Genomic DNA, 144,179 nt, shown 5'->3' with positions numbered 1-144,179 from the left:
CTGCTATAAGTACTGCAACACCTGCCTTCTTTTGCTTGCTATTAGCTTGAAGTATTGTCTTCCACCCCTTCACTCTGAACCTGTGCTTGTCCTTGGGGCTGAGGTGTGTTTCCTGGAGGCAACAAATTGTTGGATCTTGTTCTTTAATCCACTTTGCTACTCTGTGTCTTTTTATTGGAGAGTTCAATCCGTTTATATTGAGGGTGATTATTGATGCATGTGGGCTTAAGGCTGTCAATCTGTCGCTTGTTATCTGGTTTTCCTGCATTACCTTTGTTTCTCGTCCTGTGTGTTTTAGCCTACCCAGTGACTTCTGCAATTTCTTATGCTGGGTTTCTTAGATTTTTCCTTATTTATGTTTTGTGGCTCTGTTCTGTTTTTTAGTTTAGTGGCTACCCAGAAGTTTGTATTTAGAATCTCGTGTATAATGTAGTCTATTCTCTCGTGGTCTCTTACTTACTTGGCCTAGACTGATTTAGTCCCTTTGCTCTTCCCCTCCTAAATTATTATTTTTATCTCTTATTCCAACTCGTGTTATGAGTTTGTAGTTAGAGTGACAAGATTGTCTTTGCTTTGGTGGTTTTCTTACCTTTATCCTAATGCTATAGTTGAATATTTGCTATCCTATTCTGGTTCTATCTATCTGTCTCCCTACTCTGTGGTTTGTGATCCCTTTCTCCCTTTTTTTCCTTTTTTTCAGAACCTTCTTGAGGATTTCTTGTAGTGGAGGACTTTTGGTTACAAATTCCCTTAACTTTTGTTTGTCTGGAAAAGATTTAATTTCTCCGTCATGTCTGAAGGATATTTTTGCCGGATAGAGTATTCTTGGCTGAAGATTTTTATCTTTTAAAGTTTTGAATATGTCACTCCATTCTCTCCTAGCTTGTAAGGTTTCTGTAGAGAAATACGCTGAAAGTCTGATAGGAGTTCCTTTGTAGGTTATTTCCTTCTGCCTTGCTGCCCTGAGTATTCTTTCTGTATCTTTCATTTTTGCCATTTTTACTACTATATGCCTTTTTACATTGACAAATCTAGGAGATCTGAAAGCTTCCTCCACACACATTTCTCCCTCAATCCCTAGATTTGGGAAGTTCTCTTCTATAATTTCATTAAGCACACTTTCTGCTCCATTTTCCTTTTCCACGTTCTCAGGAACTCCTATGATCCTTAAATTCGTTCTCCTCATTGAATCTGCTATTTCTCTGATATTTTCCTCATTCTTTTTAGTTCTTAGTTCTCTTTCTTCCTCTGTCTGGAGCCATTCAGCCTGTCTATCTTCAATTATGCTAATTTGCTCTTCTATGGTGTCTACACGGCATTCAGGGAATCCGCATTCTGTTTTATCTGGTCCATTGTATTTTTCATTTCTAGTATTTCTGTTTGATTCTTCTTTATAGTTTCAATCTCTTTTGTGAAGTAACTCCAGAACTCGTTGACTTGTTTCTCTCTCTTTCCCTCTACCTCATTGAATTTTTTTGATGATAGTTACTCTGAACTCAATTTCACTTAGTTTACCTATTTCCAAGTCCTCAGGACTTAATTCTGTGTTTTTATTGTTTTCCTTCTGTTCTGGAGCTTTTATAAATTGCTGAATGGTAGAGGAGCGGTTTTTGCGCATGATGGTGGTATTCGGTTGCAGTTACAGCCTGTCGCCACTAAATGGGGGTTGAGAGCCACGCGTTCTGACCCCTCTGCCTTCAGCTAAGATGGCGGCCCCCAGTGTGGGTTGGGAGAGCAGGGGCTCTTTCTCTCGCAAGCCAATCTGGATTTCAATCAGCTCTTGTTCTCTGGTCTCCCGGGGGCCTGGCTTGATGGGGTCCCCGCACACGGAAGCTTTCCCCCATCAGCGGGTTTCCACTGCACTGGCAGCTGGAGTCCTGGATGATCCCCCAGTCGTGCAGCCCCTCTCCGGCTCCTTCCCTCACCCGCGGCAGCGATCCCAGTCTTTAGGGGAGGGAGCAAAGTTCTCTTACCCCATTCCAGCTCCTCCGAGGCCGGCCGCAGCCTCTCCGTCCTCTGCCTTCTTGCTCTGTAGGTCTCTGACGGTCTCGGCATTAGGGTTATTATTTGAAATTCAGTTTTTCCATTTCTTTGGTTGTATTTTGGAGGGGAGAGAGTCCCGGCTCAGCTCACCCCGCCATTTTGCTCTGCCTCCTCCCAATTGTCCCAAACTCACTTTTAAAACCTTGTCTTTTGGTGAGGTGCAGTTGTGATACTAATTCCATTTCCTCAGTGGTTATTGGTTGATTTAAATTGTCAAAATCTCTGTAATATTTGTTTTCCTATAAGCTTATCCATTTCTTTCTTTTACACTTTCAAAATTTTTGTCATAAATAGTATGTTTATTTTAGAAATCTATTTGTAGTTACGTCTTTTTGTTTTTATCTAAATACCATTCATTTGGGCTTTTTTTTCCGAATAGTCCTTGCTAGAGGTTTTTCTGAAAGTATCCTTTTGAAGCAGCCTAGTCTCCCTCGAGGGATGGCCACCAGCGGTTTCTGCTACAGCTGTGGCTTTACCTACACTAATAGTGTTGCTTATTTACACTTTATACTTTACACTTTCAATACACTTTAAAATAAACATAGCTTTAGTACAGCTGTTTTGCTAATCCTCTAACTTCTCATTTTTTCTGTATTTTATCCTTTTGCTAGGTTTCCTGTGTTGTTTACTATCCACAGTTTTCTCTATTGTATTGTTTCATTTTTGTGTGAACTATCATTTTGAGAGAGTACATAACGTTGTTAAATTCATTATTCATTATTCACACCCTGAGCATACTGTTATAAGTACTTACTATATGCTGGGCATTATGGGAAATAGAGTAAAGAATGAAAAGAAATAGTTCATGTTTAACCAGGTGAGTTTTTATACTGTAATACAGTGAAATAAATGACATTGGTTCTCTCTCCCATTCTACTTATCATGTAATCAGGCTCCATTTTTGAATGAAGGTTTTGGACAAATAATTAGATATTTTCATACAGTACTCTAACAGTATAACTGTTACATTTTGAATCCCATAATGGAAGACATCTAAGTCTAAACCCATGGTCAGATCACTGTGGCTTTTTATATTTAAGTTAAACTTTAAAATGTGCTGGCCTTATAAACTGTTTCCTAAAGGAATTTTTATTATAAACAGATGTCAACATTTCAATTCAAAACCACAAAATTTCTGACAATATTCTAGGTGACAATTGCATGAAGTGCCCTCCTGGACTTTCAGGAAATAACTCCTGAATGAGTACAACACTCAAATGGAAGTTTCTCTGGTTTATCTTACTGAAATGAAAATTGTGTATTTTTGCTCAAAAATCTCTAACATAACAAGGTAAAAGATAGCTATCACTATTACCCAACATAAATAAGAGCTTTTGCAGCAAAAACTAGCAGTCCTGCACCAGAACGAAGGGACCTAGAAACACATTCCAAACTCCACTCAAACACCACCTCAGTTCTGAAGAACTCTTTTTTTTTTTTTTTTTACTACAGTAGGACTATTTACTCTCTAATTTTGATCCAATGAGGAAAGTGTTAATAATAGTCATAATAACAATATACATCTATATTGTGTCTACTATGTGACAAGCACTGTTTAAGCACATATTAAATTTCATGTTGTAAATTTAAAAAAAAACCTGGCAATCTTATCTTTTGCTGTTAAAAGCCTATGGTTAGCGATTGCTAAAGAAATGTGAAGACTAGCAAAAAAGTGGGCAGTAGACTGTCTAGTTCTTTCCAAACATGTAAACAGAACAAAAGGTACAATAGTTTACGAATGCGAGAACTAAGCAAACCAGTGGTGAGTTCTTTTTTGACAGACATAAAATCCTTCATACTGCATTAATTATAGTATTCTTTCAAGTGCATTGGCCTTGACTGTAAGAAAATTATTGGGGCCAGAAGTTAATCGTATACGATGAAAAATTCCTCCAGGAAAAGCCACGTTTGCAAACCAGCTAACTCAATCCTGATTACCCATCTGTTAAAACTTCACATTTATGTCACAGAAATTGAAGACATAAACTGAAACAGGTTGACTGTTTTGGCTTCCTCTGTGATTAGCCACCCACACAGCCACAAAGGGACCATAACGTTAGTGTTTGTTTCCCCACTTCTTTACCTATGGAGTTCTGTTATGGAACTTGTCAGCTTTAACAATGAAGGGAAATTATGCTCATATCCCATCAACCAAGACTAGGATAGGAATCTATCTTTGACTAGAGGAGTTTAGTTGTGACTTTCAACTGGTACGAACAGAGGGTCATGCTGGTTAAATTAAGAACTTTCCTACCATTACTTATACTGTGAAAAGTTATTTGAAGAGTACATTAACATAACCTTTCAAAAATCACACAACAGAAGATCTTCATTGACGCAATAAGTCAGTCATCTGTGGATATTCGGATAAGAAACTCTAGGATAACCCAAACCATACACACTTTACCTCTTGCTTTCTCTACTAGAATATGCACATTGGAAAGTTCCAACCGTTTCCTCTACTGAAGACAGTGAGAATTACCAGGAGCCATCCAGGCACGACTTTCTGAATGTTTACAAAAGGCTGACCCTTGATGAGAGAAGAGACTTTTATTTAAAAAACATAATTATATTTTTAAAAACCTAAATTGACCCAATTCATTCTCAAAATAAGAGTTGATCCATGTTTTCAGTTTATTGCCTTACACAAAACATTTTATAAAATAATATGGTAGACTTCCACTTCAACATCTTCATGTAAAACTTCACAGTGCAAGAAAGTGATTGCTGCTGAGTATGAAGACATCTAAAGCCAACCAGTATTTTAAGCATAGGGTAGAATATTTTTGTGATTCTTCCTAAAAAATGTTAGCACATTCATTAAATTTTATAAAAATTTATAAAGATCACTTAGCATCCACTTCTTATCCTTCAGTATGTATTTTTATCTACATGGCATCACATTAAATGCTGGTGGACAAAACAGCTGAAGAATCTAAAAACTTTTCAGGTAGCACAATGATTTAAAGCCAACTACGAAACAGCTACCCTCCAAATATTTTTGTACGTAATTTTCTGTCCATTATCAAAATAACAAAGTGAAAAGGCTGTTATACCTTAAAAAGAAGCTAAAGGAAAATATTGTCCTTTTCCTTTGAAAATACCATTTCTTAGCTCTTAAAGAAGGAAAAACTTTAATTTTTGGGGGGAAGTGTTTCAAAGTAAAAACATCAAGTTTATGTCAATCGTACAAAAGTCTCATTTAGGAAAGAAAGTGAATACTTTGATTCAAAGGATTCTAAAATATTTCATCATTATAAGAAAAGTTTTAAACCAACAAAATTGTAGGAAACTAATAGAAGTCATCCACTAGCATATCCTATTGTTTTTCACAACACCCATATTAAGGAACAACAGGTTAGGTGAAAGATTTCTTTTTCCACCATTTGGTCAAATCAGCTAAACCCCTGGGCGAACCACACACTCGGAGTTCCAGGATCGTCATCTCTCAGGTGAGGAGCCTGGACTAACTGCCCTTTGACATCCCTTCCAACTTACAAATGTACGTAGAATTGTTAAGCTGACGTAATCCTTCTGAGAATGAGGTGTTCCCACTCACAGTATTTTCCAGATAAATAAAATTCCCCATTTAAGTAGTAAAGCTGTCCTTTAAACATTTAAAATCTTACTTTAAAATTTATTTTGAATGTACTTCCCTGTCGCCTAAAAAGAAGAGGAGGTATGGCTAACAACATGGTCGCCTCACTTCACGGTCTCCCAGTCCTGGCGGCTGACGCAGGGATCGGCAGACACAGCTTGGGCCCTGACTCCAATTCTGTGCCACTCTGGGCCACGTTCTGAATCTCAAAATGATGATGATACCACCTGCTCTAGATCTCTCTATTTTAAAGCCCAACAGAGTTATCATAATATACCAAAGTACTGGTAAACTACAAATTACCATACAAATGTAAAGGATTGTTGTGACAAACCCAAGTTGATTTTTTCCTGATAATAAAGTCTAGGTATTTTTTTATAAAATATAAGTTCTTTGTGAACACTTGCACATTTGCGATTCTGAACCTTTGGTTGCCTGACTATCCTCCTGTGTCAGTTTGCCTCCTGCTTCTAACTGCACCAGGCCTGAGATTCAGTTTGTATCTCCTGGAGTCTAGAAGTCTGACCTTTCAATAGGTGAAAACCAAAACCTAAAGACCTCTCTGTTATTTCAGTGAATGAGGTATCATTATGCCCTTTACAAGACTCGTTTCCTCCATCGGCGAGGCATCAGGTTCACCACGGAAGCGTTTTAAAAAGTGAGATTCCTGGGCTCCAGCCATAAAGAGTCTGATTCTGTACGTCTGGAGTAGGACCCAGAAAAACTCTGTTTCTCAAAATCTCCCCCAAGTAACCCTAACAATCAATAGCTCAGGTCTTCGGACTCACTGCTTTGCCCTCAAATCCCTTTCTAGGACTGTAGCAGTGCTGGGTTTAGTATAAAAATTCCCCCTTGCATTAATCACAAGTACATTCAAAGAAGATTGCGCAGGATCTTGGCTTAGCTCCATGGGGAACCAGTCATTACAATTCTTTGCAATAATATTAAAAAATGATTAACTTCCGAGTGAAGACAATGCATGTAGATGCTGAAAGGTTCTACACTTACAGGACAACTGCCTTCCGCTTTACTTGCAGTTAGTCACTGGTAATGAAGATCATCTTATTAGTTATCATTACCAAATAAAGGATGGCAGAACTCCTCCAAAAAAACGAAAGATGGCTAACTAGCTAATCAGTATTACTAAGAAAATGTTCTAGCAGACATAAACGTGAAGTATTTTTTAAAAACACACAGCTTCCCATAGAAACCCAAAAACTTCAACGCTTCCGAAGTCTACCATAAAGAGGAAAGTTGACCAAAACTATGGTTGTTTAAAAATATCTTCAATTAACTGTGAAAATATAAGTGTAAAATAGGTACAGTTTCATCCTTTAGGAGGTTTAACAGGCATAAACGGAATTCATTATCCATTTATTCTACCCAAAAAGTTAATTGTGAAAACAACAGGTGAAGTATTTGGTATAAGGTAGTTCTGAACACCAAATCTCTTCCAAATTTAATACAAAAGCCACAGCTGGATTTTGCAGGTGTCCCAAGTCTATCTAGGCGCTACGGAACGTTGTCATGTCCTTCGGTTCTCTGCTGGGGACGCACCAGTCGTCAGCCTCGTGGTTGGCGTTGTAATGCTTCCAGGCAGCTTTGTTATACACGGGGAGTCTTTCTACTGATTCTGTGGACAGCGCCTGAAAGAGAAAGAAGGACCCAAGTCTGGCATGTTTTTACATTTCATTATCTGGGAAAATATACAATGGCAAAAAGATTACTACAAATTAAACAATACTTTATTGGATTTGTATTTTATTAATCATAACACCATCTACCTACATTTTAAAATAGTGTACATATTTGAAACAGTTTACTTACTAAGTCTACAGCACTGCTTGGTGTGCACGTTGACATGCTTGCCTGGCATGCAAGCAAGACTTTCTAGCTTGCAGTACTTCTCCAGCCAGCCTGCCAGCTGCTGGACTGCAAGCTTACACAGGTCTAACAGACACCTCTTACAAAGCACAAGCCACAAGTTCATTAATTGAAAAAGCCAGTTAAGTATAAAAGCATAACAACTGATATATGTACCTTAATAGATGTAATTGCACAATCATTTAATGAAGTCTATTTTAATTATTCATTAGAAGAAATGCTATTTTTTCAGTATAGTCATTGTACTTTAAAAAAACGTCATCATAACAATATTATTATCAGTAAATATACAACTATGTCCAAGGCATCTTGACTTTTGCTTGAACAATTCTTGGCCCTGGGTTTGAGCTGTGTCTTCTCCTTCTGCCACTAGAGCCACCAATTTCAGTGACAGCATATGTCATCTCTGCATCATGCATCATTTCAGGTTCCCAATTCCATTACCTTTCATTCACTGCTCTCTTTCAGCTTCCTGAAAATCACTGGAACCTGACAGCAACTATGTTCCTCATTATCTTCTTCAGTTACGATATTTCAGTAGGATTTCAACCTAAAGGTATTTCCCAAGATGTAGAAAATATTGAACTGGAAATTTCATTCCAATAATGATAAGGAAGATCTTTGATGTTGATGATTTTAATGATTCTTTAAGACTTCCTATCTTCTGTTTTTTCCAAAATGGAACTAAAAATCTTTCACTTACATATTCTCTTTAAATATGTCAGAACTACCAGAATCCCTTGGTCAATTATGTGGATCAAAAATGTTACATTTGGTGACAAAAATATTGCCTTCATGTCACCCTTTTTAAGTTCCTCATAATTGAGATGGATTAAAAAAAGAAAAGTAACTATTATCTTGAAAGACTTTAACCTTTTCAGACAAATTTTTCCAATATAAAATCTTCAGCATTTCCTATAAAGTAGGTGCCATCTAGTGGACAGAACAAGAAACTAGAGTCACTAAATAGGTGCTACCAGTCCTCCGCCTGGTGGATTATGGTGCCCAGTGCTTTCCATCCCTGCAAAATACACTGATCTCTGCAGAAACACGTGGACCGTCCCAGACCAGCAGCTCAGTGCTTCTGCTCCCACCAGGTGAGCTACATGCATACCAAGAGTCACCTACGCTTGTTCCCAAATCTGTCTATACAATTACAACTGTAATTCTAACTACAAAATCATGTATTGCTCCACAAGAAAAGGGGGGTTTTCTGAAAACGAAGATGAATGCTTTAGAAAGACTCATGAAAGCAAGTTACATAAAAATTGCTGTCAAATCAGAGTCAGAAAACATCTGTAAAGGACTGCAGAAAAATCAAAAAGGATTACGCACTTGGTTGTTTGTTTAAGAAACCAAAACAATGCATTGTAAGTACAGCTTTTCCAAGAAAGACAACTGAAACTTCAACCTGCAGACCCAAATACAAAGAAAGGGCCTTGGCAGTACATCAAAAGATTGGTAGATCAATGTCCATTCACGTGTTTTATGTTAAAATTAAATTTGTAAAATATATAACTTTGGATGATGCTCCACTTCAACCTGATTTTTTTCTATTAACCATCATGGTCCTGATCATTACAGATAAGAGCGTTTCTTTTCCCATAGTCAAGGAGATTATTTGGCAAAATAGATCGAGATCCTATATAAAAAATCTTATTCTTATATTTTAATAGCATGAGGTAGAGAAAATGTCATTACAGCTAAATATTGGCATCTTTTCTTACCATAAATGAGGTGTCAGTAAATCAAGAAGACTGGAGTTATTACCTTAATGTAGATCACTGCATCCGTCCCATAACCCTCTAGGGAATACAGCTTGAGGTCTCCTTGGAAGTATTGTGCATAAAGTCGTGATATGGGCAATCCATAACCAAAACCAGCCTGTTTGATGAGAAAAATGAAATTCTCTTCAGAAAGCCACACACTGACATACTTTTCTAATTAAAATAAATGCTCCTGAGTATCCCAGGGCTATCAGAGCCTGCCTCGAAGAGATCCATTAATACCCAAGTATCACTAATGATCAAGCTGAAGCCTAGTTGGGTAATACATTAGATGACTCCCCTTGGGTCATTTAAGACTCCTCATTCTTCTTATTTCTATAAAGTGACTTGTGGGGCTCTGGAAAAAACATGTTGCTGTTCTTCACTGTCCTAGAGTATCCCAATACTGCTTTTGGGAATATCATATAAAATATGTGCTCTCTTTTAAGAGCAAGAGTAGAAAACACCTTGTTGCAGCTTAAGAGATATATCTCATTACTTCATACCATGAATTTCTAGCCCGTGTTCTGAACCTGGAGAGATCCATAATAGGTCTACTTTCTTAATTCTGACAGGCCACTTCCCTACTTAAAAATCTTCAAAGCATATCACCACGACCCCACCTCGCAGCATCCCCAACCCATTTGTTGCCTTGAGATAAAAAATCCAAGCTTCTAAAAAGAGCTTTCAAGACCCAATAAGATCAGGTCTTTGCCTCCCACTTCCCAGTCCAGCTGAACTAAATCTCCTGCTCTTAAGTTCCTCAAACATATCACGTTATTTTTCACTCGGGAGTCTTTGTTCATCCCGTTCCTAGTATCTAGAACGGCCTTCTTACCTGGATAAATCCTAGAATTTTTAACGCAAAGCAAAACATTTGGATAAGTGTACAAACAGTTTTTATCACCAAGTCAGGTGTTCAATGACATTCCATATAACGCTTTAGTTAAGAGCTTACACGGTTTCAGGATTCAGAGTGCCATTAACAAATCCAGGCTCTGGCTTTACTCACTTCCATCATTTATTACTTGACTTTTCTAACCAGAGTTTCTGTTTGCCCCTCCTAATCAACCCTCCATTCTCCACATTTCTCCCTGCCCTGGGAGGCTGACCTGAAAGGATGGCATCAGTGGGTTCCATGCCCTCTGCCTCAGCGAGTCTGGCCAATGGAGAATCCAGGAGGAGTTCAGAGGGGTCAGATCAGGGTATTCATTCCCCCTCTTCCTTCCCTTGGGCAGGCTGGGCCCCTTGAGAGTAAGCAGCTGCTCCGCCACTTTCCCTTCTTCTGGGTTCTGCTAAGTTCTCCTCCTTTTCCCTTTGATTCAGGGTAGGGACAGCTCTACTGCTGCTAGCCTTGGATTCCTGCACTATCCCTACTTCTATTTTTGTAAATAAGCTTTCCTTAAATTACCATAATTTGAGTGAGCTCTCTCTTTGCTTTTGGGACCCTGACTGATACATTATTTGGTTCCAGAAACAGCCCCAAGAAAACTGCACAAGCAGGTGGCGCAGGATCCCACGGTGCCTGACCTGCTCTAACACTGCTTCTCCCTTAACCACACCTATGGACTCATGGGACATCCCCTTTAGATAGTTTAAGAGAATAAAACCAGGATGGGCTCGGCCCACTGATGGATCTACAGTGCACCAGCACCAGCTAAAAGTGGATGTCCTTTCACTGTAACCTCTCTCAGGGGTGGGCCTGAAAGACAGGAGTGAAGGAAACTCCTACCAGTGGGCAGAACTTGAGGTGGTACCCTACAGGGACTCAAGGGCAGGGCAAACACGCTGGCTTGGAGTCAGGGACTTGCAAAGAACAAAACAGATAACTGATGAGAGGGAGCTCTGGAAGAGAGGGATGCAGATGGTCCTCTCTGCATGGGCTCACAGTGTGAAGATATTCCGTCCATGCAAATGCCCACCAGAAGGCATCCACGTGGAAGAAGCTCTCAGTAATTGGGTAGACAAGGGATCACTCCTGTGGATATCAAGCAGCCTTTCTCCAGCTGTCCCAGTGCCTGCTTACTGGGTCCACTTACAAAGTGGTCATGACATTAGGAAAGGGGCTCTGTGCAGGCTGAACAACTGTCTTACCCTCGGCAAGCCTGTGTAGGTATATAGGGGAGCCTGTGCCATGTCAAGCCTCCTGTTTTCTTAAAAATTCACATAAAATTTGCATCCTTAGCAACACATTTAATCATCACAATAACCTGATTTCTAAAGTTGGGGAAACTGTGGTATTAAAATGTCAATAATTTTCCCAGGGGCCGGCCCCGAGGTGGAGTGGTTAAGTTCTCACACTCCGCTTTGGTGGCCCAAGGTTTCTCTGGTTCGGATCCACGGACACGACACCACTCATCAAGCCATGCTGAGGCAGCATCTCACATGCCACAACTAGAAGGACCCACAACTAAAAATACACAACTATATACTGGAGCGCTTTGGGGAGAAAAAGGAAAAATAAAATAGTGAAAAATAATAATAATAATTTTCCCAAAGCTACACAGCTAGGATGTGGTGGAGTGAGGAATGGAACCAGAGAGACCGAGGTCCAGCCTGGACGAAGACGCTATGCCACTCTCCACAAAAATGCCACAGTATTTGTCTACTACAAAAGCAGTTTATCCCTTCTCTCCCCTTACTTCTCAGAGTAAAATCAGAATCTGAGAAGACGCTCATGTTTATTATTGGGCCTTGTACGTCTCTTGGCACACAGATGCCTACCCTGGGAGCCACAAAGCTCCATTTGAGAAGCACATCACTGGAGCAATCATTTTAAAAGTTTGTAAGCCATGAACTATATTACAGGTGTAGCTACAGAATTTGTGCTGTGTTAACACATAAAACTATTAGAATAAAGTCCTTCCAGTAACTTCCCAGACAGAGTCTAAAATAGATTTACCCTATATTGTATCTCATCATGTTATGTCATAACTCCAATGTACCTGCCAGAGAAGTTTAAAGCCTGGAAGAATAGTTCTTCCAGAATTACTGGTCAGAGATTTGGCAAAGAGCTTTGCTGAGAGCTGGACAAGGATACAGTCAATTCAAAAGCTAACCTTATTAAACTTGAAAATAGGTGACTAAGATGAATAAAAATTAACATCAAAACAATTATAATTTGAGCCATTTCCAGGTTGGGGATTAAACTGATCAGAATTCTGGTCTTATTTCTGGGTCTAGAACATGAGCTCTTTCTAATTACAAGTACTGGAGGAAAAAAAAAAATCAAAACTAAAGATTAAATCAGTGTTGGCCAAATACTAGTAAAACCGGTAATTTAACCTTCACCTTAGAAACAGCGTGTCAGATGTGGTTTACCAGGTGAAAACCTCTGGCATATCACTATCAAGCTTGGCAACGAGACACTAAAACGACACTCTCTGTCCTGTGTTCTTTTCAATCAAAAGAAAAGAGGAAAGTGTTTTTTTCTAATAGCTTCCCTTCTTCCTTGTGGTGTACCCTACACAAGGGTTTAACTGATTTATTTGGTAACTGATATATTTTTGGCAGTTCACAAAAACATACTTCATTATCTCTTGATCACATACCAGGGGCACTGCTCGGGATGTCTCCACACGAGGCCGGGGTGCGGTTGAGTACATGTAGTTGAAGAGTCTGTCAATCTTCCTCAAAGGAACACCACCTCCTCGGTCACTCATCTAAGATGAGAAAGGATCACGCCCTATGACCAAGTCCCATAAATAGCAAAGTACCAATGCATACCCACAGTGTCACAGTTAACTGTTGGCTGGAGAGTACCGCTTTTCAAAATGAATACTACGCAATCCAAGTTGGGAATGGAAACTTTGGCCCACTGGCAGACTTAACACAATTCCTCTAATACACAGAACTCTAATACATAAGAAACTCACTCATAATACAAATTCAGTGCTGTGGCCTGTGTATTTACTTAAGTCACACTAACAGTGCAATATAGCACAGAAATGGGGCCTAAGCTATCTTGGATGTAACAAGAAATTTGTTATTCCTTTCTGGTGAGCAGTTTGGCAAACAGATTAAAAATGCATGAACTCTTTGACCCAATCATGTTTATCCTAAGAAAATAATCAGAAACGTTTGCAAGGTATTTATGAGAACATCCATCATAGTATTACAAAGAACAGCTAAAACTGGATTACAACCTAAACAGGGGACTGTTTAAGTAAACTAGCGTACATTCTAAAACAGAATACTATTGAGCCATTAAATATTATGTAGAATTGTATGTACCGGCATGAGAGATGTTCACAAAATATTGTGCAACAGCAAAAAGTTACAAAGAGGCATTCATAATATTCTAATTTTGTGAAAATTACATTATAAAAAGTCTGTAATGATATATAATTTTATTGTCTATTGAATTATGAGTGATTTTCTTCTTTTGAGTTTCTACTTTCTGAATTTTTTTTCACAATTTCTTTTATTATGAAAAAAACAGCATAATTTTCATGTTCAGGGAGGAAAAAAACAGAACCACTTCACTGTGTTGCAGAGTCTCATCTACAAGCAATTTCACAGCTTAGCCTCCCAGAGAATTTTCTGGTGAGTTTATTAAAAAAAATAGGTCTTTATATTGTTCTTATTCTTTTTCCTGACTCAAATCATTACACAGATTGAATTTAATCATTTATTTATAGATTATCTTCATTTTTTTTCCTTCACAGTTAATATGGACTTATTTTCCTAGTTACTGTACAGTTTATATTCTAATCTGCCACAGCCATTTTCCTTTGTTACAAAATCTAAACTGATTCTATCTACAACATTAAAATAGTTTTCTCATATACAAAAAAATCTGCTTTTAACATATGTATATAGATATATGGATAGATAAAAATAGTACTGAATGGTATGTATTAAAAAGTCAATAGGCTGGATGGCTTATAGTTGAGTTTTTATGTAGTCTTTAAAAAATCTTTAAAGGGGCCGGTCCCGTGGCCAAGTGGTTAAGTTGGCGCACTCCGCTTGGGCGGCCCAGGGTTTCGCTGATTCGGATCCTGGGCGCCGACATGGCGCAGACATGGCACTCATCAGGCCATGCTGAGGCAGTGTCCCACACAGCACAACCAGAGGCACTCACAACTAGAATATACAGCTATGTACTGGGGGACTTTGGGGAGAAGGAGGAGGAGAAAAAAAATCTTTACAGTATGGATATATGTTACTTTCATAATGGAAATTACATAGCTATTTTAATTTTTTAAATAAAAATCTGCTGGGAAATACCATTTGAAGACTTGCCTCTGACATATCTACAATGAGATCATTGCAGTATAAAAGTACTCAAGGACTTTGGTAAGAACTTATATGTAGCAGTATGCTTGAAACTGTTCTCAGCTATGAATTCAAAGCCCTGTGAAGAGATTTATTTTAGTAAGATGAATAAAAAGCTCTGGCTATTTTCTGAGATCCATCAATTTGTTAATTATTCATCCTTTAATTTAATGCTCTGCTGCACACTTGCTGGTAACGTGAGTAAGAAGTGTAGCTGTTCTATAAACATTAAGTAAGTAGACAACATATTACAATAGATATTAAGATAAAAAGGCAGAACTTCAATAAATATTTCCTGATTTTTTCCTTAACTTTTTGGCCAGAAAGACTATAGCAATCCAGAAGGTCTGAAACAGCAAGTGCTTTCTAGCCTCAGGCTCGTCTGAGAAAAGCACAGAGCTGAGCAGAAAGGACAGAGGTGACAGGAATATAGTTAAGAACTATATTCCATTGCTTTACAGCCAACAACACAATAAACTAGAACCAGTAGGTTTTTAAAGTGGTCAAAAGAGCTTCCAAGAGAGTTGTAACAGATGCTGTTATACCAGAGAATCTGAGTTCTCTGGGAAAAGAGAAGGTGGGAATAATGGGAGAGAGAGATGTTTGGTCTGTATATATTTAAGACAAGAATAATGTACTCTGATGAAAAATACATTGAGAAAGAATGTGAAAATTAAACAAAAAGTCTTTCATTAAAATAATTTGGGAAAAAAAATGTAGAATCATGGAACATAAACCAATGCCAAGGAAAAGGAAAGAGATTATGAAAGAGATGGGCGGTGGGGAGTAATGTCAACAGGAAGTCTGAGGAAAGGAAGCCTGCCAATTATTTTTCAAGTTTGCTCTTCAGTGCATGAAATCACCACTTCTCAATGTCATCTCACCAAGAGTTGCCATCCCTAACTTCCTGTTCCCCATAACACTGGGCTCCCTGGGCTAATTCATGTGACTTTCAGGTCCAAGGGAAATGAACCACTACTGACTTGATGACAGCTCTGAAGCAGGAGATTTACTAACCCTGGACTCACCCAGAGTTCCTGAAGTCCCTTACTCAACAGCTTTTTCCATGTCAAGCTTGTAAAATCACCAACAGCGAAGGAACCAAGACGTTTACATTTTAATTTAAAAGACACGTGACTCTAACACTTAGGTTATTTACTGAATACAGACCAAACAAAATCTGAAAGAGCAGCTAGAGCTGTAAGACAGAAAAAATCAATTCTGTCACGTGATGTTCAGCAGAGGGATAAAAGGTGAAAAATGTTAATAATCTGAACTAAAAGAATGGGGGAAAAAAACCCAGGCCTTGATCCTGAAAGTCTAGGGTAAGACAGGAGGATGAAAGCTCTATTGAAGAAAATTAAAGCAAGCATTTAACATCTAAAGAGATTACAAGAGTACACGCACTCACGTGACCTTGGAAGTCAGGAGGAGGAGCAACAGGTGGAGGCAGAGCCCAACACAGGTAGGGCTTTCACAGGGGCTTCGAGAACAGTCTGTTCAAGACCCTAATGAGATTTTCTTTCTTTTGTTTTAACAGCTTTATTGAAATATAATTCACATACCATACAATTCACCAATTTAAAGTGTGCAACTCAATGGTTTTTAATGTACTCACAGATATGTGCAACCATCTCCACAGACAATTTTGGAATATTTTTGTTACCTTAAAAAGAAATCTTGGCCTCTTTACTGATTACACTCCTAAGCAACCACTAATGTATGTCTTGTCCCTATATAACGTTTTCAGTGTTGTAGCATATAACAATACTTCCTTTCTTTTATGGCGAAATAACAGTCCATTGTATGGATACATCACATTTTGTTGATCCAGTCACCCGTTGATGAATGTGTGGGCTGTTTCCAGTTTTTGACTCTTGTGAATAATGCTGCTATGAACATCCATGTTTAAGTTTTTGCTTGAATATCTGTTTTCAATCCTTTAGGGCATACACCTAGGAGTGGAACTGCTGGGTCATTATGAACCTTTCTTTACACCAAATAGACAGATTCCCTAAGCAAAGCTTGGCCATCAGCACCGAATGAGTCTCTGCTGAGTGCCTAAGAGCTCAGCGGACCTTGATCCATGCAGTGATGGATGAACACAAGTAATGGAAAGCAGCTGCAGATGAGCATGCTAAAGCACATGACACAGAAGCAAAAACAGGGACAAGAAAGACCATGCTGCAGCACAAATGAAGTCAGATAGGACCTAGGTTGGATGAAGTAAACCTTAATAGGCAAGTAGCTGACATATAACTAACCGAAAAATAGACACACGTTAGCATCTGGGCTAAAAAACAGTGACATCACATTAAGTAAGCGTCACATTACTTTTTCAGCAAACAGATGGTATTGCCATATACTTATTAGTGCCTCACTCTTTTAAATGAACAGCCAAAAGAGAGAAACACAAAAAGAAATTCAGGGGAAACAGGCAGTACAGAGAGCAGAGACATTAATTTTTTTAAAAACAACTATCATTAATATCCTCAGAGTGATAAAAGAAGATAAAACTAGAACAGAATACCATAAAAAAGGAATAATAAAAAATAGGAGTCATTGGAAATCTATAAGAAGACAATGGAAATAAAAATTCAATAGAAGGGCTGGGAATTTAAAGCTGAGGAAATCTCAGAGTAGAATAAAAAGTTAAAGAGACAAAAAAACAGGAGGAAAAAAAGATAAGAAAAATCAGAGGATCATTTCATGAAGCCCAGCATCCTTCAAATACGACCATCAGAAAGAGAAACAGCATGAAAGAAAGTATCAAAGCAGCAGTGGAAAGTCTACATTCTAAAGGGCCCAGCCCAAGGAGTAAGAAGAGACCCACCACCAAGTCACGTCACTATGAAATTTCAGAATAGAGCTGAAGAGAAGATCTTAAAAGCTTCAGTCAAAACAACAACATCTGACACCTAAAACTGGTTGCATACAAAGGAATGGGAATTGGAATAAGCATAAGTCTTCTCAAAAGGAACAGCAGGAATGACTTCAGCAAAAATAGGGGAAAAGGAGCTCCAAAGTCTCTCCTCCACCGAAGCACTGAGAAAAAAGCCAAACTGTCAGAATCAGCTTTGTTCAGCACTCTGGAAATTAACCAAAGGCTTGCAGCAGTTTGGGGAGCATTTAGTCAAGAAAAACAACAGTGAGCTCTGCAGTGTTTTCACTTGGCTTATTCCCTGCCCCATCCTCAACCCTATCAGTAACATGCAGTCAGGCTGAAAGCCAACAGCCTGGCAGCCACTGGAAAGGCTGTCTGTTTTTGACCTGATTCTGAGCTCCCTAATGCAAAAAGTCTTGTACACACTGACTCCCCATTCTCAGAAACATTTGTCAAAAACAATTAGAGGGAATTGATTAATTTGAGGGTTGCCTGAGGCAGTCCACAACAGTTAAGACAAACAATAGGCTAACCAAAAGCTTAATAGGAAAAGCTAGGAAATGAGACCTCCATAGGGGCTTAGAAAAGATCAGGGATATCCTGGGAATCAAAAAGTTATGTTCATGCCTAGGGCTACACTCAAATTCAGGAAAGACTTGAAAGAGTCCTATGCTTTCACCTCTGACTGACCTTCAGGCTCCGAACAAGCAGGACCTAAACATTAACTAAGAGTTGTCAACTGCCTGGCTGAGTGTTGAAGGTGTGCCCCAATGCACACACAGAGTCCTTTGATAAAGACAGGGAGACGGTATTTAAGTAAATCTCAGCCCAATCATTAGTTGACCACCACTAAGCTAACTGGCAGACACTTCAGTGGTCACACACAACAAAGAATATAGACTTTACAGAATTAGTTTTTAAAAAGTCTCTAAACAAACAAACAATAACCACCAACCTTGGAGAGGGGGAAAGTATCTGATCTTCCGAGTTGTCACATTAGATTATTTTAAATGTCTAATTTTCAACAAAAGTTATAAGGCATGCAAAGAAACATGAAAGTATGGCCCAAACACAGGGGAAGAAAGGAATCAACAGAAACTATACATGGGAAAACTCTGACTTACTAAACAAAGACTTTATTATTTTAAATATGTTCAAAGAACTAAAGGAAATCACTTCTACAGAACTAAAGGCAGATATGAGGATGATATCTCACCACACAGAGAACAGCAATTAAAAAAAGGTAGAAATTAAATAAGAAAACCAAATAGAAATTCTGGAGTTGAGAAGTATAATAACTGAAATAAAAAGTTCACTGGAATAGCTCAACAGCATATTTAAACATGTGGAAGAAAGAATCAGCCACAGTGAAAACAAGTCAATTGAAATTATCCAGTGTGAGAAACATAAAGACAAAAGGAAGTGAAGGGGCCAGCCTGGTGGCACAGAGGTTAAGTTCACACGTTCTGCTTTAGCAGCCCAGGGTTCGCCAGTTTGGACCCTGAGTGCAGACCTAGGCACTGCTTATCAAGCCATGGTGTGGCAGGCATCCTGCATATAAAGTAGAGGAAGATGGGCATGGATGTTAGCTCAGGGCCAGTCTTTCTCAGCAAAAAGAGGAGGATTGGCAGCAGATGTTAGCTGAGGGCTAATCTTCCTCAAAAAAAAAAAAAAAAAAAGGAATGAGGAAAAATGAATAGAGCTTCAGAGATCTGCGGGATTTCATCAAGTGTACCAACATGCACATATTGGGAATCCCAGAAGGAGAGGAGAGAGAGAAAAGGGTAGAAAGAATACTTGAAGAAATGATGGCTGAAAACTTCCCAATTTTGATGAAAAAGATGAAGCTCATCAAACTCCAAGTATAATAAACTCAAAAGAGATTCAGCCTGGACAGATCATAATCAAACTGTCAAAAGCCAGGAAGAATCAATCTTGAAAGCAGCAAAAGAAGCGACTCATTACATACATAGAGGATCCTAGTAAGATTAACAGCTGCATTTCTTAGCAGAAACCATGGAGGCCAGAAGGCAGTAGGATGAACATATTCAAAGTGCTGAAAGAAAGACTATCAGTCAAGAATTCAGCATCCAGTAAAATTACCCCTCAAAAATGAGGGAGAAATTAAGACAGTCTCAAATAAGCAAAAACTGAGAGAGTTCATCATTGGTAGATCTGCCCCATCAAGAAATGATAAAGAGAATCTTGAGCCAGCCTGATGGCCTAGTGGTTAAAGTTCGGCGCGCTCGACTTTGGCGGCCTAGGTTCAGTGCCGGGGCACAGAACCACACTACTCGTCTGTAAGTAGCCATGGTGTGGTGGAGGCTCACGTGGAACCAGAGGAACCTACAACTATATGCAACTATGTACTGGGGCTTTGTTGGGGAAAAACAAAGGCAAAAAAAAGGAGGAAGATTAGCAACAGATGTTAGCTTAAGGTGAATCTTCCCCTGCCAAAAAATTTAAAAAAAAAAAGAAAAAGAAAGAAATAATAAAGGGAATCTTTCAGCCTGAAATGAAAGAACACTAGATAGTAAATCAAATCCAAATGAAAAAATAAAGAGCACCATGAAAAGTAACTACATAGGTAAATATAAAGAATAGTATAAGTGTGTTTTTGTTTGTAACGTTTTTTTTTAACTTAAAACACAACTGCACAAAGCAATAATTATAAATCTGTGTAGATGGGCATACAATGTATGAAGATGTATGTTTTATGACAATAACAGCACAGAAGATGGGAAGGGGAAGGGAATGGACCTATGTAGGAACGAAGTCTGTATATACCATTGAAATTAAGTTGGTATTAATCTGAACTAGATTGTTATAAATAAAGATGTTAATTGTAATCCTAGGGCAATCACTAAGAGAATAACTCAAAGAAATATAATAAGAGGAACAAGAAGGAAATTAAAATGGTACACCAGAAAATATCATTTTAACGAAAAAGGCATTAGTCATGGAGAAATAAAGAATCAAAAAGAGACATAAGACATATAGAAAACAAATGGCAAACTTAAATCCTACATTAACAGTAATTATGCTAAATGTAACCAGCTTGAACACTCTAATTAAAAGTGGACATTAGTAGGATGGATTAAAAAAACATGACCTAACTACATGCTATCTACAAGAGACACACTTTAGACTAAAGATACAAACAGGTTGAAAGTAAAAGCTTGGAAAAAGACACATCATAAAAACAAAAACCAAAAGAGAGCTGGGATGGTTATACTAACATCAGACAAAATATACTTTAAGACAAAAATTGTCATTAGAGACAAAAAAGAGCATTTACAATGATAAAAGGCCAATACAGTTATGAGAAATGCATCGTCATCGTGTGAACATCATAGAGTGTATTGACACGAACCTAGGTGGTACAGCCTACTACACACCTAGCTATATGCTACTAATTTTATGGGACAACCAACATAAATGCAGTCCGTTGTTGACTGAAACATCCTTATGTGGGGCTTGACTGTATATCAAGAAGATATAAAATTATAAACATATCTACACTTAACAACAGAGCTCCAAAATACACAAAAGCAAAAACCGACAGCGTTGAAGGGATAAACAGACAATTCAAACATCATAGTTAGAGACTTCAGTATCTCACTTTGAATAATGGATATGACAGCTAGACAGAAGACCAACAAGGAAATAGAAGATGTGAACACACTATAAATCAACTAGGCCTAAGAGGTATTTATAGAACACTCCATCCAACAATAGCAGAATACACATTTTTCTCAAGTACACATGGAACATTCGCCAGGATAAAGCACATGTTAAGTCAAATGAAAATACAACAGAAAAAACTTATGGGGGGCTGGCCCCATGGTGGAGTGGTTAAGTTTTACACACTCCGCTTCAGCGGCCCAGGGTTTTGCCAGTTTGGATCCTGGGCACAGACATGGCACCTCTCATCAAGCCATGCTGAGGTGGCGTCCCACATAGCACAGCCAGAGGGACCTACAACTAGAATATATAACTATGTACTGGGGGGCATTGGGGAGAAGAAGAAACAAAAAGATTGGCAACAGTTGTTAGCTGAAGGCCAATCTTAAAAAAAAAAAAAATATATATATATATATATATACACACACATATATATAAATAAAACTTATGGGATATAGAGAAAGTAATACTTAGAGGGAAATTTGTAGTTGTAAAATGTCTCAAATCAATAACCTAAACTTCCACTTAAGAAACTAACAAAAGAGCAAACTAACTCCAGAGAAAGCAAAAGGAAGGAAATAATAAAGATTAGAGTGAAAATTAATGAAATAAAGAAAAGAAAAAACAATGAAGAAAAATAAGCAAAGCAAAAAGTTGGTTTTTTAAGATTAGTAGTTTCCAAGGACTGGGGGGTTGGGGGGGGGGGGGTATGGGAAGTGACTACTAACGGGTATTAGGGTTTTTCTTGGGAGCGATGAAAATGTTCTGAAATTAGACAGTGGTACGGTTGCACAACCTTATGAATATACTAAAAACCACTGAATTACACACTTATAAAAAAAGGAACAGTAGATGGCTTCAAAATCTGCAAGAGGATTATTTTCAATCTAGAATTCCATGTCTGAACTTAAATATTGGGAAAATGACAACTGAGGCTGGGTCGGGGAGAAGAGGTGGGGAGGCTCCAAGAGAGCTGACTCTTTAGCTACCACAACAGAGAGCTAGTATTTGCTGTTTAAAACTTTAAAATTTTAGAAATCGTAATATCAGAATACTACTTAAAAATATAGCAATAAATCCCAGAAGAAATAACCAAAAGATTCTCTCTGGGTACTGCCTCCCAAACGGCCAAGAACTGACACATTTGATTTTTATCCTCTCTGCATTTATTACTTTAAAACAAAATTTAAAATGATAATTTAAAAAAGAGAAATGTCATCATACTCTAAGAAACTGGGCCACCTGAACAATGTAGTGGAAAAGGCCTGGGGAACAAGTTGGAGGAGCTGATTTCATGTCCCATGTCATTTATTCACTAGGTAATCATGAGCTAAGCATTGTGTCTTAGTTTCCTCATCTGTAAAATTAAGAATAAAATTAGCTGTGCTCCTAACTAAAAAGCTGTTATGAGAATCAAGTGAAACAATCAAAATAAAAGTAGATTGAAAAGCAGTGCGTAAAAATGAAAAATTAAACACTATCTAGATAACTCTAAAATACTCAAATATTTTATTTTATTTATTTATTTTTCCTGCCCAAAGCCCCAGTACCTGGTTGTATACCCTAGTTGTAGGTCATTCTAGTTCTTCTATGTGGAATGCTGCCACAGCATGGCTTGATGAGCAGTGCGTAGGTCCATGCCCAGGAACTGAACTGGCGAACCCCAGGCCACCAAAGCAGAGCACACGAACTCAACCACTCAGCCACGCGGCCGGCCTCGGTACTCAAATATTTTAAATTTTACTTATCAAAGTGGATACTCATGATTACTGCTAAATTGTCTCCACGATTTACTTTAACTTGAATCATCTGGATTAGGGACTGGAATAGAAACAGACTCAAGGGATAATTCCATAATCTGCGATACAAATGAAGCAACGTGCTTATTAGCTATTAGGGACATGATTTCCTTCTCCTAAGAAAATTATGTCTTCTGGAAATTACGCTCATGCTTTACATCAATTAAAAAAAACAAAACACTTACCTTCACAGTCAAATCCTCCTTACCCAGTGTGACATGGACTTGAATAGGTGGGTAAACACCTTTGTCAGCATAGTGTTCCATCGTTGCTCTCATTGCGTTCTGAAATACATTAGCCTTACATCAAAAATACAGCTTTAAAGAAAGAGAAAAACTAACTGTAATTTTCAAGTACACATGCACTACTTGAAATTTTAAAAATTTTAATTCAATGGAAAAATGTCAAAGAATCATAATCCTTATAACCAGATTTAAAGAATTACTTTTTAAAAGACATTATTAAGTCAGTTTTGGAGGACCTGAGATTTTTGATTTAAAGATTCCAACTAAATTCTGCATATTTTCCAAAACCAGACATCTCAACGCTTTTAACTATTTACATTAGAGCAAAAATTCTATTCAAATACTTTGATAATTTAGTAGATAAGAGGCAAATCTTATTTTTGAAAACAGTTTCATCTCTATTTTTAAGACCCATTTTAATTGTCTTAAGTTGCTTTAAAAAAATATTTTTTTCAATATAACTAACAGCAATGGTCTTATTATGATGTAGAAACTAACCCAATTTACCACTAGTTTGAAACTAAGGATATTTACATTGTAAAACTCTTTTGATCAATTTCTAAAGGATACAGGGTACACAATGTCAACATATCATAAGCACTAAAAGACAACATGGCATGTAGCATTGGAGTAGAAATTGATAAGACTAGATACAGTTAAAAAGGCAAAAGACGGGGCTGAATTTGGAATTAAGAGCGTGTGGCCCTGGCACACCAATCAGGATTGAGGATCCCTGAGGAGGAGATCCTATCACCTCTACCAGGGCCATTTAAGATTGGGTTCCAGATGGAAGCATTATTATTGACATTATGTAAAACCTCTTCTATATATGGTAATATTTCTTTTATTATGCATCATAGGAAACAAGACCTTTATGTGACTGAAATTTCAAGGAAAAATTCAGTTTTAATCCTTTAGGTGCCAATTGTTCATTTATTTAACCACTTTGACAGAAAGATTTTTCTAAGGTATTAGATAGTTCTCGCGGTCCTAGAGCAAAAGCGCATTCTTGAACCTTTGCTGTTCTAAAACAGTCGGTCAGTTTCTCTGTTTCAGTGTATTTTTCTTTTTCAAGATCAGGCTGAAGGCCACCTCTTCTCTCTTGTAGTTTGCTGCTGGCCAAAGATATGGTAACTAAAGTAAGAGAGACTACAGGCTTGATTTAGGGTAGTCATTTTCAGTCACAGAGACCCCTACCACCCCTCATCACTCACTTTCCTGTCTACCAGTCAGGGTTGCTGGTGTGCTATCGGGGGAATAAAAAAGTACTCAACATCACTAGCATAATTTTACCTAGTTTTCGAAATTTGTTGTGAAGAGCAAATATAATAGCAGAAGCCCTGGAAGTCAATATAAGTAACTTTCTCCAAAAAGAAAAGCATATAACAGTGGGACTCTGGGCCTTTAAAGGTGGAAAGTAGAGGAGCCCTCTTCTAAATATTTTGTATTGTAAAAATACAAACACTTTATGGAGCACCAATAATCTGCTGCCACTGTACTGGACAGTAAGCATGTTATTCCCAGTCTTCGTAATAACCTAGGAGGTATTATCCTCATCTTACAGAAGAGGAAACTAAGGCTCAGAAGGGTTGAGTGACTTGGCCAAGGTCACACACACATAAAGTAGCAGAACTGGAATTCAAAGCCAGGTCTCTCTGACTCCAAAGTCTGAGCTTTATCATCACACTGAGGTGCCCATCAGTGTTGACAAAAGGCTGATCTCCAGAACGTGATGTGACACTGAACATGAAATGACATCTTTTAATGAAACTGAGGAAAACCCAGCAGGAAACTTTCAGAGATTCCTAACCTCAGGAAAGGATGGATAAAGGTTATGTAATACTATTTTACAAACCTTGAAAAGTTCAAACACCATGTGATAGAGATGGGATGGTACATAAACCACTTGTATTGGTTGTCCTGGTGATTTTGCTACAGAGCAGAAGAGAAAAATATAAAAGTACAGAGAGATGTGCTTAAAGCATTTTTAAGAATAAACTGTGTAGTGATGAAAAGAAAACATTTACTACGGAGGATAGTATTATTTGGGAGAGAACTGCCACACCAGTTCTTCACGGTACTAGTGTTTGAACCCCGTTCACATAGATTTTTGACAGTGAGAACACGAGTCCTGTAGTCACTCCTGCAATCCTGCATAACAATCTAACCAACTCATCTTCCATTCTTCTCTATGATGTGAGTCTTTTTAAAGGAAATTCAACCTTAAGGTCAGAATTTTGCTTTCCAAAGAGAAGTATGAAAGTCTATAAATACCATAGTCCAACTCACCTAAATACATTCTTTTTTTAAAAGGCTATTTTTTAAATGTTTCACCCAGGTGAAATGGTTTCTGTTTTGTTTCAGGCATTTCTATGGCTATAGATCTGAATAATAAATTTAAGCCAGCATCAATTTATCAAGGATACTAATCCTACATTCAAACATTTAATAGGAGCCAGTTGTGGATGGAGGGCAGATAGTGTGTAAAATAAAACCTTTAGTAGAACAAAGGAGTAAGACTCACCATTAGAATTCTAATAAAACCAGTAAGTTGGACTCTCCTCTGAATAAACTGCCCCTTGGAAACATGGATGGGACATCTAGAAACAACCTACAGTTCAGGTTTCCAAACTATCACTTGTGCATTGTGACTCTTATTTACTGAATGGTACCATTACGGACCAAAAGAGTTAATATGGCTCTAGAAAAAAAACAAGCAATTGTAACTTCTTCCACTGCTCTCTTACTATAAGTTCCAGAATACAGCTAAGTAAAAGCCTATTTAATTTTATTCTTTTTAAAGGGTCATCTTAACTTAGGAAATGTTTTTCCCTCTACCAACCTACCCTACCTTTAGGAAAAACAGTGAGATTCATCAGTCTCCTTCCAAAGCATTAAAACCTTTTTTGTCCAAAAGGGACTACTCAGGGTGAAAAGAAGATGGTCAGAGATAAACAGATTCTCAAACAGACGAGCATCTTTCTTCCTTCTTTTACACCTCCAGTCTTTCTACTTCCTCAACAACAAAAAGTGATTTACAACTCAGGAAGTAGAAATCTTAAAGGGAAAACTTTACATTATTGAAGAGCATATAAAAGTCAAATGTAATTTTCTTGGCATAATTTTCTTCTATGACTAACCAGAAAATCAAAAACAAGCAACGAATCAATATTATCAACTGAAAATAAGGAAAATGGGAAAGAAAAAGCCAAAATGTCTTTCAGAAAGAATCCAACTAAATTAAATATATATAACACACATATTTTTTAACATCATTGCTTTCCCTCAGCTTTCATATCCAATGAAGAAGTTGATGAAAAGTCCTTTTACATTAAAACAAATCTAAATTCTTCTAATTATTCCCTCTCAGGTAATCATAACACGAATCACTGAGGAAAAAACATCAGGCTTACCATTCAGTTCTTCAAGTTCTAGTTCAGGAGAGTTAATATAATACAAATCACACAGACGCCTAGCATTTTCATAGCCATCTAGTGTGAATCAAAACAAAAAAAGCATTAAATTTACTTTTGGGTCATGCATTAAGATGGCAATAGTACTGATAAATAAAATTTTAAAACTTTCTAGAGAAGAAAATATACTTTAATAATCCTAGTTTGCGGAAGGTCTCTTTAAGTATGACATGACAAAGCCTAACAGCCATAAAGGAAAAATGACAGATGTGATTACAACAGAATAAAAACATCTGTATGAAAAAAGGTACCACAAAGTAAAAAGAAAAACAACAGGCATAAGAAAATATCTACAGTAGATACAGCAAAAATTTAGAATTGGTAAGGGTTTAGGAAGTAGATACCCTCATTCATTGCGTGACACCTTTCTGGAGGTATCAAAATTTTATATGCACTTTAAATGTTTTCAATCCTAGGAGTCTACCCTCTAAAACACTAGCAAAAGTCAGCACACAGCTAAGGATGTTCACTGCAGTAGTGTTGGTAACAGAAAAAAAAAATAACCTAAATGTGCCTGAATAGGAGGATGGATTAATTCTGATTAATTCTGAATTATTCTGATTATTAATTCTGATTATTCTGATATGTCCATATAGCCGTTCAAAACCTGGGGTATATCCATCTGTACTAAACATGGTAAGATGCCTGTAAACTTGTAGAAAAATATACATAGAGTACCCCATTTTCCAAAAACAACAATGTAAGACCGACAATTATGCATGTGTCCGAGTACAGGCAGTATAAACAGAAAAAAGTATGGAAAGAAGCAAACCCAACTATTATGAATTATGCCTCCTAGTGTAGGGAACTAGAAAGTGGGGAGGGGGGAATTGAATTTTTTTTTGAAGTGAAACAGATACTCTCATAGTATCACCATATTTTGCTTAACAAAGCATTGTACCAACAAAATATTCATTCCACACGTAATACACAATTAACATTATGAAGTTATTTTCAAATCCATGCATTTGCTCCTAACATTTTATCTCATGATATAAATAGTTGTTTTAATAGCAAAAAATAACACTAAACAATTTTAATTTTTGCATCCTTTCTAAAAGGAGGAATGTAAGTATTTACCTTTAATAACTTCAACTACATTGCAGTTCGGATTTATGCTTCCAATGTGTTTTCGATGAGATGGGCTTCCTTTGCCTTTCCCACCAAACAATAAAGCTATCAAGAATAAAAAATAAAAACCAAACAAAATAAGCTAAACTACCAAATGCCCTTTTCCAGACGTGAATACAGTTTCTCTAAATGGCACCCAACAGTAGAACAAATATTTTCCTTAAACATAAACACAGTATTTTACATTCAATAAAAACACCTTTGTATGGCAGTCTATTTTATTTTCTTAATATGCAAAAAAGTAAAATAAAATGTTTACTAAAGGGAGGCTTTCTAAATAAATTTAAAATATACCAACACATTTTATTTAGCTTCTTCTCTTGACTTCCAGACACTTACAGTGCTGATTGAGTAACATTCGAATTGAAATGCGACTCATGTAGAATCGATCCAGAAAGTACTGAACATTCTGGCTGGTGACAGGATCCACCCCGAAGCTCTCTTTGTATTCAATCACACCCTGGGCCATCGTGGGAATAACATCATTGTGTCGGTTCCTGATCCGTATCACAGCGTCTGTAAAGCTAAACAAACCTGTCTGTCAAAACAGCCAAATATTTTGACAAGTGAATTTAATACTAAAGTCTAAGTTCAACCAACTATACTAGGCAAGAAATTCTCAATTCAGTTAAAGGCGCTTCAGTGCATGTTTTCCTACACTTATTTAAAATATATCTCAGACTATAAAATACATGGAATCTATGAAAGTATAAGGACTTCCAAAACAAAACTTTTGAAATTTAATTATTTTCTTGGAACTCCTAAAAGTAAAGCTGCCATGAAACACAATCCTAAAAATGTTAAGGGTTTTCCTTAACCATTATCAACTAAGAGCATCTGAGCACTCACTATGAGGATGGTATTCCAGGGACATTCAGCATAAGACAGAGCTCTTCCTTCTAGGAACACATGCTCTGTAAGGAATGAAGATGAATGAGCCAAGAAAGCCTGTCTGTTTTGGAACTATTCCCTAGGGTTCAAAGAGAGAAAGAACCACTTAGAACAGAAAAGTAGAAAAGAATTCTAATTTCATTCATCTTATGAGTTCAAAAAATGCGAGAGGAAAAGTAAGACCATTGTGTTAAAAGAAAAAATTTTCAAATTATCCTGCCTTTTCATTTCTCTCATTTAGAAGATATTATTGCATGGTTAAAGAACTAAATAAAAGAGGAAAGAAGTCTTAATTATGAAGTAATAAAATCCATCTTGTAACATACGCATCAGAATTTACACTTGCGAACGAGTGCTTTCCCATTCAAAGTCATCATCTTGAGTACTATTCACTTACTCTGATGATGCTCTCACTACTCAAGACAATTTTGGAATTCCTAGTTTGTAATCAGCTTCAAAACCAAACTGTTAATCCAAAATACAAACAAGAAAACTCCTCAAAAACAACAAACAACTCATCATTTCTGGGCACCCCTTCATTTGTTTATTTCACCTCTCTCTCTTTTGAAAACCAAAACCAGTACTATTCTGATTGGCTGCTCACCTTATATTCTAGACTCAGCTCTGAATGACTTACCCATTTTCAGAAGGTTCTACAGCATAATGTTTACTTTTAAGCAAGACTGCTTGGGTCCAAATCCTGGTCCCACCATTTGCCGGCTACGTGACCTTAAGGCTACTTTAAGTTACTTAACCTCTTTGTGCACACACAGCATTACCTCAACTGAGTTGTTTGAAAGATTAAAGGACATCATTCGTGTAAAGTGTGCTCCATACCTATGCAGAGAGTAAAGTCTAATGCTATTTTCAGATCAAAATCGTGTTGAAAAAATGAAATGCTGCCATCATCTTTAAAGATAGTCAAAACAATGTGGAATAGACTCTGAGGAAAACAAAAGAGGTCGTCTTTCAGTTCTGAGCAACATTCATTGGAATAAGCAGGTAACTTCCTGAGGGGACTACTGGTTATCAAACTGATCACATTACTTAGATGGTCTTAGAGATCACAGGTCACAAACTGGAACCCACAGATGTGTTTTTATAGGCCTCCAGTGTCTTTAAAAACTTTTAATTAGATGCCGATCTTTCAAAATTGGGAGATTTTACATTAAAAATCCAGACTTGTGGCTTTTCTTTAACCACACAAAAACATCGGATGATCTGGGCAGCATTCTTGCATAGCCACAGTCAGGTTGAGCTGAAGGTGGCTGTCCTTTAGAAGCACGTACTCTCCAGGTTAAAAGGCCTCACCAGTTCCCTACCATCCAAGTGGCACTGAGGCCACATCTGGATTTCCACTGATCATCACACTTGAAGGTGTCTTTTCCTATGGTAGGGCAATGAGGGACATGAGGCATTTTGTATACCCAGCCCAATTCACTGATTCATGTCACCTGCCTCACCTGTATGGGCTGTTATAGATAAATATACTACTATGTGTTCTAGAGTAGTGGGAAGCAAAAAGTTCATCAGTTTCCCCAAAGTGACCCAACAGCAGTTTAAGCTCAATACATCTACATTTTTATATGATGTTTAAAGAGTATAAAAATTGTGTTCAGAATAGGGTCAAAACAGCGTACTTACTCATCAATAGTTTTAGCATCTTCAGCACTTTTGTCCTTAAAATCAAGAAGCTCCTGAAGACTCTGGATATACCTAAAATGCAAATCAACAGGGCGAATTGGTTCTTTTACACTTTTAAAGTTCAATACTGTAAGAATACTCAAAAGGCATTTTTAATATTTCTTAATTTCTAATTTAGAATAGTGCCAGAAATTATGATTTTAGTAGTTTTACATCCATTCATAGTTGAGCAAAGCGCCCAACACAAAGTAGTAGAAAATACATGTTTTCTTCTAAAAACATAGGCTAATTTGATTTAAGAATTTTAAGATTTCCTACTGCTTTTTTTTTTAAGTTCTATACTCTAAAATAGTTTTCCAATTTCTTAAATTTACCCCTGTACATTGCAGTATAAATACTGACTGTCATCAGAACTGAGTCTGTCATCAATAACTGTGTGCTCTGGGAAAAATGACCTAACTTGTCTTAGTCTCAGTAAAATGGGGAGGCCAGTCTACCTTTGTCTAACAGCCTAATTTAAACATCTGTACTTTAAAACCTTAATTTTAGAGGTTTATGTCTAATCAACAAATATTTGTTGAAAGCCTACAATTTACCACATAGTTCTTTTAAACAGAACTGAACAAAAACAAAAGTCATGAAAATGTCTGTTTTTAATTTACCTTACAATGCAACGTAGCAAAACACCTGTTAAGGAAGGAGCAGGAGGAAAGCCAAATGACTTTCTCAAGGGCATGCCTTTCCCAAGGCCACGCCACCAGGCACAATGGCAGGGCGGGCCGGAGCTAAAAACACCACCCTGCCATTCAACGACCATCAACGGTGTAAGGTCTGCCCTGGCTCGTCTGTTCGCGCTTTACCTACTGCCAACTGCCCTAACTCAGTAGGCACCCAGGGCCAGTGCAAGCGTGCTAAGATTCTGCAAATCCATATGTTGGTTTGGAAAGCTGTTCCTGGCAAGCAGTGGGCCTCTCTGTCAAGTGATTCTGGTGTCTACCGTTTTTCTTTAACCCTTACTTTTCTCTTCATTGGCAAGAAAAACTAGGCTCTTTATTCAAGAGATATCTGAGTACATACAACGTGTTGGCACAGATCAGATTTGAAAATGCAGCATATTCTATTTTTAAAGAAGAATTTAAAAAACCAGGAATAAGCCTCCACAGAAAATTATATGTCTCCTTTATCCTCCAGCGTAGTTACACCACGTTTATGACTGTTCCGTATGTGGAACAGACAGCATCTGATTATCATACGTACTGCAGTCATACTGTTTTTGCTTATTTTTAAAAACTGATGTTAGATCAGCTTCTCCCACAAACTACAATGCCTACAAAAGGAAAGTTAGGCTCTCCATGAACCATAATTGTGAAATGTCTTGCAGCTAAATTATTTTCATTTAAGACTGAACTCTAGCTAACTATTTTGCTTGAAATGGACAGTGCTTAAGAGAATAACACTTTTAAATTAAAAACATTAACAAAAAAGGCTGTATATAGGTGGCCACATGCATCCACACCCTTAATACCTCCACTGTCGTTTTTTGGAAAAGAGATCATAGTTTCTATACAATTCCAATAACTTCTAATTGTTTAAACACGGCAGAATAAAAATTTTAATTTTTGTGATGTATAAAGATATATTTCAATGGAACAAACTACACCCTTTAATACATTTCATCATTCTGACTACAGTATGGTAGAAACAAACAAATCTGGGTTTGACTCCCGGCTCCACTATGAGTGGTACTGCCTTAGGCAAAGGTCTTCGCCTGTAGGTGCCTCAGTTTCCTCATCTGTAAAACAGAGATAATGCCTACCAGGCAGGGTTATTGGCGGGATTAAAGGTAACGCATATAAATCCCTAGCCATTAACAAATGGTAGATATTTTTATTATATTATAACATAACATTCCTGCAGATTTAATAACAAAATTCTCAAATTTACTGTATTTCTGTGTCGTTCTGATCGGTTTTTTCAAAACCGAGGAGTGGAAGAAACCAGGATTCAGGGGACAAGCCCAGACACATGCCCAAAAAGGAGGAATGCTGCTACTACCTTAAGATTCCACTGAAGATTTAAAAAAAAGTATTTGCTCTAACCTTGAGTAAAGTTCACAACTCCACTGAAATTGCAAACACAAGACGGGAATCTTACCAGCTTTGCACCAGTTGAACCGAGGGAGTCCTGAGAAGATTATCTGGAAGAAGACTTATTTCTTTCATTATATTTGCCAATCTAACAGGTAACTCTTGCCGCAGAAACATAAATGAGGTCTTCTCACAAGCATTCACAGATCCTGAAACCAAACATGGTGGGAACAGAAGTAAGCAGAAGCCATGAGGCAGCAGAAGCCGAGAGGCACGGAGAACACAGGGGGAGTTCTCTGGCAAGGGTGGCAGTTCCACCATAATGACAGGACGAGGAGGCAAGGGACGGGATAACCAGTCGCCAGGGTTGTGAGGCATCCTGAATGACCTTCCAATTCCTGACGTTCCAACCACCTTGCAGAGCAATGAAGGCACTCTCCCCATCTCCATTACTTGCAACCGTACTGTGATCTCACATCTTAGAACAAAGGCACCCCAAGCAAGTCTGAGCAAGGGGCAGAGTCTAATTAACAGTAGGACCTGCAAAAGCCTATTCTATTTAACCTGCCATCATTCAGAAAATCTGTTTCCTAACTCGAGGTTTATGAGAAGTGAATACCTGTCTAAGAAACAGAGAAATTTTGATGTGTGCATAGGAACCATACTAACTACCAAAAGTAAAGAGGAAATGTAGAGAAGGGCTCCTAGGCCACAGAAAGCAAACAACACCAATGCCTGTTCAGCAACCATCTTCAAGCTTCTCCCCTCGCAGGTCCTATTCTATGGATGCCTGGAAAGCAACCTTCTCTTCCTCCACTCCTACTTCCTCCACTCCTGCATCAGGATGCTAAGCAGAACAGTAGTAAAATGTCCTCTGGCAAGCAGTTAAACTGCAATGCATTTTAAACTCACTAATTTAATTTTGCTGTTTTAGCAAGAGACAATCTGAGCAAAAACTAGATTATCAACAGCAGGAATTACAGCATTAGAGGAATATATTTTCTTGTGAAAGTTTAATGGCCTACTTGTGAACAAGGCCCAATCCACCCCTTAATCACACTAAAGTCATTTTAAAGTAAAAATAAAAACCGAGGGCTTTGAGTCAAACAAATTTGCCACTGTAAGCCGCAATTTTAAGATAAACCGGCCAGCCATGCTGGTATCTTTTAAGCCCACCAGTGATCTGCTAGTGACCTAACAGCACTTACAATGCACAAGATAACTTTTTCTACTCAAATTTAATGAGTTTATTAGAGTTTTCCCTTTTCCCTTTGGCACTCCCATATGAGAAGTCAAAGTTAAATACCTAACTTTGCAATTCCTTGGCCATCGGTTGCATCCTTTCTAGAGAAAACCAGGAAGCACCCATAAGAGGAAGAAGAAAGTGGATGCTCGTTTCTACAGGGGTGAAATGCGGTCAACCCCACAGCATCTTGCACTTCTGCACGTTACCCGTGCTCAAGACTTATTTGCTGCTGCTGAAAGGAATGTGCTGTTGGTGGAAACTCTTAAGCAAGTAGCAAGGAAAACATTCTCTGGAACATTTGGGCAAGTTATAACCTGCTTCCCCTATCATCACGCCAGTTGTAAGCAATCATCATATACAAAACTGAGCATTTCTCATCACTCTGCAGAATCCGAACACGACTCCCGGCGGAGTCCACACACTTGCCTCTCGGTGGAGCTCTTCGGAAGGGGCCTGGCAGCGAGCACGGATCGCACACGTGCGCCGAAAGGCGGGAGGTCACTCCACCCGCGGCCCTCCCGGTTTGTTTTTTCAACAATACACGGTAAAAAGGCACACGCCCCGGGTTACTTACCCGGCCTGCCTGCGCCCGCACCTGAGCTTAAGGATGTGTCCGCGCGGGAGGAACGAAGCACCTAAGGCGCCGGGGTGGACGTTAAGGAGGAGGGGGGCCACGGAGAGGGGAGGGGGCCAGCGCGGGCCGGCCGCCGCTCCCCGCCAGGGCCGCGCACAAAGGCCCGAGGCCCGGGTGCACTCACCGAAGTCCAGGAACTGCTTCATGGAGAGCGGGGAGGGCGAGAAGCGCGCGTAGAAGTCCACTTGGCCCGGAATGCCACCTTCGGGCGCCGGGCCCGAGCCCGAGTCCGAGGTGAGGCTGCGGCTGGCGCCGGGGCGGGCTGCGCGCAGCGCGGAGCCCGGGCCGGCCGAGGCGGCTCCGCGCAGCAGCCGCGCCAGCCTCATGCCGAGCCCGCCGGAGGAGCCCGCGCCCCCGGCGCGTGGTCGCCGCTCGGCGCCGCGGCCGGGCAGTACGTGAGGGACGTGGCGGGCCGCCGGGGGGAGCGGCTGTCACCGCCGCGGCCGCCGCCCCCAGCGCGGCTGGGCTCGATCCAGGGAGGCGGGAGGGGGCGGGGACGAGGGCGGGCGCGAGGGGGGCGGGGAGAGCGCGGGGCCCGCCCCCGAGCCAAAATCCCGCCCCCGCGCCTCAGCCCCCGCCCGCGAGAGGGCCGGGAGGGCGCGCGCAGGTGTGGTGGCGGTAAGCCGCGGGTACGGGAGGAGTCTGGGCTGCGGGGGCGCCTCCCCAGTCCCAGGCTGGCCCCGCCGCCCCGCCGGACCACCTGCGGGTGGCCGCCGCGACCGCAGGCTGCGGAGTCGCGCTAGCCATGTGGTGCGCCCCCTTCCCACGCCCTTTTGGAACAAAGGCACCTTCCTTCTTCCTCTGCCCGCGCAGCCTCAGCCAAAAGGCTCAAGTCCGGGGCCGCGCTCCGCTTCCACACACTGCGGTCTCCCGCCGTGAGCGTGTTCCAGAAACTCCTCTGTGATGCAAGCCCATATTTTAAAGGTGAAGAGACTGAGACCCCCTGGAGCTTCAGAGCCGAGCCTTCTCAAACAGTGGGACATAAATAGGAATGGTGAACAGTGGAGAGTGTGGTCCTAAATAAGATCACAGCGACTCCTGTCCCAGAGAAGATGATTGGCAGCCCAACTGGAAGCGTTATGTCCAGGCATTCTCGGCATGGTCACAGTGTATTTAAAGGGTCCTTCCACTCTGACTGCCCGCCCTTCTCTGTCTTCTTAGCGTCCCAGTTTGCTCCTTCCTTTCCAGGTTTCTAAATAGTGCATATATGACTATCTAGTCATATCTAGTGTTGATTTAATCCCATAGAGCTGTGAGGGCTGCAGTCTACAATGAAAATCACTGCTGCCCCTCGTCCACTGCTTCACCCCCAGTGCTTTGGCTTAGGTGATGTCTCAGATGCAACAAAATTACTTTTCCTTAGGTGTGTAGTTTATCAATTAAAATATATATATATATATGTCTATCTTCAGCTGTTACTGGTATAAAATAATTCATTTCTCCATGGTGGTCAAGTCTTGGGTTCTATAAAAATATGATATGTATAAAGAATGAGTTGAGTCTCTTTTTAGGGTGTATTAGTCCCACGAGTTTGGCCTGAAGGAGAACGTTGACTACCTGGAAACGAGTGTAGGTAGTTGAGGGGATGGGGTGGAAGCAGCAATTGGACACATTCTCTGAAGGTGGTGCCTCTAACAACTTTTATAGGTATCTGCTAACGTCGTGGTTATGATTTTGGTAAAAACATGTTAGAGGAAACAGCGTGACATAAGACTATGACATATGCAGAGAAAGTAATCAGAGGGTGGTATCTGTTTATGTGCTTGCTGCGCCATCAACCATACTCTGTAACTGCCAAATCTGGCCTGCCTTCATCCATTCTATAAATATTTGTGAATGCCTACAGTAGGTACCAGGTAATGTTCTAGGTGGCTGGGAATAAAACCACATGCAATTCAGATAAAATCCCTTTCAGATACACCTGCTCTTACAAAGCATATGCTGTAGGGTCCAACATGGTAGAAAATTTACACCATCTCTTCAAATATTAGAGAGCCTGCTCTCTGAAAGGATTAGGTTTGTTCTGAATGGCCCAGACACCAGATGGAAGACCTGTGGGTGGAAACTGTAGGGAGGCAGATTGACTCACACATGGAAAATTTTGGATGGTTACAGCCGTTTGACTGTGAAATGGGCAGCCTTAGAGGAACAGGGAGTTCTCGTCAATGGCTGTTAGAGTCTAGAGGACAGCTTTATAAGGGCACTGTGGGGAGGGTTTGGGGGAAGCCGTGTGGTGTGATGAAAAGAGCCTGGCTTCTGGTTTCAGATACTGGCTCTGCCATGTAGTGGCCAGGTGGCCTTGAGTGAGTTACTTAACCTTTCTGAGCCTCAGCCTCCTTACCTAAAAAGGGGAAATAATATCTGTCTTACCGGGTGACTGTGACATAGTCTAGCTATCTTGTTAGCACAATGCCCAGGACATACTAGACACTCAATGAATGGCCTCTATTTCTTATCATTATTGCTGTATTTTATTATTTCCTTATTAGGATTCTATCAGAACCACTCACACATGTTTTGCCTGAAGTCAGTTTTACTGAAGGTTTTGGAGAAAACAATTAAAAATTAGACCTCCTTAAAATTATTTCCTCAACCATTTTCCACAACTCTGCTCCAGCCTCCCTTCATGTTGCCTTCCTCCTTTCCTCTCTCCTTCCTTCTAGACCACTGCCTGAGGTCCAAATTCTTCTCAACTATCATGCACAGTAGTATTCAGCTCCCTCAAGTTCTCTTTGCAACTCTGCTGCTTTCCACCTGAGCATGTCAAGGTGCTCAGCTAAACATTAACGTGTGTGGAAGCAGAAGGCCCAGCAGAAAGCTTGAGATTCATCTGGCAAGTTCATTCTCCCAGAAACCAATCCAACTGTTTTATAAGGTGTTTTTTCTTTTCTCCAAAGTATATTCACCAAGCTTCCACCCAATACGCAGACAAAGAGTATATGAAAACATGTATAAAATGGCATCAACTTTTTGCTTCTCGGTCCTAAGGCTTAGGGTCCAGAAGCTGGAAAGAACATGAGATTTTTTTTCAGGTATCTGTTAACATAATGGTTGCCAAGACTGTTGTAAAAATACTGTTGTAAAAATAATCTTACAGGAAGTGGCATGAACATAAGACCATGAGATGTGGAGAAAGTGATCAAAGGGTGGTCTCTTTTATATGAACTTTACTGACAGGCTATATTATTTAACTATGTAGATAGAAAGCATAATCATATTCTAAGGCTCTATAAAATCTTTCTATATAGTATCCTTGCACCAGATCCTGTAAATTCACTGAGAATTTATGATTCATGTTGGGCTGATTTGACTGAAAACAGTGGGAACAGCAATGGAAAACACCCTAGGCCGTATCACGCAGTCTGTATTACCATCTGACTTCATGGGGCTCAGAGGAGAAGAGGAGAGAAAAGTCATGATATTTGTTCCCCTGCCCCTTCCTGCCAGGCAGTGCTTTGTGTCCCTCTTAAGTCTGCCCACAGCTCCCTCCCCATGGCCGACAAGTCCTAGAGTCCTAGACATGGTACCAGTTTCCCGTTGTTAAGTGAGGTGCTTCACCCTCCAGCTGCTGAGCTCTGCCAACACCTCTGTAAATAGTCCCTTCAATTTCCCTTTTGAGTGTGCTGCCATTGCCTGCCGCAGAACCCTGACTAATACATTGGAAAGGGAATTTTCAGAAAAGGTAGAATCATGACTCCATGCAGCTGTAAAATGAACATGTCATCATCACGTTGCATACTTTAAATAGCTTACAGTTTTGTCAGTTATACCTCAGTAAAGCTGAAAAAAAATAAAATAAAATGAACATGCCAAAAGATTAACATGTTGATTAAATGAGGGAATCAGAAAAGATGTTACAACCAGTTCAAAGGAGAACTCAAAAAACAGGAATAGGGAAATGAATTTGCAAAGGGCCGCAAAACTGGCTTTTTTCCCTTAGGAATCGGGAACCCTCCACCTGACAGAATTTATTTGCATGGATATAGGCAAGAATTATTTGCATTATTGGGGCTGGCTCCGTGGCCGAGTGGTTACGTTCGTGCGCTCCGCTGCAGCGGCCCGGGGTTCGGATCCTGGGCACGGACATGGCACCGCTGGTCAGGCCAGGTTGAGGCGGCGTCCCACATCCCACAACTAGAAGGACCTGCAACTAAGATATACAACTATATATGGGGGTGGGGGGGGGGCGGTTGGGAAGATAAAGCAGGAAAAAAAAAAGATTGGCAACAGTTGTTAGCTCGGGTGCCAATCTAAAAAAAAAAAAGGAATTATTTGCATTATCAGTTATCTACAATTTACAGAGTTATAAATAGTTCAAAGACAGTGAATCAGTATCAGACACCCTAGAAGGTTGTGCTCAAGATGATGCATTGTATTCCCCTGAAACAATTTTTCCTTACATGCATTTGCCTTCTCTCTTTAAGGAGTGCTGTCCTTGAGTCATTACTTGTGCAATGATGTGGAGGCCATCCTATTCAGCAGGATTTGTTTTAGGGAAAACACCGTATTTATCTGCAGGAATTGAGAGAGATCCGCAGGGAAAGCTCACAGAACAACTCTGCAGGAAGCCAGGAGAGGAATTCCCTGTGTGGAGCCGAGGGGAAGGGAGGTGGCAGATGATTACAAAGGCTGTTTCACAATGAGAGCACTCCCTGTAACCCTCAGAGAAGTTTACTAAAAAAAGAAAAAGAAAAAGATTGTTGAGACTGAATCTTTTGTGCCTTTGTGCCACTTGGTGAAGAAGATGAATTTTGCATGAGAATTGGAGCCAATGGGAACGGTATTGGCACACAAGGAGCCTAAGTATTGTTAGCTAGGGGGGGATGAGGGGGACTCTGAGGTTGCAAACCCTTAAGAATTTACAGACATGGACAGGGGGAACTCTGGACTTGGACAAACTGGAATTGGCGATTGGAGCCTAGGTCTCTGAGGGGCGAGAAGTCTCCTGCTGATGTCTGAATTATACATGTCATCAGCAAAGTTCAAGTTGTTCTCTTTTTAAAATTTTGTTGGGGTGGGGAGATGCAAATTTCTAGTTTCACCGCCAATTTTCCTTTATTTCTTCCATTTCATTTCTTCTTAGGTTCGTAGCTGTCTGCTTCTGGGGTTCATTCATTCAATAAATAAGTGTTTCTTTAGACATGCTATGTGCTGGGCAAACACTATTTTAGGTTCTGGGGATACAGCAGTGAACAAGATGTCCAGGTCCTCGCTCTCATGGGACTTCTAAGGGGAAGAGACAGATGGTAAATAAATGCATAAGATTATCCCAGAGAGTGCTAAAGCCTGCAAAGATTAAAAAAACAGTACTGTTATAGATTGTGTATATGTGTGTGTGTGTTGTATGGAGGTTACTTCACAGGGGAGGTCAGCAAAAGCCACCAGAGGTTAAGACCTTAAGAGGCCTGATGAATAAATGAAAAGCAATAGGAAAAGTTAAAATTTTGAGGTATATGAGGAAGCCATTTTGTTCGAAACTAATTTGGCCTGACCTTATTTTTCCAGAAAGGCCTGACGTGGCCTGTCAATCATGTATTATACATCTGCTGGAAACATTTACAAAGCAAAGAATAGTGCCTTTAAAGATAGGCATGTATGCCTCCCCCATATCAGCATTTCTTTCAAGATAAGCATTTCTTTCCAGAAACTAAGGGTCAACCTGGCTTGCTGTACTCATCTTGTGACTGTGAACCACTGACCCGCTGTGCTAGCAAAACATCTTGTGACTGTAGTAAAAAGGGATGTTCCTGTCATATTTGATCTATGTTCCCTGTTCCAAGACTGTATATAACCATGCTGTACACCTCACTTCTTCAGAGTGCTTCCTCCCTTGGTGACGGTTCTCTCCCAGGCTATATGGTCCTCAGACTGGCTTATATAATAAACTCACCTCAATTTTGCTTTATAGATTGATTATTTGCGTCGACAGGCCTTAAGAGAAAAAAAATGTTAATGTTACCTCTTGTGCGTCTTACAACTGATAGTGTCTCAGTTATGATGAAATTTGGTTTAACTGTTTCTGTCTGGAGTATAGAAACTCCGTGGCTTTTTTTTTTTTGATTCTGTAAGGACCACATGAGGTTGATCAAAAAATTTTAGGCAGCAAGCAGAAAACAGCTCCCTTATCAGAGTTGTATTCCCTTCCATCTTTGCCTCAAAGTGGCTAGCCCTTGCCTGAGCTCATTGCTTTCATAGGACTGTGCTAAAAGCAGCAGGAAGCAGCCAACATATGTCAATTACTGAATCTTTTCTACTGCTTCTCCTTGGCTGGGATATAGTCTGCCTTCCAAGTTATCCCAGATGATGGTGTTATTAAACGTTTTGCGCAGCATAACAAAGAACACAGTATTCCAGCCCGTAACATCTGACTTCTCTTTGCCTGTATCCAGACATTTCCATGGAGCTAATGCCACATGGCCATGCCTCAGGGCAACAACAGTGCAACAACAGCTGGAAGAGGGGTTTTATTCTGAGTAGTAAATCTGTCCAGCTAGTGTCTGTATTATTATGGTAAATGGAGAGAATGGATATTGGGAGACAACTCACTGTCTCTAAGGCAAATGGTAATTGGATTGTTGTGATCACCTGGGGAAGGTAGGAAGCCAGAGACAATCCTCCAAGGCAACAATATTTAAGGGATGACCAATAGTAGAAGCCAAGGGAAGAGTGCTTTCAAAAATGAGAGGGCGTACAATACCGTTAGATATTCTCCAGCAGTCAAGTAAGATGAGAACTGAGAGGTATGCTTTGGACTTAATAACCAAAGGTTGTCAGTGGCTTTGGAATAAGTGGTTTCATGAGAACAGTGATGAGGAAGCAAAGACAATAGCTATAAATAAACACAGACATTGGGAAGGACTATGGAGTTGAATGGGTTTCTTTATGTATTTTTTTCAATGGGAAAGTCTTGAGTATGTCTAACCGCTGGGGCAAGCTGAGTGTAAAGAAGAGAGAGAGGTTAAGTGCCTGAATAAGGTCCTGGAAGACTGGAAGAGTTGTCTTAGATGAGAGAAGGGACATGTTTCTGATTGGGATGCATTATCAGTGTGTTTAAGAAATGTGTGGAATTGATGTGGGTAGACCTGGGCTGGAATCAAGGCTCTGCCACTTGCTAACTGTGTAACCTTGGCTAAGCTGCTCACTCTCTCCAATTATTATGGCCATTTCTCTTATTGAACACCTTCTATAGTACAGGCAATAACCAATGAAATAGTTATTTTTACAAAGGAGAATGCTGAGGTTGTTTAGCCTAGTGGAGAGAACATGTATGTGAAAGTAAATTAGACTAGAGCCCAAATCTAGGCAGGAAATTGAGAAAAATCCTTATATGATAATTTACATTTTTTTGTGAAGCAGGAGGCAGAGTACGGCTGAAGCAAAGGGGAAAGGTGGGAGAAACCCGTTGAGTAAACCATGTAAGAAAGGAAATTCAGAATAACCAAATAGTTTTCTTCCTTTGATAATCCTTTCAGAGATGCAATGGGGTTGAAGGATTTTACTTTGTATTAGGCAGGACTCTTGCAGACTCACCAGAAAACCCAGTTCAAACTTCTTTAAATGAATAGACTATTTTCTCTCACGTTATTCAAAGATTCTACAGGTACAGTGGATCCAAAGCATCAGAGTGTGCCCTGCTCTCCTTCTCCTCTTTCTTCCTCCCCATATTTCAGCTCCCCTTTCCTTGGTGTCGACTTCACAAGCTTCACAGGGCTGACTCTCTTCTTTGTAATTTCAGGCATAGACAGAGTAGCAGCAAGCTTCAGTAGTCCTAGATGGGCAGAATCTCAGCAATGAGCACCTCCCTCCTTAATTGTTCTAGAAAAACACCAAGATTGACTCTGATTGGCCAGGCTGCAATCATGTTTCTACTCCTGGAAACCAGGAATAGGTGTGGAGAGGTGGTTCACACACACACACACACACACACACACCCCTCTTCATGGACTGAGTTAGGAGAAGGAAGGATCCCCAAAGGACAGCAGATCATTTCACCCCAAGAAGGGATGCTAGGCGGGTAAAAACAATATGCATTCTTGATCTATTTCCATGTTCTGCAGATTGGAAATATGTTTTCTTATATTGTATTTATACTTATAAATTTCTAACTGAAGAGTTTTTCATTTTTGCTAGAATTCATTACTGAGATTTAATGAACACATTCAATCCATGAAATGTGACATTCTCTTAAACTTGAAGAATAATTATTCTTAACATTGTTTTTCTGTTTTTATTCCCTTCATTTCCTGATTATTTCTTTTTTAAGTCAGGTAATGTACATACTCATTTCCATCCTCTCTTAGAGGAGATCTAGAAAAAAGAGGAAACAAGATTCACCTTATTGGACATATCTTGAAGAATCAAGTTGAACTTAACAGCAGTAAAAGTATTCTGAATTCAGCCTTAGCTGGAAGAAGGCAGCTACATCCTCTCTACCTATTTTCCCTTTCAGTTTCCTAGATCTTTTAGCATTTTCTGTGGGTGAGTGGCCATGTCAATCAGGATTCAGTTCATAAAATAGAAACCACTCCAGATTATTGGCATGCAAGGATTTAATTCAGATTACAAGAACACAAAATAGACTAAGTGGGCTCTAGGTTGGGCCTCTGAGAATAATTTCTAGAATAATGACCTGCCCAGGAGCTCTGGGCCAGTCACTGGAAATTGAGGTGAAGACAAATACTTCTAGCTACAATCCAAGGTCAAGAAAAGGAATCAAGAGGCCACCACCAGTTAACCTTCTCTGATACTCAGAAATCTAGAAGACACTCAACACTGAAGCTTAGGTCTCCACAACCTTGGTTGCTAGGAGAAACACCCACTGTGAGTCCACCTTTCAGATCTCAAATGAAGGTATGTAATTCATAGAATCTAACTGACGTGTAAAACCCTAGCGGCAAGGGAGTCTGGAAAAGTATTGTTAGCTTTCCAGCCTTCCAGCTAGAGGAAGGGGAGAACAGAGGTTGAGCAAGCCCAACCAGTTATCTACCACAATGGCTTAGACATTTTATTTATTTGTTTTTGTTTGTTTTCTGGCAGGAGTAGTTGGGAACAGGCAAAGGAGAACTGAAGAATAGTTGCTGCTTGAGAAAGGAAATGTCAAATTGCAAAAGCTTAACTCTTAGTCACCCTGAACCTTATTTCAATCTTTTTGTTTTGTGACTGATTTAGAGAAGTCACTATAACTAGACCAACAAATCACTGCTTCTGTGGGTCAGCTACTAGAGCTGGCATGCTGTCCCCCTTTCAGCTGTAACAGTATTCACTGTAATGGGATTTTGCTTCTAGCAGGGCAGGTGTCTTGAAGGCATGGCTCACAAGAGTAACCCTAAGACTATTGTCATCTATCCTGTCAAGACAGTGAAAGCTATATACTCAGATATAACTAAGACTAAAATGTGCCTCAATTGCTCTTTATCCACACACTTGAGGATGTTAGGAGGTTGGAAGTTGTATAGAGGTGAGTAGGATGGTGTCTGTTTCCTAGAGGTCTAGATTATCATTCTGGCTATTCCATATTCCATTTTTACAAATGAGGTTAAGCCATTAAGGGTTAGTAAATTTGCCCGAGGTCACTCAGGTTGGAAGTGGCAGAGAAGCAACTTGAAGACTGCTGCCAAAGATCCTTGCTACCCAAAGTGTAATCCATGAACCAGCAGCATGGCTGCTAGAAATGTTAGAAATGTTGACTCTCAGGCTCTTTCTCAGACTGCCTGAATCAGAACCTGCATCTTCACAAGCTTCCAGGTCATTCTTAGGCATGTTAAAGTGTGAGGAGGACCGCTCTGACCCACTTTGTTGATTAGGACTTCCTAACCAGGGGTGGCTATCTCAGGGAGGTAAGCACCCTAGAACGTCAGTTCCATCAGCAATTTGAGGACACGTTGGAATCAAACAGATACCCTCCCTTTTTTTTTTTTGGCCTTTAACAGGTCTTTCAGTCAACGTATTGTGATAAGTGGCAGGGAGAAATGGGAGTTTTCAAACTGCTCTTCCAAAGACAAACTCTGGCCTAATATGCATGATGTAACTCAAGCACGAGATGGGCTGTGTGAGCATTTCCCCCTCTGCACAGCAGTAAAGGGGATAAGCCACAAAACTGCACTGGACTTTCCCACTAAAGGAAACCAAAGAACTGATAGTGCGTGTAAAGAGCTGAGAAAGGGTTCATAAAGAGTCTGCTCTTTTACACTTTTCCAATTCGGGGCGGGGTGGGGGGGGAAAATCAAGAAGAATCAGTACACAGCATTTTCAAGATGCCTACACAGACTTTGTGCACACGCTCCAACCCCAACCCAAACCTGCATTATGGCCATTGTTTTAAGGTTTAAGACAGAAATAGGGCCAATCTTCTTGTACAAAATGACCGATGTTGTTAAGCAGTTTAAATTTAAGAGTTAGGTTCACAGTATCTTTAGTTAAGGGTACTCAGACTTGTAGATTGTAGCTATAAAACCCACTGTAAATCATGGGGTATGAGACACTGAAGAGTGAGGAGAAAAAAGGTCAGAGACAATCAAAATAAACTGTTTCCCCATCTGTGAAATGAGGAAGTAGAACTAGATTTCCATGCTTCCTTCCTATTTTAACGTTTTCTGATCCTACATAACAAACAAGTGTACTTATAAAAATAGCTCACATTTAATGAGCACTTCCAGCTCATCTCATTCACTCCTTACAAGAACCTGTGAGATGGGTACTATTATCAATCCTATTTTACAGATGAAGAAACTGGGGCACAGACAAGTCAGTCACTCACTAGGGTTATATTCTAAGAGGTGAAGCTAATGCACACCCTGGCAGTCTGACTCGAGCCTTGCTCTTACACAGCCTGCTCACTTGCCTTGCTCTATGGCAAATATGCCTCTAGCCTCTCAGCTCTTATTACTGGTGCAGTGGAAGCACCACAAACGGAAATGAGGCATTTCTACACAGAAGACAGAGCTTTTTCCATAAATATTCAGGTCATCCAACAACTTCTAAAGCAGTTCTCAACCTTGGCTGCACTTTAAGAGTCACCTGGGGAGCCTTAAACAGCACTGATGCCTGGGTCCCATCTTCATAGATTCTGAGAGGCAGTCTGGGAATTGGGATTGTCTTTTTTTTTAATGTTCCTTAAGAGTTCAAATGTGCAGCCCAGGTTGAGAATGACTACTCCAAATTTTCTGAGAATGGGGTTGGTTCTGGAGGCAAGTTCCACCCACATAGGATTAGGTGCTGACTTTATATGTCAACCACTGATCATGCAAGATTTTTAATTCTGCTACTTAAATACTATGTTTGTCAGTATGATCAGTTGTTTTAAATGATAAGCTTCCTATAGAAGGTCAGAGCCAGTGTCTTATTTGTATATGTATCCCCAGAGACTAGTAACATCCCTAGAAACTCTACTTCCAATTGGAAAAAAAATGACTAAACCATGTCTAACTGTCTCCATTTCGCAACAGGATCTTAACAGAACACACTTAAACCTATCTGCTCGTTATTGGTGAACTGAATACTTACCTGTCACACTTTGAGATAATGAAAGCAGCACACTCTCTCCCTGTCATTTCTTGAGGTTTTCTTTGTGGATGTTCTAGAAGGATGAACAGTGTGTGAGAAATTTTATCTGACCTTTGCTAATATGGGTCTGTCTCTGCCCACTTCCATGATACTGGCACCAGCAGCCTGACTGAGAGATGGCCCTAGGGTGGTAAGGGCCAAGAGAAGATTGAGGCACTTAAGCTTTGCTGACTGCTGCAAAAACTGCACCCAATTCCTTCACTTTCAGTGTAATCATCAACCATTACCTGGTTAGTTTTGCCCTTTGTGGCGCCTGGTCCACCCTTGCACTGTGCTAGACCAGTTTTCTTACTCTGCTTTGCATTTTACAGCTCACTTACCCTTAGTGAGAGGACTTAACCTTGAATCCCTTTATAACTTTCCTCCTACACCGGTCTGTGGGAGTCATGGCCTCAGCCACTAGGACACAGCACTCCCACATTCTAACAGCTGGATCAGATGCCTTTCACAGTCAAAACCTGGTTTTTAAGGTACAAGAGAGAAAAAAACACTTGCCATTTGATCATAATCAGGAACTACTAGAAGAACAGAGGCCTACTAGCTTCTCTGTGCTAGCCACTCTCATGAAATCATTCTGAAGTTCATTTTCTTCATCTCTTTGAACCTTGCCCTCTCCTCCTGCAAGGGGTTGGACCGTGATAGTGGTTGGACCCTATCCTCTGGTCCCAGGGAACTGCCTTTTTAATCATTTACTTTATGCTACCCAAGCTGATCAAACAACTCTTCCACATTCCTGTTTTCTCAGCCCTGAGGATGGACTTATGTGGAACCCAGTCAACTACAACATTTCCCTCTTTCTCAACTTTAAAACAAAACAATTATCAATCCCAGTCTGTCTTCTCACATTGTCCTTTTATGGGTTAGTGTACTAGAGATCAGTTTTTCATTAAGATGTTTTCATTTAGGGTAGAAGGCTCAGCCTGAACCTTACCTCCCTGATCTGGACAATTTAAAGCATTTCCTACCTACACCTACCTCACATTCTAGAATATTCTCAACCAGAAGGGCATGACATAAGCCTTGACTGTGCACAATCCATTGGGAGGCTGTGGCAAGTATTCTGCAACCAACAATAAAGTGTCAATGTTTGCAAATGGGCCCAAGGATATCCCTATAGTAATGCCTGTCACTCCTAGGCATTCCTGTATGATTGTTTTCAGAGGGAGAGAAAGGGGTGGAATCGCAGGAATCATATAAAGCACCTCCACCCCAGGTCATTATGCCACAGCCCTAGCCAAGAACAGCTACTGACATTCTTAATGCTTCTGGTGATTACACATTATTGCAGCTTTTAAATCTGGGTATATCCTTGAGACTGTGGCTAAGAAGGGTTCACAGCTACCGGCCCATCATTAAAGTGCCAATCACACATTTCTTTGGGTGGTAACACCTGTTTGATCTTCAAAGCACTAAAAAGGCTAAGACAATATACCAAGTACAGTGGAAAACTATTACCTAATACACTGGACAGATAACACATTTTAGACTGGAAATTTATTCAGGCCAGGGCATGCTATATTGTCTGGGCACTATATACATGCCTTATCTTTATTTATTAAATTGTGATAATCCAGCTAGAGAAGTTTCATAGAATTGCTTAAATCTAAAGGAAATCCTTTGGTGCAGGAAGTCTTTTCTGACCAGTCAGTTCTGCCAAATCAGTCCTTGGTGATCAATATAATGACACACGTCACAGCTGGACTGCTCTCACAACCAAAACGTGTTCTAAGAGGAAAGCAATTTAGCCATAAGGACTTTTATTCTTCATGCTATGGTATCATTGCTAAATAATACCCTGCCCTTCACAAGCATAATCCTTTGAGGCAGATGAATCAATGCAAACAGATATCTCCCAATTTGTAGGTATCTTGAATAAACCATCTTTAAGATCATTTTCTTTTGAGTATCAACTGAGCAGTAGAGCCAAAAGGAGGAGAAAAAAAAAGCCTCAATCACATTGACATTGCATCTTCTTGGGTACTGGTATCTTTGGCTGATCTGAGATTATATGGAGCAGTAAGAATAAATAAAAACATCAAAAACTTTAGTTTGGCTTGATGAAATAAAAAGAAAGGCAATTCAGGTTCTCATTTATAATTTTAGAGTTTGTTTCACATATACAATGCTGTGTTACTAAGCAAGGAACACTTTCATAAAAAAATTTATTTCACACTTTTATACAAATATCCACAGGTATTTTCTAATCATGAAACAATTTTACAATGCTAGTTAGTATAAAAATGTCTCAAATGCAAACAGACCAGTGACTTGACTTGAGATGACATTTTTAACAACTATAAATTTAAACACCACTACCTTCCCGTTTCTTTCTTGTTGAACCACCCACCCCTCCCTCCCCACCTTCAGGGCATTTGTTTTTATAACAAAGGTCTAGAAACACTTTCAAAATATCAGCTTCTTAGCAACCTATGAAGCCAGTGCGTTCGGTTCTAAGTTACCTAAGCAAGAAACTGAGATTTTAAACACTGTTATGACCTGTTTTAGAGAAATTTTTGTAAACAAAATATCATTGTAAAACTATTTTTGTGAATGAAAATTCCAAAGTACAACTAGAATAATGTCCTTAGTATCTTAAGGGCATAAGATTTCTGAAAAGCAAAAAAATTAAAAGCGACAATGGCACATGTAGCTGTATTTTGTTCTTCTAAAAGACCGAGACACTGCTTACACTATATCCCAACAAATTAGCACCGGGTTACTTTTGCTCCCCATATAACTTAACATTTGGAAGTACAGTAATTAGGAAAAAAATTCAGCTTTCATAGCTATTCAGTCTCTACTGAAAGTATAGAATAATATCTTCCTCTCTCACCTTCATTTTTAAAATTAAAAAACAACTTAAGGTTCTTGTTAGAGCATTCCCAAAGTAATTTTGGAAATATAGATAGAGGAGGAAACAAAGCAAAAAATAGATCATCTCACTGATTAAATGATTCCAATAACATTTAAAAACTTAAAGGCCAGGATGTTCTCCCTGACTCTTGGGGTCAGATATTCAGTAGTCTTACACTGACTGGATCAGTCTGGATCCACCATAGGCACTCACCATTTCTTTCAAGTCCTGAATATACAGTATTTGCAGCAGTGACTAAACTGCACTAAAGTTCAACGAACCAACCAACCCATAATTTCCAAGGATTCTTGAAAGTTATAGCATGAAATTCAGAAATATCACACAGGGCTCTAAACTCCAAAATATCCAATGTCTGATAAGAATTAAACATCTTATGGTTAAATCCTATTTCTTAAGCCAAGCTTTTGGGTTTGGAGGAAGTGGGTAAGGGCTGTCATGAAGGGAGATGTTTCAATAACTTAAACCTATCTGTAAATTATAAGAACTCTCTAGCAATTTATAAGGAATTATTATTTTCCTTTTGCAGTAAACAATTTAGGTCACACTAATGACCTCCCATGTTCTAATTCTGATTGTTTAATCCAACCTGAAGGGTAAACTGGAGAATCTTTGGCCTGTTAGTCAATAACAAAATGGTTTGTAAAAAAGAAAAAATAAATACCATATACAAATAAGTATAACTAGCATTCAAGTCTGTTGCGCCTGGATGTTTTAGTGAAAAGGGAGAATGAGACCTGTATATATTTGGTGTGAGCAAGTGTTCACACATCTAGGAAATGGAAAAAGATGGTAGGATGGCAACATCACCTTCTATTGCACATTTAATTTAAGATAGCACTTGAAACTGAAACACAACTACCCCGATGGTGGAGTCTTGGGATGCGGGACAGTTGACTTGCAGGTCCTGCAGTCCTACAGGAAGAACGTTTGCAGGGGCAGCGTCGAGGTTAGGACGGTCACTCTGTTAGCGCGGTCACTGTGGGTGCCTTCTTCCAGCTACACTATCGGGAGGATGTCGCAAAAGCACAACTGGGCAGGCCCGTCCCCAGCACATGTTTAAGTCAGCCACACCAAAAACAAAGGCAACCCAGAAAGTTAAATTAAGGCAGTTAAAGAAAAATCCATTCCAACCGTCTTAAATTTGGCTGTGCAAAACAGGAGCCTCAGGTACGTAACAACGTCCACAGTTAAAACTGTAGGTTCGTACTGTGTGTAGTCTGTCTGAAATCAATATGCAGGTATTGAACAGACTTTTAAATCCATTTGACTTTCTGAGTTGGGAAAAAAAGCAGTTTGGGTACAGTGAAGCTTGTTTGGCCCCCCTAGGAGTAGCTTTCATTTTCATTCCACCTTGTGATCCACTGTTTTTTTTCAAAGTTATCATTATATTTTTCATCTTTGATCTCTCGCTCTTCTTTCCGGATCCTTACAGCATGGTATCGGGGAACGCTATCATCGTACCTAGAGCGTTTAAAGAATCCACACTGGAGAAGGGGGAAGAGAAAAAGAAACAAATTAAATTATCTCAAGAAAAGCAAGAGCACTAAATGGGAACGCCTAAGCTTTCTGTTCAGCTCTGCCTACCTTTGGACGAAGGAAAAAAGGCATGGTTTTCTTTTAACAAGGAACTAACAGATAGAAAAGAATGTAACAGCCAGTGGATAGAAATGGAAGAGAAGAACAGCTGTAAAACTGGAAGAAACATCCGGTTTTCCATCTTGTCTTTACATTTTATAACAAATGTAAGCTACCTCTACTAACAATTTAAGGGTTTATGAAACAGTGCTTCCATTTTTTTATAATCACAATACTATATGTAAAAGATCTAATTTTCAGATTATTAGAACATCATTTTAATTTAAAGAACAATTTTTTTTAAAGGCGATAAACCAAAGCTTATCTCATGCCCCTCTCCCACTAACAAAATGGAAATTGGGTCACAAATATTTCACAAATTACTATTTGACTATGCCAGTGTTGAAATGGTTCACTTTAAGAATCTTCTCTCCTCCGAGGGTCCAGGACACATCTCTCATTAACTAGGAGGTAATTTACACTACCTGGATTTGCTGTTGTGCTTCCACATTAAGCTGTTTCATTAATAAATCGTGTAGTCACTGTGTCCTGCAATAAAGTCAATCACGTACCTCAAAGAACTTGAGGAAAAGCATCACTAGATTGAATTTCCGAGCACCCCCTAATTTTTCTCTTTAATTTTTTTTTGCAAAAGACAACATTTACATTTAAATGATTAATGAATATATATTTTATTCATTTTTCAAAAAACATTCAATCAGATCCAAAGGAGATTTTACTGAGAACATATCTGGAAATTTTAAAATCAGATTGAATTTTTTAAATGAATAAAATATATGTTTTTTTAAAAAACATGTGTTTTCCATTTAAAAAGGCAGATGGGAGGATGAGGAAGATACTAGAATGGTTGATTAATGTGTTTATTATGTGACATCAACAGGAAGAGAACATTTAAGTTGGATGATGTTATGTTCTAAAAATTATGTGCACAGTTATCACTAAATCAATAGGAAAAATGGACCAAGAAGTTTTTTGTTCTAAGGCCATTTCTACATGGACTCCTTTATCATTCTGTGCAAAAAAGCCAATACCTATCTATTACAAAATGTGGCTCCTGCCCCATGTAATCAAAGAAGGAAATCAAGGGTGATATGTAAAACTGGAATGGAAATGTTGGGATTCATCGTGACGATGCCACGGAAAGGGATTCTAGGAGTAATTCTATCCCCTCATGCCCACAGAAATGGAAAAAGGAATCACTGCCAATTCCTGTTTCCATGGATTTATAAATATGAAAAAGCAAAACATGAACTTAAAATCAACTGAGACCCACATGTGAATGAAATTTCTAGGAACATGAAACAAGGTCAAACTCCATCACAACATATTGAAATAAAAACTATCCAGAGCATTTTTACACTAGAATTTTGTATATCGAAGGTCACTTTGATAAAGAACCATCTTCTGAAATTGGCTGTAGTGTCCATCATGCCAATAGTCATAGTTTGTAATGGTCTTTGACCTGTAGTAGATATGCAGGAAAAGGAAGTTGCATGCTTAGCTAGCATAAAACAATTTCTGAGCAACAATAAAAGCATTCCAAGCCTTCCCCCATCACTTTAAAGCAAGGAGATCAAAAAGATGACAGTGAGAGAGCCTTCTCATCAAGAGAAACACAATGTTTCCAACATGCAACAGGTTAATTAGGCAATCAACACAAGCTTCTATCTGTGGAAAATTCCAAAATGGACAAGAAATCTGGAACGATTTCTTATGCATCTTTGAAATTCCGAGTGGGACACTACATACTAGATTAACAACTCACGGCAGACTGGGCTACTGTGGAGGTCTAAAGCCTCCTTTTATATGTACATAGATTTTAGATTTCTTCATTGCTGTAGGTGATGTTGAACGACAACAACACAAAATAACTCACCTGCAACCAAAGATTCTCTGTGCGTTTTTAAAAAAACTGTAAGCTTTCAAGTGACATAAATAAAATAAAATAAATCCAAGCAAGGCAAGCCAGTGTGGACATTTGGAAACATCTGTTAATGGGACACACACACAGCAAGCTGTTGCTCTTAAAGTTAGCCACCACAACCATAGCAGGTCCCACAGCTAGCAATTAAAAAACATTGATCAATTACCAATTACAGAAGTAGATCAATACTATGCATCAGAAGTAAGCCTCTCTTTATCAGACGGCTGAGCATGGATCTCAGCCTTGTGATATGTGGCATCATAATGATCTTTCTTATTTCTCTTGAAGAAACCACACTACAAGGAAGCAAGGTATTTAGTCAGTTTTACAGTTTTGTGTACAAGAGCTAAACAAAAGAAAATCTCAGATTTTAACCTGTTTTCTACTTTTAGCTTGTTTACAAAGAGACCACTATGGATCAACCAGAAGCAAACAGCCACTGCGCTATGTTACATAGTGACAGCAATCAACCCAGCTCTATTACCATGGGTCTCTGGTCAAATATTTATATGGATGACATTAGTCAGCTAATTGATTTTTCTATTTGTAACAGAAATCCCGAGGACAAAAATCATCCTAAAAGGGAAAATCATACACATCTTATTATAGTTTTGGGTGGTTTCTTCTTACAGGAGAATATGGACTCTAAAATAGGCAAAAGATTGACTTCTATAGTTTATTGAGACAAAGGTTAAAGAATCAATTCTCTAAGTAAGATTTAGCGCAAATCCAAATAAAATAGCTACTGTGAGTATTTTTCTTCCTTTCACAGGAAATTTTATGGAACAAATGCCATTTACTTAAGGCCTTTGGATTTGTGCGGTAAATCACAATATAAATTCGAATACACCATTATGAAAGAATGACTGCTGTTATTTTCTCAAATTCTGAACTACCATGTAACGCTTAAGTGATAGGAACCTATGCTCCTCAGGTTAGGTCACTCAAAATGAGGATAAAAGTATAATTCCATTTTCTACTATAATTTCCTTCATTCAACGATGGAGAAACTTTTCTATTTACTTTTATCTAGCTCATAAGGCCATGGAACTGCCCTTTGAAATATAACTTGGTGGAATAAATCTCTGCCCTGTTGGAAAACTCTGCTTCCTAGTCTGGCAACTCATTAAGGTAAAAACCTAGATCTGTTTTGTACAACAGTAGCTACTAACTACATGTGACTATTCAAATTTAAATTAAATTTAAAAGTCAATACGTCAGTTGCACTAGCCATTCCAAGTGCTCAATAGCCACATGTGACTAGTGACTACCATATTGTATAGTAGAGCTTCAGAACGCTTCCATTACAAAAAGTTTGGTTGAGGACCATTGATCTAGACTATTTACCTTGATATTTATTTGTGACTCTCAATTTAATACACAGTGAACACACCCAGTCAACTTTCAATAACATGTATAGGTAAATAAGATGGGAAAATGAATGAACCAGGAACCAAGAGTCCTGGTCCTGCCTCCAACTTGGCAACATTCCCAATATCCATGGGCATGAGCATCTTTGTTTGCAAAATGAAGGTGACTGGACCAGCCTGGAAGACTTTCCTCTTTTACCTCCAAAGAAAACCTTATGCAGAATACCGATATTTAAAGCAGATGAAATCAGAACTGTTCTTGTTGAAGTGGGGATGTTGGCCCTAGGTCCACTTGCCCAGCTTAGTCTTAGCACCTATGTGGATATGCAAAACCCAATTAAAGGCCATGGAACTAGAGTCCTTTCTGGACCTCAATTTCTACAATTTTTTAACACATAAAAACAAATACATCCATTTCATAAAGAAGAGCATCTATAAATTAATAAAAATTATTTTCATGTGGTGTTTTAGAAGTTATCTGACTACTTTAGAGTTTATTTGTGAGTCTGGATACTTTAGAACTTCAAAAACAAAAACAAACAAAAAAACCCAATGAGATCATCTAGTCTGAATGACTTATTAAACAGCTAAGGCAAAGCAGTGTACCAGGGAGGTGAAACGATTTGCCCAAGATTATATACAGTTTGGGTTTCTTAACTCTGAACCCATTGCTATGTCTCACCCTCATTAAAGACTCCCAATAAGACCTGCTCTGAAAAAGATTGAACTTGTGACCTCTTCCAGAGAGCACAAGAAGGTCATCCTCAAATATCAATCCTCAAATTCAGTCTTTGATATCAAAATAATTCTCAGAGCATCTCCTATATTGGCTGGCTGTGGTTTACCAGACAAACCTCTTGCCTTAAGTAAATATCAGAAGGAGGACAGGCTAACATCTCATGCAAGGAGGAATCTTGGTATGAGCAGATAGCAACCTTCAATCACACATTTGGAGGACATCAGAAAATTATCTCAGATTGGCAAGAGGAAGTTACTTGAAAAAATAAAGTAAAAAAGAGAAGCCCAATATTTGAAAGTGAGAATATTCTGAACCCTTGTCTATTATACTCTTGGATCTAAGGAAAGGATAAGGATGGTTTGATCCCAGAGATTGTTGGTTGAGGTTCATAATTCTTTATCCAAAGTCCTCTGTACGAGACATGCTTGGAAATGCAGAATTTGGGGCATTTTAGAAAAGTAATATGCTATATACATGATGCCACTGTAATCAAAACATTCATATTTCTGCAGTGAAACGAATGAATAAAAGATAAAGACTATAAATAGCCTCTCTTTACATCATGTCAAGTTTTGCTGCCAACTAAGTCATTAAAAACTTTCAGTTTTCAGAGTTTTTTGCAATTTGTAACTGTTGATAGGGACTGTGGACCTCCATTACTCATTGAGAATAATCCAAAATCTATAGGTTGTAATCTTTGGCAACAAAGTTTGTATCTATCTCATACACACTTTTTTGTAATGTAGACTATTTACTGGTAAGATACTACATTTTATTTGCAGGACCAAATTCTAATGAAGAACATCAAATCGAACCCAAATCTTCCTCATGTTTGATATAGGCCATGATGACCCCTTGAGATGGAGTTATTCATTAATTTCTTGCTTTTCTATTCCTACTCTACGTGCTGCTGTAACAAGCCCCAATGGCTGCCATGAACATTTCTTTCTAGAAGTTGAAATTAACAGGGTTACAGATTCAGATTAATGGGATACACAACAATTTGGCTTAGATTCAGAATTTGATCTTAGAAGAAAAAAATACTAAAAGTAGTACAACTTTAAAAAATTGTTATTTGCCCAACACGCTAAACTATATGTGAAAAACACCAAAATTTATACATTTAAGAAACATTATTATGTACAATATAGCTTTAAATACACAGTACGAGGTAGATATACAGGGAGTCCTTGTAAAATTCTCAAGTTTGCTGTTATGTTGGGAAAATTTCATAATAAAATGTTGGGAAAAACGAAGCAATGAAGAAAAAGACATGTCCATACTATCAGTGTTAATTCACCTTTTTAAAAACATGAAATAAAGTTTGTATCATGAAACTCAAATGCTAGATATGACTTACCTTCCAGAGTATATACACTAAGAGAGCAAGCATCAAAATCCCAGCAAGAATAGCCACTAGGATGATCCACCAAGCTACTCCTGAATAGTGAGCTACAGTCTTTGAAGGAAACACAGTCACACGAACCTACGGGGCATAAAAAGCAACATCATCATAAATTGGAGTGAGTTTATAGTTCTAATTCTGCTTCTGGACACATTTTGGACAATGCAGCCTATGGGGGGACGAGATGCTTTTTTGATGTGAGATCCTTTCCTTTAATAATGGAATCTTGCTTTGAAAGGCATTTCTTGGAGCTCTTTTCCCAGAACCTGGACAATGCTGGACTGTGTTTTGACAAAGTGGTTATTTCTTTGCTAACTTATCTTTTTAAAATTTTTGTAATCAACAAAAGTAGAGACTATTGTACAATGAACCATCATTTATTCATCACCAAGTCTCAACAATTATCACAACACAGCCAATCTTGTTTCAGCTGTATAATCTGGTATCTTTTTGAGAAAGATCACCCTCTCTTTTAGTTAGTTTTCAGCAATGGAAATAAAAGGGCTAGTTTATGCATAATTAGCCTATATTCCTCGCTCAGACTTTAAAGATGTTGTGAAATATAAAAATAAGAATGGAGCTGCAGTACTGATACCATTTTAACTTTCCCTTAGGATATCAAACTAAGGACCCTCATAAACAATAAAACTTCCTGAAATGGCTTGGTGCCGTCTTCCACAACAATGTGTATGGACAAGCTAGACTCTGGATTCAGTGAGGGGCAGCTTGGAGCTTTAAGCAGCAGCTGATGAGAAGCTTAAGCTCTAAACATTTGATAGTTGGCAAATACCAATTAAACAGAAATGGTGTTTATTCATAAACCTAAAAAGTTGCTTAGGGCAATTCACAACAACTTGGTTATGTAGGTTTAGAATTCAAGTGGATTTTTGTGATGCCAGGAGACTATTTTTCAAAGCACGTAAAAGACCTGGTGATTGCTATGAATAAGATTTTGTAAACCACACTGATTAGAGATCTACCAGTTTGAAGTTTCTGATGTTTCTGAATTAAGAGAAAGCAAAGTGAAGGGTAAACAAAACTTAGAGGGAGCATTTAACTTCTGAGAAGTGTTTTTGGTCAAGTATTCCATATTAGCACCGAACTCTGGATGCCGCCTAAACATGCTTCTGTGTCTACACTGTGCATCAATACTTCTATACTACAATTCTTTTTTTTCCAATCTCTTCATTAAAGCACTTCACTTTCTACTTATACTAGAAAACAGCTTCTCAACCTCATTTGACTTATAGAATGTACTTAAAAGCAAGAGAACTGCTGTTCTTTAAACATTTAATAGGAAAGATTCACATTTGCCAAGCTCCCAACCCCCCCGGGGTGGGGGGCGGGGGGTGTCACAGCCTCCCTTCCCCCCATAGGTATCCCAGCTTTAAGCTAAAGCAACTCTTTCTTGAGATTATTGGTTCTAACACAGGGGTAGCCATGAAATAGGGAAGACAGAATAGAGACCAGTGAAGAAATAATATAGTTGACATGATTGGTAGACCTGACTCCTGTAAAAGAAAACAAAAAGATTATTTCAATAACTTATGCTGTAGCTCGTATAACTTTGCTTTCCTAGTATCTAGCAAAGAGAAGGCACAACAGTGTGTCCTTGGGGACAAGGTGACAACTTGGAAGGGCCATCCTCATTTTTAAGAATAAGTTCTGACACATGGAAGTGGAGAGTGGGGACTGGTCCATGGCAAGGGGAACCAGCCTTACTACAATCACCAATCAGCCTTACTACAATCACGCTGTGTACCAGAGCCTTTTAAATGACTGCTATCAGTGGGAGTCAGGGGTGGGGAATCACTCCCCAAAATGGCTGCAATCCAACAGCATAAGGGCTGAACAAGGTAATTTTTGATTGTAGGGGTGGGGAGGCTGTGGGAAGGAATCCAGCTGAGAGCTCTAAGCCCCAGGTCTGGCCACCATTCAAACCAAATCTGGGAGCCTTTTACAAATTGCAAAACAACTCACTGGGCGTCAAAGACTGAGGACTGCAACTAGGGGTTGGGCCACACATTTGAAGGGCACATGTGCTCTGCAAACCCAGTCTGTGTGCACGACCGCACTGCAGTCCAGGAAGGCAAGAGAGGCCAGTCAGCAAGATTTTATTGTTTGTGTCCTTAAATTGTCAACTGAAGTTTGTTTTTCTCGTATGACAGTCATTCTTCAGCTGGGATTGGGAATAAGGGGGGGTTGGCCTTAACACTGGGTAAGGGGAGACCAACTGTGGGCTAAGAGTCCCAGAGCTCTGGGAAGTCTTGTCTCATCTTACTGATGGACAATGACAGGTGAAGGTGAGTAGAAATTACTCCAACTCCAAAAACAAATTTTTTTTGGTTTCGTTGAACTCTAGGCACTTCCATTGGGATGACCTATGCATGTGAACCTCATCCATCATGTGCCCCTAAGGGGAAAAAGGGCTTAAGCTCTGCTGATGCATTGAATTCTATCACCAGAGAGCAGTGCTTAGACCACATTAGCTTGCCCACTGGCAAAATCGTTTCCCTAAGTCACTCTGTAATATAATAATCTCTGCTCTTACGGAACGTCAGTATAGAAAACCACCCAATGAAGGGATTTTCGTATCTTTTACCAAACTCTTTATTCAAGACATCAGTCTCTTAGTGAGTGTTCCTTACATCAGAAATCCATCTTATAAAAGGTCCGTATCTTCAGTTCTGCTCTGAATTTAGAGTCAAAAAAGAAAATCTCATTCCCCTGAAGAATGATGTACCTACTTTTACCTATCACATTTTCTTTAGTCTTTGGCAGCCAGGAAGCTTAAATACTCTCTTCTCAATCCTTTAGGAATGAAGTAGGGGTATGTAAATACAGCCAATCAACAATCCCCCCTTCCCTGGCTTAATTCGACAATTCTCTCCTGGTTCACTGTCTCCGAGATGATCATGTTCTTAATAATCAACACTGTACCTTATTCATTTGTGCAGGAAGGCACACAGTGTGCCCTTAATAAGTGCTTGTTAAATGGATGGATTTAATTTAATTGACGATAGAATCTAACCATCTTATCTAGTTCTATTAGATGACCAGCTCTCTCTGACTTTTTTATAACAATGTCTTAAAAGTATTTTATTGAGAAGTGAACACAAAACTCTTGAAATTGCTTGGGTTGTAAGGAAACACAAAGATTTTTCTCTTCTTTTTAAAAACAAAATGAAACAAAACAGGATTAGAGTAAAAGCAGTGGGAAGAAGTTTCGATATCAAGACCAACAGACAAGTCAGATTACTCAACCTCCTTTGCTTCTATCTCCAAAGAAAAATAATCTTCAGACTGGAAAGAACAGACGAACCAAGACAAAGATGAAACTGAAACTCATCATAAGTGAGGGAATAAAAAAAGAAGGCATCCTGACACTTGAATTAAGCTCAAATCTTTAAGTCCAGAAAAACTGCGCCTAAAACACTGAAGAGGTGTGTAGATATATCTGAGCTCTTGTATCTCAGAAATTACAGTTAATAGAAGAGGTATCAAAAGACTACAGCTCAGGAGATGTCTCAGTTTTCAAAAAAAATAGGTTCGAGATATAAGAGACCAGTAACCCATTCCCAAATCTACCAATTATTAAACAAAGTAGGAACACAGCAATGACTCCAATTTCCATCAGCAGGCATGGGTTTCCCAAGCCCTAAGAACATGAAATGCCCAAGAGAACCTCATTTTCATTTGTGACCCAGCCACTAGACTGGATGCCACGGCTTCTAGTTCCATCACCTTCCAGAAAACAAAAGCAACTGATGAGAAGTCATGAGCCTGAGGTCTGGTTTCACCTCCACATGCTGGTCCTGTGACCCTGACAGAGAGACAAATTTCCTTGGACTTAGTTTTCTCATCTAAATTTGAGACTTGAGGACTCAATGTGGAGCAAGTGTCACAGAGACAGAGAACACGAGCCCTGAAGTCAGACAATTATAGGTTTCAATCCAGGACCTCAAATTATGTCCCCTTCCTGTGCCTGCTTCTTTTTTTGTAAAATGGGTACAATGTATTCTTCTGAGGTTTAAATGATAGCATATAGGTAAAATGTCCAGTAAATTATAGACATTTTATTAACATCTTATTAAAATGTTAGTCCGTTCCCTCTAAAGTGTTCATTCTCTTTTCGGCTCTAAAAACTCAGGGATTCTCAGGGTTGCTGATTTAAAGTTACAGAATGCTATAACTGCTGCCTTCAGTCAGAGAAGCAGAGAATGGATTCTCTGGGAAGGTGTGGTTTAGTTGACAGCCCCTGATGATGCCCTATTGATATGATGTAGAAAGGTGGGCTGCAGTAACATGCCAAGGTCATGTAAGGCCAGGGTGACCCTATGTCCTGCTGACCCTGGGACAGTCTGAGCTTACACCACTTGTCCAGCATCCTGCCTGGCTTAGCATTTGCCCCAGACAAATGTATTCTGGTTTGGATGATACATTGTTACAGCTAAGGATCACTTATTTCAGAAACCAGAGTCATCCCGGAAACTCGCTGAATTTTCAGCTGGCTAAAGGACTGAAACCAGAACATTTCCATAATTAGATGAGTAGATCAACTTAAGAACAGTAATTCACAATCTTTCTTTCTCCAGTGTCTTTTGCAAAACATTCCCACCCATAACATGCAGTCGTTTTACCTCGAGACCCTGATACAGGCCCCTGTGGGTTCCAGACCCGCACAAGGAGCCCCTCACTAGCGGTATACCACAAGCTTCTGCTCCTAGTCCTGCTCTGTATTTTTCCTAAGTACCTGGGTGAAGACACAGAAGACATGCTTCTGAGCTTTGCAAAAGATAAAGCTTGCAGGGATAGAAAGTTAAGACAGCAAATAACTAAGGCTCAAAATTACTTTGTAAACTGAAACAACGAACCAAAACCAAAGCACATAAAATGTGAGGATACATTTAAAGCCAAGCATTTAGAGTTTTTTTTTTTTTTTTTTTAAGGAAGATTAGCCCTGAGCTAACATCTGCTGCCAATCCTCCTCTTTTTGCTGAGGAAGATGGGCCCTGAGCTAACATCCGTGCCCATCTTCCTCGACTTTATTTGTGGAATGCCTGCCACAGCATGATTTGACAAGTGATGCCATGTCTGCACCCGGGATCTGAACCGGCAAACCGATGCCGCTGATGTGGAACGTGCACACTTAACTGCTGCGCCAGCAGGCCAGTCCCCATGCATTTAGATTTTTAAAAACTGCTCAAGGACAGGATATGAGAAATACAGTGTGACAACAAATTCTGATGAAAACACCTAGAAGTTTTAACAGAACACAAACACAAAAATGGTAGCTGCTAGAAACGCAAACACAATTCTCAGCAAACATTTAAAAACCACATTTTAGGCTGGAGTGACAGAGTGTGGGGCTGAGATGCTGGAAGGTAATGGCCCTAGGGCAAACTGAATGAGGCAGACCACATACCAGCTCTCTGCCCAGCGGGAGTCATACTGCCTGGCAAGGGCCAGCCCAGGCAGGAGAGCAGCCTGGAACCAGTCCAGCAGTGCCCAGTATGACCATTAACTAAAGAGATGGATGCTTAGCTCTGGAGAGAATAAGAAAGACAGGTCCAAGGAGGTGTGACAGTTTCCTTCAATTATTTCAAAGGCTGCTACATAGCCAAAAGATAGGACTGATTTTGTACTTGTTCTAAGGGGCATCAATAGGGGCTGATTCTACAAGATTCAATTCTGGATTCACATAGGAAGAGATCTTTTCTAATAACTGTAGCTGGCCACACATGGCACCAGCTACCCCATAATGTGGTGAGGTTGCCATCACTGGGGGCACTCCAACCATGGCTGCAGCATCAGCGACAGTATAAGACGTGGGGTTTCTATAGTTAGGAGGTGTGCTCATTCTTCCGTGGAGCCAACAGCTCTCAAAGCCATCCTGTGCACTGAGAACTAGATGACCCCTAGATTTACTCCTTTTTCCAATGATTCTCTTAAAATACAGCTTAGGGTGGCAGCACCTTAAGACATTTTCTGATTTCTCCTTCATGGGGGTAATGGTGCTGTCGGGGAAATGATCGCCAAAGTAGCATGCCACCAGGCGAGGGACCTGGGCTAGAGGAAAGAGTGATTTGCTCTGGACTGACCGAAGCCGGGGGACTTCTCACCTGAGTGCCCGCGTTTGGCAGCTTGATATTCTCGGTGGCAGCAGTTACATCAATGGAAGCCCGCACGAGAATGTCCAAGTAGTTCATTTTGGAATATTCCTGGAGACAAAGTTAGAAAATGCATTAGGGAAGTGAGAAATGTCCTAGGAGGTGGCGAATGACTTCCAGGGGACAGCCTCACCTCTAGAAATGTGCTATTCCATAACCTCGAGCGCAAAACAACAGAGGCCTTGCTGTCGAGCCCTCGCAGGGGACACTTGATGGTCACACAGTTCACGTTCACAGTGCAGTTCTGGAGAGAAAAGGAAGAATAGTAGTTACGATGCAGTGGTCTGGGGAAGACCTTCCTCCCGTCCTCTGTCCAACAGTCACGGCTCTTAAAAAATACTTACGAGAGTCTGGTATTTTCTTTCAGCAAATAAAGAAAATTTTCTGTTATCATCTATCTGTTTTTCGGCAATTTCCCGTTTCTTTCTTGAGTTGTGAGACTCCTAAAGAGAATGATATCCAAAATAGTTCCCCTTTAATTTTCTGTCACTACTGTACAAATCTCTTGAGCACACCCTCCCAGACAATGCAGGATTCACATAATCGACAATTAATACTTGTCCTTCTCCCGTCACCAAAGGCACAGAAATAATTTAAGCGTAAAATCCGCAAGTGTTATTACCAATTTCATTTCAAGTTTATTAAGGTAATTTATTCCCACTCTGACCTTAAAACTCAGCGAGAGACAGAGGCCTTCACTGTTCTTCTGTCTCCCCACCAAATTGTGAGCATCCTGAGACCAGGGATCAAATCTCATTCCTACATCCCTAGCACCCAGCTAAGTACCTAACACACGGTAAAAAGTCAGCACATCTTGAATGAATGAGTGACACTGAAAAAGAGGAAAGAAGAAAAAAGAACTAGCATATGACTTATTCAGAGTAGAGTACTGAAAGTTAAGCCACATAATAAGTTTTAAAATTGCATTTTCCTTAAAATAAAGATTAGGAACAGGGGCCGGCCCCGTGGCCAAGTGGTTAAGTTCACGCCCTCCGCTTCGGCGGTCCAGGGTTTCACCGGTTCGGATCCTGGGGGGCAGACATGGCACTGCTCATCAGGCCATGCTGAGGCAGTGTCCTACATGCCACAACCACAAGGACCTACAACTAGAATATACAACTATGTACTGGGGGGCTTTGGGGAGAAGAAGAAAAGAAAAATAAAAGAAGGTTGGCAGCAGATGTTAGCTCAGGTGCCAATCTTTAAAAAAAAAGATTAGGAATATAGGATCATCTTGTTTTTCAAAGTTGATGAATAGAGAATCATTCTATAAGCTACCAACTATGAACACTGATCACACCCAGTCATCTTAGAACTTAAAAGAAACAGACATGCAATAACAAAGCAAACCATCAAACTGCAGCGTAAACGATAAAGGGGTTACGTAAGTGTGGAGCAGCAGAGAGGGGTTAAGAGTGCAGGCTTTGGAATCAAGCAGAGCTGAGCCAGAATGCAGAATCTGCCTCTTAACTGGTGAGGGACTCTGAGAAAACTAATGTCTCTGAATTTCAATTTCCTCATCTATGAAATGGTGAGGATAAGAAAAATACCGCACAGGACTATCAAGAGAATGAAATGAGAAAATGCTTATGAGCACAGCGCCTAAGACACAATGAGTACTCAACAAATATTTACTATTTCAAAAAATAAGAATGAAAAGCTTTCAAGGTCACTTGCTAAGGTTCTAATCTTTTGTAATGAATTTGGTTCTACTGGGAGTTCACATTGCCTGGCCCACCCCCGGGGAGCATGTCCCAGTCCTCCTTATATGTCATACTGGGTCACAAAATTTCAGAAAATGTCATTTGCTTCAACAAGCACTGAATGACCCTGACTTACATACCATAATGGTTGCTAACCAGCAGAAATTCTCAGCCTGACTTGGTTACTCAACTATAAAAGAGAAATTGTGACACCAAAGAAAAAGCCAGCATGCCAGAGTGTCAGTTTCCTCAAAGTAATGACTTTCCCCTCAAAAGTTAGTTTCTCTTATTTACATCTATGGAGACATGAGACAAATCCACCAACATACCTTTAGTCTCAGGAGGTTTATTTCATTTTGTGGCTCACAAGCTATCTTATCCAATCCTTTGGATTCTACTTTCACCAAATAAAGCAACCATTTGCCATTGCTAATTTCTTTTGGCCACTGGATGTTCAAGGTTGCCGTGCCGAGGTTTTTAAGAGGTTTCCCCAAGTTAATTACCTGTTAGAAAATAATACGCATTATCTCAGTGTAACTCTCTCAAAGTAAAATTAAGTAGCAGCTCCTATTGCCAAGAGAAAAAGCCAAAATATCTGGCATAATCCTACAAGAAAAGCACAGGCTCCAAAAATGGACTATAGCTAGGGTATTCAAAATAGAGATCTGTGCTTAAAGATTTTTGTCAATAAAAATAGAAAGAAAGGGAAAAAAGGTCAAAGAGAAATGATTGCTCATTTAATCCAAGAATACCTGCTGTGTGCAACAGAATCTGCAGTGTAGATCAGACAATGCTCTCAACATGCCCAGGGAAAACTCACACGTGTGCTGGTGAAGCACTTTGTAACCACCCTGCCTGGCAGATGAGAAAGCCTGTGCTGTGGCAGTGCACCAACCACCTGCTTCTGGGTAACCCCACCTTCCCTGAAAATGAAGCTGCCTCTGCCCTCTACTCCCAGGGAAGGCTTGGGATAACAACTAAGAGACTCTGAGTAAAACCATGATGGCAGCCATGAACCTACAAGTCCAAGCTGGAGATGGAGCAACATCCTGTAGCAAGAGCTAAAAGAGGTAAGGGCTCCCTTGTCTGAGTGGAGGACTGCTTGGGAATCCAAAGACTTCTTTTTCAGTCACACGTGCACATGTGTCACCACTATCTGTCACAACTGTGTTTATAATGCCAAGAGATGCACAGAGGAGATTTCAGCCTCTTCATCCTGCTGGAGTCGGGGTGGGCCCACTATTGCTATTTCAGATTTTCACTTCGACGATGGTCACTACTCTTTCAGGGAAGTGATTTGAGCCATGCAGACCCAAACCCATGTATGAGTTACAAGCCAACTCTGTACCACGTGTGTATGTTCATTCAACTGGACTTAGAGGCACTATGATGGCCTACTTTGAAATGGTTCAGAGCAATCATTAATCGTCCTTACTGGCATATGCCAAATCCACATTTGCCATCACAAAATTGCACTTGTGAAAGGTAAGTGAACATTAACCACAAGCAATAAGAGAGGTGACCTTATACCGGAGGAAGAAATAAATCACAACACATTCTAAAGCCAAATATAAATTACTTTGGGATTTTTCCTTGTTTCATAGATAGACTCTGGGGGGAAAAATCAAGTATTCCTTTGTCTCTGCACCACCTATACATTTAAAACTCTCTAATAAGAAAAAGACCAAACTGAACTGGATTCTGAACAAAGTCCTGGGTTGAATGGCAGTTGCCGTTCCCCAATCTGGAAGACAATATTTTTACCAAAAGCCAGTATGTTGTTTACAAACTGGCAAACTCACTTTAAACTGAGCATTTATCATTCTTATTAATATTACGAAAATTACATATTCAAGACCACATATCATACATGTCAGCTTCCGGTAAGTATAATAAAAGGACCAACTGCTACTACTTACCCTGAACTCATACTCTATCAAACTTCCCACTTCATCCTCAGATTTCATAGCTTGCTCACCAAGAACTGTACCTCCAAAATAAACCTGGGAAGGTTTAGCAACTCTGTTAAATTAAAAAACACCAGTTTTAGTGAGGACTGTAAATGGTTCTTTCAAACACTGATTTGTTATGCTAAACACAAACACTTACCCGGAGACCGATAAAAGCAGTTCAATAACCACTTTTGCTGTAGCTGTAATTGGAGCCAAATTATCTTGATTGCTTGTTCTGAAAATGAAAAGGAAACAATAGGGTTTTATTTTAACAGTCATTTTTCTCATTACAATTACACTTCTTTTATGAGTTAGATCAGGGCCAATTCATTGACTGGCTGTGTTTTCATGAAATAATTCTGAATGGAAAGGTTGAAGTAACTCTTACGTTTCCAACTTCAGATTAATATCCAGATCTCTGGTGTCAAAGGTGACCTCAGTTGTACTTAAAATCAAATAAAAAGTAACCTAAAAAACAGAAATAGTCATCAACACAGGCCAAGCATATCGACACTGTAAAGGTATTCAAAATAGTAAAATCCAATATGTGAAGGCATCACTTACACTGGAATTTCTTTTAAAAGGATTTCCAAGTTCACAGTCTGCTTGTGAGCCGTTTTGATTGGCAACACAACTCAGCTGTTTCTCCTATAACAGAAAACACAGTAGATCACAACACAGTCACCTGCACACAGTGTTGGTTTTTCCCTCTCAGCTGGTCTCTAAAAATACTCACAGGGAAAGCCCTCAGCTCTCTATATGCAGAGTAAGTCAAAGTGTCTGGAAACGTCGCGATGAGTTTAGCTTCATGAGCGTCATCACCATCCTTTGTGGGGTTCCTTGGGTTGGAAGGGCTGTTTGTCACTGTTATTTCTAGAGCAATGTCCTTCTGATCTTTTAGAACGAGTTCCGGTACACCTTTTTGACTATAAAAAACACAAGGAAAATGACAAGTCCTCAATACATTTTCAGTAGCCTTTTCTTAACAAAAAGCCACAGCAAAGCCAGAGTCATTTTTGCTAGTACTAGATAGTGATTCTTACATTGGTAAATAAGAAAATTTGTCTTGATTTCCTTCTCGGGTACAAAATTTATATTCTAGCTTAAGGTTGCTGTTACAGACATTGTCGTTTCCACATCCCTCTTTTAAGAAGTGCACCTGTAGGAAAACAAAACCATTGTAGTTTATGCCATTGAGGACTCTGAGTAGGTGACTGGCTGTATCCATACAGCTCATTTCCCTGTGTGACAGTTACCATAGCAGAATTCAAGCTTCAAACATACTTTGCCATGCATCTAATGCCCACTCTGTCCTTTAACAAAACTGTGTTTTAAGAACGCTTTGCCCCTGCCATTGAGGTAGTGTGGGGTAGGAAAGAGCGTGAGCCCCGCAGCCTCAGGTCTACATTCCAGCCTGGCTTGCCACTCACTTAGCTATGTGGCTTTGAGCAAGTCACTTAACCTTTCAGAGTCTAAGTTTCGTCATAGGTAATATGGGGATACCACCACCCTATTTTATAGGGCTACTGTAAGAATTACAATAATGATGATGCCACCCAACACACGATTACATATTTTAACTCATTTAATCCTCACAACAGACCCATTAGAAAGATTCTATTAGGAGCCCCATTGTACAGACGAGGAAACAGAGTTTCAGGTCAGGAAAGCAAATAGCACAGAGTGTCTAGCACAGTACTAATGGGTGCTCGATAATCACACTGATAAATAATTAGGAAAACTATCTCCTTGCTTGTCATGTTTAACATGACTACAGAGCTGAGACTATAGACAAGAAATATTAATGTGATAATCAATGACATCAAAAGTATATTAAAAAAAGTATCCAAAAGTATAAAGAGCTATACTTGGTGACAATAAAGACTGGCAATGTGTAGATTTAGGCATCAGCTCCTAAGCCTACTGCAGTGAGTACTCCCGGAAAGCTTCATCAGTGGGTCACCGGAACCAGGAGGCTCTAGCACCAACTGGAGTTTTTTTATTTTTTAAGGAAGATTAGCCCTGAGCTAACACCCACTGCCAATCCTCCTCTTTTTTTGCTGAGGAAGATTGGCCCTGAGCAACATCCATGTCTATCTTCCTCTACTTTATATGTGGGACGCCTGCCACAGCATGACTTGATAAGTGGTACATAGGTCTGTACCCAGGATCCAAACTGGTGAACCCCAGGCTGCCGAAGCAGAGAGTGTGAACTTAACCGCTATGCCACCGGGCTGGCCCACAGTACCAACTGGATTTTGACAGCAAGCACATAAGGACAAATCCAGATGTCACAGCTCCCTGGCTTAATCTTGCATCTCAACCATCCTAAACCCTAGCAAATAGACCCCACCTCACATGAGGTATACAGCAAGCCATATTCTAATATAAATTTTTCTTCCTAAGATTACCTGGGCTACATTAGGCATTAAGTGACTATTTCATTGCTAATTTTTTTTGCCTTACTCAACTTTGATATTCCTTGATTTTAATGTTCAGACTGACAAAAGTTTTCTCCATTTTAATGTTCTCAGTGGTAAAATACAATGTATTTTTCTTTCCACATACAGCTATAGGAGAAATTTGATGTGAGAACAGTAGGTTCTGCCCATTATAGTCTTAATAAGTTGCAGTGGCCAAAAATCATTAAGAAAAACACTCTCTGGCTCCAAACTATATTCCGTATGCTTCTATATTCACTGCTAATTTGGGGAACAAATCTTCTCAAACAAACTTGGCATATATTAAAAAGTTTATTTAATACAAAGAAATGGCCTTTAAAGGAAATCACTAGGTTCTATTGCCTTCAAACACATTTGATTTAGCATAATAATATGAGAAAACTTTGGTAAAACAAAAGTCAGAAAGACTTACGTCTGTATGTACTGTTTTGGGTTCGTTTGAATTCAGAATTGGAAGAACTTCTAGAATTGAATTCACTCGCCTCCGAGTGTTTGGCTCTTGAATCTCTACGGAAGCAGTTATGGGAATGGGCCGCAGTTTATCTCTAATATTTTCCTGAAAAGTATGCAGAGAGATGGTTAAGCACGATATGAACGCTACTGGGGACTCCTAAACAATGCCTTATTTTGTATTGAATTGAATAACTGAATAATGTGTTGCTATTACAAATTTCAGAAATCCACGTATGCCACCATAAAACCCAACTTCTGTGCCCTTTAAAACACTGATGCGACTGTCTGCAGGCCTCACCTGGAGCCAGAGGGTTTCCTCCATGCACATCTTCTGCTTCTGCCTGTTCAGCGTGAGTTCTTGAGTATACTTGGGCTCAGAACCTTGGTTTCGAAACTGAACTCTTGAGGACAGCCCAGATTTTCTTCTCTCTTTTTCAGCCTCGAGCGTGCCGACAATAGCTAGATAAAATGAACAAAATCCTATGAACTTAAAGTGCATTCATGCACAATTCAGCTATAAGTATGCAGAGCTCCTTTTCAAAATATTTCAATTCCCTGTAGAAGAACTTGTTCCCACAGCCACTGTTTCTCTTCATATTGCCTGCTAATGCACATTTTGACTGACTTAGGATGTTTCCAGTCGAGCTGTCCTTCCCTGCCCATTGCTGTTAACAAAGGTTTTAAAGTGAAACTTTCACTGGGCCACCTGGGGGAGCTCGAGAATAAGTCAAAACCTCTGAGCAGCATCTAAGAATCAGTTTCTGGCTGAATTTCAAGAACTCACAGAGCACTAAAAATAACAGGAGGGGACTCAACAGTCCCTAAGGGCCTAAACTGACTTCCCCTTCAAGAGTCCTACGCTCAAATGGCCTAGCACCTTGATAGTCAAAAAAGGCCTGCAGACCACCAGCAGCAGCAGCATCTCCTAAAGCCACTAGGAAACCCTCGCCACACCTACTGAACCAGAATCTGCATTTTAACGGGATCCCAAGTGGTTCTTTTTTTTTTTCCCTCCTTTTTCTCCCCAAAGGCCTCCAGTACATAGTTGTATATTCTTCGTTGTGGGTCCTTCTAGTTGTGGCATGTGGGACGCTGCCTCAGCGTGGTTTGATGAGCAGTGCCATGTCTGTGCCCAGGATTCGAACCAACGAAACACTGGGCCGCCTGCAGCGGAGCATGTGAACTTAACCACTTGGCCACGGGGCCAGCCCCCCAGGTGGTTCTTATACACATTAAAGTTTAATAAGCACTGATAAAGGGCAGTTGTCCAAAGGAGGAGGAAGTGTCTTTTGACACTAGGATGAGACTTTTCACTTAAAGAAAAATTAAAAGGTAAAACATATTCCTTTGAGTGGCTGGAGGGCCCGTAATACAGCTCCCACAACAAGCTTCCAACCGCCAAAGCTCGGGAAGGCACATCCCGCCCTTGATTACCATACTAACGGAGCCTGGAGGCGAGCCAGGATTTGGATGATCAAAATCTCATTTCTTGACTTCAGAACGCATTCTTTGCCAGTTTGCTGGATGTAGCTGCTATGTTTCTTTATGGGCCAATATTTAAATAACCTACACTCAATAATCACTCACTAACCATCAGAAGGGGAAGCAAACCAAAGTGTGTACAGGGCCAGAGAAGGTAACCTCAAGGCAAAAAATCTGCCCCAGAAAACGTAGAAAATTATCAACAACTCATGTTCTAGTATTCACATTAGAGTTGGGAAGAGACCTTCTGAGAGCATTTATTTTAATACCCTCTTCTTACAGATGAGGAAATGGAGGCCCATAGAGCTGGGTGACTGGCCCAGGGACACAGAGTGAGGGACAAAGGCAGTGCCAGCTTCTAAGTCTCTGTCACAAACACAAAAGATGACTGCTTGATATGTCCAGTTCCCACTTCCTCCAGGCCTCTGTATGAGTCACTCTCTCCCTCCAGGCTGGACCCCCTCCTTTTCCAGCTTGCTCCACTGCCTGGGTAGCCTTACTCCTTCATATCTCAGCAGGGACATCACTTTCTCCAGTGGAGCTTTTCCTGGGCCCCCTGCCCCAGGGGATCGGACAGTACTCTATGTCTCCAATCACTCCACTTAACCCACTACACTGTAATTGCCTGACCATCTCTCTTGGGCAAAGCCGTGGACAGGGACCACATCAGTCTGTTCATCACTGCATTCCCCAGCAAAAGCACAACACCTGATATAAATACGATTTGTAGACAAGATGAACAGAAGTGGGAGTGACTGGCATCACCATACACACAACGCACATCTGCACACACACACACACGATGTGATGTTACTCTTACGCTGAGACGATAGCTCTTCAGATGTGTGAAACCAAAATTTAGAAACACTGACAGTTTCAATAGTAATTTCTGAGTCCATCTGAAGAATTCTTAAATGTCACAGCTGCCAAATGGAATGTGCCTCCATTTTAGACCCTCTGTAGCCTTGACATCATCCATTTATTGGTGACCTGCTAACTTCACAATGAACCAGACGAAGGCTCACATGCTGAGTGCCCCTCACAGCAAAAGTAGGGGAGGGTGTGGGTACATTAAAACCGTTTGTCTACCAAACCCACTCTAACCTTCCCTAACCCCCTAGACAGTTCACATCATCTTAAAATCCTTGTGGGTCACCTTTGCCGACCTTTTGAGGGGCAAGCCAAGTAGAATACTCATTAAGGCTCAATTATAAATATGTGTATGTATGGAATACCACATCTGAGGACTGCCGAGTTAAAACAGCCTGCTCAAACAATAAGCTCACATTCTCAGACACTGGGAACAGATTTTAGACGTATTAACTTAGGCAGCTTTGTGGAAGTTCTGTTTTATCTGATTTCACATTTCCCAATACTGTGGAAATACAGGTAACAAAAATACATTTTCTCTAAATGTCTTCTAAGAAAAAAGTTCTATCCACACAGCCATGAATAAACACTTGGGTAAGGGAGTAGTTACATAACATAAAATTAATCCATATGGCATCATACGTTGCATTAAAGCTAGAAGAAAGTTTTAATTTATTTTATATAAATGATCAATTGGGGGGATAAGGAGCGCTCTAGTGAGACTTCACATCTATACTCAACTGAGAGTGGTGTGAGCAAAGGACAGACTAACAGAATGAAAACGTTTCCCCTTTTCCTCTTGTTGCCTAGCCAAAGAATCACTGTTTTTCCTTGTCTCTCTAGTCCACTTCCGAACACAATGGTAAAAGGTCTGTTGTCCAAGCAGGTAAGGGTAAGGTATTGTATTTGGGTAAAAATAACACAAAAGATACTGGAAAGGATGACAGATGGTGAGAAATCATGGAAGCTGTTTTCTTGTCATTAAAAGCCACACAAAAGAATTGTTTTCTATACTCAATAAATGCCAGCCACATCAGAAAGCAAAGTGAAAGGCCACGGCTCCCCCTGTGCATAAAGTCATAATACACCAACACCAAGCACGCTGCAGGCAAGGTCTGCAGGTCCCGTGGAGAGAAGATAAAGCAGGAGACCGCCCAGTAGAAGGGGCCTAAAAGATCAGGGAGATGAAGAAACCACCTGAGGAAAGATTAACTCAGGCAAGATGAAAGCTAAGTGGGCTTACGACAGCGCGAAGTGGGTGAAGGCAGATTTATTTGCCAAATTCTGGGACATTAAAAGGGACATCTTGTTAATAAAGAAAACAGAGTAATTCTTTAGATAACATGGAGAAACCTTAAGAGAACTCATTACCTCAAGGTGGAATAAAATAAAAAAAACATGAAAAGGACAGAAGCACCTTGCCCTTCCAGAAAGCGTCCGTTGGTGGCATGCTACACGGTAACACCAAGTCGCTGGGACCATGGCCTGACCCAGAATGGAAACCACTCTCACTCTTTGTGCCTCCTCTTTGGGGAAAAGATTTTCTTTAAATTCCACAGCCCCATCTTCACTCTGGAGCTGAGCAGGTGGTTACACCCGAAGAGGTGTGGCTGCTACAAAAACATACCAGAGAAGGCCTTGGTGATAACTGCTATTGTGAGAGAATCCTAAACCCTGTCAGAATTTGTGGCAAAAATCCTGTTCGGATTATCAAGAAAGGAAGCAGAATAATACCTCATAAGTGACAAACTGCTTTCACCACATTATCTCATTTGATCTCTACCACAATACTATATGGTAATTTTTATCAGAGGCATTTTTTTAACTGACGGGAAAATAAAAACTCTAATGCTAAGGGACTTGCTCTATGTTGTAGGGTCAGTCACCATCAGAGCTGGAACCAGGAGCAGAGCCCCAGTCTCTGAATTCTCAAGACCAGCCTTCAAATCCCCCAGAGGCCTGCACTCGGGGACACAGCTTGGGTGTTCCAGGCCACGGAGGCCTCTTTGGGAGGGGACCGGGGAGTACAGGGGGTCTAAACTGGCAATTACTCTGTGTGGTACTGCGGCTCTGCAGTCGCTCTCCTACAACCACCCCCCACCACCTCACAACCACAAAACCAATTTTCCACACTGCCTTTCAAAGACAGAAACGGAGGAAACGGTTGTGGTAGCAAATGAGTACTTTTCCAAGGCATTCTGTCCTAAACCAGCTGCCCTGGAAAATTCAGATGGGGACCAAATGGAGAGTTTTTCCCTCATGGGCTTCACCGTCCTGATTAAAGAGAAGACAACAGACACATTTAATTCTTTAAACAAGAATTTATGGACCCATTTTGGCCATTGCAGTTTTATTTTTCTGTTATTTCTGCAGAACTTTCAACCTGGCAGACAGAAAATACACAATTTTTAGATGTACTAGGTACTTACATATTGAAGGATTGTAACCAGAGGGTTTGGCAGTATATTCATAACAGGCCTTAACCTTGAGGCTGTAGAAAATCAAACACATATTTCTTAAAAGATGCATTATTGCAGTAGGAAAAACCCCAACATGTTCCCAGCTCTCAAATCCCTGACTGCCCACTGATGAGTAGAATGTTACATATTCACTCGACAGATTCCTTGTCCCTTTGCCCATTTCTCCTTCAGTCTTCCCTGTGGCTCCTTGGGGCACAGGGTCATCATAAAGCAGAGGTGTGAAAGTGAGGGGGATTACCCGGACACAGGAAACTCTTACCATATCCCGCTGGGCGCCCCGCAGGCTGTTTTCTGGCGGAGATCAATTCTGTTAGGTGTTACTGTGACGGTTTTCTGAATGTTAATCACAGGCCGGGATCTGAAGACAAAGGAGTGAAGAGAAGCTCAGCCTTCTGCTGCCCCGAATGTAAGATGAATTCATATTCTAGAGGGCATCCCCCGCTGCCTACTACATCTCAAAAACCACAGGGGAAAAAAATGTTCCCCCATGGGATATTTTCCCCCATTGCTAAAGAAAATAACTATTAACAGATAAAATTTAAAACTTAGTAATACAACATTTATAAGGAATTTTTAAACATTTATTTAAAATTATAAAATGTTTTATAGATTTAATATTAGAGTTTTTAAACTGAAAGAGTAATATGTACAATATATAAAAGTTCCAGGGTTTTCAGGCAAATTTTATGTCTCTGTCCCCACTTAAACCTCTAAGTACCCTTGTATGTCCTTCCAGACGCACATCATAGTCTGTTTCTATTAAAAACATTACCTAAAATTAAATATAGAAATATCCATATAATTTTCTTAAATGGGAGCTTTTCACGCTTATTGTTCTGCATGTTGCTTTTTCTCACTCAGTAATATTTCAGAGGTCTTCTCATAGCATACACATAAATCTAGTTCGGTGGTTTTCACAGCTGGTGGTGTGCAGTGCACCAGCGTAAGCTCATTTCTTTAACCAGTCCCTCTGTGGACATTTATGTTGTTTTAGGCGTTCAACTCTGACAAACATCCTTGTACATGCATCCAGGCACACATTTGAATCTATCTGTAGGACAAACTCCTAGCAACAGAATTTCTGAGTGGAAGAATATGTACATTTTTAATTATGAGCAATCTTGCCAAAATACCCTCCAAAAAGGTTACACCATATCAGGGTTTCTACATACCCATGAATTTTAGTAATACAGACAATACAGGTCTCCACCTTACAAACAGATGCTCTTCCTTATCCTCCTCGGAATCTCCCACCCCCAACCTTAAGTCTTTGTCGTCTTGCTGCCAGAACTGACTACAACTTTTCTACCCCATAATCTCTCCGCAGGCAAAAACTTGAATCCTTTAACCTTTCCCATCTCTGCTCTAACTCCAACCTCCCAAATACTCAAGAAGCCAGAATCCACACCTTATCCCTTCTCACCATATAAAAACATCTTTTTTCTCCCTTATATAGTCTCCTCTAGCCCCCACAGCCAAAGGGGTCACCACCAGCCTACGGCCTGACCTCTGCCACAGGCACCAGCAACACAAGTCTATGGTGGTTGGGGTGCGAGTGGGATGGGGAGATACTGCACCTCTCTTCTTGTGGCTCCCCAGCCAGCACTCAGAATGGGTTCCATGGTGTCGTTACCACACGGATTCAGTTAGGCTGACTTTAGTGGGTTTGTGGTAAACCAAGCCATCCCAGAGAACAGTGTTTCCATAGGAAAATGCACTCCAAATCCCAAATGGCTGGCTCAAACTTCTGGAATCAATCTACCAGCAGGCTACAGACGGCACAGGCATATTTATGGGGAAGGTGGAAGCCAATAAAAGGCAAATGCTCCCACATTCCCTTCTTCATTTCCCTTTATCTCCATTGTTTATCTTTCTATTGTTATTTTGGACAGCTGTTAGTTTCTAAGATACTAACTAGATACATTCTTAAAGTTTTGAAAGCATATTTAAAAGGCAAAAATTCACAAATATTTCAAAACCAGTTGCAACACATGCTTATGTGTTTTACATATGGTATTAAGGCTTTAGCATGGCATAAATTTCTAAAGGAAACATTTTAACACACACTTCTGCCCAAACCCTATTTTTATTTCTGTGTTTTAAACACACAACATACACACAATTTTAAGTGCGTAGGATATATGGACCATGAAAAATGTGTCTTTTAACTCATAAAGCAAATCTTATTGGCTCAGCTTCCTCATGGGCAATCGGCATTTATTTACTAATTACTCTGAAGTACTAGTATGATTTAATGGGAAAAATGCTCAGGACCAAAGTTGGGATCCTGTTCTCGCAGGATCCAGCCTTAAAAGCTCAAGCAAGCCCTGGGCCTCCATTCCTTCACTTATAAAATAAGGGAGTCGGTTCTCCTCTTGTTATGGAAGGATTGTGAAATTTACTTTCATACTATCTATGAGGGAAGAAGGAACAAGTTTACAGGGTTTATAACCTACTTATGAGGACAGGAAAGTAAGGGTATTAAAATATCAGTTACCCACAGAGACGAATATTCACCTGACTAAAGAGAGGTCATGTACTGGGGAAGACTTGGAAACCAAATTTTGGTACAGGAAGTCAAGTCTTCTGACACCTGAGGGCTATACCCCAAACTAGAACCAGAAGTTCAATCGCTTTTTGATAGAAACTCTGCTGAAATAGCTGAATGTGACATACTTTTCTACCTTTTAAAAACGTTGACTATTTTAAAGTTAATAATATCTTTATGAACAGAGAGAAACAGGCATACGAAGGCAGTGTTTGATAGATAGAACAAGGCTGAATACTTCAACCTAGGAGGACACACAGTTCCATGTCACTCCCCAGTGTGACAGCCCAGAAAGTCAAGAGGTTCCTGGGACTGATATTTATCACCACAAACACAAACCACAACCGATGCATCCGTGTCTTCCTGAGCCCTTTCCTTCCCCAATCACACATATGTGCTCATTTAGTTAAATGAATTTTTTTTTGACTTCTTCCTTTGGCCTCACTACTATCTCAGATACATTCTTCTCCACTTATTTTCATGTCTCCTACTTTTGCCATATAACTTCTCCTGTGGTTCTTAGTCTTCACATGAAATGGCTTTCATAGATCTTGCTATTTAACCAGAAAACTATTTTTCTATAGTATTCTATACTACACTCTGTATACATATACTATATTCTCTTTTTTGTAGCATTCTCTTTAGAAGTGTCCTGGTGTTGTGGCCTGGGTTTCTTATTCCCAGGAGTTTTGCTTAGGATCATATTTCAGATAACTGAGGCTATAGCTACACTTGGCACCCTTCTGGAAGTCTATAGGGCAATGATGGCACCAAGTGTACACATGGCACACAGTTTTTTTTTTCATTTAGGGTTTCACTGCACATTTCTTTACAGATATTCTTTGTGATAAAAATGATTATAAAGCCAAATAGTATAAAGAAAAAAACACATGGTTCATTCTCATTAGCATCAAAGAAATGCAAATTCAATAAAAAAATGAGATCACATATCACACAGGCAAAAATGAAAGAGATTCATCTTGTTCAATGTTGGCAAGAGTATGAGAAAATAAGCCCTCTCATAGGTTGTTGCCATGAGCACAAATTGTTACTTTTCTATGGGTATATGCATTAACACAAAACTGTGCTAACTTTTATCCCAGGAATTCCATTTCTAGGAGTTTTTCTTAAGGAGAAAACAGGCCCATCACACAGAGATATATACAATATTCTATAGCACACTGTTTATAACAGCTAAAGGTAAGGGACTATCTAAAAATTCCATCAATTGAGGATTAGTCAAATGCATATAATAGAATAATATCAAGTTGTTGAAAAGAATAAGTTTGAAATATCTGCACTGACAAGGAGAGAGAACTGAAAGAGATAAGACTTAAAAATCAGATTAGAGGGGCTGGCCCCGTGGCCGAGTGGTTAAGTTCGCGCGCTCCGCTGCAGGCGGCCCAGTGTTTCGTTGGTTCGAATCCTGGGCGCGGACATGACACTGCTCATCAAACCACGCTGAGGCAGCGTCCCACATGGCACAACTAGAAGGACCCACAACGAAGAATATACAACTATGTACTGGGGGGCTTTGGGGAGAAAAAGGAAAAAAAATAAAATTAAAAAAAAAAAAATCAGATTAGAGAACAGCAGTTACATACGGCCTCTTGATTAAACCCTACGAGAGAGATACTCAGAACTATTGAAAGTTGTTCTGTGCAAGACAGGAGTATTGGGGAACTTGTACTTTCTGTAATTCTGTATTAACTTTTATACAAGAATGTGCTACTTTAAAGTAAAATAAAAATAAAAAAACAATTTTTAATGGTGATTTCCAGCGGTGACGAACTCACTGGGAAAGTCTGACTCAACCACGGCTGATGGGCAAACCACTGCGGCCTTCCTGGGGGCCATTTTGGTGAACCTTATGTCTTAAAACACATATGCCCTTCAACTCAGCAACTCACTTTTAGGAGTTTATCACAAGGAAATATCCACGTCATGACCAAAGGAAGGATGTTTACCGCACCTTTGTGTATCACGGAAAAAAAACAAACCTGGAAAGCAACATAAACGTCCGATAACACTATGGCATTTGTGAATAAACAATGATCCAGCCATGTGATGCTGCATAGACAGCCACTAACTTCATTTCAGAAAAGTACTCAACAACAGGGAAAAAACCTACTATGCATTATAAACTCATTTACCTGGAAAAAGTCCACTAGGCATTATCAACTGACAAAGGCAGGTTACAAAACAATATGTACCTTATGATCTCAATTTTGTTAAACGTGCATGCACATTCACAGAAAATAAAAGACTAGAAGGACGTAAACCAAAATATTGGAGTTTAATAATGGATGGTGAAATATAGGGGATTTTTCTTTCCTTCTTTATATTCTTTGTACTGTCAAATTTTCTGTATGTTTTGGTTTTGATCCAAATAAAAGCTTTTACAATATACTTAAGCAAAAAATTTTTACTAATTCTGACTTTTTTCTCAATTCGTTCAGAATTAGCAAAATAGGTTATTACATTGTTACGCTACTCTCAAAAGAAAAATCTTCAAAATTCATACACGCCTTTGAAGTACAGGCATGACAAATTTCAATTCAAAAGGTCAAAATTTCAGTGTAACCTGATTATTACTGAACATGCTTAACTAAAGTGAGAGATAACACACCTGAAAATAGTTACTGAATCTGAGAGGGAACCAACAGCGACATCAGGGTAGGAATTTCTATCAAGGTCCATATTTCCAGCAATTGAATATCCAAAATAAGGCGATTTACCCTCGAGAATCTGAAATGAACAGGACATCAGAATAGACACTGCACCACCAAAACAAGCTTATATATGCTTTGAAAAAGACACACAAATTTCCTTTGAATTGAAGTTTAAAAGTTTACTTATAAATAAGTTAAATTATAAAGAAATTATAAATAAGTATACATAGGATCTAACACTTCATACATTTTATTTAATAAAAGTCATCTGATTTGTATCATATCTGAAAGGATAAAAGAGCCAATTTTTGATAAGCTTGTGTACTATAGTAAGTCAATCAGGGTATTTCAAACCAAACCTCTCTACCTGCCCTCCAAATGTCCTATTTTTCTCACAAGCAATTTTAAATTTTTGGTGTCTGAATTCTCCATGCAATTATAATCATCTCTTTCGTTTGACCAGTTCCATTTCTATATAGTATGCTACTAAAGGAAATATATCACATTTCCATCTATTTATGCTGTCAGGGTAGAATAGTCTTTTCCTTTGGCTTATTTTGATTCCTAACTTATCAAAGAAATTTTACAATTAAAACAAGCAAGTCATTGTATTTATATCTATTTCCAAGCTATCTTCTAAAATACATTTTTTTAAAACATAAAACTCATACTATTGTAGATTTGTAAATAAAACACGATTAGCGTGAAAATTCACTTAAACCTAAATATTCTCTTATAAAGCAAAAAGCTGAGCCCCCTACTGTGGAAATCCAGGTTATTGGTTACCTGTGTTGGTTTGGTATTTATTCCGTTCGCGGCTCCATGATAGATAAAAACCTTTCCCATATCATCATAGGGAGCTCCAACTGCGATATCTGTTGACAACATCACATTTCAACAAACACTATACTTTAAAAACATTTCAATATAGTATTTTAAAATAAGATGCCATAAGCACTCATTACTTTGGACAATCAAAAAACCATTTATAAATCATAACCATTTCACAATTTATTTTCTACCTGGGTAGCCGTCTTGATTAATATCTCCAATATTTTTCACTGCGATGCCAAACATAGAATCTTTGGTTCCATTAAGACGAATTGGCTTGACATTATTCCATCTGCCTTGCTGGTTAATGTAGACATACACTGCCCCTCCAACTTCTCCATCTCTATCAAAATACTGTGGCGCTCCAATCACTATATCTTGCCACCTAGATATGAGGGGAAGAACTGTGGATCACCAGCTAAAATACCAGCAAGCTTACGGAGAATGCCACCAGCCCAGGTACCAAGGACACGAAGAGATATGACAGAAAGGACCACAAATCTGGAATTTATCAATTAAATTATCAATTAAAAATTAAATTCATCAATTAAAACATTTGTAAAACAATGAAGGTAGCCTATAATAAACACCCAAAGAAAAACAGAGAGAGTAAGAACTTGAAGCCAGTTCCCCAGGTTAGATCTACAGTGCAGAGAGACTCCCAGGAAAGACTCCACGCCCCTCCACCTTCCATCCTAGACCCAAATTGGCACCACCAGCCATTGATCAGTTCCCAATCCCTGCTTTCAATAGGACTTCTGGATGCTGACAGCCCCTTAAGAAACCACAGAACAGAACCACGCAGGTATCATTTTTTGAGTTAATCTTTTTTCTTCCAAATTTTAATTCTCATGGACCCATGATCCAAGACACGAGTAAAACTGAAAACGTAATCCTACACCCCGGGGAGGGTAATGAATGTCTGCTGCCAAAATGTAAGTGATGAAGATCTGATGGGATGATAAAAATCTGGCAGCAAAAATATTCTTTTGAATCAACTAAACTGAAGGGATGGCTCTTTTCAAGACCCACAGAAGCCAAAGAAGAAAAGATTTCTTTGCAAATATAAAACAACCTAAGATGCTCTTACCCATCTTTATTAAGGTCCACCACTGCCACGTCATAGCCAAAGGAAGAAGCCAGACCTTCCCCGTCAAATATGTGCTCAGGAAGAAGATGTGCAGACTTCGTGTCCCTTTTTAGCAAAACCACAGCTCCACTGTGATTGGCTCTTGGAGCACCAGATACAAAAGTGATCTCATCTTTAGAAACAATACCTTTCCCTGAGTCCAAAGAAAAGCCTAGAAAAACAAAATATAGTTCACATCAACTCTGTTTTTCAGGAGGTATCTAACACTGATAACTCCATCACTATCTTTCCCTTTTGCTTCCCACCCTTCTCCTGACCAGCCCCTGGCCACTAGCTATCAGATTTATGATAGGAAAGAGTTACAGAGCTAAGAGGTTTGACACAAGTATAAAGTAATAGGTTATTTCCCTGCTTTCTATGGAAATATATCAAGATGTGCAAAGAAAAGCACCTATGCTATTTATCATTTGTGTAACTTGAATCATGAAGCATTCATGCATCTTAAGAATCAGTTCAAACCCCACTTTAATACTGAAATTGCAGTAAAAGGAGATGAAGCTAGAAACTGAATTATCATGGGAAAGTTACATCACGTAGAGAGAGACCACCTGATGTAGCATAATTGAGTGCATGTGATAGGGTTCTGCTATAATGATTAGTAACTTCTATATTCGTCAATCTCCTTCGTAATGGGGAAGGAACAACTGCTAACATCATTAATATATCCCAGACAGCATTTCACTATTTTGGACCAACTGAGTTCTCAGACATAAACATGCAAACAAAATGATGACTGATGAGATAGAGTATTTGAGAACCTAGTATAAACAATAGAGGTGAGCAAGTTGTCTTCTATTATCAATTATGTACTTGTTCGGAGGGCAGAAAGACGGTAGAACACCTACTGATGAAGCATCAGGGAGGATGTCAGATTAGAAAGACTGAGATTTGGTGGTGAGCAAATATAAATGCCCATATCAAAACCATTCAAATTCAGCAAATCTTTCCCCAGAAAGGTGAGGCAGACGTGGAGGAGTATACCCTCACCCTTTTTATTGGGTTCTATTTAGGAAAAGCTACACCACTACTGTTGCAGTTCTCAAATTGTGAAGTGAGTTGAAAAATACGATGAGCTACAAGTTTAAAATAGGGTGATCTAATCGAATCCAGCTCTGAAAACCATCTGGCCGCAGAGCCTCAACGGTGCTTTTTATGTGTGCTTCACTTGAAATGAAATAGAAAATAAAAAGATTTATGCTCTGTATGAATCAAAAAAATTTTTAAATGACCATGACCAAGACAATTTATTTGTCATCTCAGAGGTCACAAACCTAGGTAGCTATTCATCATCACATCAGGGGATGTGTCGGACTGCTCCCTGGGAGGCTGTGTTTTATAAACAAACTGATCGGGATCTGTATAGGAAACGCTGGTCAGAAACAGCAGGCCTGTACACAAGCACGGGACGGAAGAGATTGAAGAGAAAGCAATTATGCTAGGTAAGAGACATGACAGCTACTGCCGTTCTTGCTGGATGATGAGGCCACCAGTGTATCCCGCCAGCCGCCCTCCTTGCCAGCTTCTAAGCAGATCATTTTATTCCTGAAACCCACTGATTTTTTGAAATGACAGCATAGACAACCAAAATGTAACAGCACAAACTTGATTTTTTTCCCCCAGGCATCCACCTTTGAAGAAATCCATTCTAAAAGTGGCAAATGTGTTCAATAAAAAAAGTTTCATATTTTCAAATGTTCCATTAGCAACTAAGGTTATAAAATCCATAGGCACCTATTTTAAAGACCAAAGTGTTGGTTTCTTGACCAGAGCCATTAAAATCAGATACTTCTCATCATAAACTAATCCCCAAATAATACATTTGAAGAAAGGTTGTCTGTTAAAATATATTCAAATAAAATATTGGTTTGTTGATAATATTTACCTTGAAAAGGATTTCACCTTTAAAAACCATATATAACAACTGAGACTGCAAACCGCTCTACCATGTGATGTCTTCCTGTCCTGCAAAGCCACTAATACAGTGTTCACACACCCAGCCGCTTCCCACTCTGCCCCAGTCATTTACACGAGAATTTCCTTCTTTGGCTAGGGGATTATATTCCGCGACCTTGGACTAGGAAATTAATCTCCCTAGGTCACAGTATTTTTCATCAGCAATGGAGGGACAATAATTCTTATTTTCTAATATTGTTGGGAATATCAAATAAGACCCATAAAGCAGTAAATAAGGCCTATGTAGAGGATTTGACGTACAGCACATGGCAGGTGCTAAACAAGTGATAGGTATAACTCTCCTCTTCCTTCGAAGCCTTCGCACCAAATTTGGGGGAGGGAGGTGTCTGAAGTTTCTTTTTAATTAACAGCACTGTTTGTACATATTTATACATTAGAACTACTTTTTAAGAATGTTTACTAACAGATTGTTTAGAATTATTCTTATATCTATATCTATTTTTTCCTTTTTTACCTTCCATTGTTCCAGTAAAATCTCTAGCATATGGGTACTTTTCTTTTAAAAAAAAATAGGTTACTATTTAGGTTTAGGAGATTTTTTACATTTTTTCCAAGAAATGCACAGTAATTATTCTTTATGTCAACTCATACCAAGAATTAAAGCTGTTAAAAGCCTTTGTGTAATTACCATAATGCACATGAATAATTTAGGACACCATTAGTAATGCAAACAAGCCTTCGGAGTTAAGGAATTGGCACTTAGACACCATCCGGGTGTCCTCGAAGCTGCTTTAGCAGTACTGCTCAGCTTCAGCTGGAAAGCCCCCGTGCCACCCCCCAGGGGCCCTGTGACATGGGGGTCCCAATCCAGAAGCAGGGCCAACCCTTGGAGAATGGCAATCACAGAGGAAGGACCTGGAGGTCTTGACCTGCCACTTAAGAGTAACTTCATAAATGTAGCTCTTAAGAGTATCTCTAGAAAGAGGCACTGAAGGGAGCGGAGGCAGCTCAGCTTACTGCTAACATCTATGCATTTTATCATGGCCAATGAACGGCCCGTTTCAGGTTACAGAGGCCGACGTCAGCTCAGGAGACAGATTTCCATGCGGGACGACAAACGATTTTAGAAGATAGTAGGTTTCCTCCCCACGGAGGAGGCCCAGGTCAGAAGGGAAGGAGGCCAAGCATTAGTCAGGTTACCATGGGATCACCAAGGTTTAAACCAAATTTCAGGAAATGCAGCCCCAGGTCCCAGGCTCCACCTGGCCGATGCTCAAGCCTAGAAGTTCAGGGTCCGGTGAGGGCAGCATCACATAGAGGCATCTGAACGGTAGGCATGCCATCTACTCTCATTCCTACCTAAGTAACTGTTAGCAGGAACAGGAACTAGACTTTCATCATGGTCAGTCTCTCCACCAACTTCATAAGGCCCATCTTCAAAGATGTTCATGTCAAAAAAAGTGTTATTCTTTTGCTCTACGCGAACAATCCCTAAAGGAATGAAATGGTAAAAACAAACAAACAAAAAAATGAAGATGAAACAAAATAAAATAGATGGGAATTCCTAATAAACATTCTTCATGTTATCATTAAATACAGGAAGAAAAGTTTGGAGGAAGAAAAGGCAGAGGAAAGAGATGACTTTTGAGGTTACTAAAGTTAAAAAATCATGTTCATGTAAATTTTTACATCAAAGAAATCGTTCTAGTAATTAAAAAAAAAAGCCCCATGCACTTTCATGAATTATCTTTATAATGCCATGAAACTAAATGGAAAATGGAATGTTTACTTAGTTAACTAAACCTACAGAAATTTTTTTTAATTATATGAACCTGATATTTTACATTTTCTGTAATCCTAAATCAATTTACCTTCTTTATTGTAGTGTAAAAGTAAAACCAATATTTTGATCTTCTCTTCAAATCATGTTAACCAAGATTTCATCCTTTTAAAATTTCTACAATTAATAATTAAAAAGATTCTATATAGTAGGCCCACACTATGACTTTATAAAAATGGTAATATTTTAATCGAGAGTTTATAAGGCAGATAAGACACGTTTCCCATAAATTAAAATAGACATATTGGTGAGTGTTTTTGTTGTTTTATTTTACTATATATAGCATCTATTCTTGCTAAAATAAAACTACTTCCACATTCAACGTGTTATTTCAAATAGGTCAAAATAACCTGACAAATACTGTTATGTGAAAGATTTGGTTGGGGGTGAGGAAGCCAAAGGAAATGACTCCAAAAGGTTACGATGGATGACACACACAGGAAGGTAGGTGTTCTCAGGATTATTTCTAAGAGGAAGTAAAACTTGGAAATTTTTGAATAGGAAAGGGAAAATTTTCCTAAGTTTTTCCTGACTAGTGACTACCATAAGATTTATTTTTTTTATTTTTTTTATTTTTAAAGATTTTATTTTTTTTCCTTTTTCTCCCCAAAGCCCCCCAGTACATAGTTGTATATTCTTCGTTGTGGGTCCTTCTAGTTGTGGCATGTGGGATGCCGCCTCAGCGTGGTTTGATGAGCAGTGCCATGTCCGCGCCCAGGATTCGAACCAACGAAACACTGGGCCGCCTGCAGCGGAGCGCGCGAACTTAGCCACTCGGCCACGGGGCCGGCCCCCCATAAGATTTATTTTAATAAATATCTCAAAAAAAAGAGTCTTATTACCAAATCAGATGCATTTCTTTTCATTATGGATTAGAGTTAGGTTAATCGTCGTTTATAACATAGTGTTTTCTACACCTGCTCCCATTCTTGAGAAGTTAAACTTTTATCACAGGAGCTGACTAGGTTCCTCCAGGCAAAGACTGTGGCCCATTCTCCTCCCACCCTCCCAATGTCTCCTTTATCTACATCACAATAATAATTAAACAATGCCATCAAACAATTTTTCCGCAAGTTATCTGAAATTATCATCTCAAAATTCCCTAATTTGTCACTACACTTCTAACTTTACTGCTTTATTAGCCTTTTAAGATAAAATATAATGACAGAAACGTCTGCATTAACACACTGTTATTTGTATATGATGCCACGCAATTCTTCTCAGTTTTCAGATCACTATCTTAAAATTAAAACTTTCAGCTTCATGGAATAGACAAATAGAAACTGCAAAAACTACTAATGTTAATTATTACATTCCCTTGGGAAAAAATTAACTACTTACATTAATGTAAATTGTTGGTAGAGGGGAAAAAAATCTCTTAAAATGTACATTTCCATCATTATTTTTAAAAATCATATAATTTGGAGGTTTTAATATCTTACCCTACTTGTATAATATACAAGTGCTTTATAACACATTTTGTTTTAATTTAAAATGTACTAAATCATAGAGTATATAACAGAAATCATATAGTCATTCCAATCTCTATTTCTGTAAATACACACGTCATACCTTTCCAGTTATAAGTGCCCGGGGCTCCAAATACAATGTAATGAAAGTCTTTAGTAAAAGTCGCTGCCACACCTTGCTGGCAAGAACCAAATTTTTCATGGCCTCTCAATCGGCCGTCACAAAAACTCCAGTCTCCTCCATCCATATCATCTTCAATCCTGAGATTCTGACTCAGGACATAACACCTTCCAAAGATGTCTCGGGATTCCTGCTTTGTGTTAACATGTTGCCTTTTTTCATATCGATGAGCACATGTCTGCAAACAGATGGAATAAAGTAGCCTGTTCATGTCTACAAACCTTAATCCTATTTTTTTTTATTATAAATTGAACATATCCTCATCCTGGGACTGAATCCAAAACCAGCAAATCTTCCCCAAAGTGGCACTAAGGAGACCATTATCTAGCATACAGAAACTAAGACTTCTGTCTTATTCCCACCCAGACAATAATGCTCCAGTCCAAATACTGAATGCCAATCTGTAATCCACAGGCAATTTATTTGTAAATTTACCTGTCACATAAACAATGGGAAATACTTTATTTCATTTTCTTAATTTAATTGGCATTTAGTAGCTGTATAAACCTTCACATCAGTATGTTTGTGAAAATAAGTAATTATGTTCCAGGATAGAGAAATCACAGACATATTTTCATAGGGATCAGGCAAACACAGCTCAAACAAAGACGTTTTCCTTTTACCAAAACTATTTCCTTATAATCTGTCGTAACTTGTACTCCAAACTCTGAGATAAAGTTTATTTTAAAAGGGGCAGAGAGGGGCCGGCCCAGTGGTATAGTGGTTAAGTTCATGCACTCTGCTTCAGTGGCCCTGGGTTCGTAGGTTCAGATCCCGGGCGTGGACCTAGCACCACACATCAAGCCATGCTGTGGGGCATCCCACATAAAATAGAGGAAGCTTGCCACGGATGTTAGCTCAGTGACAATCTTCCTCAAGCAAAAAGAGGAAGATTGGTAACACTTCCTCACAAAAAAAAGTAAAAAAGGGGGGTGGGGCAGAGAGAATTACACTTCCAGGAGAGATGAAATAATCTCTATAGTTTTACAGGGTATTCGTGGCTACACTCCATGTAACATGGGCTGAAAATACTTGACAATATCCAAGTCAATTTCCCATAATGCATCCCTTATATATAAAAATTCAATGTTCAGTAAAATTCTCATTTTTCTCAAATTCCACATAAATTTGTTACAGCAACTAGATTTTGAAAGAGACACAAAGAGATCATCATAATCCAGCCGGGCTGGGGGTACTTTCAAGGCCAAGGACCATAATCCATCTAACAAACCCTCTTTTCTTCGCTACCACTTCTATCTGAAGAAGCTCAGAGTAAATAACAAAAGACAGATTAAAATTATCTGATCTTACTTTCTATGACCATTCCCATATTTTTTTACACTTCATCTATAAAAGCTACATAGTTTCTGCGACAGAAACCATGTCTAATTTTGTTTTGCTTTTTTATTTTAAGACCATCTAGAGTTCTCAGGATATTCAAAAGGTTTTCGAGTAAGTTCTTTGAATCTGAAAGTTATAAAGAAAAGCAGGCTGTCTAGCTGTTTCAAAGTATGTCAGGAATCAGAGGAAAAACACAGCTTTGATTTCTTCTTAACACCAATTCCTACCTCAAAGCAGTCAGTTTTCTAGAATGTATTCTCTATGTGGGGAGGGGCTCTGCCTGTTCTGTTCACTGCTGTTCGCTCGGTGCTGGCACATCACACGCACGCAGACACTGTGGAATGAACACGCTTCTCCACACTTACCACAACTTTGCCCCCTGGACCCTGGCTCTGGACGGTGACCCCCATCCACTGATCTTCCTTGCTTTCCGATGAAGGGTCAGCTGTGGAAAGCAGCACAGGTGACACACACAGTTAGGACTTCAAAGGGACCGAAAGAGGCAATGAACCAACAGATGAGCAAAAATACGAAAGACAGTTTCTAAATTGCCTTGATTCCAAGTCTAGCTACTTAGCAAATTCAGTTACTCACTCCAGAAAAATTATTTCTCATCTTAAGAAAATAGTAAGTGGTTATTGGTAAGAAACTTTCATAAAATTCTTTATATAAAATACATAGCTCTACCTGGTGGCCCTTCACCCTCTCTGAAAATGCTAAGACCAAGCAGTTGCCTTCCAACATGTGACCCTTAAAGCAACAATGTAAAAATCTAGTTTCCAAACTCCAACTACCATCCAAACTAACAGAAAGTGGGCACTTCTCTACATGCTCCCAAATTTGTTGCATAACAGCACAAACTGTTCTTTTCTTTACTGCAGATGGGAAGACAAGGCCTCAGATTCACTTTACATCTTTCTATCACTGATAAAAAGGAAAGTGATGTATTTATCTCACCTCTTTCTCCCTCCCCAAAAAGACAGAGAAACCCCAAATACCATCATGTGCTCATTTCAGTATCAATTTGAACCTACTCTATGACCCTATACCCAAATTTTTGCCTTCCTCAATGAGAAGCAAGGCAGGTAGGATTTCTGATCTTGAATCATTACAAAAATACGAAAACTAAACAACTTTAAGCAGACAGAACAAAAAATGCCAAAATGTTAAAGAGTGATTATGCCTAGATTACCAGTGGGTTTTTTTCTTTATAGGTTGATGTCGTTTACAAGTTTCCCACGATTAACATGCATTATTTTCTAATCAGTAAAAAAAAAAGAAAAGGTTACTTCTAAAAGATGAAAAAGCAAGAGAAGAACATAAACATGGATGTGCAAATGTCAGACCAAGTATGTCAACTTAGGTTTGGATTGAGCTTCCCAGCACGCTAATTGCTCTGCCCAACTCTTGTGAGAGTCGTCACAAGACAAGCCTCTATCTGAGACAGCAGGACAAAATTTATCCATGTTGGCCAGCTCTCATTTCCAAGAAGTCTGATAAGTAAAACAGTCTTTCTCTCAAATATTTTAACAGCAAGGGAGAACTTTGGGCTGCTGAGTACAAGATATGCACGTTCAATTTTCTTCGCTGCTCTGAGTTCAGTTTTTCAACAGCCTCCTGTAGAAGCACAGCACACCACTAGGTGGCAACATCAACACACTGTATCAATTCAGAAAGCAGGGTGAGGCGAGGCAGCCGTAGAGGCAGCCACACAGTGCATCCCAACGTGATTTAGAAAGTAAACACTTTCAGGGCAAACAAGAAACAGTTAAGGCTGATGCAATTAAAAGAGGCCCTCTCTCCAAGAATAAATGCCTGTACCCCCTCCCTTTCCTTCCTCGTGAAAAGGGCAAGAGGGGTATAGGGGAGTTGGTAGTAGCGAACACTGAGTGCAGAAGAACACACCATCATTATCAAATTCAATCCGTGTGCAAGGCCCTCGGGAAGTGATGTCACAGCTGTACAAGCCTCCCGTTCTGTTGGCCCTCTGCAGTGGAAGGGCCACTGCCCGTGGGGCCCCCACCAGCAACCTGTTGACGAAACAGAATTCGGACATTTGAGTTCAATACACATTTAACATTTCAATTAGTCAGAACCAAGAGATATCAGGATTATTCTTTGTCAAGGAGCCCACTAATCCCCTGCCAGCTTAGGCAGTGGGGGAGGGCAAAGGCAGAGTTCTGTGACCCTGTGACTGGCTCATGCAACACACACAAATACAATCACAACCACGCAAGTCAAGCACGAGAGAGGCTGCTGAAACTCAGGGAAAAACGTGCCCAACTCTCCTCCTCTCAGCAGCTCTCTGCCGAGTATGACTGCGGTGTTTTAAAAGACACGCTTTTCATAGAACACGACCCCTAAACTGAAGCCAAGGACAGGACAAACACATCCACATTGGAGAAGAAAAAGGGTCACATTAAACTTGACAAGGAACAAAATGTCAATCTCTAACACCGTGCCTTCCTGAGGTATTTTTCAAAGGTAATTTTGACTATACCTAGATTTTCACTTTATACACGGTTAAATTAATCAATCTAGGAAGCCATTAGATTGACGTGGCTCTATGCCGTGGTGGCCTACGTAAGCAAGACATCTAAGCCTGTGAAAGCCTCAAGGTCACAATATCAAACGCTTAGGACAACCAATCACAGGCAGCCAAGCAGGCTTTGAGCTAGAGCCAATCAATAATTTCCTTTCTTTGCTTCCTTACTTGCTCGTTATAAGTCTTTCTCCTGGCTCCTAACCACTTTCGGTTTGGCACTGCCAGATTCGAATCGATCTTTGCTCAAATAAACTCATTAAACTTTAATAAGCCTCAGTTTATCTTTTAACAATACTGATTTAGAACCTAACCTTTGCCCAAGATACAGCTCGACTCAATTACTGTCTTTTGCAGCCTTGGCCTCTTTCACAGTCAATTCTTACTTCTTAGTATTCTCGTCATCCCTGACAAGCCCCTCCACTGTCATCCAATCGGTCTCACATGAAGGATTCAGGGAGGGTCGTCTGGGTAGCGCCACTTACGAACGAAGCATCCTAATATTCCTTCCTCCTTCCCACCTCAGTGTTCTTGTCATCTCCTAGAAGAGGAGCCTCTAACCCAAACCCACAGTCCTTAAAATCTCACTGTTTCAGAGCCAGGAGGCCGCTTAAGAGACCCACCGCCTTCCCACGAGGCTCCTTTTGCGAATGCTCTTCACTCACTGCCAGTCTTACAATCTTTGGGGTCTGGCTGACTGACGGAACAACCAGGAAAGAAACAAAAGGAAAGAATACGCACCTGACTGCACAGAGAGAAACAGCTGAAAGAGCAAGGAGGCTGGAGCTGGGGTCAAGAGCTGGGAACACAAATGTGAACACACAACAAACTCCCAAAACAGGATGCAAGCCACCCCTGGCCTTCAAGAAACCCACAAATCTCAGGAAAAAAACAAACCACCCCCCCAGTCAAAACAGTTCCTACCACCTCTGTCTTTGCTGGGATCCCAACAAAGAATTTAATGTGTTTTTTTAAACCAATGCAATACAGCAGGTGCAACAAGAGGAAAATGTACTCAGAAAACAGAGAGGGGAGCCAGACTCTGCCCAGGGAGAGCAGTGAAGAAGGTCCCACAGAATGGGGATGGCTCGTGTGGCAACGTCTGTCCTAGTACCACCCTGCCTCGCAGACCTCTGGACGGCAGCATAGTCAGCCTCCAGCTGGGAATCTGTCCCATACTTGAAGGGATGAAACAGCACGCAGCAAGGTATAGAATGGAGCGGAGGCTGAGCAGGATGGAGGTGGGGTCCTCAGTGACTGGAAGTTCTCGGCAATGGACAGAGGCAAGGCCAAGGGCTGCACCACGCCTATTCCACTAATGTCCCTCATCCCAGGAGCTCGGACAAATGGCTCAGAGGTGAACTAGCCTAGACAGTTAGTGAACAAGTTCAATTACCCGGCAGATGCGGGAATGGAACCCTGTCCCAGGTACGGAGAGGGAGAAGCAAGGTACTGGGGTCAGAAGCACAGAATCACAGATCTGAGTATCGGAAGCACCAGAGAGAACGTCCAGCCCTCTAACTTCACAGATGAGGAAACAGAGGCCTTTGGAAGGAGGGTGATTACTCTGCCTGCCCCTCGGATCTCACGGCTGGTTGGTAGCCAGGACAAAATTACTTCGGAGCAATGTTTTCTCCCTTCCTTTAAATTGCTTCCTAAGAAATAAAACCCAGGACTTGAAGGCATTTACAACCCCGCTGAAAGGGAAAACCTAGACAAACAAAACACTGAAACAAGAACTGCTCGGTTTACTGACAGACCTAAGACTAAATTCAGAAGGGCTGTGGGAAGGCATTACTGCATTTGGGTGGAGCGAAGGTCGGGGACGAGATTTCCTGTAAAGCTAACCACCTTATACCAGATGGCTATACAGAGCAGCCCAGGAGTTCCAAGGTTATTACTGTGTGTCTCTTCTGACCACTTCCTCTCCGCATCCACACCCAAGGGGCAGCTGGCAAGCTACCTACGACGGTACCGGGCTTGTTCTCTCCTGTTTACTGTACTCGCTCATTCATTCACTTATTCATTCCACAAACATCAAGAACCTCCAAGGATGAGTAAGGATTGCCTTCCTCCTCGCCAAACTCTGGCCCTGAGGGAACCAGATCCATTAGCAGGTCTTTAAACCCCAGGCAGGTAGAGGCAATGCAAGGGCGGGACCGAGTGCTGTGCGCGGTCCAGAGGAGGGCGCCAAAACCTGCCAGCGAGGAAGGGTGTCACCGAGAGATGACAGTGGAGCTGGAGGTGGCCAGGTGAGGGGCACGGCACATGCAAGGGCTGAGAGAGAAAGACCTAGATGAAATGGAGGAGTGAGAGCCAGTGACGCAACAAGACGGGGTTGGGGATGGGCAGCCTGGTCCGCGGAGCTCCACGTTCAGGGGAGGGGTCAGAGATGCACACTGGCGGAGCCCCAGGCTTCTGCTGACCCTTGTGCCTGCAGGGTACACGTGCTTCCAGAGTTTCCTGTCCTTTACAAAGCTGCAGAGATTGTTCCATTTACACGGACAGTCCTTCAGAGGGAGCCACTTACTACAGCCCCTTTCCTCCTGGCTGCGCAGCAGGGTTTCTCCCTCCTAGGGACCTCCATCTTCCACTTGTTCCCCTGACCCTTAAAGGCCAGGCCTTTAACACGTGCATGACAAAGAACAGGCATTTAACTCCAGTGTGCTGGTGGTTACAGGGGCTGTGGCAACAGAATCTCACAGGTGCTAAAAATGCCAAGCTCTTGTAGAAGTTCTCCCATTTTACTGTGGTGGCTACTGCAGATGAAAGCAGACCACACAGAAGGATGGAAGCAGCAGGAAGGTTTTAGGGGTGGGAGGAGATAACATGTAAGAAAAGAACTTGACAAAATAAACGTGTGCCTCTGGAGAATAATGTTAGCTGTCACATTGCCTCCCCGGGGCTCTGCCTGCACTGTCCTTCCTCCCAGGTCCCTGGACAGCTGGCACAGTAAGTCTACTGTGGAATCTGTCCCACCTGGGATGGAAGGAGGCAGGGGTGCACTGCAGCACTTGGCAGATCCCCTCTGCGGCCTCAGGTCCCGGTCAGCGAGAGGAGGAAAAGCAGACATAGATTGGGGGGGTGCACCCCTGCTCTGGCTGCACCCCATTCCCCAGGACCACACTTACAGGAAAATCAGGAGAACAATGAGTAGGGGCAGGTGGAATTCAGTTGGATAAAGTCAGAGTCATAGAACAGGTAAGGAAGCACCTTGATGGGAGAACACGATAACCCAACAATTGGCAGGTGTTGAGTTACTTTAATCCTCACGGTAAAGCTGTCCCCTCTGGTTCAGGAAATAAGCAAACTCTTAATTCTGCTTAGAACCAGCCTTAATCACAGTAGGTCACAGCCCATTAGCTGAGGCTATGTCTGGCAGGGACAAATAATCGAAAACAGAGCTGCGACCAGTCAATGACACCATCCCCGGTGCAACCCATCCACTTGCTAATCTGAGTCCTTTAGGACCTGGGCACTGGTCTAAACCATTCAGAACACAGCGGCTCCTGAGCTAACAGAGTGGCTGCAGCTCCAGAAGGCACAGTCCGCATCTAGGGAACCCTCAGTCCACACCGAAATCCACAGTTTCTGCTCAAACCCAAGTTTTCTCCCCCACCCCAACGCCCTTTGATGCTGGGTTCAGTGTGAGCGGCAGGCACTCTCTGGGCACCGCCAGGATGCCCACAGAACTCCCAGGACCCAGGCAGCAGCTGTTGCTGTTCAGTTCATTTTCTTTTAAGCAGCAGTGGTGGCAGCTGCTCTGATTACTGACCCGCCCGGTATGTACGGAGGAATTCAGAACTACAGTAACAACTCACATCGAGAGTGACAGCGACCAAGGGATGTACGTTACGGCCTTCAAAGGGAAGTGGTGGAAATTAACAGAACAGGGTCTAAGAAGTCGATTACCATACCAGGTCAAAAGAAAAACTGTATCATGGAAGAGTGAGAATCCAGGTTTGAACTAAGATTGTTACAGACACCAGAAAGAGCAGAACAATTACTTCCCAAATTGCTTTCTAGAGGGCCAGGGGACAATCAGCTCCACTGTGTTGATGCTATACTGACATAAAAAGCGCCTGGGGATTCCAACCTATTGGAAACCCACATTTAAAATAAAAGACAAAACTCAAAACTTGCAAAACCATGTCATCTTTAAAAATACGAAATAAAACTTGAAATAGTAAAATACAACGTAAAAGACTACACGAGTGTGACACTGACTGAGGATATGACATAAATTCAGGTCTTTGGTGTCTAAGATGAGAATTCTTGGTACAAAGATTCAGGACCAACTATTATGCTATTAACCACGAGGTTATCTCAAACTTCTAGCAAGCCACAATCCTGTTTCTATGTTCAAGTTCTTCTCCAAGTAAAGCTGATATACTTTTGCATAACTACGTCAATCAAAAGTTCTAAACACTGGGGGACTTTTAAAATTCTACGGACAATAGCAGCTTCATTTCATTGTTTTTGGCAATAATTCATTTCTTCAAGGATTAAAGATTCTGCCTCTAGCTATGCAACTTGGTCCCAGGAAACATGAAATATCACTTCATTAGAACAAAGACACTATTATTGCTTAATTTAAAACACAGCCTTCTTAGTTTGTACAAATTAAGCCTTAAAGAACTAGAAGATGGCATTACCGTGGTAATTGTGTCACCTCTACATTGAACCCACCTCCAAACTCGATTTTTAATATTTGTTAAAGTAATAAATACAAATGACAAGAAATCAAAAAGAAAAAAGGACTTACGGTGCAAAGCAACAGAGTCCAAATTCATCCCAAGCGCCACTCCCCAGCAAAACCTTTTTTAAAAAATTCTGGATTTACTTCTCTATGACTCTAGATATTACACTTATTTCTTGATTTATCAATTTTAGGCAATAACCAATAACTGTTGACCACACAACATGAAAGGGGGAGAACTTAAACTACTTGCTACTTTCCTTCCTAGGTTTGATAATTATATTACTTCACATCTATTTGCCACTCTTTAAGCTTTAAATAATATATTTAAACCTCTATTTCCCCTTCGTCAACTTTCAACAAAATGTCTCCATTCCCCATTGGTAAGACCAAGCTATCGGCACTCTGAGGCTTCCTCCCAAACTTCCCTCTTGGTTTCTCCAAGTCCTGCCATGCATTAGCTACACTTTTATACTATTATCAGAGCTATCACCACTGACACTTCGTCTTGTAACCACAATTCAGTCATCTGTTCTTTTACATAACTAGGTAAATATTATTCAGTGCTGAACCAAACGGCATTGAAATTATCCTCTTTCTATCTGAGACCAGTACCAGAAGCTCTTGGCCTCAAAGGAAACTGTTCCTAGCATCAGGGTCAAACCGACCTTTCTTACATTCCATCAATTGCTGGTGTCCTTCACATTTGGACCATGTCTTCTGCTTTTCTTGGCTTTTCTCACTGCCTTTTCTTGTCTCATGTTGTTTGCTTTTATTCTAGCCTCAACCATTTCTAAGCTCCCGAGCTCCCCATCGTACCTTTTACTAAATCAGGATCTCTTCTTCGCTCAGGCTTCCCCCTCAGGGCCCTCTGGCCTCCTGCTCCTACACAGACGGGTTTTTCTCCTAGGCGGCTGCATGTACAGGGTCATCCAGGACTTCCCTTCACTCTCCTCCTGGGTTGGTCTGCTCTGACCCGGGATCCCATGTTTTCCGTTTATTTATTTTCTTAAATATCATCCTCAGGAACAGTACACATGACAGGTAAACTCAGTCCCTCCATATACAAAGATGTCATTATTCTGCTCTCACCCTTTATTGATAGTTTGGTGTAGGACTCTAGGTTGAAAAACATTTTCTTCAGAACTTTGACGTTACTGCTCTAATTTATTCTAGCATGCAGCACTGCCAAAGAAAATGCTGATGTCAGTCCAATTTTCATTTCTTTGAAGGTGACTTTCAGGCTCTCCACTTTACCCCAGGCGCTCTGAACAGCAGGAGAGTGTATCTGTGTGTGAGCCTTTATTCATAATGGTGCACCGCGTGGCCTCTTTCAATCTATAGACGTAGAACATTAGTTTCCAGGAAACTCATGGTGCATTGATCACTTCACTTGCTCCACCTTCTGTTCTCTTTCTGGAGCCTCTGTTAACTAGTCAGGTGTCGGACCTCCTGGATTCATCTTCCTTTTCTCTCCTTTTCCTCCGTCTCTGTGGTTCTGAGATTTTTCAACTTAATTTTCTAGTGTTTCTATTGAAAAATTTAAATTTCAGCAGTTATATGAGTAATCTCCAAAAAAAAGCTTTCCTCTGATCGTGTCTTTTACGTAACAAAGCACTCTATTCTTATTTTGCGTATTAACAGGTTCTCAAAATTCTGAGCATTTTACCTAGAAGCTTTTTTTCCCCTTGGTTCTCTTTCTGTTCCTGGATTATGTTTCTTCCAGTTTTTCTGTGGGTTTACTTCAACCATTCCCTTTTATGCTGCTCTCATCAAATGCCTGATAATCCTTGGTTCTCTTCTTTCGCTGTTATCTAAAAAGGTCCATTTTCGGCTCGATCTCACCCTGAGCAGGAATTTTGAAAGTGAGTCCTGGGTGGAGCCTGCTGATGGCAGGATCACTTTAGGCTGAGTGGATAGGGAGCTGTCGTCAGACTGCAAACCGATCTTCAAATGCTGGAGAAGGGAGGTTTCATTCTTGGGGTGCCCACATCCTCCTAGAAGCCCCAGCTCTCCCTGGCTTTCATTTTTGGTTTTTTTTTTCAAGTAAAATGCCGTAACTGCCTTGTCTACCTCTACAAGAATCCATTCTTTATTTTTAATTGAGGTGTAATTGACTTAAGCTTTATAAAACACACACCTGGCAACATTTCCATCTCCCTCTCCCCCAAACAACGCTATAGGTTTTTGTTTCACTTTTGGCCGGAGTATCAAATGCCCCCAGCCTATACTCTATAGAGATGGGGATGGTGGTATCATCTGGGGTCTGTGGCCCTGCAGACAGACCTTCACTTCCAGATCCAGCCTCATTTCCAGTCCCTGCCTTATCTGATGACTCCCAGGGTGGTCAGAGGGCAGACCACTTCCCTTCCTCAGCCCCGCATGATGTGCTCCAGATCATGGCTCCTTCCCTTCTTAAGATCATCGGCCAGAGATCCTATCTGCTTTCTGCCTTTTAGTAATCTCTCAGCCCTTACAGAGTTTTGAGGAGCCTGGAGGGAAATCTGTACACCTTAGAAGTCAAAAGCCAATCATTTCCAGAAGGAATCAGACTTCATCCCAGCCTAGTTTCCTCACAGCTTGAAGGTGCCTGTCTTTCTCCCAATTGTTACCACAACATCTCTTTATCATTGCTACCACCCCCATATACCATGTATACCTACATATAAGACTCCTTGCATGGGGGAAAAATCTAAAAAAGGGTTTTTTTGCCAATTTGTATATTCAAGCTTTCTGAATGTAGATGAAATGGTCAATTGACAATATTTGATCATTTATACAAACATTTTAAATAACATATTAAACATTCATTTAAAAGTAGTTTTATTCATATTTCATGAAGCAATTTTATTCAAACTCCATATGCTTCTTTGACATCACTTTCTGAAAGCAATGTCTAACCTAGTTTGTTAGAGCATTTCCAGGACATTTTAAAGTTTATAACAATACCCAAGACTGGCAATTATGGTGTCAAATCCTGAGGAATTATTACTAAACATGAGCTAAATTTCTTTGCCTCCTTCTTTAAATCAATTTATTTTATTTAAAATATTTTAAAATCAAATTTAACCTCGATCAGCATGCACAATTATAACTGATTGGGGTCCTTTTAGGCTAATGTGTTTACAACAAACAGAACTTTGTTGTTCAAAATAAAGTAATCAAGAGGGCAGCTCTCAGTGGAGAATGATTTTATAAGGGCTCAAATATAAGGTGGAATAACTTGGGGGTGAAAAACAGATCTTGCCTTATATTTAGGAACATACTGAAAATAGCTCTTCAAGATCCCAAAGTCAGAGAGTCCTCTGGGCTATGGACATGCATCTTAGGAGAGGCCCTTGGGACTCTCCTTCTCTCCTTCTGGAAGGTCTAGGCCCTTTCACACAAAGGCCAAGTTGTATTGAGTCATTTTTGGTCAACAGACAATCCACAAAGTGGTTAAGGCTTCCACTTAACCTTAGCTAGGCTGAGCTTAGATCCAGCTTTCCCCAGGGCAGTCCTGTTCATACCTGTTGCCCTGGGCCCCCTTTCACTCTCAAAAATGTCCCAGTTTGGTAAACAAATTATATGGTCACCCCAGCCTCAAATACAAAGCTAGTGATGGAATGTCACTGATGCAACAGGTTGAATTTAATAATGCTGGGTTTGAAATTACAACTATGTGGTTGGATTTGGCTGTGGTTTCACAGGCACTGGTGAGCTGCTCAGGCCCAGGAGGCCCTACGGTCAATCTCCACATGACCCGGCTACCTGACGACAACTGGCCTGGTCTCCAAAGCTCCATTGCCCTTATGAAACCACTGCCCCCACTAGGTTGACTCTCTACATGTCCACTGACAGCAGCACTGTCCCTCTTCTGGCTGGAGGAAGAAGTACCTGCTTTCCAAGGACCAGTGGTCAACAGAGAATGTCCACACTCCTTACCACCCGCCGCCACCATCAGTGAACCTGGCAGCCTGCCCAGATTGCTGAGGACTCTTGTCCTTTCTCCCCTCCCTTCTCCATCTGGCAAAGAGAAGTGGAGGCAGCATTAAAGCTTTCTTGTGCTTTTCTCTAAACCCGGCACCTCTGCCTCTGAGTCACATTTCTTCACAGGAGAAAGGGGCTGCTTCTCTCTCCTGTGGAACCAGAAAATCAGTCAGTCATCAGACTAACACCCCATGCTAGGCTTTCCCACCAAAGTATGTATGTATGTATGTATATATATATATATATATATATATATATATATATATATATACACACAATTCAAGTTATGAAACTTTAAAAACTATTTTCCTTATTTTGGTGACTGGTTATTTGGAGATCGAAAAATATACCTGAGAACTCTGCACTCACAAAAATTTATATCCAGCAGTAGTGAGCTGTGCATTAGCAGATATTATTGTATTTAATGTGTCCTGTTTTATCAGTCCTGAATAATCATCTCAAAACAACCTGAAAGGAAAACTAAGTATAAATACGTTGGATTAAACTCTCATTTCCCTACCAGTAGTTAAGACAGGGCACTGACTTCTTTCTCAGGGCCAGTCCCTGCTATTCACCACCATCTAGAAGCGCCCAGCTGTCTGGCTGCACGTCTGGACACCAAGTCTCTGCCCTCACCGGCCCTCCGCATAGGTCAGGGCTGTGAAGCAGCAAGAATGAAACTCCACGAGGACACGAATCTTGCTGTTTTTAACCCACGGACTTGTCCCAAGCTCCTAGAGCTGGCCTGGCACATGGCAGTGCACAGTAAGATTCACTGAAGAAGAAAGTATCAGAGGTCGTTACTACCAAGTGACTAGGTGGCAACAGCCATCTATGCAATGAGACCTGGAGTTGGGCAGGTGTATTAGTTTGCTGTGGCTGCTGTGACAAGTTACCAAAACTTAGCGGCTTAAAACACCAATTATCTTACCCTTCCATAGTTCATAAGTCCAAAATGAGTCTCCCTGGGCTAAAAACCAAGGTGCCAGCAGCTCCTTTCTGAAAGTTCTGGGGAGAATCTGTCTCCTTGCCCTTGCCAGCTTCTAAAGCTGCCTGCACTCCTTGACTCACACACAGCCCCTGCCTCCATCTGCAAGGCCAGCAGCGAAGCATCTTTGAATCTCTTTTGCCTCCCTCTTCCACATTATAAGGATCCCCGTGATTACAATGGGCCCAACTGGATACTCCAGAATACGCTCCCTAATCTTCAAGTCAGCTGATCAGCAACCTTAACCATCTGCAACTATGTGAGATGACCTGTGTATCGTCCCCACGGAGCTGACCTTCAGTGAGGGAGATGGACATCTGTCTGTTCACTGTGGCCTCCCCTAGCGTCCAGCTCAGTACTTAGCGCTTACAGGATACTCAACAGGTATTTTTAACGGACCACCTTCATTATAGTAATTTACACAGTTAAAAGGCAAAGTTCACTTCCAATAATTCTGACAACTCTGAGAAACCTTCAACCGTTTCTACAAGTAGCCCTCTAAAAGCAGAGGAAAATGAGTCCTGCCTCCTGATGCCCCGCCCCTTATTCCTCAACCTAATACCAGCAACTCAGACTCTCCTCTGAGGGCTCTAGTTTGTTTTTGAAAAAAATGTTTGCATTCTGTTTGTCCTGTGATTTTTAAAAATACGTCAAAGTTAGATTATAATTAATAATGTCGCATTGTTTTAAACAAAAACGAAGTTTTGCCAACAAATCTTTGAGCAAAATGATGCTGAAATGCCGGCTGCCAGTTTGAGAGCACAGCCTTGCAATCATCCGTTCATTCCTTCAGCAAATATTTCTTGAGCTCCTCGCTAAATGGGTGCTCTGCCCTACACTGTGATCAGGCCACCTCCTCACCTCAACTGGACCTATTAGAGGAGTGAGTGGTTCCAACTTCCTGGATTCCCACTGATTAATGCAAAGGAAACTGGTCTTTCCAAACGGAATGTTTAGCAACATCTTCCACAGACAGCAGTTTGCTTCAAATGCCCACACCAAACGAGGGGCTGGGAGGTTTCAAAAGGTAGCATTAAACAACACAAATGCCCTTACCTGTAACTCATCAGCTAAAACAACAAACTCCAAAATGAGCCCATTAAATGGGTTTTGAGAGAGAGCTTTAGAAACTTCGACTTGTCAAATGAAGACTGAACTTTGTTTCTGGTTTTATACACGCAGAACTAGTAGCCCTACTGTTTTTGCATGTCTTTACTTGACCCATTCTGGATTCTCCACGTGGCTACTTACAGATGAGCAAAAACAGGATCACCCTATTCCTATACATGGGGTCACCACCTGGAGCTGATCCTGTAACACTGCAACCTCATGACCACCATCACTTGCCCCACTCCATGCCCCACCTAGACTCCAGACCAGGCCAACTATCCGAATGCATCCTTTCCACCAGGCTCTCCCTTCACTTCCATTCTTTGCAAATGTTCTGCAAATGCTGTCCATTTCCCAGAATATCTGCCCTGTCCCCAGCTCCTCCCTACATTTCTGCTCATGAAGCCCAGCCCTTTCTGCCTCCTCAGGTGCTGGTCACCACACATACTGTAACCAAGCTCTGGTATCACTTTGGGCTGACCTGCTGCCCACTGACCCCCACCAGGCCCTGGTTTCCCAGAGGAGCTCAAGGAGCCCAGCTTGATCTCATTTGAGCCCCTAATTTTACAGAAACAAGGATGAAGGTGCAAAGGAGACCTGGCCAGGTCCCATGGTCAATTATGCAGCCTGCATTTACGACCTTAAGAGTCAAAACAATTAACCACCTGTAAAGAGGAACTAGAAGGCCCACTGAAGCTGGACAAGAAAACTGACTACATTCTACCTCTTTCTGAATCAAGTTCTAAAATGACATTTCATTACATCCTTTGAGAGGAATCCCCAGAATGTCAAATTCCTCCACAATCTTAGCCATGAGATTAAGTAGCAGGGGCTCCTCTTCATTGTTAGAACTTTAAAAGATAACTCTAGGAGGGTACCATGCAGAGAGAGCCCTTTCTAAGCTTTTCGCCTCCTGTTTAACTGAAAGTGTCCTGTTACTTGCATATTCTTCAAGTTTAGGAACTGTGTCCACTATGATCATTCCTATCTTGCCACCCCAAGAGCAGGTTTAAACTGTGGGCTCACTTCCCTTATTTAGAAGGAGAGGGACCAAAGAGTCTCTGTGACTTCCCATGTCTAGTTCCGTTCTGACCCTCTAATCCTGTACAATTAGGAACTGACCGGGCAGTTGGAGAAAGGGCAGCAAGGTCTGTGCAAGCAGTCAATACTTGCCAGATTCATCCTTCCGGCTGGCTGGCTGCTCCTCTTCCATCAGATCTGAGACTCTTTCCTAGTCTCTAGCTATACTCTCGCGTTGAAGCTGGAAACACCTTCCATTTACAGATGACTCTCCACACATCTCTTTTCAGCCCAGACCTCTTGCCCAAGCTCCACACCCAGATCCCCAATTGCCTACTAGACATCTTCCCTTAGCATCTCACATTTAATGTGTTCAAAACAGAACTCAGCTTTTCCCTGAGCCATGCTCCCCACAAGTCTTCCCTATCTCAATAAATGTATTCAGTAGTCCCCCCTTATCCTCAGGGGGTACATTCCAAGACCCCCAGTGGATGCCTGAAACCTTGGATAGTACAGAACCCCAGGTGTAGTGTTTATTTTCTTATACATACATATTTGAGGAGTGACAGTAAAATTAGCACGAATTTCTTTTTCCTTCTTCACAATTCCATGGATAGAAGATTCATTCTTACCGTAGATCTTAACAACCTCAGCATATGATTTTTTTTCTTTCAAGTCAACAGCTTTTACCCTTTCACTTAAAGGAAGCACTTTACGGCTTCTCTTTGGCTTATCTGAATTGCCAGCATCACTACTCTTGTGCTTTGGGGCCATTATTAAGTAAAATAAGGGTTACCTGAACACAAGCACTGTGATACTTCAACAGTCGATCTGATAACTGAGATGGCTACTAAGTGACTAATAGGTAGGTAGGGTATACCTCGTGGATATGCTGGACAAAAGGATGACTCACTTCCTGGGCAGGACAGAGCGGGATGACTCGAGATTTCATCACACCACTCAGAACAGCATGTAATTTAAAACTTATGAATTGTTTATTTCTAGGTTTTTCCATTTAATATTTTCAGACCACAGTTGACCATAGTAACTAAAATTACAGAAAGAGAAACCAAGGATAAGGGAGGACGATTGTACTATCTATCCAGGTGCTCAGGCCAGAAACCTAGGGGTCACCCTGGATTCCGCATCCAGTGCACATTCTCTTGGCTCTGCTTCCACAATTTACTCTGAATCTTACCACTTCTCAGTGGCTCCCTTGCTGTAAGGATGGTCTGCGCCACCATCAGGTCAAACCTGGACAACCATAGTACCATTCTAACTGGTCTATTGGCTTCCACTGTTGTCCCACCCCAGCCCATCCTCCACAGAGCAACTACTGTTCTTTCTACATCGTAAGTCACATCACACTACTCCTCTGCTTACAGCCCTCCAATGGACTCCAACGGCCACTAGAATGAAACTCAAATTCCCACCGTGCTCTACAAGGCCCCATGTGAACTGCCCTCTTATTTGCCGCTCCAGCCTCCTCCCCATCAGGTGTGCACTCCCGCCACACTGGCCTAGTTTCTGTCTTTTGAACACACCAACCTGGTTTCCATCTCAGGGTGTGCAGTTACTTTCTTCAGCTCAGAAGACTCTTGCCGAAGACACTTGTGGGTTGCAGACTTCACATCCCTCAGGGCTCAACTCAAACGCCCCCTCTTCAGAAAGGCCGTTCCCTGACCCTCCCAGCTAGAGCTCGCCCTAAGTCACTCCCTACATTCACCCTGTTCAATAATCTTCATGGCCCTTATCAGTACCTGAAATTATGATATTCGGTTGTTTGCGCCAACCGCTCACCTTTCCTCCTCTAGAACGCTCCTGGCTCCGCAGGTGCAGGGGCTCTGCTCTTGCTCCCAGAATACAACACCTAGAGCAGCACCTGGCCTAGCCTTGGTGTTCAATACATGGGCGGACTGTAACCCTGGGTAAACAGGACTCATGTATCTCAATATTTTTCTTCAAAGAGAGGCAAACCTGATTTGCAAGCAAACGACTCACATCTGTAGGGCACTCAATAATTACAAAGCCCTTCATATACACTTTTATTCAAATACGTCTCAGCAATTGAGAGAGGAAGAAACCAAGGCTCAGGCGTCACCTGACACAGGTAGGGCTTCAAGCCCAATGTCCCTCCCACGTGCAATGCTCTTCCTGCTACAACTTGGAGCCATCCCCCGCCATCCACCACAAGTTGCCCCAACTCCCTCACTTCCCCAGCACACAATGGCCTTGGTGTCTCTGATCACGTGTCTCCTGCTATCCTGCCCCGACCCCACGAAAGCTCTCCTCACCAACAACTTCCAACCTCCAGCTCGAGGCTTTACGCATGGATTTGCCTTCAAGAGCCTGCACTCAAGTTTCACCTTCTCCAAAATAAACTTCCCTGTATGAAGATTACTCCACTTGATAAGGTTGTAAACTCCTTGAAGCCAGGAATCTGGTCCCATATTTTAGGAACATCAAGGGTGTTTTGGCCAAGAAAAACCAAAACCCTATTTAATTATACTAACTGGCTGATCCGGTTGGGCAAGAATGAGCTAATATTCACAGTGGAACAAATCTGTTCACTTCCTAGTCTAGGTTTTCATGTTTATACAGAAAGGTGATTAAAAGGCTGAGGCTCCCTTGTCTCTATGAACTACAATCTCACTTTCAAAAGACTAGATTTCTAATAACTTTCCAAGAAATCACATAATAAGAAATACCTTACCCGTAAACTAAGGCAAACAAGCTATTATTGTTAGCAACACACTGGCAGTTACCATCTCCCATGCTCTTATAACATATTAGGCCCTCTGCTATAAGTTCATTAAGAAGTAGACACTGTTACCACCACCCATTTCAGAAACGTGGATGCAGGTTCAGAGAGGACAAGTAACTTGTCCACGGTCACACTGCCGGTAAGCAATGAAACAGGAGCTGTGCCCAGCACTCTCTGATGTTGCTTTAAATTACAACCCCACAATCTCCTTTTTGCTTGATTGGATGAAAACATCACTAAAGCACTTCGATCTACCCTCCTTTTTAAAAAACAGTATTTTACAAGCGTGTGGTTGGCTATAATTAAGGTCCATAAAGTGCTTTGAGATCCATGCTACAGGGGCCCAAGAATACCTGTTGCCTTTATCTGCATCACAAAACCAGTAATTTTGTCCTGGCCTTCCCAAATTTCACAAGAGACTTTTTGCCTGTCTCCTCTGAGAAACATGCTGGAACTAAATCCTGTTTCCAGTGACTATGAAACTCCTGTGACATCTGAGCCTGAGGGTTCAAATTCTTACCTGACTCAGTACCTTTTACTATAGGTGTGTCCCTGACCAAGAACAAGGCGCTCAGGCAATAAAGGAACACCCAAGGCAGAATGTTTTATTATCTACAACATTCAACTCCTCCTCCAGCTCAGAAACCTCTACCAGCTATGAGGGGAGAAGAAAGAAAAATGTGAAATCACGGCATCAATTTCAACTATTTAAATGGAATGCCAACCAGAGTGGTCAGATCAGCAAAATAGAGAAGGGGATGGGGAAGGAATTCTGGTTCTATCCCTGGCATCAATTTTTGGCGTGACCTTGGCTCAACACTTGCTTCTAATCTCCCAACAATAAGGATGTAAATAATCTCAAGGAAAGATTACCACTAGCACCCAACAAGGTAAAATGACCACAGATGCCGGCCTACATTTAAAATGGCCAAGAATCCCACTTCAATTCAATAAAAATTTATAAACTATAGGTATAAATATATAACCAGCTCATTTTGAAAATAAAATTACTAGCTGAAAAGGGCTTTTCAGCTGACCAAGCAACTCATACCAGTAAGAAGTCACACAGAGTTATAATAAAAATGGTTATCTACTGCAGTAAGAAAAGGAAAAATGAAAGTCTGCAAGCAACACTGTTCTTTCAGTTTTACAAAGCAGCTGCCAGACCTTGTCAAATGTGACATGTGACCACTTCCTGTGCTTCTGAATTATTAGGTACCTGACTTTCCAGTTGCCAAGTCACGTTTGTCCTTCTAGTGAATTGTCCTTTAAGACTAAGAACCTGTATGAACTGGACTGTGAGCCCACCTTCCCGTCACTGACCTTCACACAGTGCTTGGCACATGGTAGATGCTTAGTACCTTTCTGTTAAATGAATGAAGTTTATTGTATAAGTAATTCATCATCACATTCAATAATTTAGTTTATTTTTTACTGATTTTTTTTGAGGAAGATTAGCCTCGAGCTAACATCCACTGCCAATCCTTCTCTTTTTGCTGAGGAAGACTGGCCCTGAGCTAACGTCCATGCCCATCTTCCTCTACTTTATATGTGGGACGCCTGCCACAACATGGCTTGATAAGCGGTGCACAGGTCCACACCCGGATCTGAACTGGTGACCCCAAGGCAGCTGAAGAGGAGCACGAGAACTTAACTGCTGTGCAACGGGGCCATCCCTGTCACATTCAATAATTTTAAATTTGAGTACTTAATTGTTATCAAGTAGGTTTTTATATGCCAAGTGTACCAAGCATCAATGTTATCAGTGCTAAATGAAAAAAAAGACATTTCTTAAAAGCTATTATCAAATAGCTCATTTGTAAAGGAAAAAGTGACTTCAATTTCCATCATTTTTCAGGAAAATATTTTTAATAAAAATCAAGACGAGAAAAGGTGTATTTAAAAAGCACACACCTGGTAGGTCGCCATATCCATTTTACTTTTCCAACAGCTTAGGAAATCCAAATTTTTCGATGTTTTGGAAAGGAAATTAATATGACCACATAGTTTATTTTTTAAATGAGATAACTGAAAATACAGGCTTAGTAGCTGTGCCAGAGACTGCTGGCTGTTGCCCAGTATCGACTCTCTCCTTTTTCTATAGTAAAAGAATTTTCAGCTGGGCATAAGGTCACCCTGAATAAAGCCTGCCCATCCCAGCCTCCTTTCCAGCTGGACATGCCATACAGCTCAGTCCTGCCCAACGAGACTCATGACAAAGTATCACATTGCTGCTTCCAGGAATCTTCTTTAAAAGATGGTGCACATGTACCTTTGGCTCTGTTCTTCTTTGTTCCTTTGTTCATCCTGCCTAGAATGGAGATGCTGCCATCTTAGATCATGAGGTTGAGGCTACATATTGTGAAGCTACGAGGAGAATGAGTTCTGGGTCCCTGATACCTCACAACACCTACCCAGACTTTTCTGTAACAGGAAAACAAAAAACAACAATGCAAAAAGCAAACCAAAAGAGGTCTTTCAGGTTAAAGAAGAAAAAAGATTTAGAAATAGGATACTGTGAACAAAAAAAGAAATACAATTTAAAAAGTGTATGTTGGGGGCCGGCCCGGTGGCACAGCAGTTAAGTTCACACGTTCCACTTCTCGGCAGCCCAGGGTTCGCCGGTTTGGATCCTGGGTGTGGACATGGCACTGTTTGGCACGCCATGCTGTGGTAGGCATCCCACATATTAGGTAGAGGAAGATGGGCAGGAATGTTAGCTCAGGGTCAGTCTTCCTCAGCAAGTAAGAGGACGATCGGCAGCAGATGTTAGCTCAGGGCTAATCGTCCTCAAAAAAAAAAAAAAAAAAAGGTCTACGTAGGGGCCAGCCCAGTGGCGCAGCAGTTAAGTTCGCACGTTCTGCTTCTCAGTGGCCCAGGGTTTGCTGGTTCGGATCCTGGGTGTGGACATGGCACCACTTGTCAAGCCATGCTGTGGTAGGCGGCCCACATATAAAGTAGAGGAAGATGGGCATAGATGTTAGCTCAGGGCCAGTCTTCCTCAGCAAAAAGAGGAAGATTGGCAGTAGTTAGCTCAGGGCTAATCTTCCTCAAAAAAAAAAAAAGTGTATGTATATAAATATTTACAGAAATTATATTGCCAAACACATTGTTTGCTACTCTACTCCTACATTTAGAGATGATATTTAAAAATATTTAGCAACTAGGATGGCTTGGGAACCAATTAATCAACACAGATGGTGACACAGCACTGGAGCTACGTCCCAGAGGCCCCTGCTGTATTAGGACATTTCCCCTTTAGTTGCTGGATTATGGGGGGAAGGTACTGGGGGGGGGGGGTGGTGCTACAGGAAGAATGGCCAGTCGGGGCAGCGTTGATGGACACTCAGTGGGACAGAGGCAAAACTATTTACCAACCAGAAGTATTTCGACAGTTTAACAACTAGTATTCTCCACTGGTGTATACTGGCTGAACATCAGTCCTACTTGGGCCTGTCATTATCCAGATAATATGGTAAGTGCTTGTAGAAGCTACTACCTCCAGATAGCGCACGCCTTTTTATTTGCCCCATAACGGACTGGCAAGCTAAAACCATAATCAGTGAAGAAGTTACAAGCAGACCTGGTAGGTTCAAGTCCCGTTAGCTGGGTGTCATCTGTATGGGTTATCCATGAAATGCTCTATCTAAATTGTGTCATAGGGTGTTGCAAGGATCAAATGAAATAATGTCAACCTTGTAAAATCTAACACAGTGATGAAGCCCTATACATGTTCTTATCAGCATTCAGTTAATACACATTCTAACACGGCATTCTAACTTCTAGCAAGTACTTTTTTAGCAAGTATAGGTACAGGTGGGGCACAAATGCTGAAGCCATCAGCTGTTGGCAGCTTAGGCATAAGACTGTCAATTCTGGTTGCTGAAAAAATTCCAGCGAGCCCACTGCTAGAGTCGCCTGTGATAATATCAGACGGTAGGACGTTTGCAATAAGGTCATGAAGAGCAGCCAGCCACTGGTCCAGGATCAGCCATAATCATTAGAACAATGCCAGGCAAGCCACTGCATGAGGAACTGACCCTCTGCTTAAGGTGAAACAAGAGAGGTATAAAGTTCTTCACTGCAGCACTGCTTGTAGCACCAGAGGATTAGAAATTACCCAAATATCCAGACTGGCCAAATAAATCATGGTTCACCCTTACAACTGAACACTATACAGACAATGAAAATACTAAGTACACTATTTACATCCAGTAAGCTCTAAAACATGCCAAGAGAAAAAAGGCAAAGTGCAGAATACATATGGCATGCTACCATATGTGTAAAAAGTATAAATGAATATTTTGCTTACAAATGTATAAGGACCTGTGAAAGGATTTACAACAAACGGGTAAAACAATGGTTGCCCCAGGAAGAGGAGGGTGACCAGAGACCAGGGGTGTTCACCCACATCTTTTTGCAGTTTTTATGTTTGTACCATGTGACTGTATTATCTATTCAAAAACATATTAAAAATGTAATTTTTAAAATGTCAGTCAGTGGACACTGGGTCATTGGAAGTCTTGCAGGGAAAATGACAGAGATGGTTGCAGAGTTTAAAATCAGTGCCCAGAAGTCATGAAGAAAGCAAACCTCATAATTGGGTCAGACAAGCTCACACACGCTACCTTTGTGGAGGCAGTTGCAGGCACAGTCGAGTGAGGTGAGAATAAACGTAATGACATCAGAGAGAGGAACTCGCACTCGCACTGTAAAAGTTCATGGCACCGACAGCATTCAGGGGAACATCTCAGCTATAGAAAAACATCAACACAAAATCTTCGCCCCCTCCCACCCTCCTTTAGAAGGGAACAAGTCCATTCAGTTCAGGGGCATCCCGATATTCAGAGCTAAAGCACAGTAAGTGCCATTTATAAACAGCAGCTGCAGAGTTCGGACGCCTTAGTCTTGGATGCTGTGGACACTGCCCAACTGGCCCTGCAGCAGCCACTTGCTACGGGGTGGAGCCGAGTGAGTCACGGCCTCAGTCAGGCACCTTACCTTTCATCTAATCTAAGCATGAATGAGAGGGTGGAGGGAACCAGGACTCCTTGTTCAAAAACAACAGAGGGGGTGGGGATCCACTGGGGGAACACACAAGTGCTTCTGGATCTGTGGTCAAAGGCAAATCCAGGCTGCTTCTCCATCGAAAACTGCGTATCTCAGGAACTCAGGAAGGCAACTCTCTATGAGGAGAAAAGACTTTTAGGTAAGTTTGGTGGGACTTGAATGGATCTGCTTTAAGCTTCTGGTGACATTCTATAAAAACAGACATATTGGCTAGAAAGACCTCTGTTTGGGAGTGGGCACTGGAGGACAGGGGTTCAAGTGGAAGACTAAGCAGAAAGACCTCAGAGGGCATGAGGAGCAGGAGGCATGTGGGCACAGCCGTCAGTCTCTGGCTACATGACCTACAATAAATCCCAGACTTCTCTCTCTTGATTTATGAAATGTGGGAGATGGTCTACCTTTCTAGATCATTTTCCGAGTTCTTTCCTAACTTCTGCAGGTGGTAAATCATTTCAATGGTAAAGAAATTCACAAAAGCGCTATTGGGGAAGATTATCAGAATATGTGCACCAGCTTTGTGCAGATGAAAATATCTATGGCGGGAGCAGAAGGTTTAGATCTCTTTAAAAGCACATTTTTGTTTTATTTTTGAGGATTGACACACGTCAGGCTCCACATTAAAAGCTCTGGGCAGAGATAAATGAGACCCAAGCCCTAGCCTTTCGAGGGCCCACAATTCGGAAGCCTCAGTAAACTTCTATTCTGGTAGCTCCCAAATAGCTTATTAGAAATTTCATAATGAAAACATGAGTAAAAATAAAGAGAGCCTCTTAAACTAAACTCCCCAGTATCGGGGCAATAGAGAAATATGTCATTAGAAAATCAAAGAGATGAGGAATAGAAGAAGAAAAGAAAGCTGCTCCCAGGTAATAAATCAACATGGTGCTAAAGGAAGCTGGGGGGCGGTAGTGGAGGGTGGTATGAACAAGGAAAGTATTTGCTAGACAAGCTAAAGGTGGCCCTACTAACTGGGACAGCTGAGAGTCTAATCCGCCGTTCCCTGAACACACACACACTTCCTTCTGAACTTCGACCCACAAATGCGCCATCGTCATATCAAACCTCAGCTTCAACCTGAACTCTAGTGTGCCACTGAAATTGCTGTTTCATTTTAAAGCTACTAAGAGTTAGGTAGGAAGAGCAGCAAGACATAAGCAAGAGACAAATATGGTCAGGCTCTTTATCCGTTGCAATTTTCTCTAATTCAGTCAAAAACTTAAGACAAATTACTTCTGAAAGGATGTGCGTGAGGAACCCTGGAGTTCCACAGGTGGAGCCAGGTGCACAGCTGCTGAATTCAACCCAGAGCAGTCCTTCACGAAATTGTAAAACACATACTAAGCTACGAGACAGAAACGTTCACTTCTACCATAAATTTGTTAAACTTTTACTTCTGTTGCCACTAATCTACATTAGAATATCATACCAGATGATACGATTTAGCACAATTCCATACTTAGTTCTTTCGAGTTTAGTTTATCAATATTTTATGGCCTCAGGACATAGGCATCCTGATCTCTGGGCGCTCCAGAACAAGTTTAAGAACTAACAGGGTGTTCTCAACCAAGTGAATATATTCAACACTACAGAACTGCACACGTAAAAATGGTTAAGATAGGGGCCGGCCCTGTGGCCAAGTGGTTGAGTCTGCATTCCACTTCGGCAGCCCAGGGTCTTGCCGGTTTGCATCCTGGGCGTGGACATGGCACCGTTCACCAGGCCACGCTCAGGTGGTGTCCTACATGCCACAACTAGAAGGACCCACAACTAAAAATATACAACTATGTACCGGAGGGCTTTGGGGAGAAAAAGGAAAAATAAAATCTTAAAAAAAAAAAAAAAACGGTTACAATGGTAAATTTTATGTTATGTATAACTTACCACAATTTTTAAAAAGAAGTAATAGTACAGGGTGTAAAGGATCATTCTAAAGAAATGGTGATCCTATTTCCTATTCTCTAGAAGTCTTCAAGGTATTTGAGAAATTAAATCAACTCAAAGAATACAACAAAAAACTACTGGGTACCCACTTCTGTCTATTAGATTTTAACCAAAAATGGACAAGCCGTCAGCCTTGCTCTTAAGAAGCTCACAAACCAGCAGGGATCATTTCCATCAGGCAAACATTTGTAGAGTGTCTTCCAGATGCAGAGGATTTGGCCAGGCCAAGAGGGCAAACAGGTGTTATCTTATGTGCAAACGCCCATTCATCAGCAGAGGCTAACTCATGCTGACCTGAAGAATTCTGAGACTCAGTGAAAAAGGTACTATGATCATTTGGAGTGCCCCCAATTAGGAGGGAGGAAAGGGAAAAAGTGGCTATATACTTGCTATCACTATGCCAGGCCTTTGTGTGGGAAGACATTTAAAAACCCAAGATACCATTAATAAAGGGCAAGATTATGTGCTACAGGTTTAATTCCAAGAATGAGCTACTTCACCAAAGGTAGACGTGTATGGCACAGTATTAGGCGGATTTGGCATCAGGTGGCTGTATTTCAGGGCCCACACTGCCACTACCTAGCTGTCACTTGACTTTTGTGCGTTTCAGTCATCCTTCCACAGAGAAAAGCTGGGCTGTTCAGTGCTTCTCAACCATTTTCACAAAAGCACTCAATGACAGAGCCCAAAATGAGCACCAAAAGCTTTAAATGTCTTTAAAGCCTCATATTTTATATTAAAAATGTACACGCATTTCATTCTGCACTATAATGAGTTAACTTTAAAAATAAATAACTCACCATGCCACCTCTGCAAGATATTCTGTAATTAATTTGTGGCACATTCCAGGGCAACGGGTGCTAAGGTCCTGAAGATTCATACTTTCAGAGATATTCTGTTTCCTTTTGGTTTCAGATTTACCTCAAGATACCTCTTTTAGCCTATACCACTTATCTTGAAAGAAGAGATTGAAACTTGACAGTATTTTAGAACCCAAAGTGCTATCGAGCCTCGTTTTCCACATTTCCGACAATTCAACAAGCCATGTGTCATTTTCATTCAATATATGCGGTAAAACGCTGGATATGTTGACCAGGATTACAAAGACTATCGACCAGGCCAGCAGGAGCAGGAAGCAAGGCCTTGGCACCCCCACCCTCTGGCTCACTTCCACCGTGCACAGCACACGCCCACCTGTTGATGTCCTGGTATCTACCCTGGGGGACACAGGGACACTACGTCATCAAGACAGTACCAGATTCTGGAGCTGCAGATATTCCCACATGGGAAATACTCACTCAACACCTAAAATGAGCCTTGTAAGAATTTAATAAAAAGCTGTGGTTCTCTGTAGCTCAAATATAGCGTAAGGAAGTAGAGATTGTTAAACACTTTTGACGTGTTGCCATTCTAAGTCCCATATTTCCCCTTCTTTGCTTCTTCAAGGCAATATTATAGCTCCCACCTGCCTGTGAACTGCCCCCAACTCTGGCTGTAGCCCCACCCATGGGGCAACTTCACCTTTGGCCTGACCCTCAAAGGCTCTCTGCTGTCCGCCAGACTGTAAAGATAAGACAGCTACAAAAACTCTCCTGTGTGAGGGAATTATACTCATCTTTTACTTTAGGGTGCCTACAACAGTAAAGGCTGACGCTTATTGGATGTTCCAGACACCATGCTAGGGGCTTTTCACTCACCACATTTCCCCTTCACACCCCTAAGGGGCAGGTACAGTTAGCGCCTGCATTTTACTGATGAGGACGAGGAACTTGTCCTGGGTCAAATCAAAAGAATGTGAAGAAGCTGGAATTCAAACCTCACATTCCTTTGCTTCTAGAATGGAGTTCTTACACCTACAAGGCAAACTGCTATGCAGGTATTGTGTAACTTAGGGCTAACGATCTATTGTTAATCACTGAGAAATTAGAAGAAATCAGAAAAAACCTCCCAGTCTCCCACCAGGACAACTCCCCCCCTACCTGCACCTGTGCCCCTGTAGTCTGTGGGCTGATGCTCCGATAACTAGGCAAACTCCTCCACGGGTACATGCCTCTCAACTACCCCAAGACATCACACCAGCAATTCTCCCCTCCCCTACATTCACTTTTTCTTTTCTACTGAATCATCCTCATCAACAAACCAGCTCACTATAATTTCCTCCCATTTAAAAAAAAAAAAATCAAATTCCCTCTTGGCTCCATTTTCCCCTCCAGCTCTCGCTCCCCTCCTTCAGGACGACTCAGAGTTCCTCTTCTTTGTCTCCAGTCCCTCTTCTGTTCTCTTGCCAACCCGCTCCAAGCAGGCATTGCTCCCACCCCTTTCTCCATAGTGCTCGGACAAGGTCACCCACGGCCTCTATAAAGCTATTCCAGTGATCAATTCTCGGTGTCATTTGACACAACTGATCGACCACTCCCTCTCCCAAACTCCTTCATCCTCTGGCCCCATGACAGCACATCTCCTAGTTTTCCTACTTTATTAGCTCTTCCTCTCAGCCTCCCGAGTGGTCCGCTCACCTCCCTAACCTCTATATGGGCGTGCCCCACAGCTCTGCCCTTGCTCTCTGTCCTCACTCCCTCAGACATCCCATTCATCATTCAGTCTATCACTCTTCATGCAATCTAGAAGCCCAGGACTCCACATTTTGTATCTCCGATCCAAACCTTTCTACCTGAACTTTAGACTCGCATTCAACTGCATACTACAATTCCACTGGACGTCTAGAGATCTCAAACCCAAAATGTCTAAAATCAAACTCTTGCTCTTCCCTCAAAATCTGTTTCTCTTATAGTCCTCCCTAAACCATCACATGACAACTTCACACTTCCAGCTGCTCAGGCCAAAAACCTCAGAGACATTCTTTTCTTCTCTCTCACCTAATATCGAGTCCATAGGAAATCCTGTTGACTTTACTTTCAAAATATATCCAGAATCAAACCGCTTCTCACTATCTTCACTGCTATCACCCTTGGTCTAAACCACCATCATCTCTTATCTATTCTTACAGCATTCTCCTAATTAGCATCACTTCATCTATCCTTGCCCTCATACAGTCTATTCTCAACAATCTAGCAGCTAGAGAAATCTATTTAAATCTAAGTCAGAACACGTCATATTCTTCTCAGAACCCTCCAATGGCTTCCCATCTCATTCAAGAGTAAAATCCAAAGACTTTCAATGACCTATAAGGCTCCACACCATTTGCCTCCAAGGAGACTAGAGGCTTCCTTGCTGTTTCTGAACATGCTAGGCATGCTTCTGCCTCAGGGCCTTCAGCGCTTGCTGTTCCCACTGCCAGAGATACTCTTTCCTCCCAGTCTTGACATGGCTTGCAGCTTCTCCTCAGCAAAGTCTTCCCTGGCTGACCCACTGCCCACCATTCCCCACCCACTCCCATTCCCTGGTCCCTTTCTCCACTTTATTTCCCTCTGTATCACTTATTACCATCTAACATAATACCCCTATTTATTTTGTCTTCCCCATCAGAACCTAAGCAGGGATTTTATCTATTTTTTTTGCTGCTGGATCTCCAGCATTAGAACAGCACCTAATACATAGTAAATGCTCACTGAATATCTGTCGAACTAACAACTTCCATAGGAAAACCAAAAAAAAGCTGGTTATGGTTTCTCCAGCAGGTCCAGAGCATATTCCCCTCCAAGTTTAAGTAAGGATAAAAATCCCTATTTCTTTTAGATTGAAATATAAAATACATATTTATATATATACACACATATAGAAACAAATGAGCTTACAGAGGACCAATTTCTTATCCTATGATAGTGAAAAGCCTTGCCAGATGGCTTCTGGCTGGTGGTGTTGCTAAGCTGGGGGATCACTGTCTCTCAGCACTTAGCTCCTGGGATCAGCCTCTGAGTGAGGGTCCCCTCTCTCCATACTCCCACACCCTTTCTCAATCAACCTCTGTAGCAGCCTTGGGCCCTTTCTAAATGTAACACGAGGCTGAGAAAGTACTTTTCTTTCTAAACTGGCTGATGTGATATGGTACCTGAAACGGCTTTACCATTTTCTGGGCACTAAAACACTTCTCCAGCTGGCTCCCAAAGTCCTCGCTTGAGCTTCAGACCCTCTACTGCAGCAGGCCTCTCCTTCAGTCTGCCCTGGGTCCTCCATCCTTGAGCCTCTAGAAGGCCCAACAGAGGCTAGACCCATCTCTTTTCCCACTTGTAGGTCTATGTGAGAACTCTTCACCATCCAGATCTTAAAGCCAGCTCTCAACTTTTTCTGAGTATTGTCCTAAAGTTGACGCCTGGGCCTAGTCTCACTGGCAGCCATGAGGCCTCAGTGGCAAATGCCATTTTCCTATAATCACGTCTCTGCAGAGCCATCAGATCACAGCTGAGCCTCTTTCAGCTCTTCCTTGTTTGAAAACTCTTAGGTTTATTTGTGTCACAGCAAAGCTGGATTCTTTAAGCCCAATCAATAGGTTTTCAACACCTTACTTTTTACCCTCAGTATTTTAAACATCTTTTCCTACCAATCTGCAATCTCCCCAGAGCCTTGTAGAATTCTAAACATCTCCATTTCATTACTTTGAAATACCTTTGTTCTCAAGGGACAGACAGAACTACACAGACAGTAGGAGGGGAGTCAGGCCATCATCTGACAAGACCTATCGGTGGGAAAGGAACCCAGGAAGATTTCTTATCCTCCTCAGCGAGGAGCAAGGAGAATAGAGATTCAAACACCAGTGCTGCCAAACGGGCCATCCATACCAGGGAACAACCATTCCACACCTTTGGCTGTGATCCACTTTGATGAGGATCCCCTAGTTAACTTTACATCAGGACCACAGTAGACTGTAGCTACTTGATCAATGGCAGTAAATCCTGAAGAGAAGGACTCTGAGTCTACAAAGACAAGAGGTTATTTGGTCCAGGAGCCTTACAGTTCAGTGACACCCTACCGTCTAGGTCTGAAATGTTTACTATCATTTGTGTGACACACACACACACAATTAAAATAACCTCAGTATAAGTGAACATCCTTTTCAAAATGAAGAAACTGCAGTGACATTGATATCACCCAGCAAAGCAAGCACAGCCCTGGGGGAAATAGGCATTACCCTGTGCTTCATTTATTCTTCATATCACTAACCAATGTGCTCCTTCCAAATTATTCCGAAGTTTATTTTTATTTTCTATACTCCCAGGCTTAGAAAGCATACTTCTCTAAAAGGTTTTTTTTATACTATATGTGAAATGGCTTTTCCAAAAAAGTGACCTTTGGATTGTACGGCATGCAAAATATATCTAGCTGGTTGGCAAATAAACATGCGAGCAGATGTCTCTGTCATTTGTTTCTGCCTTCTGCACTTGCTTTAGTGGCACTTTCCCATTCCCCCTAATTCAGAATAGCCTTCTTTACCACTTAATTGGTTTTAGAGACTTAAATATTTTCTGAATCTTTTTGCCAATTTGGGATTAGATGAAGTGATAGTAGTATCCAAAACTGGAATGCAGCACGTGCATATGTGTGTGTGCATGCACATATGTGTGTGTGGTATGAGGAGAGTCTGCCGCTACACCGTGGCCTGTGAAAGGTGTCCGTTCTGCAAACACACCAACTGTGAAATAGGTAAACTGACCTGGAATTGTCTTGCCTTGTTTATCTCAACAGACCAGACAGCAGCAGATTAGATGGTGATCATTCTACCCTGTTATCAGGCTAACAGGGACGACACTGGTGAAGAGTCTATCTACCTTTCCCAGTTCAGGCCTAATTAACAATTAGCCTCTCAACTAGGTTCCAAGAGATCAGTGTTTGCAATTCTAAATGCTAGTTTAACAAACAAAAATCTGCTAAGACATGACTTCCACACTTCATCCATGCATCTTTCAACTTCAGGCAGCTTCATCATCGCCAATCAGATCCAGCTTTGCCCAAGCTCCTTCCTACCATACATTAACGCCAAACAAAGGACTAAGAAAAATAAATCCACATCACCCCTGCCCTGGGTGAAGTGCAAATTACCCAGCCTCCAGGGACAGAGGTGGAGGACACAAAGTCATAGAGGTCTGAGACGATCTGGAAATCAGACAGTTGGTATTCGTTATGAATAACTCCAACCTGTAACTGCACAATCCACCCTCCCTGGGCGTCCTACGCACCAAGTCACTGCCCGTCCAGAACCTTATGACCCGGGCACTGGTCTGCCCATTCATTTCTTCTGCATATTGAAACCCCGCTGATATTTACCTACTGCTTGGCAGCTACCAAAAGGCTACAAGGCATGGTTCTTCTGAGATATACTTTCCAAACATGGTAACCATAGAACGGAATAGAAGAGAGGATGTACACTTAAACATTATCAAAATCAAACCCAAGAAGAGAAAGCACTCGCACTGCACAGGCCAGTAAGCATGGCTGATGGGGATTTAGAACTAACTTGCCCAACATGCCACGGCCACTTCACCTCTGACAGTCTTGGTTTCCACATTTATTTAATAAACAAAGTGCCTACATTGGGCCAGGACTCATCTAAGGTATAATCATCCTCACTTTACAGTTGAGGAAAGAGAGGTCTAGAGAGGTTAGCTACTGTGATTTACAAAAGGTTTCTTTTGTTAATGAGGTGCCTTCTGGACCTCACCTAAGGATGGGGGCTGGTTGCCAGGAGAACCAACCACTTGATTAGAGGGTTGGAACTTTCACACCCTCCTGACCTCCAGGGAAGCAAGAGGGGCTGGAGGTTGAGTTCAATTGCCAATGGCCAAGGATTTCATCAATCATGCCTATATAATGAAGCCTCCATAAAAACCCAAAAGGATGGAGTTTGAAGAACTTCTGGGTTGGTGACCACGTAGAGATTTGGGGAGAGTGGCATGCTCAGAGAAGGCATGGAAGTTCTGAAGCCTTTCCCCATACCTTGCCCTATGTATCTCTTCCATCTGGCTGCTCCTGAGTTATATCTTTTTACAATAAACTGGTAATCTAATAAGTAAAATGTTTCTCTGAGTTCTGTGAGCCACTCTAGCAAATTAATCAAATGCAAGGAGGAGGTCATGGGAACCACCAATCTATAGCCAGTCCGTCAGAAGCACAAGTAACAAGCTGGACTTCCAATTGGCATCTGAAGTGGGGGGAGAAGCAATCTTCTAGGACTGAGCCCTTAAACTTTGGGATCTGATGCTATCTCCAGGTTGATAGTGTCAGAATTGAGTTAAATTGTAGGCCACCCAGCTGGTGTCCAAGAATTACTTAGTGATGTGTGGGGAAAACCCCCACACACGTTGGAATTGGGTGCAGAATTGTAGGTATCCTGCACAATGCCACAGCTAGTAAATAGCAGAGCAGGATTTGATCCCAGGTAGGTGGAAGCTAGGATCTAGGCTCTAGCTCTAGAGTCTGCTCTTATCCACTGCATTACCCTGGCTTCTGGGGAAAAGAGAAAAGCTCGTCTAGCTCAAACCTAGAAAACTTTAAGAACAGATTCTTGGATCACATCTACGGAAACTGATGCAATAGATCTGGGCTGGGCCTCAAACTATACTTTTTATAAGGAGATTCCCCAAGTTAATCTGATGACCAGCCGGGTTTAAGAACCCCTAAGGTTCTTTGCAGATATAAAGTCATTTGATTCGAAAGTTGCACTCAAACACGGAAGGGTAAAATAAGCAGTGGGGTCTGGCCCTGCCACTGGTGCCCATTACCGCAGGGCTCAGTCTTGCCCACCCTCCCAAGAGGCCGTCAGAACTCTGGTTCTGACATGCAGTCCACCCACATCACCATTCTACAGCTTCCATTCCGTTCCACCAAAGTTACATACACCCAAGATTTCCTTGCTATCCTTGAATATCTAAAGCTTAAGGCATCAATTCATAAGTGCCCTCCCACAGTTACTCCCATTTCACACTTACACCCTTATCAAGTTGCTTTCTGGATCTTATTCTACGGCCATCCTTCTCTTTCGAGTCTTATATAACAACCAACAAATCTCGAGTACCCACTGCAGTGCAGGTCAGCCTGTACATCTGCGGTTAAGTTCTAAAGTCTGCCTTGAAGGCAAAAGTCAAGCGTAATTAAAAATCATTCATGAGGGGCTGGCCCCGTGGCCGAGTGGTTAAGTTCACGCGCTCCACTGCAGGCGGCCCAGTGTTTCGTTGGTTCGAATCCTGGGCACGGACATGGCACTGCTCATCAGACCACGCTGAGGCAGCGTCCCACATGCCACAACTAGAAGGACCCACAACGAAGAATATACAATTATGTACGGGGTGCTTTGGGGAGAAAAAGGAAAAACTAAAATCTTTAAAAAAAAAAAAAAAATCATTCATGAAAATCCCTTAACTGGGACCTGAGCCCTTGAAAATGCAAAAACCAAGAATTAACGTCTTGAGTATCTCATTGCATTACAGCTATAGTTTCCTTTCCCTGGGGGCAGCAGAGACCAAGGGCTACTTTAAGCAGGCAAGGGCAAAGGGTTAAATAAAGGGATTTCTCCATCTCTCTACCCCAAGCTGCAAGAGTTGATTTTACAAGTTAAATGGAGTGTATGATGTGACTCCATTGTATCTGCAAGGCATACGGTAGGTGGTATCAGACAAAGAAATGAACAAGAGACCCCTGCCCTCACATAACCTAGAATCCAGTTGGGAGAGATTGGATCATCCTCTGAAAACGGTAGACAACAGTTAAACACAAAACCAACAGAATTGTCAGACACATGATACTAAGTGCTACAGACATTCCAAGGAAGAAGAAACTGCTATACTTTAGGTTGGGCTCAAAAGGCTTTCACAGAGAAATCTAAACTGGTTCTTGAGATATGATGTTCTTTCTTAAGATGGACTGACTCGGAACCAATCAGTGTTCCAAGTAAAACTGACCCTGTCATCTAAGCATATGATAGTATTTTCTAATCTGTCTCCAGTGTCCCTCTTGAAAGTGCCAATTAATTCACTGGCCAACTCTGTCCACTGTGATACATTGAGCCAAGGTCCTAGGGGAACCAAGTGCCATAGTTCCAGTACTATTTGATTACTAAAGCTTAACTTAAACCTTAATATTATTGTTATGCTAAAATAGAGTATTATACAACTAAGAACAGAGAGTAACTGCTTCTTTATAGTAGTGGAGAATCTTATTATATGAGCATTTAACCTGACTTTCCTGACAAATTATTCATATTATGTGAACATGTACTCTGACCTTTTTTTCCAACCCTAAGTCATTACTTAGATGGTCTCACAGCAGCCTGTGTTAAAATTAAACTTGTCTATTTCTGCTTTCTTGCAGAGTCCTAAGATCACCTCTAAGTCTCCCTGCCCATTTTGGCTCGTTCTCTACTCTCAGGACTCAAGGCAACAGAGCACAGTCCTGGATGATGGCCCTGGGCCACATGGCACTCTGAATGAATGCAAGGAAGCAAGTGCTTAGGTACACATCCTGGACACAGCTCGGATCCCCAGCTGGCTCCAGTCACCCCTCACTAGGCTTCTTCAGAAGGGGAGGGAGTGACAGGCAAAGAAAGAAGGACTTAGAAGCTGATCCAAGGCCAGCTGGAATAAGAGGCAACAGGAAGAGAATCCAGGCACAGATATTTATATAGATAGCCCTGACCCATATGGGAAGCAGTTTAAAAAATCAACATAACATAGTACATTTCCAAAACGCAGATGCTGGCCAACTTCTTGAGGTCTGAAGGACATTTCTGACTTTTCCTTTTAGAGGTGGCACGAGCATGAGTCAGAAATAGCAAGTTCAAACCCAGATTCTGTTAAGATTCTGCTTAAGCAGTTGTGAGACTAGACATTTCCTAACCTTCAGGTTCAATTTCTTCATCTATAAAAGGAACCAGTCAGATTAGATGATCTCTAGTTCACTAAAGATGATTTTAAAAGCGGGAGCATCACAAGTCTGAGAAAAATCAAGAACAAACATCATAGAGTCAGAACAGAAGTGACAGTGGGCCCAGAGAGCCTTTGGATGATAGTGGTGATCAGAAGCTTCCCAAAAAGAACATAATGGGGATCGACAGAAATCCAGAATTGCTCCAGAAATCCAAAGTTCTATAAGGGAGTATCACTTATAGATCTCTTCCTTCTAGGTTCTGCCCTGCAGTCACACATAGATCCACGTCTTCCCAGAGGAGCTAGGAGTGATGATTCAGAGGATGGACATACCCACACGTCATCCCATACTTTCTACCTAGGCGGGGAGTGACTCAACTGTAACTACCTAAGAGAAATGAAAGATCCCAAAGAACTCTGACCTCAGTAACTCAGCCAACTATCTAATAATCTTTTGGAGTCTGAAATTTCTTTAATATACAGACTAAAAACCTGAGTGAAGTTTTACAGTCTCTGGTTCAATTATATAGTCCCCAAGTTTTACACCCAAGTAGAACACCCAACTTGTTTTAAGGCTCTCAGATACATTATTCTGTTATAAAATCTTAACTAGAGTTTAAGATGTTATTAAATATCTAAATAGCATTATAGAAAAACTAACCCACAAAAATCTATGGTGGTTTCTATAATAGTGCATTCATCTGGTATTTCCATACATCTTTGATGTTTTACTTCTCCTTCCTCAATAAGGTCCCTTGTTCAGTAAATTTACTTCTGTTGTAAGTCTAATTAAGAACGATTAAAGTTAAATTGCTTTGAACATGGGTTTCATAAATGTGACTAAGAGTTTAAAATATCAATTACCCAAACTACAATAACCTTTGGCTTTACTGTTTGCTCTTTGGCAGTGAGAATCACAGAACATTTAACACCTACTGGGGAGCTGGCCCATAGCTGGAATTCGATTTCTGCTTCGAAATTTACCAATATTGACATTACCATTTAGTCAGCAAGTACCCAGGTCAGGCAGAAATTAAGCACTTTGCATGTTATCTCTTTTTCTTCACAACAACCCTATTCAGCAGTCATATCTCCATTTTACAGATAAAGAAACTAAGGCTCAAAGTAAATTAACAGCTGCTAAATAGCTGAGAAGGAATCTGAGCTCACGTCTCTCATTCGTTCCTACAACACTCCCATGGAGCCTGTCCATAGAGGGCAGAGTCTAGGAAGCTGGACCAGAAGTTGTGGGGTCTCAGTCTCACCGGTTGTTATTTATACACACATCCTTTACAGACAAAGGTGACAACTGATGTGTGTGCTGGTTCTCCTGGGAGGACCAGCGCTGCTCCTGAAACCAGAATACTTTACATAACCACAGCCCCCTAGAGTGCAGTTACTGGCACACTCTGAGCTAGCTCAAGGGAAAGATACAGTCCCCTTAAGGTGGGCCTCTCTCCAACCACGAATCTGATCAGCCACTCTTCTCCGTCAGCTCCCAAGAAGAGCATTTCTAGAAGGCACCAGACCCCAATCACAGGCTTACGCTAGCCTCAGGGGCCTTGTAGCAGCTCTAACAACAGAGAAGCCCACCAGCAGTAACAAGTTTTAGCAAGCACGCTGCTTACTTTCAACAAGATTCCTGGGGAAATTCACATTTTGCAAATCACCATCCCAAGGATATTTTCTTGCCCCAGTACTTCTCTTTCACAACGTCTGCTTGACAAGCACTTCAAGGAAGCCACCGGCTTCAGGAGGCGTCTGGAGCAGGAGAGGGAATGCCAAGAAGAATGTATTCCCTCTGCTGGCCCACAGTCATTTCTGCACTAACTAGTTCAAATTCTCCATATGCATGGGTGCACATCTACAGACTCAAGTATTCAGAGACACTAAATGTCATCCATTAACTGAGTTAACAGAAACCACCTTTCATTTCAGATTTACGGCTTAACAATTATTTCTACTAAGAGAAAGCAGAGTACAATCTAAGCAGCTGGCCAGGCCTGCAGACCACCCGCCAATGGTCTCCCTACCCTGGACTAATTTCTTTGCTTCACTAGCAGGTGTAATAAAAAAAAAACCTGATTCTAAGATTCAGGGGCCCACAACAGTCACCAATTCCAAAGTTCTTAATTGCTGAAATCAAGAGGCTTCCTCCAGCTCTAAAATCCCATTCACCTCTCATAAACACAAAGTCCTCTCCTTACTGTGGCCGCACTTTGCTTTCTCCGGTCCGCTGGTCCTGGAAGGACACCGGTTCAACTAAAGGCCGGCAGGAGGGGGCACCTTTTGTGAGTTTATTTTTCGGTAGCACAGATCAAGAATGCAGCCCCACAGCGATTAAGGCGACTAAGCTCCCAAATACCCTCTCCAGCCTAAATAGTTTGATCATGTGGGAACCAAACACTGTCTAAGAAAGAAAAGGACAGGCTAGGAGAGGCGGTCTCCACTTTCTCCTGGGAGGAGCCCCGCTATGCTATGGTGGGGGGCTGGCTGTCACTTTCAAACCTTGTTTGCAAAGCCCCAGCCCAAATCGGACATTTTACTTTATTCCCTCGGCTGGGCCTGCCCAGTGCAGGGGCCCAGAGGGTCTCCGATGCCGCCGGGCACTTTGGGGCCCGGGCACACTACTCAGAGGGTCTTGTTTTCTCAGCTGATCTAGTTCTGCGAACAGGTGTTTGGTCACTTCCATCTTTTTAAAAAAAAAGGGAGGGGGGAGTGTAAAAGTATCTCCTACAGGAGCGCCCGCTGTGCGGGAAAAGCCCCGCAGGACACGAGGAAAAGTGGCTTTCCAACGTGCGCGGGGCGCGCGAGTCTGCTGGGGGCCAGGGTGTTCCGTGAGTTTGCGAAAGGCCGGGTTTTCCTGAACAACGCTCTCAGCAAGCCCACCGCAGCGATCCGGCGACCCTGCGCCCCACGTCGCCCCCGCCCCAAACACACAAGCGAAGCTCAGCAAAGCGTGCCACCTGCCGGGTTCGCAGCAAACGTGCCCGGAGGGAAGGACCGCCGGAAAGCACTTTGTTTCAAAAAAAAGTAAACTCTCCCGGGCCGGAGGGCAGCCCCGCCTGGCACGGCGCTGCGGGCCCCAGGGTCGGCCCTCGGGCTCTCCTCCCTCCCGGGCCGCATGGGGGAGGCGCCGCGCCAGGCGGGGCCGGGGACCCCGCTCCTCCCTGGGGCCGGCCGACCGGCGGGAACGCGGCGCGCCCTCGCCCCTGCTCGCGCGCGGGCCGGCGCCCCGGGGTCGGGGGTGGGGAGTCGGGGAACTCACAGCCGCTTGTCCTCGGGCTGCAGCTGCCAGTGCATGGCCAACGAGAAGCCGAAGAGGCTCCCGGGGTCCCCCACTTTCCGGATCACATTCTCCTCGCGGGTGTCCAAGTTGAAGGCGGTGCCGGGCCGAGCCAGGAGCCCCGCCGACAGGTAGAGCAGCCACAAGGGCCCCGCGGCCGCCATAGGCGGGCGCACCGGGAGGGGAGCGGAGCTGCGCCGCCGCCCTGCGCTCCGGGCCGGCTAGAGGCTGCCGCGCTGCTGCCGCCGCGGCCACCTTCGTCTCCACTCGCCCGGCGCCCGGCCCCACCGCCGGGACGAGTCGCGCTTTGCGCCCGGCCGCTCCCCCTCGCGGGCAACTCCCGAGCGCTGAATGAGCCCGTTGTTCTCTGGAGACTCGCAGGCGTTTTATCAAGTGACGAGGACGCCGGCCCCGCCCCTCGCCTCCCCACCCTCTGGCCCCTCCTCGCGCGCCCGCCGCCGGCACCTTCCCGGCCGCCCGGCTGCGGGGCGGCCCGCGCTGCCCTCCCCGGCCGGCCCGCCGCCCTCACCTGGCCCGGAAGCGGCGGCGTGGAAGGGCGGGCGGTGCGCTCCCGGCCGAGCAGCCCCGTCCCGGGGACACCCTGGAAAGAAGCGCTTGAACTGTGGTTGCCATTCGGCTCAGAGCCAGAAAGGGGTTTACTACCTGTTAGTAAAGAGAGGTGCTGGTGATGCGCCGGCCCTGAGCGCCCCGAGCCGCGCGTTCTCGCCGCCCAGACCCACGTGCGGAGGCAGCCTTCATTCATTCATTCCACAAGTGTTTACTGAGCGCCGAACGCGTGCCAAATATTTGAGGAATGGAGCTCCATAGATTGTTCTCGGCCCTCAAAGAGCTACCTGTCAAAAGTGATAATAGCACAGACTTTGACAGTGCTGTAGAATTTACAGCTCCCAGCTATTATCTCATTTAATCCTCCTAACAATCCTATGAGGCGGGTGTCTCCTTTTTGCCGAAAAGAAAACTGAAGCTCAGCCCTGTCCCGGGGCTCCCAGGGCTCTGCGCCCAGTTGACCAGGAGAGCTTGTGGGACAAGTCACACCGGTGTCAGCAATTAAAACTTGGTTTCCAGCTGTTCTGAGGCTGAGAAGAAGCCCCTTAACAGTAAAGGATGGTTTGTTTAAAGTGGCATCCATGGGCTCAGGAGCCCTTCTTTGCTGTCCCCAAATTTCCAGGAGTGGTTAGAAGGAGAACTTCCAGCCAAGAGGCAGTGTGGGTGGCCTGAAAGGCTGCTGCCTCCAGGACATGGGGTGGGCCTTCCAGTGAAGTGTTGACCCCTGGGGCAACTTTATCCTGCAGGGATTCTTAACCTGCATGGGAGAGAGAATTCGGGGTTACTGTGAGTTTGCATGACAAAAAATTTGTATTTTCACTAACCTCTAACTGACATTTAGGGTTTCCTTCCCTTATGAATGTAGGCAACACACCACAGTTGTTGTGGCAGTAGGATACGTATGACTTCATCTCCAGTAGAACCCATAGGTTTTTTACATCACGTCGCAGTTGTTGAAAATATCTTAAATTATGGTAGTTATTCAATAGACCCTTAGATCTTGTTATGTAATAGCAATTAAAAAGTCAATATATTACTGTAGCACAGTTTTTTTTTAACATTGTACTAATCATATTTCACTATAATTGGTTTCTTTTGCAATCCCATATATTTTATTTTATGCATTTAAAAACTGGTTCTGAAAAGGGGTCCGTGGTCTTCAGCAGCCTGTCAAAGGAGCCCCATGGCACAAAAAAGGTTAAGAAGTGCTGGCCTGAAAGCTCCTGGAATGCCTTGGGGAGCCTGCCTTGGAATCTGACATCCTGCATTGAAAATAGAAGCACAGTGCAGTCCCAGGAAAGAGCTGGAGCTGTGTGTGTGCGCACAGTGGTGGGGGTAGTGTGCCCCTTCACCTCAAGGGTTATTTGTACCAAGGAAGCAGTCGGTGCCACACAGAAAAGCTGCCTGAACATCATCAAGGGTCCAGAGGTGGTAACAGCTTGCCAGAGTGAGTCCCTCAGCATAGTGGGGGTATGTCCCACTTCTCTGCTAATCAGTAACTACAGTCAAATACAGTCAAAAGTGGGATGCAGTGGGTTCATTCATTATAGTCTTGGAAATCACGCCGTTTCAACAAATGTGTGATAAACTTGATAAGGCTGAGAAAATGCTGGAGCCTATATTAAGCTAAGAAACATCTGCAATATGATTTTTCGTGCAAGTTAGCCTTTCTTCTTCATGTTAAACACATACTCTTCCAGAGTGACAGGTCCAAGCTATTTTATTTAGCGCACAGGGAACCTCACTGCAGGCTGGTCCTCAGCAGGAGCCACTGATGTGGTTGTAATTGTTGCTGAAATACTTCTGAACTGGTTGATAAAAGCTCTGCCCCAAGCTCCCCAAGTTCAACTGCCCCTCCCTGGCCACTTTCCTAAGACCCACCAACCTCCCCACAGTCCAGCAACTAAAGGTTTAAGCCCTTAAACCCTGGCACTGCAAGGGTGTCTTCTGGTTGGGTGTGGCCATGTCGTACCAGATGTTAACTCTACTGAATATCACCCCATGCTTCAAGAGTAATTCTGTGCAATTATTTGACCAAAGGTAGGGTATAGAACAAATAATTTTAAACTATTGGTCACCTGTGGAGAAGTCTGAGGAACTCATGTCATGCCTGATACCTATATTTTCCACTTTCTGGGACCTACTTGAATCATTTTGCTGTCAGGTTCTCTGTTATATTGACTTCATCATCACCAGCAGCAGAAAATATCGTATGTGCTGCTTTAAAGCAACACAGAAAGTAGCTATTGAAAACATCTCCATATTGTTCTGTGTTTGCATTATACTCGCAGTTTTACGTGTTCCTGGGAGCCTTTTAAAATGAAAGGCCATATATCAGAGAAGTTAGCCCAAGTCCCTTGCTTCAAATCCTGCCTCTGCTCCATGCTGGTCAGGTGGCCTTAAGTCACTCAATCTCTCTACACCTCAGTTTCCCCAGCTATGGAGTGGGGGTAATGATAGCATGTCCCCCACAAAGCTGCCTCGCCTTAAGGATTAATAAAGCCAGTGTGATCTGAAGCACTTAGAATGTGCTAACACCTGAATTTCCCTCCGTGTACAGGCTTTCAAAATTTGCCTGTTACGCCCTAGGCATTGACCCACGATATGCCTATGGTTTTGTGAGCTAGATGTATATAGTAAACTGTTTCAAATAGGGATTCTGCAATTCAACAGCAGATTTTTTAGTTTTAGAAAAAGAAATAGGGTTTTCCTGTATTGCTTTTTTGTCTCTCTATAAATGTCCAGGGATTTTCCTTCTACACAGAACCTTAATGCTTTTTGTGTTGACATTTTATTTGCTCTAAGTCACAACACATTTTATAGGGGCAAACCCTGCTTTGTTGGGATCAGGAGAGTCCAAAGTGCCAGCTATACCTTATTTTAACACCCAGATCTATTTTATTTATGTTTCCAGTTTTATTGAGATATAATTGACATATAACATTGTATAAGTTTAAGGTATACAATATAATGATTTGATATATGTATATATTGCAAAGTGATCACCATGATAAGTTTAGTTAATATCCATCACCTCATATAGTTACAAATTTTTTTTCTTATGATGAGAGCTTTTAAGATTTACTCTCTTAGCAACTTTCAAATATACAATACAGTATTGTTAACTATAATCACCATGCTGTGCATTAAATCCCCAGAACTTATTTATCTTATTAACTGGAAGTTTCTACCTTTTGACCATCTTCACTCATTCCCCCCCTTCCACCCCCGCCCCCACCCTGATAACCACCAATCTGTTCTCTGTTTCTATGAGTTTGGGTTTTTTTTAGATTTCATATATAAGTGAGATCATACAGTATTTGTCTTTCGCTGTCCAACTTATTTCACTTATGAGCACAATGCCCTCAAGGTTCATCTACGTTGTTGCCAACAACAGGATTTCCTTCTTTTTTATGGCTGAATAATATTCCACTGTGTGTGTGTAATGCGTGTATGTATATGTGTGTGTGTGTGTGTGTGTATCTACTCATCTGTCAAGGCACACTTAGGTTGTTCACTCAGATCTATTTTAAAGTATGTTTCATTTGAATGATTCTAATTCACTTATAATGAGCTCATTAAAATGTTGTAGAATATCTCACATTGCCATTTTAGGTGGGATTCTTTATTTCAAGTTTGTTTTAACAGAATTTTTCTAAGCCAGGAAGCCACATTTTGCCGGCCAGCCAGAAATAAACTCAAACCTTAAATGAATCAGGTTAAATTTAAAACTGAGCTCCTAAGACTGAGGTGAAAACCCCACTTGGAAAATTTGTTTTGCCATCACCACCATCATCAGAAATAAACATGTAGCTGTGTGTGTCTCATGCCACAAACAATGCAGTCTTGAAAGGCTAAACTTAGAGGAGACATTTTTTAAATTAATTTCTTACTTTCTATAAAAATATCTTCAATGAAAAATAAAAAGGCAAGTTGATTGTGAGCTAAGACTTAAACCAGTGATCTCTGGGGTTTGTCGATTCAGGCCAAGGCAGACAACCAAGGAAAGCAGCTTAGCCTCACCCACTTCCCAGCTGAGGGCCTGGAGCAAGTTCCTCTGCTTCTCCAGGACTCAGTTTTCTAGTCTGTAAAATGGCCAGAATTCTTACCTCACCAGGTTGTTATAAAGATTAAATGAGATTATATATGTGAGGTATGTAGCACACTGTCTGCTGTTAAATATGTGCTGAATAAAATAGTAGCTATGAAAATGAAGGAAAAGAAAATATACTAGAAAATAAAACAAGATAAGGCTTCAGATAATGGGCGTTAAACATGAGCAGAGAGAATGTGAGAAAAGGTCACCTGCACCCCACATGCACTTCCTGTAAATGATCAGGATAAACCATTCCTTCCCGTTATAGCTTGGCAAATAATCCCTGTCGTATCACAGTTTCTCAGTGCCTAAGGTTTGGCTGGAAGCAAGTTTGTGCTTCCCACTGGCTATGGACCACTTCCATCTCTTACCAGCATTTGGAGAAGCAACAATGGGTCCTAAACTCGGCATCTTAAGTTTGGAGGAGAAAAACAGTTCACAGGACTAGCCAGCTAGCAGGCCTGGGGGCAGAAAGAGATGAAAGCTGAATGTTCCAATGTCCTTATCTTCCTCTTTTCAGTCTCTTCGGCCAGGGGGAGAGTTAATGCTAAGGATTATCCAAAATCATGACCAACTTAAAAATCGCTGTTATTTTGTTTGAAGTTTTATCTTATTGAATACGTCTTGCTGCTAATGTTAAAGCAGCTCCGTACTACTTAAAATAAATCTGCTGGGTAATTAAGAGAACAAGCTATTTGATAGGGAAATCAGACCCTGAACTTCAAAATTTCTTCAAAATCTTTGAATCTGGAAAGCAAGCTATTTGCACATGAATAATTAAGTACTCAATATATTTAACAAGTTGCTTCTACTGGCATATTGACAAGACATTTGAAGGCAATGTAATAAATTCTGTGCTGTGAACCAACCACTGTCTAGAACAAATAACAAAGAAAGAAGAAAAGGAAATTTGGACCACCTAATAGCTGAGAATGTTCCAGTAACAATGGCTTTGCTGTCCCAGATCACATGATCAAAAGTGAGCAGCCAAACAGTTCTGCATTATACAACGTATTTCCAGACATTCCCTGGTGGAAAAGGAGAAAAATGGGCTCACTGATCCTCATCCCACATTTCATTTTCAAAAATCTTTAAAAAGTCAGGGCCTCTCCACAATGGCAAAAGCCATTGTCCTAATTTTATTTCTGGAGACGTCGAAGAAGGGACTTTTCATAAGAATGTCAGGATCTCTGACCAAATTAAGACTTGGGGTATCCCAACTTCTGATTTCATAACCGAGACCACACCTTCATACCCTTCTTCAGTCTTGGCAGACAAATAGTCCGCTGAGACAAATTTTTGTCTCCCAAACAAGGAATTGTAGCAGTTTGTGAAGGGTGATCTTGATCAAAGGTGTTCTCTGGCGGGGAAAAAACCACCAGTAACATTTTATCAGTTAGGTCAGGGTGTTCATACGTAAATACAAATGCTTGTTCTTCCTGTTTACAGAAGGATGGAAAGCATAGAAAGGCTAACCAGGGGGATTCCTGCCCTACCTAGTCCAGTGAACCAGGGTGGGTGTTTTCCGCCTTGGACCCTACTAGGAAATAGAATCTCCACCCTATTGCTCCAGAAGAATTTTACTTCCCCCAAACCCTGGTTGCTGTTGGTTACAGAAACGGTTGGGTAAATGCCACAGTGGTCGAAAAGGAGGTAAGAGAGTATGGGAGACAGTCAGCTCTTTGATTTTGAAGGGCTAGTAGAATTTCCTAATTTACACTCTGTAAATAACCAAAATACATCTATTTCTCTGAGAGTTTCTTTATGTGCTGACTACGGTCATCTAGTAATGTCTCTACTGGTTATAAACAGTTGCAATCTGTATTTTTTAAATAATTCAAATGCAGGAAAAATAGTTTGAATATTATGTATCTTTTTAAAGTATATTCCAAAGTTGAAACATTCTCAAATGTTCATTAAAAGGATATATATATTCCAGCCATCAGCCACTTAGAATAAATATTCAAAGAGGACAGTAGCATTAAGCAGACACCCTATCCATCTGCCCAGGCACTCCCTTCTCAGACTCTGTCAACACTCTGGATACACCTCTCTCCTACTTCATATTGAGTGACTGTGATTTAGCAGCCTACAAAACTGCCTGCTGCTAAACTGTTAGTTCCTTCAAAATATAGGCCATGCTTTATTTGTCTTCGTATCCTCGGCACCAATAACTAGGCCTGGAACGTGGAAGCGACTAAAAAATGACTGACTGTGGTACCTAAGGGTTTTCGCTAATCATCACTTTTATGCCAGTAGACTTCTTTGAACTTGGAGGGTTTTTTAGGAAATGTGTCACCCTTGCATTACATGCTTAAAACGGAGCACACCCAACGGTGCACTTTAGTCAAAGGGCACATCCTCTCTACCGAGATTCCTCTAAAGACCAGTAATTCTCATGGAAATGGAAAACCCTGCATCAAGTCAGCCCGTTATCAAGTGACCATTTTGGATGCAGGGTCTCTGGTGCAATAATCCTGCCAACAATGCAAAGACAGTGAGGAAAAAGTGAAAGTGGACTGCATGATCTGGAGTGGAAATTCTTTTTTTTTTTTTTAAAGATTTTATTTTTCCTTTTCCTCCCCAAAGCCCCCTGGTACATAGTTGTATATTTTTAGTTGTGGGTCCTTCTAGTTGTGGCATTTGGGATGCTGCCTCAGCATGGCTTGATGAGCGGTGCCATGTCCGTGCCCAGGATTCGAACCACTGAAACCCTGGGCCACCAAAGTGGAGTGCGTGAACTTAACCACTCAGCCACGGGGCTGGCCCCCTGGAGTGGAAATTCTTATGAAAGGATTTTGGGGAGGTTGGAGGGATAGTGGAGAGGAGGAGGGTGGACTGGAGATGGGGCATGATGGCTGCAAATCAGAATTCCTTTGAATAAAGAAAGCAGCATGGTCCTTGGAGGGCAAGCTTCTCTAAATTGGAAAATATACTTGTGTCACTCATTGGTCTACAGTCCCAAAGTGCTCACAATACTACCACCTTCTGTGTATTTCATCCTTTAATCACCAAACAAAGAGAAGACATGGTGACGTGAAGTAGAAATGGTTCAGGTGATAAATTTCCCTCACCTCCCCCACTTCACGCCCAATCCACCCAACAGTATATAACTGGGTCCATCTCTGCACCCTGCCCTCTCTCCATTCCAGCTGCACATGTCTGCATGGGAGGACGCTCAATGCCAGCTAGGCCTTCTCAGGAAAAGATTTCTGGGAGAAAGCATGCATGAGTATCATAGCAGACATGGCTGAGGCTTATGAACTTGAAGCAAGACTACAGGTGTGACTTTTTATGGCAATGCAAATTAAAAGACTAAAGGAAATAGGCTTCTGTTTGCATCTGCAAGAATGATATGATGTGGTTCAAAGCCACAACGATAGTTTTCATAGAATTCTGGAGACATGGGCAGTGTGTGAAGGAGTATGGTTATAACAATAAGATAATAGAACATGAGGTAAACAATGGGAAAAGGCACCCAATGTGTGAGTCTCAGAGTTTGATACTTACAGACTAATATTAATACTATATTGTTTTATATAAACATCAGTTTTCTCTGTGATTTATTCAAGGTTGATAGTAAAATTGTCAGCCAGGGGTTATCTATTTTAAACCTGGGCAATTACATTCATTCACGTATTTCATTTAATCGATCTCTCAGTTGTTACTAAATATTATTAATCACTCAGTGCATACTCACTGTATACATATGGGTTTACTGAGAGTTTTCTTCTTCTATTTTTTTTCCATTATTGGGTAAGGGATTTGAAAATGACAACTTATAATACTGGCTTCTTTCTCTAAGATCACAAGAAAGTGTTTGAGGCAGACTCAAGATAGCCACATATTTTTGATATTCCTCTCATTGAGAGGTGTTATCTATTTGCCCTTGAATCTGAACTGGCCTTAGTGACTTTCTTGACCAATAAAAATTAGCAGATGTGACATTCTGAGACTTTCCAGGCTAACGCATAAGGAGCCTTAGAGCTCATTCCCAGGATTCTTGGAACACTCATTCTTGGACCCTGAGCCACCACGTAAGGAGTCCAGCTTCCACGGTGGAGCAATCATGAGACTACACAGAGAGGGAGAGGTCCAGCTGAGCCCAGCCTCCCAGCCATCCATGCCAAAGTGCCAGGTATAGGAGTGAAGCTATCTTGGACCCTACAAATGACCCAGCCACCAGAATTCCAGACTCACAGAATTGTGAGATATAGTAAAGTGGTGGTTGTTTCGAGCCACTAAGTTTTAGGGTAGTTTGTGATAAAGCAATACATAATCAAAACAGATGTGGAATAAATTTCCCATGTGGGAGTCCTCTGAGACTCCTCCTCTGAGGGTGGAGGAGTCATCAGCTTCTATTCAGCTGGCCCCTCCTCTGCCATCTTTCTCCACGGGAGAAAGTCCACAGTGCTCGGCCATGGTTGGCAAAGTTATTGAGTCATGGTCTTGGAGAAATGAGATCAGTTATACTTGCTTAAAGGTGACTAGAAAGAGTTTTAGGGGTGATGATTTCATGGCTCCATGACTAATTCCCAATCACTCAATAATAGGTCCAAAGCATGTGCAAATAGGGTAGGCTTTATGCAATGTCTCCCAGCCTCTAGCATGGGGAGAGGGGGAGAACAAAAAGCAGCTCTGTGTGGCATTGTCTGTTTGGTGATAGCTTCCACTGATCCCCATGGTGCTCCCTGACCCACTTCATCTTTAAGAGTCTATAATAGACCCAGATCCCATTAGCATCACACATATCCATCATCACAACGAATTTTAAAATGGCACTGCAGAGTTTCTGGTAAGCAGGAGGGCAGATACCAAAGCGTCATTCCAACACAGAGCATATGAATCTCAGCATAAGAGAGGCTTTCTAAAAACTTAAACGACCCCCTCCTCCCCAAAGTCTCTCAGCCCCCCTCTTCATTGAAGGCTTTGTTTTTGTTTCATTTTGTTTTTGCTCTCCAGCTCTAGTTTCATTTTGTGGAAAGGTTCCCTGCCTTCTGTGCCATGAGCAGACAAGCTTATCGAATGAACTGTAAATCTAATCAGTTTGGCACAGGGGTTTCATGGGAGCCATGTAAACAATAGCTGGAGTTGTGTTCAGCTTCAGTGACTCCAACTGATTCCCAGTTTGGTTCATTTGTGCAGAACAGTTGGAGGTACAAAGCCAAGCCCATTAATTTCCAGAGAGTGGTGCTAACAGAGGAACGGGCTGTCGATCCCCAGGAGCTTTTCAATCCAAGCCCTAACTACAGGATTTTTATTTATGGCATAAGGTGTGTCTTTGAGTTACTCAGTTTCTTTCCATTTCCTCAATATTCTGTATTTCTAAGGAGATCCTGGCAATTCTTGTTGAAATTGGAATCCTGTGGAGAAATGAGCAGAGCATGTCTCCAAGTTCCTATGGCCCCTATAATAGTGATCAAAGTGTAGTCCTGACTCCTCACCCTTGAATTTTTTTTTAACATGGTTGTTCCCCAGGTTACCTCTGAAAATGGACTTAATTAATTTTGGCAACTAATTCAGTTCTATTTCTCATTTGTACACTTTTACGGCAACACATTCATTTTTTAATGTGAATTACACTCTCAAGATTATAAACTTGATGTAGTTACAGTGCTGAAGTTGCACCAGTTTTCAATGTCCTAAATTGCATATGCTTAGTTTCCAGATGGAAAAATGAATATTCACCACAGCTCCATGAGGAATGCCAATTTCCCATCACGCCCTAGCACTGGGCAATGCAGTTAGGATACTGTATAAATTTAAGACATTTTTTAGTCCTCCAAGCATTGTATTTACATACTAGCTGGAACGGCAAGTGGAAATGAATGGGGATGATGATATTTGCCTTGTCTCAATTTTGCTGTGAGAGGGAGAAAAGCACTTATGCTTGAAACAAGCAGATGTGAAAACACTTCTCACTAATCAAAATGTTTACCACTAGGTTAGGAGAGGCTGCTTGTTTAGAGGCGATGAACCTGATGCAGATACTTAGCAAGACGAATGCATTGAATATGACAGAATCTTGGATCAGGACTCTTGCACTTTAGTTCAAGATGACCACCAGCAACACCACATTTCTTTTGTTGTTAAGCTTTTCACAGTTCATGAACTCGGATTCAAGAGTGCCTCTCGTGTCTATTTCAGTATAGACTCCCACACCAATAGACTCACAGCTTCAAGTCACCATACTCAGAAGTAATACAGGGGAAAAATGCAAACAACCATGTCACTACAAGATTCAAAGTATTAGCTTTGTAAAATACTTCATATTAAATTAAGGAAACTTTAATTGGAATAAATCAAATTAAATATCTAATATTCTGGAAGACAAAAATTGTGCAATTGCTCTCAATTTGATCCCAGGCAGTTGAAAATATTCATAATAGGAAATTCATGAAATAATGTAGATATAAAGATGGCAGAATATTATCAATGTGAATTGTAAAGAGCTTGGCATAACAAAGCAGTCTAATTTCTTTCTATAATAAAATTATGGCCACATAGACTGGTATAAAGTGACGGGAAATCCACCTGCATTTTCTTGATTAAGACCAATGTGGTTGTAAAATTCACAGAATCCCACCTAAAACTAGCTTAAGCCATACAATTTGTATTCACCAAAGGTTATGGAACTAATTATGACAATAATAACTAACGTTTATGGGATATTCCTACCTTGTAGTATGTGCTGTTCGAAGCAAACATTTTACATTGATTCATTCATTTAATCTTCACAATAACCTGCATCATAAATATTCGCAGTGGCCCCATTTTATACATGAGGAAAGTGAGGAGCAGCAGAGTCACATATGTCCCCCAAGTTACACAGATGAGAAGTGTCCTTGATCCCAGGCAGGCTGGCTCCAGAGCCTGCGTGCGTGACCCCCTCACCCAGCTAATTCTCAGAACACATAACTCTTTAAGTTAAGAAAAAGTATTATCTGTTGACTTTATTTTGGTACGAATTAGAGTCACGGTTTACAGCTTGAACTCAAAAGGTAGTGGTGTTCATTGGGACAGTGTCCGCCTGTGATGTTCTGAAGAAAGTCCTACAGGGTTCATTCTTAGAGTCCATCTCATTCAATATCAGTATTTATTACATAGATAAAAAGAATTAGAATGGATGCCCTCAATTTTTATATGATAATGACTTTAGTGAAATTGTTAATATCCTGGAAGACAATGGAAATTCAAACTAACTCTCAGAATATGGGGAAAATAGTTCTATAAAAATTATCCAACTCACATTTGATGTGCCAGAGATGCTTATTAATCACAGTGCTGAATCAGCCACTCCCTGCTGCATGTCCTTTGAATATGCCCTCACATGCCCAGCACAGATGATTGGATATGGGTGAACACCTGACCCAGGGATGGGTATTGGGTCACCCTTCGGTCACAGTCAGCCCGCAGGCTGGAGTGAGAAGATGAGCTGGGCCTATCAGACCCTCACTCTTGGGAACTGGCTTTGGAAAATAGAGTGACATAGTTGGCAACAGTAACTTACGTTGAAAACTTAAGATGTAGGGAAACGAAAGGAGAGGCCACTGTGGCCATGGGCATGTGCAAGCCAAAGCTGTGAGGGAGCAGAAGCTTTGAGTAAGCAGAGCAAGGTGGTCAGTTTGGAGAGGAGAATTGAGGCAGAAGTACAGACTGAAAGAGAAAGGGAGAGAGCGGATATATATATATGAATGGACCTGAGAAATCAGAGATGGCTACGCTTTGAGCTGCTGTGGTTTCTGCTGGCTCTCATGTTCCATTGTGGTCCACACCGACACTTACAAGCCTCATGGCCTTGGATAACTCAAGAGGGTCTTTGTTCCTTGGAAACAGAAATACCCAGCCCAAAAATCAGATGAGTAAAAAGCAGTTCAGTTTTGGACAAAATCCCTCTACTCCAAACTAGGTTAGGGTAATATTGATGCACAAAAAGAAAAAACAAAGATCCAAAATTAAGAATTATGTTCCTCTGTGAAGCCATTTTTTAAAAAACCAATACAATATTAACTTGTTTGAAACAATGTATTATATAAATTGTGATTTTTAAAGAGCTAGGATTTTTTTTTAAAAAAAAAGTCTATTTTAATCAAATCTTAATTAGCACACAGTGTCATTTTAGCCACCATTTAAAAAAAAAATAGAGATATAGAGCTCCTGGCAAGGGTTCCAAGAATAATTAAAATTATTAAAGAATGACTTACAAGTGAAGCTACAAGGAATTGGGGCTAATTGTTCTAGAGAGAAGAAAGCTAAGAAATTACTTTTTTTTTGTCTTCAAGAATATGGAAGGTTTTTAATCACCATTATGTCTTGTATTCATAGAAGTAGGAATGGGCTTTGGTCAAAGCTTTTCTGTCAAACCTGAGGAAAAGTCTGTTGGCAGGCTACAGAAGAAGGCCAAGGACTGCCTAGCCCCGGAGATGTGCGAGAAGAAAGTTAGAAAACACCTGGAAGTCTTGGATGGTTGAGAAATAGAGCTCAGGAGCGTCTTTGGAGCTGAAGTACACAATGTCCATCCATGAGTGCCATGGGAGCCGCGAGTCGGCTGAGGAGGAGGAAATAGTAAGAGTATAGAAGAAAAAGAGAGGAAGAAGAAGAAACAAGCAAATAGGGGCATGTGTCGGAGGAAGTGGTCAAGTTGCATTTACCTTTCAGATGACAGCTGAAGGTCACTCTGAACTCTCTTATTTTGTACAATATAGTATGCAACAGGACGGTCATCATCCAATCGCATCCTGGTTTAGAAGTGACCCAAGCTGAGCTTGACGAATAGAGTGGCCAAGAGTTTAGGCACTTCGTGCGCAGTCTCCCTTCCCCACTCTCCGCAGACCTCCTTGGGGGCAGCAGTCAGGCCAAGACTGATTCATCAGCTCACTTCAGGAACCCACCTGGGAGTGGCCCCCAGCAGGGCAGGAATGCCTTGGTCGGAAGAATATCAGTTATGGTGCCACCCTGAGCTGCCCGTGCTGTGCACAGCTCTGCTCCTGGGTGAAGACGTAATTTGAAGGAAAATGGGTGACATGGTCCTTATTTCTAAGGTACTATGCTGATGAAGAGAGACTTGAAGGCAGCCCTATCTCCATGTTGGAGCATGGAAGGCTAAATCCTAATCCCAAATCCATACTTATTTCATGAGAAAGCTTGAGCATACCACTCCTCTCAGTTCTCCTATTTCCATTCCTGTAAAGCAGGTTAGGCTGACTTTTCTCCAACTGATGCATCATACCACACATGACATACAACATAGACATATCTGACTGAGTTGCTGTGTTTAATTAAAGTTGGGCTTTTTAAAAGAGATTGAGAGGGGCCGGCCCGGTGGCGCAGCTGTTAAGTGCGGACCTTCCACTTCTCGGCGGCCCGGGATTCTCCGGTTCGGATCCTGGGTGCGGACATGGTACTGCTTGGCAAGCCATGCTGTGGTAGGGATCCCACATATAAAGTAGAGGAAGACGGACACAGATGTTAGCTCAGGGCCAGGCTTCCTCAGCAAAAAGAGGAGGATTGGCAGCAGTTAGCTCAGGGCTAATCTTCCTCAAAAAAAAAGAAAAAAAGATTGAGAGAGGAACTGTGTAGTACTCACTACTCAGAATTCTTGGCTTATGGACCACTTTAGACATCATAAACGTTTTGTGCTAAAAGAGACCTTAGGGATCCTGTAAAATTCAGTCTTCTCAATGTGTGTAGAGTTGAGGAAACTGAGGCCTATAAAGGATTAGGGGCAGAATCAGGATCAGATCATGATCTTCCTAATCTCACCTAGTATATTCCCCAGCAGACCAGACCATCATAGAAGTGCCATGTTCTTTTTCTCAACAACAACCCAACACACTAGAATTCATAGGGCTCTGCAGTAGAACACAACCATGGAAGTTATATTTGCCCAGAAATCCTAAAGTTGTAGAGCGAACTCCTGGCAGAGCTGAGGCGATTCCATGCCTATGTTCTGGCATCACATTCTGCCGAGGCTGGAGCCAATCTGCTTTAAGTGGTCACCAGTCCCTGCCTCCTAGGTTCCACACGAGGGCTTGCAATCTTCCTGGTTTCATTCTTCTCCTAATCCGGGGGTTTGCATGAGAAGAGACTGAGAGCATCCCTCCGGCTGGTGGAAGAGGCTCTACGCTAGCTTGTGTCAGTCTGTCTCCACCAGTTCCTCCTAAAGCCAATCAATTCCAATCAACTGATTCTAATATGCCTTGAATCATACTTGCTCTTGGCATGAGTGTGAATCCAGTTTAATTTCCCATGAGTGAATGAAATTATTCTAAATAAACACAATGTTTTTAAAAAGTTAAAACATGAGTCACATGCTCCTTGTTAAACAACAAAGCTTAGACAATAGAAGTGTATAAAACAGAAAGTGACATTTTCCACCCTGTCCAGTACCACTCCCCCGAGATACTCATTGTTAACAGTTTGGTTTACATCCTCCCTTTTATACATGTAGGAACATGTTTATAAATATTTGGCTTTCAAATCTTGACTAATCTAAGAAGCTCCTTATTAAAGATCATAGGTCAAACTCCCTCTTAATAATGTATTAAGCCCTTCTTTGGGGATCCTAAATACAAACAAATGAAATAATATAAGCACAGAAGAGGGCAACCGGGCTGCAGGGACTAGTTTTGGTAGGTTATGCCAGACATGCAAATAAGTCAAATCTGGTAATTTAAAAATAGGACTCCAGCTCTTACTAGAGTTTATAATAAGAACTATGGAACTGAAATTATTTTCCAATGCTGTTCTGCTGAGTGGCAGAAGACTTCAAGCATAGGAAATCTCTATTTGATACTAAATAGTATCTTACTTAACACTAGTTGGGACTTTACTTGGCACAATCTCCCTGGTGTTCTGTGTTCTCTGGTGCTTTCTTTCGGTTACAGTAGTCACTATGGTTAGGGTGATGTTCCTCTGATATTTGGAGAGGTGGTTATAACTTGGTCTGATTTGCAGGCACGTTCTTTCCAGTCTCACCGTGACTAAGGCAAGTCCAGGCCCAAATACCTGAGGGCCGTGCCTGCACATGCCGCAGTTGAGGCAACATAACCTCAGTTGCTATTTATCTGACGGGCTCCCAAGCTGCTGAGCACCTGGCAGGGGCTCAAGAAGAAGGGACACCTGTACTTGGGAAAGAAGAGTCACTCCCCATGGTAAGCATTCACCCCTTGCGGGCCTATAATTACAAGTGGATAACACCTTGCAAGGAGACTTCTGGCTCTCATGGTCTCAGACAAGCTATTAGCTTCCGGTTAGTCCCCTGCAGCTGAATAGGACACATAGGGATGAGGAACAGGGAGTGTGTGTTTAGCAGAAGTGCTTGATGAGGCTCTGTGCATTGTGCTCTGAGATCCCAATGAGTCCTCTTCAGCCAGAAGAAGAAAGAAGCGGAAGCCTAAAGGATTGTCAGAGCAAGCCCAAGGCTAAGGAATTTCTGTGATACCCCCTCACTTTTCCCCTCAGTGGGGCACAACTTTGACCTCTAACCTAAATTTCATCACAACTTTCTCTGTGCCCCTGGAGTGCTGTTCGTTGCCTCAGTTTCTTCATCTGCATAATAGGGTTCGCAGTGCTGATTGCCAAAGGAGGATCAGTTGGTCCATGCTCGAGATGGGTGCTGAAAACATCCAGCAATGGTCACAAAGTCTCGTTTACAACAATCACAAAAGATTGCCCAATTTCTTCTGTTATCCTGGAATTAAAAAAAAAGAAATCAGGCACTACTTGAAATAAATGAGGGTAGAAATTTGCAAGTTCTGAAAGAATTTTTTAATTTGGGGCTTTCTTTTGGATTATGATCTAAGAAAAGCAATATAAGAATGTTCTGGACTATCAGGATGCCCACTTGTAACCAAATGCTGTCTTGAGTTCAGCATCTGTGTTTCCAAGAGACCTGGTGCTAACTCTTCAGTGTTGTATACACACTGTACACATGTTGTACACAAGGCAGTGTACTAAGTCGATTGCACAATGGATACAATGGATTGATGGATATGAACCCAACTGTAAAAACCAAAAATTACAGCAGTGACAACAGTGAAGCTTCAGATAATGGTCCATCACATTCAAGATCAAAAGAGTCAAGTCAACTAGTGAAATGTACAACGACTAAACACATCTTCCTATTATTAAGCCCAACATCAGCAATTTAGTTTCCATAAAATGTCATCTCTTGCTCATTTGAATTTTACTTATTTTATAATTACAGATGTTTAATGGCTAAATGTATTTTGGTATTATGCTTGTTTAAGGGTCATAAACTTAAGAAGTATATACCTAGTTTTATGTGTCTATATTTAAGTAATTCTACTTAAACAGATAATTTGTCACACTTGGGCTCATAAGAATTTTTTCCAGGAAAAGAGGTCTATAAATTAATTTAATTTGAAAAACGCTGAACCAAGGCATTAGCTGGTGTTTGGTTTATTAAATAGAGAATCTCGTTCTAATGTTAGCTATTATGAAGGAATTTGGCAATAACTTTTAAGCAGAGATTTTAAAGCTGATAGATCTTCCTGATATTATTCAAAGTTTTCTTTTTCAATGCACATTTATTCATATATTCACTTATTCATTCATCAAACATTGAATACCTACTATTTCCTGTCACGGTGCAGGAATGAGAATGAGAAATATGATAGTATTTTTACCCTCAGGGTTCACAGCATAGTTGATGAACTGAAGAAATGCCCAGTAGAAATCTGTTTCCCGGGAGGTGAGAAGCCTCTTTGGGGAGTAAAACCCCAGGTATGTATGTTCACTTCTGACCTTGTCTGCCCAGTTGGTGGAGCGACCAAATATCTTATTTATTCCTGTCTCATCTTTCTATTTCTGTGATAGTATCATACTGTTTTAATCGAAATAACTTTATGAAACATTTTTAAACCAAGGCAAGTCCTACATCATTATTGGACTTTTTCAGGATTTTCCTAGATATTCTTACATGGGTTTTTTTTTTTTCCAGATGAACATTAGAACATTTTTGTCAAGTTCTCCCTAAAATCCCATTGGCGTTTGCATTAGGAATGTGTTAAAAATCAGAACTTAATCTGAAGGGATTGACTCATTAATAACATTGTCTTTACTGGTAGAAATATAAAACGTATTTCTCCATGTATTGAAACCCTATTTTACATGTCTCAATAAGGAAATTGGTTTTTCCCTACATATGGGTCTAGCATATTTCTATTCCTATGTATTTTATGTTTTGTGTGTGTCTATGTCTTGTGAGTGGGGTCTATATTTTTATTATATTTTCCATTTATTACTTGCATATAGGAACAGTATCGATCTGCTTAATTATTTTGTAACTGATCCCCTTTAATGCTTATTAGGTCTGATAATTGAGGACTTCCAAGTCTTTTCACCTGAGTGCTCCAAATGGCAGATGCCATTTTAACTGATCTTATTAAGTCAGAATTTCTTTAAATCTCTTATTTTGCTGGTGTTGGCATTTGATTCCTTCATATGGTATTTGTTATAAATAAATTTGGTGACGCAATTTTATTAATAAAATTGATTCTCTAGAATGATGCATCATGCTTATTTCCCAGTCTGTTCATTCCAATTTGACGAACATGGTGAATTTTTTGGTTGCTCCCCTTGGTTTAGACAGTGTTCTAATTTTTAAATAAAGGTTATTTGCTTTCTTTTTAAATACGTATCTCTGGTAAAATGGTTTGTTATGAAACAGCCACGTTATAGGTTCTTAGCCTCTGTGCTACAGTTTATTTAGTCAGATGCTTACATTAACTGCTAATTTGGTGATAACATTGAATAATAACACACTGTTTCGTATTTCCAAACAGTGACAGGTCAGAAGCAAAAATCTCGTGACTGATCTGCTGTGCCTGTGCCACATCAAACTCTGGTTTTTGAGCAGCAGAATTTGGCATTTTTGTTCTGCTTACTCACTGCTTTAGCCCAAGGAAATAAGTTGGATGAGTGCCCTTCTTTTTTCTTCAGAGATGCCATAGATTAATTTTAAAGACTTCCTTTCATCTCCGTAACAGAATGGGTTCAGATAGCCTTTTAAGCTATTCTCTGCAGTTTGGAATCACGGTGGAAAGTCATGGCGGTCAGACAAAAGGGGTCTGTTAGGAACACTGAACAATGAGAGTTTGACATTTTTCTCCCTCTGCCTCCAGAACAGAACCAAAGCAACTATTTTATTGCATTTATGTATTTCATAAAAGAATGTGGGGTTATATTTATATGCCAGCCAGCTTCACGCAAATGACAAAACCGTGCCGCTTGTTTAAGGGGACACTCTCATTAATACCTCATTCCCATTGAGTTGGTTGAAGGAAAGTGGCAGCAAATTATTCCACATGTTCTACTAGGCACTCAAACTGTGTACTTGTTTAAATGTAAGAAAAAAAGGAATAGTGCCTGATCTAGGATGAAACAGCATTATTTTGCAGGGGGATGTCAGGAAGGGGCAGAATCGTAAATAGCGTGCAACATATTTAGAATTTTGGCTGAAATGAGGTTATGTATACAAATGTTTTAAACAGAAATTAGACACAAAAAATTTCTTTTTGTCCTTCCCTAAGTGCTTCTCGGTTACATTAGTTTTTTCTCTGTTTGCTCTCTTGACCGCATTGATTTTGCGTGAGTCTGCATGTGCGCACATTCTTTGACTATAAATTGCTTTAATTAAAAACCACCTGAGCCAGTGAGCTCACGCTGGCCAGGGAGATTCAGTTCTCAGCTTAACAGGGAGAAGGTTTAGCAGAAAGGTTTTCGTGTCCCGGTTGCCCTTCCAGAGGAGCTGTGATTGTCCAGGACAATCTCTTCTTTGAACCCAACATGAAAACACATTAGTGCTCTTTTTGGAACAAAGAAATATACATAGGAAATAAAGACATTGTTTTATCAAATCCTCATCATCTACTCTGACGTAAGCTGGCTAGGAAAGAAAGAGCCTCCTTCCGAGAGGAAAGGGGATCAAGTCTGTTCCCACTTAATCCTGCTAAACTCGATTGGTATCATAAAAAAGTAGAAGTGAGCTTTCCCGTTTTCTCTGTCGTCCCAGTCT

The 144,179-nt window shown here is 41.1% G+C and overlaps 2 protein-coding genes across 4 annotated transcripts; both read right to left on the bottom strand.

Moving 5' to 3' along the window:
- Window positions 1–4,578: 4,578 nt before the first annotated feature.
- Window positions 4,579–34,794, bottom strand: PDK1 (pyruvate dehydrogenase kinase 1). 2 transcript variants are annotated; one of them, XM_070581558.1, is made up of 11 exons: window positions 34,411–34,794; window positions 32,474–32,615; window positions 30,320–30,391; window positions 28,124–28,308; window positions 27,734–27,829; window positions 26,594–26,671; window positions 25,036–25,112; window positions 23,121–23,219; window positions 12,843–12,953; window positions 9,296–9,409; window positions 4,579–7,287 (listed from the first exon to the last, which is right to left on the bottom strand). In XM_070581558.1, exons 1-11 carry the CDS (start codon window positions 34,610–34,612, stop codon window positions 7,147–7,149), a joined length of 1,317 nt encoding a protein of 438 aa, XP_070437659.1. In that variant the 5' UTR covers window positions 34,613–34,794; the 3' UTR covers window positions 4,579–7,146. The 2 variants fall into 2 exon arrangements, with proteins under 2 accessions (XP_070437659.1, XP_070437660.1); XM_070581559.1 differs by having other exon boundaries at window positions 34,227–34,437.
- Window positions 34,795–47,926: 13,132 nt separating this feature from the next.
- Window positions 47,927–124,871, bottom strand: ITGA6 (integrin subunit alpha 6). 2 transcript variants are annotated; one of them, XM_070581556.1, is made up of 26 exons: window positions 124,459–124,871; window positions 89,181–89,305; window positions 87,641–87,720; window positions 85,857–86,112; window positions 83,804–83,935; window positions 80,471–80,681; window positions 79,572–79,765; window positions 79,336–79,424; window positions 78,507–78,625; window positions 73,589–73,687; window positions 73,279–73,340; window positions 68,796–68,956; window positions 68,457–68,600; window positions 66,626–66,741; window positions 66,319–66,508; window positions 66,147–66,230; window positions 65,971–66,050; window positions 65,740–65,817; window positions 65,550–65,652; window positions 63,960–64,133; window positions 62,272–62,370; window positions 62,061–62,171; window positions 61,880–61,978; window positions 55,713–55,838; window positions 52,410–52,539; window positions 47,927–50,207 (listed from the first exon to the last, which is right to left on the bottom strand). In XM_070581556.1, exons 1-25 carry the CDS (start codon window positions 124,638–124,640, stop codon window positions 52,432–52,434), a joined length of 3,222 nt encoding a protein of 1,073 aa, XP_070437657.1. In that variant the 5' UTR covers window positions 124,641–124,871; the 3' UTR covers window positions 47,927–50,207; window positions 52,410–52,431. The 2 variants fall into 2 exon arrangements, with proteins under 2 accessions (XP_070437657.1, XP_070437656.1); XM_070581555.1 differs by lacking the exon at window positions 52,410–52,539.
- Between the last annotated feature and the right edge of the window lie 19,308 nt (window positions 124,872–144,179).

Source organism: Equus przewalskii, chromosome 17 (assembly GCF_037783145.1).
Source record: "Equus przewalskii isolate Varuska chromosome 17, EquPr2, whole genome shotgun sequence".
Classification (NCBI taxonomy): Eukaryota; Metazoa; Chordata; class Mammalia; order Perissodactyla; family Equidae; genus Equus; species Equus przewalskii.
The sequence above is the reverse complement of the archived record's forward strand: the minus strand, read 5'-3'. Positions and strand labels throughout refer to the sequence as shown.

Bases quoted from the DNA above. Each gene is read 5' to 3' on its own strand.
- PDK1 (XM_070581558.1), bottom strand. From the start codon at position 34,612: ATGAGGCTGGCGCGGCTGCTGCGCGGAGCCGCCTCGGCCGGCCCGGGC. The intron at 32,616-34,410 runs GTGAGTGCACCC...GTTTGGTTTCAG, and splicing joins GAAGCAGTTCCTGGACTTCG to GATCTGTGAATGCTTGTGAG. The intron at 28,309-30,319 runs GTAAGTACGCTG...AGGTTTGTTTAG, and splicing joins GATGCTAAAACTATTGATGA to CTTTACAGACGCTGTGATAC.
- ITGA6 (XM_070581555.1), bottom strand. From the start codon at position 124,640: ATGGCGGCCGCGGGGCCCTTGTGGCTGCTCTACCTGTCGGCGGGGCTC. The intron at 68,957-73,278 runs GTAAGTACCTAG...CATTTTATCTAG, and splicing joins TGGTTACAATCCTTCAATAT to CTATTGTCGGCACGCTCGAG. The intron at 66,742-68,456 runs GTAAGTCTTTCT...GTTTTCCTACAG, and splicing joins CCAAAACAGTACATACAGAC to GTGCACTTCTTAAAAGAGGG.